Below are 121896 nucleotides of genomic sequence, written 5' to 3'. Positions count from 1 at the left end.
GTGTTAGATGGAGCCATGTCCTCTATTCCCCAAGGATCTGTTCCTTGGAAGAGGAGTAGTTGGCAGCTGAGGGGACAGTGCCAGTTCTGTGCTGCCAGTTCAGGGCAGAAGAGGGGCACTGTGTGCAGTTCCTTCCCTGGGGCTCGTGCCTGTGCCATGGAGGAGAGGCTTGCCTTCCCCTGCCTGCGCTTTTGGAATTGCTCACTGTCTGAACCCTGCCTGCAGCCTCAGCGGTGCGACCGTACGGCCAACGTCGGGCTCTAGTGTGAGCGCCGACTTCTGCCCGCTCACGCCTTCTCTTCATGCGTCAAGGTCAGTCAAGGGCAAAGGATAGAAAAAGGCGATAATGACAATTGGCAGAATATGGTGTAAAATAATCATCGCGGGAACATCAGAGCTATTACAGAGAAGGGACAAGTAACAGGGCAACTGCCTAGGGGTGTGGGGAGAAGGACAGCTGCACAGCTCTGACCCTGAGACAGCTAACGTGCTCCCGCAGCGGTGACGTACTTCCCTAAGCATTTCCTACCAATGCTGTCCTAGCGTTTAACCTGAGTGCCCTTCGCTGTGCATTTACTTGATTTCTCCAGGGCTTTCCACAGGAATTGTTGCTAAAGGAACACAGAGAACTTTCTATTATAGTAAAACTGTAACGTGTTCCTCACCATCTTTCCCGACTCCTCGTTGGTAAATGCAATCCCCGGTATTTTTCCTCGTATTCTGGGTCTTTTTGAGTGTTTGGTAATTCCTGCTATCGCAGCCTATGTGAGTATCGCGTGCCGGTGGCTGTATTTAATGTCCCGGCTAACACTTCATGGCCGTACCTGGTACGGCTGCCTTCCGTACCGCGCAGGGCCCTGCGCTCGGGGAAGGACGTTTCCCCCGGCCCCGCCCCGGGCCACCCTCAGCCCCCGCCGGCAGCGGCGCCCAGGTGCGCCGGCACGTGGCCCGGGGGCGGGGCTGGAGCGGGAGCGGCCCCGCCCTCCCGGCCGTGGTCCCGCCCCGCCGCGCAGGGGAGATCGGTGCCTTCTGCCGCCGCAGTCCCGCGCTGTCAGGCAGTCCGCGGTGTCCGCTCCGCTCCCCGGCTCCCGCCGCCATGTATCTCTGCAGGGCCGCTTCGCAGGCGCTGGCCTCTCGCCTGAGCAGGGCTCCCTCTGCTGCGAGTCGCCTCAAGCAGCGTGGTACGCGGGGGCCGCCTCGGAGCTCGACCCGGGGCCGGGTAGAGGTCAACGGGACAGCGCGGGGGGACGCGCGGGGCGGGACGGGACGGGGAGGGCGATGGTGACGGTGACGCGCCGCCGCCTCTCCGCAGCGGGGGGGGGGGGGGGGAGGACGGGCGGGACGCACGAAGGTCGCGGGCCGGGGGCTGCGGCGGGGAGGGGGGGTGGGCAGGCAGGTGCGGCGGGCGCGCGGCGCGGCCGTTGGCGCGGTCGGTTACAGCGTTCGGCTGCGGCTCCCCGCGGTGTGAGGGGGCGGCGGGAGCCGGGTACGGCTGCTGGGTCCTCCCCGCCGCCGCCGCTGAGAAACGGCTGCCTTGAAACCTCCGCCGCGGCCCGGCGGGGAGCCCCTGCCTCTGCGGGGCGGGATACCGCTCCGCCGGGCGGCTCGCCCTTAGGAGAAGCGGCGGGGCCGTCCCCGTCGTCGTCCCCCATCCTCCGTGGAAGCCGGTGGCGGGCAGGTGTAACCCGCCCCTCCCGCAGCGAGGGAGCCGCCGTTGTCTTCACCTTTCCCCCCCAACCACCGCAAAAAAGGGTGAACCCCCGCCCGAGGTGGGTAGTCGAAGCGGTGGTTTCCTCAGTGCCCTGCTAGCACCGGGAGGGAGCGTGAATCAGCCTGGTGTGTTGCAGCCATGGCTCTTGGCGCATCAGGAATTGTGTAACCGGTACAAAAAAACCTTCTGGCCGGGTTGGATGATTGCAGGCTCACAGAGTGCTCTCCTACCTATAACGTGCAGCCTTTGAGGAGAAGGTATTAATGAGAAGCTACTACAGAACGTATATATAAATACAAGAAGATCCATTAGGCCGCCTGACTATTGAAGAGGAGTCTGAAAAGTGTGTCATGAGACAGATGATGCTAAACATAATCTGGCACACGATGGCAATATTTTGAGATTGACACTATTTTTGCAGCTACTGATTGGAATGCTCAGAGCCATTTTATGTTTAATGAGCACCCTTTCAATCAGGCCTTTCTCATCTGGGATGGTCACAAAATTCAGCTGAAAGCTTTGTTGACCAACAGAATTACATGTGTGTTTTTTATGGGTCTCTCTGAGATGTACAGAAGAATCCAAGGCTATAGAAAGCATCAAAACTACAGAAATGATGAACAAAAATAAATGGCTAACGCTGCTATTATAGTGAATATGTACTTGATCAGGGATAAAATTGTGTAATCCTGCCTGTCTGCCCTGTTGGCCAATACTTGAGGTTCTGGGTTACGGGCATGTATCTAAGTGTCAGCAGTTTATTTGAGAATGAAAGAATGTGAATTCAAAGGAAAAGGCTTTTTTGTTAAAGTGCTCTGTCATTAAACTGAAGAGGATTTGTTACCTCTGCTGATCATGACTGCAGCAAGACTGAATAAGGACAGATTAACTCTTGTACTTACCTCAGACAGGAACTTTTTTGTGCTCCTTTTTTTTTTCTTTTTTTTTTTTTTTCCCTTAGGTAGTTCTTTAGTCTATATAGACAGTATCCAGTACTCAGAAGCTGATAGGCGGACAACGTAGTTCACGGAAAGTCTTATACTCTTAGGAAGAGCTCAGCTAAGTACCTCGTTCAGTTAGGCACCGTGTCCTGTGTTACTCACTAGTACTAAACATCACTAAGCTGTACATCTCCGTTTTGTTACAGCTCATTAAATCGTCTCTTCCCACACAAAGTTCAATTTCTGTCATTCTGTTTTGTGATAGCATTTTACCAGCACTTTACATCAATTTCAATAATGGTTTTTATAGCACCTCTTCGCCAGATGTCATCTGGGAGTGTTCCTGGCTCTTCTGGAGAGAACGTGATTTACTATCTCCTTGCTGGGGTTGCTGCTTTCAGTGGTTTATTTTATGTAAGTGTTTGGGAACAGAGCTGTTTGTGCTTTCCGAGGTGGCATGGTATAAGGTGTGTTCTGGGTTAAAGAATATGGTTGAGATGCCAACCATCAGTAGAATGTGGGTGTCATACCATATGATTAAATACAGTCTAACTTAAAAATCAGTTCAAGAGAACTAGTGAAACTGAATGCCTAGCACTTGCCTGTTTTCCTATTAACTTTGATATCTAGTGCTGTGGTCATTCTTGGTGGAAAACATCTAAAACTATGTGAAACAAATGTGTCCAAAGACGGAGTAAGGCACCCACCTCTAACCCCTTGCCTCTTCTTGTCAAACATTAAGAATATACCAAAGCGGGCAAGACAGATGTGAAGTAAGTTGTCTGAAGCCACAAGGGGAAGATTATGAACCTTGTTAACTGGGGCACAAAGATAAGAACATTAATTATGTAGAAAAAGCACATCAAAGTTTTGTAAACATCTACTTTTGTCAAGCTTTTTGGTAATCATTCTCTTCCCTGCATCTAAATATATCAGACTCTGTGCTTCATGTCCCTAAAGCCTCCATTTCATAGCTTCCTTCCACCTCCACCAAGATTTGAGATAGTGACTAGCACATCCCAGAGAGGTACATGTTTCCCTCTCCCACAAAATAATCCTCTTGAGTGGTAAGTAGCTTCTACTTGTTCAAAATATCAAACTTGTGTGATTGCATATCTGGAGGAATAACACATTCTCTTGTTGTTGTCACCTTTTTACTGTATTTTTTAAAAGAAATAATCTGTCTGTAATTGTCTTTTAAAATACTGTGTTCAATTCCTGAAACACTGCAGCACTTTGAAAGCTTGCATTCTAACAATGGAGAAATATGAAATGTATAAATATGTTAGTACAGCAAAATCGATTTTTTTTTTAACCTTGCTTAGCATATTTTGGTATGCTTTTTAAGATGAGCAGTAGCACTTGCTTAAAAACCCTTCTCTCCCTCTCCTCTCTTTTTGTTTGGTGACTTTGTTAGGGATGTAGCAATAAGTTTAGGTATAATTTCCTTTCAGGCCTACAGAGTAGTCAGTTCATCCCGCAGCAAGTATATTGAACATATGAATATTCTTCATGAGAGAGCTGAGGGGCGGAAAAACAAACCTTGGTCAAGCAAGGGTGAGTTGAGCTCTTCTCTCTTGTTCCCCAGGTACATGAGGATCTGGAACAGATTTCTAGATTGTCTAATGAGGCCTTAACCCTGTCCAAGTCCTCGTCTGAGCTCTGTGAGTGGGAGTAAAGACAAAGGTGGTTGTGCAGTGTTCTGTTACAAAGCTACTTCTGCACAAATTTTGGGGCTGGACTTAATGTTTAGGCAGCGAATCTGGCCTGTGATCAACCTGCAGGAGTCCCTTTGGATGGAAAGGGTTGATGTGTGAACCATTAATTATATATCGGGTATTTGCATTTGATTTACTGGAAGCTTAATGAAACTTGACTGAATGCATAATGCTGTCGAAATCAGTTTTGATCTTTTGTTTGTTGGGGGGAAGGAGATAATATCTTTTTCTCAGCCAACAGTTTGGCTCCAGGCCACGTACCTTCAGGGAACACAGTTCAATGGGAAAAAAAAATTACATTTTTTAAAAATACTGTAAGCTGGACCCATTTCTTGTCCCACAACTTTGATTTTGTCCTAATTTAGGATTAAATGAAAAGCAGACACCACCTAAATGTATGGCAAATTTGTACTTAGCTCTTCATGCTTAAATAATTAGACCATGTTAGTTCAAATACTTGTAATGGAATGTTGTCTCTGTCTACATCAATTAGTGTTATGGCAGCATTAATATAAAAGAGAGAATTTTGGCAAGCATGACCTTGCTAGGGAAAGCAATTAGGAAAAATGACTTCTTAAGGATCTCTGTATTTTTATGTAGTTATCTAAAAAAATAAATAGATGAAGCCATAGCACTTGAAGCTCTTATTTTTTCTGATGCTGACATCTAGAGAATTGATTTAATATATTTGCATGCACAGAAAAAATACATTTGAATAAAGTATGCTGAGTTTAAATTTTGTTTTCAATGTGAGAACATGCTTTGAATTGTCTGCCTCTAAAATTATTTATTTTGAAGTTGTTAATTTTGAAGTTCCACAACACATCCTCTAGTTTCAGAACTTTAAAAAGACAGATTTTAAGATTTACAATGGCAAAACACCTCAATTTCCTTTCTCTTAAGCAGCTGGAAGCAATACCATTTTTAAAGTCAATTCTTTAAATGCTGAGAATTTGCCCACAATTTTAATGCAGTCCTTCCTTGTCCCTAAAATAAAAAAATCTAGCCAGGACCAAAGTAGGTATTTTCTCCTAGTGACCTAGTCATCTGCTGTTCAGGGAAGAAATGAGGATTACGCTCATTGTGTTCTGACCAACGTAGTCAGAAGAACTTGGTAGATGTGAAAGCATTAAGCAAACCTTCCAGGGCACTCAAAATTATGTTGGTATATTCCCTCTTTTCTCTTGAGGTTCACTTCTGCAAGGTACTGAGTTTTAACCCTAGTTTATCAAAATGTTTGAGTGGGATACCTGCAGAGTCAGCAGTGCTGTTGACCCTACTGAGGGCTATACCTGTGTGGCCCGACACTGGGGTAAGAGTACTCAGGTGCTCTGTACTTAACTCTGACTTCACGTACTCTCCAGACATCCCATAATCCAATGCCTTGAACTGCTTAGTACCTTACATAAACATCACAACCAATGGCAGATGATTGCTGCCTCCCTCATTATAGGTAGTAAGAAGTCCAAAACATCTCTAAGACCATAGAGTGAGCACAGTTGAAATGTGTTTCCAATATCATTTTCAATATTGGACTTCCGAATAAATGCTCAACCCAGAGTTTTTAATTGGACTTCTGAGTAGTTAATTCCAATTCACAATACAAAACTCCTGTTGAATCAGCTGTTTTTAAAAATCCTTCTTTGTTCCCAACTGTATCCTCCCAAAAGAGGCTTCTGTTCTTACTTCCCTATGGAATCCTCTGTGTGCTTTCTCAAAAGAATTAACATCCCTCTTCCTCCCCTTTTTTCCTGTTCCTTGCGTAGTCATATTTTTGTGTGTACCTTGTCACAGAGTGTTACCATAGTATTGCTTTTCCCAGAGGTGCTACTGCAGCTTCTTTCCCCATGCCTTCTTTAGATTCAGTTAGTCCTTACACTTTTTCACAGTAAGCATTGCTGATAACAGCAATTAAAAATTCTGTTCTGAAAGTAATCTAACATTTTTTTAGGGTCACATAAAATCAAGCTAAAATAAGCTCTAAAACAGTGCTGGTAACAATATGAAGTGGTGGAATGAAAAGCAGCGTGCCAAACAGCACATTCATGGCATATTTGCTGCATGTCCTACGGTAAGAGAAGAACTTTCTAGCTGGAAGAACTTAATACTAGGGTGCAGCTGATCAGAGAAAGACTTTCCCAATCCAAATGATTTTCGTGGTTTCTCATCCTGAGGAAAATTCTCCCCTTGTGCCCAAACCCAAAATGTCTTTTATAAAGAATTGCATATAGCAAACAAGGCTGTCAAAGCAACAGAAACAATCAAATGCTGTTCTAGGCTTGTTTGTTTATTAGAGAGTTGAAATGATATTTAAGGGTATTTTAATGATATCAGACATTTTAGAAAAGATCTAATAGCAAATTTTCTGTAGCTCTTCTTAACTGAAAGCTACTCTAAAATTTAGGGAGGGATTTAAAAAAGCCCCTGGCAGAAGCCTGACTCAAAGTAGCAGTAGGAAATCTGGGACATCATTTGAACTGTAAAATGATGTTTGCCTTGCAGAACATTCTACTTGCATATTTAGCAAACACTGAGTTTTGTCTTCCATTTGCATGTGTCTCCTTTAAACTTGTTCCTGATTTCCTTCTTTTTTAGCAATGACTTTTCTTTTTAACTTGATGCAAGCTGATTCAATCTTTCTAATCTATACTCTGCTTTTACACTTTCCAGACTAAAATACAAGGGAAATCTCTTTCCAAACCCGAGGAAGTTAAATACAAACAAAGGACAGTCGTTCACCATTGCGTACCTTGCAGCCTACCTTGGGATGACTTTATACCTTCTATTGTAAAACTCCATACTTGTGAGACTTTAAAAGAACTACCTATGTTTGCAAGGCCAAACCATATTGAGATTATTACTGAATCTGCTTTGTAGAAGGCAGTTCTGAGATCGAGAAGCTGGCTGTTCTGAATGAATGCACTCTATATCTGACTGTCCAATAAAGTGTACTGAATGCTGAGCTTGGCTGTTAGTCTGTTCTTTGTGTAATCAATTTAGTTTTGTTTTTGGTTTTTTTTTTTTAAATATAGCATTCTCTTAAAGGGACATGATCAGGTTGCATAATACAAAGCTTTGATTTTTACTGAGCAATGAAGAGACTTGTGTTTAAACCTGAACACAAGAGATAGGCTTGCACTAGCATAAGAAAACTAAGAATTAAAATTGATCTGTTTAGTTTTTAAACAGATATAAAAGAATAAAAGAAATTCTGACTGTGTCTCTTTAAGCTCTCTCCTTTCCTCTCTATTCTCACTTAGTTTACACTGTATTACAACCTTTATTTCCAGTTCTATCTTTTCACATGGTGCGTTGGTTTTAGCGGTAAACTTGCAATGACACTTGGTATATAACTTTCTTCTGTTAACTTGATCTTAGTGCATGTTTGCATGGTGATTGTGCATCTCTGTTGCTTTGTGCTGTTAGTTTTTAATAACCTGTCTCAGCTGAGTTTGGAGTAATGCATGAGTGGGAAACAGTGGGGTTTCCAGGTTCTAAAGAGTCTGACCCCCAGCAGTGTAGAAAAGTCTTTAAAAGACAGCTGGGACTTGTAAAAAGAAAGTGGTCAGTCATAAGTGGTCATATCTCCAGTGGAGTGAACTCTCACAACTTAAAATTAGCAAGTTATTTTCTTACTTATATACACCTAGTTTCAGTAAGGGTCCCCTGCCTTATTCCACCTCACAGATCTTGCCTTTCATACTTGAGCGCTATGGCTCTTGCACGGCTCACAGTGCATTCAACATAGCTTTAAAGAAAGCAGGGTGAGCAGGGATAGCAGAGTACCTCTGGCAGCGTAGAGCTAAGGGATGGCACAAAACCCATCTGAAAACTAATCCCTTGTTGGGCTCAGTATAGTTATAGCTGTTGCCAGCCAAGTTAGCCACCTTGAAGTTAGCCCTGCGCAGACAGAAGGCACATCTTGGCTTGCAGTGTTTCTAAGCTGTGAGCCCGAGGGATGATAAACTCCATAAGAGCTTCTAAGTATGGTAGCAAATGTCTTATTCCCAATGTGGTAATGCCGCTGCTGGGGGCGAACTGGACAAGAATCCTGTGATGCCTGTGAGTGCGTTGTCACTGGCCCTTTCAGCAGAGGGGGTTTGAAATGACACTTGGTGTGGTCCTTTTTTATCCTTCCCCGCACTCCCACCTCTTGCAGTCACTTGCTTTAAGGCACAGTTTCTTTTCTTATTACAGTGAAGCAATTATGAAACTCAGTAATTAAGAATATGGTTTTCTCATCTTGTAAACATCTTTTTTGGTGCCACGTTAGACAATATGGGAGGGGTTAATTATCAGTTTCTTGACTTTGTAAATTCTGATCCCAGAGCTTAGTTTCCCATTTTAAATTTAAATAAGGATGATGGTAAAAAGTAGTTGGCGAATTTATGTTGCATGCATGCACTTTACTCTCTTTATTGTATTAAATAAATCCTTAAAAGGTGACGAAGAAGAGACAGCTGAAGTCACTGAAGCAGAGACAGCCACGGAAGAGGCTGATGCAGTAGCTCCTGCTGGACCTGCAGCACAGGATGAGAGTGCTGGGATATCCCCAGAAACTGGAGGGGAGAATGACTTACCGGCTCCCGATGCATCCCCTGCTGTGGAGGAAGCACAGCAGGAAGCTGCTGCTAATTCGGAAGCTGCTGCAGCGCAAGGTTAACTTATGAATGTGGGTTTTGTGTGTGTGTGGTGTGGGTTCTAAAGCTCTGCCTCTTACTACAGAGCATTAAGGACAAACATCTCTATTCCTAATGGAGTTTGTCCTGCAGTGGAAACTAATTCAGGTGTTCCTTGACATGTCGTGAGCGTGAGGTAATTAAGTTTGTTAAATCGCTGTCTCTAAAGGCATGCCTGTGGCACCAGAGTTACTGTCTAAAACTACTAGAATGAAAAGTTTAAGATATTATATTAAGGTGAGTGTGCAATATGATCAGTTAAACAGTTGTTTCAGTGACCTGGTTCTTAAGGGTTTGTTAAAGAATTTAAATGCTTTATTTCACTGGCTGTTCTCAAGATATTCACACTAAATATAGCTGTTCTGCCAATGTAACTTCAACAGAATCTTGCATAGCAACCAAAATGTTATCTTGATCTCAGTTTTAAGGATATGTTAGGCTAAAAACTTCAAAATTCAATAAAACATCAAATTGGTATTAAACATTTAAATCAATCAGTGGCTACATATTCAGTATTTTGAACTGTCAGGGTGTTTGAAATATTTTGGTTTACTGTGCTTTAAAAAAAAAATCACAATAATACAAATGCAAACCTATCCATAAGTTGCACAAAATACAGGATTATAATTTAACTTGATTTTTTTAGCACTTTTTTTTTTCTGCTAACCTGTGAGGATAGAGCAATGGCTGACCTCTTGATTTATTCAGCTACAGTTGGAAGGGATGCACATAAAGCAATTGCAGTTTCTCAGTGGATAGGAAAGCAGCAAACATTTGCATCTGGTGTCTTTAGTTAAAAAATAAGCAAACCAACACCAACGAAAACCTTGCCAGCCTATCATGAAAGAGAAACTTCACTCTAATTCTTGCTTTGGAAGGGAAGATTTCAGTGTGGCTGTAGCAAGCATGAAAACCATGGAAGTGCTTTTCAGCTTGACTTAAAGATAAAATCTTTACTGTACACCTATGTTTGACTGACTTTGAGAAAACATCTACATGAGAATGTATATCTAAAACACAGGTCAGACTGTGATTAAAGGTATTTTGACTGCTAGTCCATAGGAGGTTATCACAGTACCTTGAGAGGTATTAGCAGATTGTGGAATTGTTTTTGCCTTTTTCCTTGGTGACTCCAGGGAGGAACGGATGCATCTTAATTGCCTTTTTAACAAATGAACCTGAGGAATGGTGCAGCACTTCAAATGGCTGATTTTTGTGAAAGGTCTAGGTATGAATGGGATTTTAATTCGTGGGTGAACAGTGCCTGTGCTTGTCTGCAAAACAATCCATTACAAATAACATTTTTAAACAATGCTTTGTCCAATCTGCTAAAAGTAATACAGCTAATAAAAAATACAAGTAAGTATATTTGTAGTGACTATTACTGTTTACATATACAGAATATTTATAAGGTAGTAGTTAAAATACCTAGACCTTTAAAAATTTCAATTTCTGTGGAATTTTTAGACCATTTCATTTAGAAAGCAAGTAGTCTGATATATGTCAAAGTTAGTGAATTAGAGCTGTTAAGAGATATAAGATGTTTTAAAGCGTCTTGCAGTGTTTACCTCTGTTGCTCCACAGAGCAATTGCAAAATTTTACTTTAACGAGTGGGCACTTGCTTGTATCTAGAAGTGGTTGAATATTCCTTTCACAATGCTTATCTAGGAATATTTGTTAATTGTTGGATAGGGTAGGATCTTCCATATGGTAAATATTGCTGCCACTCTGCTGAAGAGGAAGCAGCTAGGATCTTCCCTGAGAAACATTGTGCGTAAGTGGATTAAGTCTGAGGATCTAATTATGGGCACGGTGACTTCATGTAGTTAGTAGTCACTACTTGTAAGAGGAAATATGTCCTGTAACTGTTAGTTACTGCTGGCGTTGACTGGAAGGGCATGTGCTATTTTAAAATGACTGATTTCTTACATCTATTTTCTCTGGCAACATACTTACTGAAGAAAACAGCACTAGAACAATACTTCTGTTATGTTCATATTTATAAAGGGTTCTGAGGGTCATTTCAGATGTCCTCTGTCAAATCTTGCTGCAGTGGTTATTCTTTGCTGCGTGGGAGAGCTGGCAGAAACAAACCTGTGTGATATAAAAGTGTTGAGAAACTTCTGCATGTTGTTTCAGCCATCTCCCTTCCAACCCTCTGACCAGGGCTGCTGGTTCTTGACCACATGAAGGGTTTAACAAGCAGCACGTGGTCTTGCATGCACAAGTTTCAACCAGTATCCCTTTCCTTTAAGCTATGTAAAAGCTAGTTTCCATTGGCATCGTACTGAAAATATAAGCAGATGGTATTTTGATTCAAAAATTCTCTGCTCTCCATGTACCGCTTTGTTCAGTGTTTACCTGCAGTCAACAGTTATTTGTGTTTAAAAAAAAAATAATTAAAATCTTTCTGGAAATACCTTTCATTTTTGTATTTAACCTTCTTCTTCATTTCTGTTCTCTCCATATAGACGGGGGAAAAAAAGTGTATCTACATTTTTACTGAGGTAGAGAATTATTTTTCTTTCAGAACTGCCAAGGGAAATGCAGGCTTACTTTGAAAAAGAATACTTATTTAAATAACTTGTATTAATTTTGTTGGTAGCTTGATGTTACTTCTGCAGATGAAAGTGCAAGTATTTTTATCATTACTAGAAAACCTCTGCTTTTTCAAATGCAATTGTTTCTTTTAATCTATAAGGCTTTCTGTAATGTGTTTGGAAGTGCGAGGTGCCAATGGACGTTTGTCTCCAGCTCCAGTATCCATACATATGCATCTATTCAGATAACATGAATGTTAATTATACATGGATGTGCAAAAAAAACCCAAACCAAAACAAAAAAATGCAACCCAAACCAGCTTCGGAGGTAGGTACTTAATCAGAGTAATTTTCAATTTTAGAAAGTTAATTGTACCTGGCTGGAATTTTCTCCTTGCCTCAATTTAAGCAGTTTACAACCAACTACTGGTATCTGGAATTCTGTGAAATACTGTTGCCAAAAAAAGTATTGTGCCATGTAACTCTGTTCTCAAGGTTTTTGTTTCATCTAAATTCTGCTTTTCTGTACCTTTTCATTACTTGAGCTGTTGCGCTGTCACTCTTGGTTACTGCCTGATGCTGCTAAGTTTCCTGCTATATTCTCCTCCTTGTGCACTCTGTGGCTGGGGACCATAAATTAAGATCAATTAGTCTTCAGATAGAACAAATGCTATGAAATCCACAGATTGGCAAGCTGCTATTTGGGTGAGGCAGTGTTGTTGCATCTGTGACTTTTAGTTTTTGGATTGCCTCTATAAACGTTTCTCCAACTCTAGTAGTGAGGCTTGAGGTTCTGGTGTTATCAACTGGAATAGCAAAAACAATTAGCCCAAACCCATCCTTTCTTGAACTCCTGACTTCTGTAGCATAGGTTCTCTCCTAATTTCATAAGCATCGAAGGACGCGGTCTCTTCTCTGTTTGTTATTTCAAACCCCGTTTGAGTGAGTAACTGGGTTTGGGGAGGATTAGCGTGTGAATGCGCCAGTGTTTTCTGTGTTAAGCTTCGAATGGCATGACGATGCCAGTTGTCTGCAGCCTGGAGAAACACGCATAGGCTGTGCTGGGCAGGAGTTCCTGCTTTCTGGACAGGACTTCTGCTGACCTGATCGCGCAATGATGCCAAGCAGACAAAAACACCCGACATGATCAGTGTGCATTGTTTTTGCTTGGTAAGTGATCAAACTCTGGCTGCGTATTCAAACGCTCTGACGCTGGGAGTATTTTGAAACTTGCTGAAAAGTCCTCAAAGTAATTTGCAATTGCTCATACTTACTCAGAGGCTTTCAGAATAATGCTGCTCAGTAAACAAACACATCCTTCTAGGCATTTGTTTGTGTGAGACGGAAAAGCTGTGCAACACATAAACAGCCTCGCTTGTATAGATCAGAAACATCTGATGGCCGGAAACTGATACTCTGCCATACACTGGCCACTGGGCTCTTCTCTCTTCCTCCTGTTTTTCCTTCATAAATCTGAGCTTGTAGATGAGTTGTCATGGCATAACTGGAAAATCTCTCTAGGCAGAATGTGAATAATATTTAGAAAAGGCTTCTGTAAAAGTTGTGACCATCTGAAGACACAAGCTGGTAAATAAGGAGGCTGTTTGGTTTTGATCAGCTTAGCTGAAAAGAATTTTACAGCATGCATTGGGCTGGGGAGGAATATTCCAGTAAAATGGAAAGAACCCTAGAACTTTTCAGCTAAGAGCACAAACAAATCAGTGGGGAAGAACTAAATAAAATAAGTGTCTTCCTATTTGTCTGTTGTAGAACAAGAAGACAAGCTTCTCAAAAAAAAAAAAAAAAAAAGATTAAAGCTGGTAAAAGGACGTAAAGTGAATAATGCCTAAATGATTGTCACTATTAAGGAGAAAATGGACTTACTGCTTTTTACTAATAAAATATTTGTAGCTCATTGTCAAGACTTAAAAAGAATCCTGAAATAACTTTATCTCTTTAAATTGTGAAAGCAAAACTCACTTTGGTCAACAAAAACTGTTAGCAGTTACATTACCTTAAGTAGTATTACCTGTATTGTTTGAAACTTTTCTGTAAATGCAGCATGCAGAGGAATGCTACTAGTGTCATGCTTTACAAAAAATGGCAACAGGGACTCCTTTCTGTTCTCCTGTGGTGGCAGTTCAAACCAGAATGGTAATGACGGGAATTTTTATATTAATTTTGGGGCAGTGTTTCTCATTGCAGAGAGACACATCCTTTTCAAAAATCAGCATGCTGAACTTTGGTTGCTCCTTTGAAAACAATGTAAGTGGATAAAACCTGTTGCGTTACTTCGAATGAAGAATCTTAAAGAAAATGCCTAACTTTTAATTAAAAGTTTTCTTAGAACTTCCGAAGGATTTCATACATGAAATTATTAGTGCATTTTCATATATGCTGTTTGTGTTAACTTGCACTAGTTTTCCTCGTGATCCATTCCAGTCAGCGGCTAGATGTTTAAACCAACCAGCCAATGTAAGTTGCTTCTCATTGCTACAAATCCTTGTGACAGAGTATAAAATGATACACTTGAAATGATACGCAGTATTATAAACTATTCTGGATTAATGTGGTATGCACTAGTATGCTTTTATTCTGACCATTACAGGCATCTCTGAATCTTTTTTAATCATCCGTTGTCGAATAAGCTCTCTTGAAGTGAGTCTTCAGGTCATTAATATGAGCTATTGATGCTTTTCTTAGGAACTAGTGACCTACATTAGGCACAACCAACCTGTGAAATACTTGGCTGAATGAAGTTGTTTCTTTTCTTGCTGTATGGAGTGAAGAATTTTTTTTTTCTTAAAACTGTGCTTCATAATGCCATAGTTTAGGCTCTTGGCTGGGCCTCATGGATTTTTATCTGGATTATTTATGGATGGCTTGCAAAAAGAAAAAGCTGTCATATTTTTATAGTGGCAGGGTTGTTAGAAATCCCAGCTTTTCTTTGCTCATCAGTTTCTCAAAGACCTTGGGCTGGTTCGGGTTTAACTTATGGGATAGCTGAAATGCCAAAGGGAGAAAACTCCTGAGGCCCGTGGGCTCTAGCGAGGTATTGCTGGGGAGGGAAGGCTGAGCTTGGGCCAGGGCAGCTCTGCAAACAATTTCTTGAGAGCAGTGTGGGCTTCGGCAGTTGCTGGCCACTAGTTCCTGTCGTGACCATTCAAGGAACTGAAAAACAGACTGAAAAACAATCAGTGCTTTTCTAAGTATGTGCTAGTTTTGTGATTCGGTTTAGTACGTGGAGCTGAGAGGTTTATTTTTTTTCCTGTCTGAAGCCCAAGTGCTGAATTCAGTGTCAGGGAGAGGCATTGTCTGTGGTTAACCGTTCAATAGAGCTTTTCCTTTTTAAGCCCAATGTTTAAGTGTTAAGAGATGGATAACTTCCTCTAGCTGGTTATAATCTTAAATGCTCACTGAATAAAATGCCAGTGAGCAGAGAGGAAGCATTTCAGGTAGTCCTGAGTGGTGTTCCTGGTGCTTGAGATGTTCCCAGTGGCTATCTGCAAGCTCTCCATGCTGAGCTCCCTGTGTCTTCCTGGCCCATGAAACCTGAAGCACTTGCTCACTTTATGGGGACATGCACAATTTTGCCTATTTTGCCCCAAACTGACTTGGTGGTTATTATTTCCACCTCTTCCTATTGCTGATGGTGGTTTGAGCCCCTGTAAGCAGAGGGAGGAGGTGCTGCACCCAAGTCACCTGTACCTGGGGTGGCAGGTGGCTTCTGATGAAAGGAAGGAAGGGGACCTTAACAGTCACCACCACCTCAGGATTTAGAACAAAAGCCATTATTGAATGAACTGCTTTTCCATTTTCCTTAAAGCTGATGATGGAACTAAAATGTGTTAAGTTGATCTTGAAGGGAATTGCAGTTTCTTACTGCTACTGCTGTGTTCTTCCCTGGATTAGATCTGAGGGGGCCAGGTACCCCCACTTCTTGTGCTCTGTTTTGCAGCCTCTCTCAAATACATTCTTGAATTACTTTTCAAACAAGGCAGAATTTGACTTGTTAAAAGCAAATTCTGCTTCACTGTCAGTTTTCCATTAGCGGGTCCTTAAACTATGAAAAGGGAATATTTTTGCTCAGCCTATCCCAATGCTTCAGGGGACATCCTGAGTGGACCTTACTGAGGAGAAGCTTTATGTAAACAAAAGCATCACATTCTAGTGTGGGTTGTCCTCTAAAAGACTGTAAATTAAATATTGTTTCTGTATTCACAATTAAATTTGACTTTCGCCGCCCCTTTGGAATTAGTGTGTGACATTGGTTATGTTATAGGCAGCTTGAAATATCAAAGCCTTGTTTTGTACTCCAGCTTTGGTTCGTGCGCTCCAGGCAGATTCCATTTGTATTATGCTGCCTAACTTGTATTATTTTAGCTTTATAAAGCCAAATTCTTCTGCAAAAAATATTTTTTTTAATGTAATTGAACCTGACGTTCTGCAATACATATACCATCCTTGTCTTGACTGCTTAAAAAAAAAAAATCATGATATGAAGGATACTGCTTTAAGTGAAATGCTTCACTCAGAAAAGTGGTTTTTTAAATATCTTTAAAAATTGCAGGAAACCAGTGCCTGTTCAGATTTGTTGTTGTTGTTTCTAACTGGAAATACCACTTTTAAAATGAATCAGAGGATTAGGATTAGAATCAGATTTGATAGTTTTAAATATATTAGTAGGGAAATGCAAAACTGGGGAAAAAATATAGGCTGTACTCCTGAGAAGGCTGTGGTTATCTTCTATGATCTTGTTATGAAACTGGGGGGCAAAAATCGCCACCTCTCCCTGAGCAAGGAAAAAAATTGAATACAGCTTTCATTTTAAAATCTGGAACAGCGATCTTCTCCGTATGTATTGTAGATAAGGAAAATGTACTTACAAAGCCACTTAAAAATACACAGTAAAAGCTTAAAGTCCAGTAAGATTTAAAAATATAATGTTCAAGTTAGTTTAATTATGCCTGCAGGCTATTTGTATCAGTCATCAAAAACTGGTGTCAATAGATATTAAAAATAATAAAAAAGTTTCAACACAAAAACACTCTGAACAAGGGGAGCATTTGCAGCGGTGCTGAATTTACTGGCCAAAGGTGGTAGACCTTTTGCTGTAGGAGCGAAATTCTGAATTCCAAGCGTGCCCCCACGCTTTGTTTAAAAATTGGACTTTTCCTCCTTTTAATGCAGCTCTGTGAGAGACAGCTTCCTCTGTTTTTACATGTCAAGAGAAAGATGTATTTCTTGCACAAGGTGAAGTGCTTCACCTGCATGAGGATAGAGGAAAGTTCTTACCTTTAGAATAATTTCTTTCTATATGTAAAATAAATTTTGTTTGTTTGTTTTCTTAACAATTAGTTGCTAACTGCTGCTTTAGTGGAAGTGTGAAGATCCAACCCTCACATTAACATGGTTGATTTTTTTTGATGGGCTGCTCTGAGCTTTAAAGCCATAGCTTAAATTAGCACTGAAGAAACTTCAGTGTGGTAACAAAGGGATGGTACCTTGCTCCCAGAGTAGTCTAATCTTGCTTAGACGGAGGAGCAGAACTTCTAACTCTCAACTTGTCTGCTTCCTCCTCTTGGCAATGCTGACATGGCTGTAGACATGAAGAATAAGTATAGTCAACTATTTGTTGTTTCTTCTTCTCCTTGATCTCATATATCCTATTGCTTGCTTCAGGAATTATGGTCAGTGAAAAGCTGACATGTGAAATAATACATACGTATCGGACAAGCAGTAGTTGGCTTTGTTAGCTTGCACATGTGGTATGTGGTACCAAACGCAGCTTGGAAAATCCAGCTTTGTGAACACACAGTGCTAAAGCCTGACAATATGTGCCCTGTCAAAATGCCATCAGAAACAGTATCTTCTACAAAAATTCTTGCAAGAACCGAGTTCTTCGCAGAGTTCAGATTCCATTTATGACCATCAGTGCCTACTCAATTTGCTCCATACTTCCTTTTCTCCTGCCTGCTTCAGGATCATCCTATAGCATATTGTTTCCAGGCGGTAGGACCTGACTGCCAGCGTGAGCTGGTTTAATTTTGGACTAAAGCTTTGCGTCCCAGACAAAAATCCAGGCTGATTCTGCATAAAAATTCCCCCAGGAAAGTTGGAAAGCTCATTTTAAATGCTTGAAAGCTTTGGGGGAAGAGGCTGTGCAAGCAGAAGGATCTGTGTTCTGAAAGTTGCTCTGCGTTTTGTGTTGGGTTTTTTAATTATTAGCAGGAGAAAGTCAATCTGGGGGGTGGGGGGGGTGTCAGTCACACAGGGCGTGCAAGTCCCTGCTTACCGTGCTTCTCTGTTCTGCTGGGGAACGCAGAGCTCGCTGGTATTCAGCCAATTCAGTTGAGCCGCATGAGGGTGCAGAAGTGCCCTGGATTTGGACTGGTTTCTGTTCTACTGTGAATGCACAGAAATGTAGAGTCCTGCGCTGTCAGTGCTGCAACTGTGGCACTTGCAACAGTAAAAATTGTGTCTTTAAAGACTTATACATGAAGCAGCTTTTTTTTCTTTCTTTTTTTGTTTTCACTGAAATGATAGGGATAGTTTCCTAAAAATTGTATTTCTAGATGGAAGTAGATGTTGGATATCGTGCTAATAAGCTACTGGAGCTTCCTAATGCTGCTGCCTTGTTTTAGAAGAAGTTTAAAACCAAAAACCTAATTTCCTTTTGTCTGTAAAATCAATTTCCTTTTCTGTATTTACTCAACTCAAAACAGATGAGTTTTCATAACATAAATGGTTTGGTATTGTGTTTGGTGCATATGTAATGTGCTGCTGGTGCTTGCCCAGTCATGTTCTGTTCTTGCAGGTGCAATTTGGAAGGATGTATTTCTTCTCAAAACAGTTATTTCGAAAAGCAGAGGAGCTAAAGACCACTTGAGAGTGCCTATAGCTACCCGGGGCAGAAGCAGGTGATGTTTACGTTAGGGGTCAGTGTTGCACGTAAGCAATGGATGTTTCAAAGATGTTGAGTTATGGACTGACGGCTGCGTAGTGGAAATATGTTGGGGGTCTAACTAGCCTGAGGATGTTCGTCCTCAAAATCCTTGGTATGTTAAAATCCCTTTGAATATTTTTGGGCCAGCTGCTGATGCAATATGCAAAGCCTAACCACTCGCCGACAGTTAGTGAACATGGTTAGTTTGACTTCTCCTTGGCTTGAAGTTCTCTTACATTATCTTTTGTTGAAATCACAAGAACATTAAGCTCCTAATTCAGGTCTGTAAGTGCAATAATGTATACAAATGCCCAGCAAAATTGAAGAAAACTGTAGCCACTGATACTGGGATTTAGCTACTTAGCCCAGGGGAAAACTTAAAATTGACAAATGCCTTGTGAAGAAACGTAAGAAAAATAAATATGAAGTTTTCAGAAAAAATAACTAATATACACACAGGCTGAGATTTTGCTACTCAGTATAATACCTTGTATGAAACTGTGAAGTGTATAGCTTCTGTAGAGTAATATATCCTACTAACAACGGGGGGGGGGACACGACACACCAAGCACTCAGTGAAACAGTACAATTATGAAACCATTTAACTCCAGAAGTACTGATGAATGATGTGGGGGTTTTTCCCTCCTACAGAATTAAGGAAAAAAACCAACCAACCCCACTTTTGTGACTATATGAAAAAACTAAAAAAAAAAAAAAAAAATCAAGAAAATTCCCATTTTTGTCAGATTTTAAACTGTATGGGGCAGGGTGAATCATAATTTGCCTGAGACCAATTTGACTGGAATGCTGCAAGTGGGTGTTGTGTTAAAGGCATTAAGGAGCTGAAGTAGTGTCGTGTAATATTGATAATAAAGCAGCTGGGCATTCAGTGGAAAACATAATATGAACAGCACTTAAATACCATGTGTCCTCATTGTAGAGAAGCAGTTGCACAATGCAGATTACTTTGTTCAGTTAAAGCCTGTAGAAATTGTAAGAAATCTGGCATAAATAGACAAAATGGGTCGTAGTCATCGCTGCACAAGGAAATACGGGGACTTCAGAGTTTCAAACTGATCATCATTCAGAAAACAGCACAGAACCAGTTAAGATGCTTTAACTCCTCTACAACTCTACTTTGAAAAAGTTAAGCAGCTTTTCTTTTTTTTTTTTTTTTTTTTAGTATTTGAACTAACAAAAGTTAGAAGTGATTTCAATTACATCTATTAATTGATGTAGAGTTTCATGGCTTATTAACAACTTTGCAATAATTGAACAGACAGAAAAAGTAAAATCCTTCTTCTGAGGATTATGGAAAATGAGTCGTCATTGTACCCAGGCATAGATTAAAATCTATTTTATGAAATAGGGTGTTACTGCAGGATTTTACATGGAACAACTGCCAGAGATTAAGCTGCACTGAAAAAACATGAAATACATGCAGATTTAAAAAAAAAAATAAAAGGGGGAGGAGGGGAGGAATAGCATTGGGATTAAATGTAACATCCAGGGAAACAAAAAGAAGTTCCTAAACCGTGTAATGCTTTGTGCTACCAGCTGGTCAGTAGGAGAGGAGAGAGGGACTCGGGCACTACACCTGATGTTGCCTGCAGAGAAGGGGCTGTCGTGTGGCATTTCCGATTCGGAGAGCGGCAGGAGACTCACTCTCGGCTCCCCGGGTCATCGTTCACCTGGCATTGCCCTAGGATGACAGCAGTTCCCTGGGACAGAGAAAAACGTGTTGAGCTTGTGAGTGGGATGCGTAGCATTTGTTCCAAGACCGAGCCATGTAGAAACCACCAAAAAATACACTGAGATTTGTTTCAGTATGTCAGCTTAATGCTCAAAATAGCCTTTATGGTTATAGACCAGTTCTTATTTTCATGGTGCTTGAAGCACCAAAAGACACTTGGGTAGCCTGCTGTAGTTGCAAAAGGCCAAAGAAATTATGCCGAAATGATCTTTGTGAGCCAGTCTGAATCTCTGCTGGAGATGCTGCTTTAAGGGATGCAAGCTGCTGTGTCTGGTGCTGCTATCAGCAAGTGTGCTTGGACCGCCGGCTGCTGCCAGCCTTCTCGTCCCGAGAAGAGCGCTTCAGCTGTGGCACCAGGAAGGTGGCTCCCGTGAAACTCAGGCTGCATGTGCTCAAGGAACGGATGCAAAAGCCACTTGAGTAAAAGTACCAGCTGGAGTTTTCTGCTGTAACCAAGGACAATTATACGCACGGACACAGGTTTTTTACAAATGCAATGCCTGTCGCAATGAGGCCCTTTGTATTTTAGGGAGGGACAGCTACTCTACAGAGACCTGGATGGACACAGTGGGGGGAATCCATATTTGTTGCAGTATGATTGACTTTCTGATAGCCGTAAAGAATACTTCAGACCAGAGAAAGTGGTATAAGTGTTAAAGTTTGTTTTCAAGGCAGGTATTCCTGTAGGTGACAAATAAACACAATTCCCATTCAAAGAAAATAAGGTTTTATTAAAAAGCAGGACAGTCCGTGCTGCTCTCTCTGCTTACTTACTGATCTACTCTTCTTAGGGCAAAAGAAATTAAACCACTGAAACATCACAAGAAATAAACAAAAATTAGCAAGATGAAATACCATAAGCCGGAGAGCAAGTTTTTTGGTAATAGAAACTGATTGTTTGATGTTACAAACTCAAAACCAGCAGCTTGTTACAATAGCAAATATATTGCATTATGTCAAGTGATGCCAGCTACAAAATATCTAATGTGTGGAATTTCAAATCTACTATTTTTATTGCATAGCTGTTCCCTATAAAGACAAAGGTAGAAATTCCTGATTTTTTTCCCCTGTTGCTTCTTGAAAATTTGGTCAGTATTCTGCACAATAAAGTGAAATATGCTGTATTTAAATAGCTGCAAGCTGATATTTGGAAAAAGGCACGGAATGCTAGCTCTACAAAACTTCCTATTTACTGCATTTATTGAACTTCTAATGAAGCTGTGTAGCTAGCTGTATTTAATATATACATAGCTTAGTATAGGACATGATTTGTAACAAAAAAGTCCCTGCAAGCCTTATCCTGCCGAGCAGTTAAGGTGTGGGGTGATGGAGGCCCCCAACAGGAAGGTCAGAAAGAGAGAACTTACTCAAGTAAAATTTCACGTGTAACTGCTGGGCGACGCATTCAGTCTCCCTGCAGAGTGTAGCTGTATTAGACATATTACCTATTACGGACTTTTTATACAGATAGATTGCTTTATCCTTAAGGAGTATCGAAAAATGGCACTGGGATCGCAGCCTGAACCTTCAGCCTGATGTTAGGACATTTTGACATTAAAACTACCTGTTACGTCTTGGCGAGGTTATGTGGAGTGTATGTGTAATGTCCTATGGTGTTGATCAGACTAGGATTATTTCCTTGGAAACGTTACCGTTAGTATCTTGCACATCACTAGTTGTTTGACAGAAATCAGAAAAATAAAATGAGGGTATCTGTAAGAGAATATACATTTTAGAGAATACTTGCCTTTGTCTAAAGACATGGGAATAGTTTATGTTTATATTTTTCTGCCCCAGGGTTGGGAAGAGTCAGGCTTTCCCTGGAATTCCACTTGCAAACTTTTATACACATGATAAAATTTAATCATCTGATAGATCCTGTTGTCTTCAGTTCCCTCAATCATGTACGTTAGGCAGGTACTTCATGCTTTGTGAGCCTTGACTGCTCACCCTCCTTTGTGCCGGTGAATGGAAAGACAAGACAATTATCTCTCTAATTTGATTCTTAGAAACTGTGAGCGAAGTCTTGGATGTTGCAGCTTCTTCTGCCCATGAGGAAAACTTAGAGAGTGTCAAGGAAGGAGTAGCCTCAGCAGCTCAAGAGATTTCTGACACATCCCCAAGGAGCCAGGACGTTGATGCTGAGGAGCTGGGGCAAACTTCAGAAGGTGCAAGAGTACAGCTGGATCTGAAATGTTTTGTCTCTGAAAAGCACTAATGGCTGCTTGCACTGAGCTAGCTGGCCGGAGCATGCAGAACTCAAGCGATGCAATGTGGCTGCTAGCAATGGCTGTGTTTGGTATCAATCACTGCGTTAGCAGAAAAATTAATTTTGAGATTGTATGCCGTGCGGTAGAAGTAGGTATTGCTAAGTTGCATGGCAGGGGCGTTTTGAGCTCAGTGCCCTGCTAAGCGGCTAGATGTAAAGTTCATTAAGAACAAGAAATTCTCCCTTGTGCTGCATGTGGTGTAACACACTTTTTTAACATCTGACTTAATTTGAAAGATAGAAGTTTCTTAAATTATATTGCTGTAAAGAAAAATATAGAGCATGTGATATTTATAAACCTTACAGTGTTTCAATGAAGCTATAAATGATCTTATATTGCTATTGAAATTGAACGATATAATTGAATGCAATGAAAAATGTGTGTTAAAATCATCATTGTGGAGATTTTCAAAGGAGTTTAGAAGTTTGGCCTCTAAACTCTTTTACAATTAGAATTAAAAAGCTAAAAGGGAAAAAAATGTCTGTATACCTAACACAAGTTTGTAAATTGTATCCCTTTAGTCCAAAGGATCCTCTGGACTAAAGGAAACAACTAACTTGACTGTATGTCATTGAAGAAGTTGTTTCCAATGTTTCTCATTGTTGTTTTGTCTCCATTTTCAGTTTCTGTGGAGGAGAAGACACCCGAAGAAGTTGCTAAGGAACCCTAAAGGTACACAGTACAATTGCAGTATGTGGTTTCCTGCTCTTCACCTGTTTTTTTCTCAGTTAGCGGCAGTCGCAGCCTGTGGTGAGTCTGCATGTGGTGCTCTGATGGTGAACTTGTCTTTCTGCTCCCAACAAGTACCCTGCAAAAAAGAATTTAAGTATTTCTTATTGTTTGGGAACCATCGCTGGCACCGTTTAGAGGCTAGGGAGCAAAACTTTTCTGTACCACTTGTCACGCTGGGTATTTATTTATGGCTTTATCTTAGTCCTGTGCAAACTGGTTAAAGACCCAAGAGCTGTAGCTTTCTCCTAAGCAAAAAGAGTTCTTTGGATATTGGTTTAAATTATACAGATACCGGGCTGCTGGATTACTGCCTTATATACGTGAACTCTTCTCTTGGTAATCCTCAGTGTAAACGTGGTGTAGTTGTAACCTCCTGGGTTTTTTTACAAACATTTTTCACAATTAGTCTCTCTGCACTTTTAGTTTGTGCTAATGAAAAATACTGAATGTTCTTACAATTCTGCTAGTATCTTGCTCAGTTGGCTTTATTACTTTACAGAATAAAAAGTTTTGTCCATAATATTCTTACTATTTTGCTATTCCTGTGACTCCTTTTTCCAAAATGGGCTGTAGGATGGTGACAGAAAGCTGAGGGAATAAAAAGTTTGGTTGAAACATGAACATGAATCTTGGTAGGAGAGATAGTAACTAGAATAGAAACAACTGAAAAGTAAGCAAATAAACCTCCCAGGTCAGGAATTCTCAGAATTATTTGCTGCTAGTTAACAATTCATACACTAATTCTTGGAGGAGCAGTGCAAAAAGGAGAAGGAAATGGAGCAAAGAAAGTTATTTTTCATTGTATCCTCAAAACATATGTTCTAAATACAATGCATACAACCTTATCATCATGTTCCGAGTCCTTTGCAAATGCATGTTTGCTTATTCCATCATCCACTGCAATATAAAATAAGATAATGCCTCTTATCTTCTTGTCATAAAAGGTAAATATTGTTCTTAAACCACATGGTCTTTTTTCCATGTTGTTTTAGTGCTCAAAACTAAGAAAAAAATTAAAGCAAAGCCAATCCCAAAATTATAAAATAATTTAAAAAATGCTAGTGTAAGATATGTGCCTCTACCAAATAGAATTTTTGTGGTTTACTGGGAATAACGGTGCGAAGGAGAACAGATATTTAATGAACGTGGGTGAGATATGCAGAAAAATTGCAAGAGTGTGCCTCTCAAAGCTGGTTTTTTTGCTCAAAGTGAAAGCTAAGGGCATCTGAGGATATCACATCAGAAAAATAAGTTACCGAGAAATTCTCTCCACTCTGGGACACATAAACACAATGATATAGAGAAAGCAATAGAATTAGGAATCTCTGTTTTTCCCCATAAAAAGCTTGCAACCCTAAAAATTGTTGCACTGTTATTCCAGATTTTGATTTAGACAACAAATACTAAATACATCCAATTCAATTAACGAAGGCAGAGATGGTCACTGAAAGGGATGGTAGGGGGAGGGAAGGCAAGCTGTAGGAAGCATCTTTGATGGAACAAATTGAAAATAGGTGAAAAATAGATGAATCTGCTACCAGAATATGCATCCACTGAATTCTGCTTAAACTGCTCTGACAGGTTTTTTTTGGGGGGAAAGTGGTTTTACGGATATAGCATCACAATGTTACAAAAACTGTCTCTTACTCCATTCCAATTTAATTTTGTTGGGGGAAAAAATGTTTATCATTTTACTGGAAGTAAAATGTGCTGGAAGATTGCTGCTGGATTGAAAGCCAGGCTGACTTTTTTTCCAATTTACAAGTCAAGAGCGACAGTGCATTCCCAGTTAGGAAAGAACTTATTTTTTCTTTTTTAGTGTACGTTTTCATTGTAAGCACGTTAGGGTATGGACCTTAACTTTCAGTTTGCATTAAAACAAATCATACTTTTGGGGGAATTCAAAGAAAATAAAAAGAAAAATCAAAAGAATGTTGATGTGAGAATCAAATTAGTATCTAGTTCACTTTTAAAAAAACCAAACTAATTATTCAGTGAAGGGATAGAAGTATTAGTAATGGATGAAATCCTCAGATAAAGTCTTGAATTGATGCTGAGCGCTTTCCTGAGTAAGAATATACTATTATTCCCCTTTCTTTTGAGAGCACAGCAGTTCGGTGTGTGGCTGTTGGCCCCAAATTCACACCGCTATGAAGCTACTTATATCAGTAATCTCAGCAAATACAATTGGTTTACCTCATGCTTAAAGTTAGGCAAGTAACTATTTGTAGAAGTAAGGCTTAGTGGAAGGTGTCCAGCATGCAGGGGAATTAATTCATACCTGAGCAACATGGCTAAAGGCAAGGGATTCCTTGAAATTGGGCTTTGGTGGTGGTAGCAGAACAAGTTTTCACAAGCCATCAGAGAAGTGATTGACGCAGCAGTAGTGTTTACATGCTGTAATTCACTTAACTGATAACCTGCAGTCAAATTTACAGTGTGCTTTGAATGTTTGCAAAGAAAAAGACCTGATGAATCAAGTCTGTTGCTGAACATCATGTATTGTTGCTTCCTCTAAACCAGTTTCTTTTTTCTTTTTCCCAGTAAGCAGTGCTGAAGCCTTTGAAAAGTCTTAATGGAAATATTTGTGGCAATCAACCAGCTGATTCCTGTGTGAAACCTCATTCTCTTCCTTGGAGACATAAAAGAAACCGTGCAGTTTGTCATACCACAGACTGCTCATTAGGACCAGTATTCATTGCTGCAGCAGACAACCTAATGCAATTTAAGTTGGTTAGAGAGATGCTTCTGTGATTAATATCTCTGCTTTAGAAAGTAGCATCCAGTATTAAGTGTCAAAGCACCACGCAGCATGTAATAAATACACGTGCTAAGAGAAGCAGTAGACTTAACTGAAACCATGTCAGGTGAACTCATTCTAGGTCTTTGTTGTCTCGTTACGTACATTGATTTCTTTCTTTTGGTCCAAACTGTGGTGCATAATTATTCCATTGTATCATTCCATGCTAAAATGTAAGTAAAAGGTTTTAACTAAGTTAAAATCTTATAAAAATTACCTATTAGTATTTTTAAATTGGGTCATGAGGAAAATAACCACCTTATTTGCTCCCAAGTTTGGATTTGCAATTGTAAGCACAGGACATTCGGCTGCACAAGATCTAATTTTCCTCCCACATAAATATTTTAGATGCCACCCTTCCTTGCACAATAATATCCAGGAGTAAACATTTTAGGGGTCGTGCTTTGAGAACAAAACCCATTTGCAAGTAGCAATAGGTACTTTATAGCATGAAAATCAAAATAACACTGGTTGAAGTTATTATCATTGATCAAAGTGGTGGCTCCTACCTTGGGGGTACTGGGCCCTGTTCCTACAAACCTTACTCAGCTTGCTGTAATCTTTCTGTGTTGTTCTGTCTTAGCAGTGACATAACAACATGGAGGTTTGAGAGAACACTCTTGTACAAATCATGAGCAATTTAGATTATGGTAAAGCTCCTCTCCAAGCGCCTGCAAATGGCCAGCAAAATTCCCGTGGAAGGCTATGCCTATGAACAGGTGTTCAAATGGACAAGGATTCTTAGGGATTAATAAAACCCAGAATAGCTAAATAATGTTGTCATGTTAGTATTATCTTAATGAAAAAAATCTCTAATGAATAGTGGGTTTGCATGACACTGTTCTCCCAACCCTCCATTGTGCATGTGCATGAGTGTGCATCTACTACAAAATTTTTACTGAGACCCCCACCAGCTAAAAAGCATTACAGCCATCATGGAATGGCAGTAATTCTAAACCAGGGCCACATAAGGTATATTATACACAATTTATACAGAAAGTGTGGATTATAAGGTATATCTGACTGCTTTCTCATCAAGCTGAACTTTGGGAAAATGTTGAAAGAGAAATTACAGCATTATGACATTCCTACCCACAGCAAAAAGCAACACGTCCTCCTTCCCCCATCATAAAGCAAATTATAATAGCATTCCAACAAAAATACAGCCTGTTGCCCCTGCACCTGTTTAGGAATAACTGGAATAATGCAGAGGCAAAATCAGGCTCCTGAGCTTCAAGAAGCCATAGCACAGCCTTCTGCTTAAATGATAAAGCCACCGTGATTAAAAGAAATTTTTGTAGACAAAGCTACTGTAATAAAAGTCTTAGACTGATATTTTGTTGGATGAGAGTCTATCTTTATTTATCTGGTAGATTAAATATCCTATGATGGATGCATACTCTTAAATGTTCCATTTCTTCATTTTCACTAATTCCCAGTGAAAGAAACTGTTTCTAATTTCTGCAGCTGGCAGTAGGGTTTCTGAAATTGTAGGCTTTGCTGAATGTCCCTTTCTCTCTGGAACTGCTCTGGTACGTGGAAAAACATATTGGCCCTTGGGAACAGATGGCTGAAGAATTGAGGCACAACCTATGGTGTGCTCTCCGAAGCTTTTAATCTTTCTGATTTCAAAAAATATAAGAGTCCCAGGATAGCCTGTACATATGCTTCATGCCAGAGATTCTTTTTTATTAAAAAAAAAAAAAGAAAAAGAAAAAAAAGACACTACTCTTGAAAGCCAAAAGAACTAGGAATTTATCATAAACTCTAGCTGTGATAACACGTAGCACAGCGTGGCCTGCTTCAGCACTTGATTATCCTAGATTAAAAACAGAGATCTTTGCAATTTGCAGAGTTATTAAATTCTTCAAAATAAATAGCCAATAGCTGCCTGCAGAATGCCTTGTTGCTTAATCAGAAATTTTTTGCCTTACTGGTTTAGCTAGTCCTTAGTCATCATTGATCACCTCTATCAGTCATGTTAGTCTGGAGTCCAAGTACCACAGAGATGGATATTTTATCTGTCCTTCACCTCCAGAAAAATGCATTTTTGATTGGCAACCCAAAGGCTGTGATAGTGTGGTGTCATGGTGAAAGAGTGTGGGCTCATTAAGGAGAACAAGGTTGCAGCAGAGAGCAGACATAATGCAAGACTAAAGGAGATGGGGAAAAGGTTTGTTCTTGACAATACACTTCAAAGCTCAGAGTAAAACTTGAGATTCCCAAATTTGTCCAAACTGCTCCTCTGCAGTCAGCAAGTATCTGTGAAACCAGCTGGCAAAGCATTTCACCTCCCTCTAGCGCTAGTTCACGTGAAGGATGACAGCCTGTTGCTGCCAGCAGCAGTTCACTTGGCCGAAATGCTGGAGGCAGATGAAGTCCATCTAACAGTTCCAGTTTACTCTTTGCCCATGTTGATGCCAATATAGAATTTAAATTTTATTTTCATTTGCTTCTTAAACACAGAAAACAACTACTTAAAAATATCATTCAAACTGCAATTTGGTACTCGGAATTTGGAAAATCTGAGAATGAAACACTTTAACCAAAATTTCATGTGCCTGTGTGGCAAGCTCTGATGATGTGATAAAACACTAATTTTTCATCTCTTTTTCTGAAAAAAAACACCAACCCACAAAACCCCAGCAAACCCAAACCAAGCCAAGAACTGAGGCTGTGCTTTTTTTCCCCACCTGTTGGTGTCTCTCCTTTCCTCTCCTTCAAAAATTTTGAGCTAACTAGCCAACCCCAGCTTCTGTTTTACCAGAAAGGTAGGAAGGACACAAAGTTCCTGCCAGCTGAGGACATCAGTAGCTTATTTTGTGGTGTTTGCCAGCAGATGAGCAAATACACATATATGATGGAACTCATTAGCAGTTTGGTGGCTGTAATCTGCAGATGCTGTTTCCTCTCTGCTGGTGGTTAGGAGTGAAAGGCTGAGCCAGCAGCACTGCAGGAGGAGAGCTCAGGGGGGCACAGGTAGGTTTGGAGGGGGGAGAGACATGCAGGGACAGAAGGCAATGTGAAAGGACATAGGAGTTAACGTTGCTCGCTCTGCTGCCCAGGGATTAGCTCATTTCTGCAGAGTGCTGCCCCCCCCCCCCCCCCACCTTGGCACACAGACAGTTCTACTCTCAGGAAAGGTATTTCTTGGTTGTGTGCTTTGCTCTTGCCCTGCTCGTCCACTGCAGAAGATGGAAGGTGCACACCATGATGGAAATAAAGCCTATCCCAGAGCACCAGGCATCAAATGTCATCATGGGTCACTGGATTCTCCTGCATTCTGGTCTTTACTCCTCTGTTTGGGATGCTGTGGGAAATGGTGCCTCCTCCAACTTCATTGGGATGGGAAGAAGGGCTAAAACTGGAGGGTTCTGTGCTGGAGTTGTTCCTGCCATTCACTTGAACTACAGGTAATCAGACAGGTTGTTGAAATGGTATGATTTACTTAGTGATGTGGCTATCTGCAAATGTTCCCTCCTTCATCTAGACATGTTACCAAACCCAAATGATGGCTTTAGCAGGCTCGGAAAGGCTCTTTGCAATTGTTGAACATCAAACAAATGGGAAGCTTCATGGACTAGAAGACTCTTCTTCATGTGATCTGTTAATTATTTTGTATCAGCTTCATGTGCAAGTTCAGTGTCTCCTAATTACCTAAAAATCTTGTTTGTTAGTGATAAGTAGCTTTCCTTATTTTAAACCTCCGTGACTTAATGATCTCTCAAAAGATACGTGTGTGAGCTCTGCTTGCACCCTAGGAAAAGTGTTACACATTGCTATAGTTTCTGTGCTTTGTCTCAGGATGTTCAGCTGCCTGTACTTTGTCTTCTCAGTTTGGCGTTGCCTGCAGTATGCAAACAAATTAAATTAAAAGGGAAAATATAGAGAATAAGTGGAAGAGGAGAGACAGTAATATGTATCAAGATCATATTTCTTCTTTCTCTTTCCCTCTCTGTAATTAAATTAAATTGCTGAGGTCTGTGGAGATTCATTGATCACCTTCCCATAATGTGATTTTATATTTTTTTTTGTTCCTGGCTTCTTTCTTCTGCATAAGGCTACTTCCTTAGTTGTTACTGGGAAATGCTCTTCTCCAGTGAGGGCTGCTTGAGAATAATTAACCATTGGGCAACATGCGCTCGCATTATCAAGCAGAAGAGGGCACTAAATCAAAAGCAGTATGATTACTAAAACCTAGAACAGAGAAAGAATCTCCCATCCCCAAAACCTGGAGCTGAACAATACAGGAAGAAATGAATAATGTATGCCTTTTTACTGCAGAAAATTGGCTTGATTTTTTTTTTTTTTTTGAAGTTTAATTGTGGTTTGGAGAAAATCCTAATCGTACAGATCCTTTTCATTCCACTGTTGTAGTAAATGACTAGTTACCAATGCAAAGTATTTGGTGCTGAGGCTGTTATAGTAAGAGACGAGCGAAATCTGGAACAACTGTTCAAGGCTTGACAGTTCTTGCCAATGGGAACACAATGAGGCTGGATGTGAATGTCTTTGTTTCCATTTAAGTGATTAATGAAGCTCTATAAAATCAGAATCACTGCAGTCTTGCCCCTTTTCACTTACTACAACTATCAGCAGTAGGAGCAGGTTACACAAAGTGTCCAGTCCTGCTTATAAAGAAAAAAAGGACTTTGAAGTGTTTAAAGTTGTTACTTTATGAGAAAAACCTTAATGGCTTGATTTCCACCCCCTGCCCATTTGCTTTCAGAATGTCTCTTCTCACAATCTTGTCTTCTATACCAGTTCTGAGACATCCTCACTTGGGCACCATCCACATGAAAACATTTACTAATTGCAGAGCTTGGATGTTCCTAAATGAAAAGTAGTTTCCAATGCTGAAATAATATGGTATGAAAGATAAATTTGTCTTTGAGCACAATTATTTTTTAAATTTTTATTTAAAGCAAAACCGTTGAAAACAAACTAGATAGTCTCAAAAAGAAATTTCTTCTCACAAAACACCACAGTTCCCAAAGGGTTTTCCTGTATCAGAAAGGTCTGTTTTCTGCCATGTCTAAATTAAGAAAATCAATGTCATGTACGTCCCATTTATTTTTTGAGAGAAAATGAGGTAAAGTCCTCTTTAACTCTTATTCTAACTTAGATTCTCTTTTCTCTCTTTTCTAAAATACTGCAACTGCTATATTTTTAGAATGTATCTAACATACAGGAACAAACTGCTACAGACTTTCCTCCTTTATAGCCGTGTAATTCCTTCTTTCTTTAAAGCAACTCAAGTTTATTCAAGGGTAAAATCCTGCCCCTGACAGGCTTGTTTCAGCATTGCATTGCTCCCCTGCTCTAATCGCATAACTCCCATGTAATTAGTGGCGTTACAACCCCTGCAATGCTTAGGATCAGAAGCTGCTTCTTTTGCTTACCTACTTCAGAAGCAAAGTAGCATCGCAGTTTTAAGGAAAGAAGAGTGTGTGTTTGTTTTTTGCTTTGAGGCTTTATTTTATTTTATTTTCCTCTAACTTGGATGCCATTAAGGGGAAACTATAAAGGAAATAGAATGAATTCAGAAAAGATTAAGATTAGACATGCAATTTAAAGGACTTTACTGTAAAAATATAAGCTGCTTTAGTAGCCTACAGCATGAATAAAACCAAGGGGTAGATAGGAAGTTTGAGTTAAGCTGGCACTAGCCATGTGTCTTCATAGCACAGAAACCTTGCATTCAGGGGCAACAAGAAGTCTGTTGCCTTAAAACTGTCAGATCTGGAATTCTTCACAGAGAAAACCTTTATTTATCTGATATTTATGCTTGGCAATAGAAATATGTCAATCATCAGATCTATATACCTCAAATTAGGTCCCATATCTCTGCAAAAATAGCTCCAAAAAGCTGGTGAGCTTTGCCTGTGCCAAGTTAACCCAATGCCCAGCCTGGGGTCAGGAAGGTGTTTTTCCCCCTGCCCTGCCGGCAGGAGTGGCTGCAGGAGATGGGATGCCTGTCCCTGTAAAGTGTGAATACTGATTTGCTTTCTAGGATTGACTGATAGTTTGACCAGCACCTTGCAGTGGCAGGGACTGAAAGCACTGGTGCCATCCACCACGACTTGCCTGTCATATTTGCATACTTTTCCTGCAAAGTATTATAGGGCTTGGGGAAACATTTGTTGCTTTGTCATATGTGAAATAGATATCTAGTGGCTCCTTCTGGATTCAGCACTTGTGGCGTTGCTACCTGCAGTTGCCTGGGACTGGTACTAAAGTAGAGTGTTGAAATAGCCTTCTCCATTTTGGAACTATCCAACTTGGTTCACTGCAAAAAAACCAAACCAAACAGCCAAACCCATCAGCAGGATAGATGAGGAACCATTCTCCTGACTTTTGTGCCCGCTCTGTAGTGGGGTACAGCGACTCAAGGATACGATGCTGTCCAGACTACTCCTGCTTCTCCCATTCTGAGCGATGTTTTACCACCAGCAATAGCCTTTGAGCTCTGAGCTCACAATGCCATACTTTTTTTCCTATGAGGGCTTAGTAGGATCTTAGAGGTCATCTTACGTAAAAGCAAGACTGTTCAAATGCTTCAGAGTTGTGCTAGTGAAGTGACTGCTTTTGGGACAAATATGTACAACAAAATATCCATCCCAAACAGCCCATCAGCAATTTCCTTCCTGCTGGCAGAGGCAGCTTCAGTAATGTGTAAAGCAGCAGCCAGTAACATCCCTTGTAGCAGGCTGACAATGAACATCCTAGAATCTGACTCTTAGTTTTAGCAAGCATAGGGATTGGATTTTGGGTTTTGATTTCTACAGACTCCTTATTTTGGATAATTTTATGCTTAGAGCTTCCTTGAAAATGCTGAGTTTATAGGTTTACAATGAAATAGTAACATGGTATGTATCTGGGATGAAGCAGGGCTTCCACTAGGATGCCTTTTAAGCGCTTTTAATGCATTTCTCACAGCTTTGCATTTCCCACAGCTATATATAAAGCAAGCTCTACTGTAATGCTTGGTTTACCATGGGTTTGGGTCTATATGGAAGTTCCCTGGTCATCTTTATCTCTGTAATCCCAGCTGTATCCTCTGTACTCAATGTGATCCTTTTGCTGCCCCATCAGGCCTTCCTTGTGTCTTCTAACACTGCAGTGCTACCAGTTTTCCACTACCTCTCCATATACCTCAAATGCCTTCTTTTTTAGCGAGGGAGAAAAGCAGTCAGCTAAGAAATAGCATTGCTGTAGCTGGTACACAGCTGTATGTATATCAATACATCAGCTGGCTGCTGTAGGTCAGTGTAAACAATAGCCACCTTCCGGCGGGGACACGCACTGGTGTTGGTATCATCTGCTCTGGCACTTGCGTTCTTGAACTTGTAGGAAGTTATCTTTGAGATCCCTAGCTTTTCATAAAATTGAGCTGGAATTGGCAAACAATGGCAAAGCAAAAGGATGATAGAGAGATAGATGGACTCACAGATAGCTAGGTCTCAATAAAGATTGTTTCCTTAGGCTTAAGATGTAGCTTAATTTAGTGATGTTGGAACACTGCACAGCAAAAATGGGATGCTTTTATATGACTCTATAAGCACAATATGGAGTCTATTAAAAGTTCACGTAAAAAAGAAAAAAAGAAAACAAATATTGATCCTTTTATTTTGGAAGTTATCAATACTTTTTTACCATTGCTCTCTCTCTAGAGCTTTAACAAAGTAGACTTGCAGAACATACAGACTATCCTAGGAAGGAAAAAAACCCTAATTACACCTGTAGAGTTACTGCTACTTCATTAATAATGATTTACAGAATGGACTGACTGACAGAAGGGTCGTGGGACCCTCATTCCCTGATTTCTTCTGGGTCATTTCTTGGTCATTTCTTCTGGGTCATACTTTTGGGTCTGAGTCAGTGTAACTTTCCCCTTTCATCTAAACAACCAAAGGCAGTAAGCTCAGCATATGGAATTAGATAGGCTACAGTCTTTTGAGGACCAATGTTTAAAAAGCTTCTCTGCCCCTTTAGCACAGAGAAAGCTGTGGTCCACATTGCATCTGTTGAACTGCTGACCCCACGTTATCACACAGCAGTATCCCAGCAATACAAGTTTTGAATTCACTGCAGGTCTACCTCATGAGTGGGTGAAAAGGGCTGCTATTCTTTTTTAATTTGGGTTTTTTAATAGCTGCATCACTTGTATAACTTCAAAAATCATCCAGCTGAACTGATTCAAATCCCTCAGTAGCCCTGCTTTTTTTCATTTTGAAGTTTAATATTTTTCAGGATAGCATTCCAACTAGCTCAAGGTAAACCAACAAGAGCAGTTCCTAAGAGAAATACAATTTACCACATGAAGAGAATCTAGTTTCACTAAAAAAATACAAAAACCAAAACAAACAAAAAGAAGCAGCAGCAGAGCAAGAAATGAAGATGCCGTTGTGATTACCTCAAACCAGTGCTGTTTTTCTCTGCAGAGAAGCACAGGTGTCTAGGCTCAGAGAGCACTTGCCACTGCTCCTGCCAGAGAGGTGCTGCTGAACTTCCACTGAAAATGGCTGCACAGCTCGGCTCATCAGAAGAAAAAGTGAGAAGTGGGAGTCACATAAATAAACTAGATTAAAGGATGTGGAAACATTTGTCCCATAGAATCCAAACAGAAAGTGGAGAAAAATGGAGTTAACAGAGGACTGCCAGAGGTGGCAGGAAAAGGAACATCAGCATTAGAGAAGGGGCCTCTATCTTTAGAGCACCTCTAGGTGGTGGCCGTGTCACCTCATGCCCAGTGACACCAGGAAGGAGCTACTGAGATGTACAAAGCAGCTTTGGTTTATGTGGCTTTTGTTCAGCTGGCAGTGGGCCTGTGTTTTGAAAGAAGCTGTCCCCTCTTCTCTGTGAAAAGGATCATGGCAAGAGGTTTTCTTCTTTTTCTGAATTTTAACTTGGACTCATCGGAAGAAGAAGAAGAAGAAAAGAATAATGAAAAGAGTGAGCACGTCAAGTCAGGACTAATTAAGCACTAAAGACGAAGCTGACAGCACTTAGGACTGCCAGGCTGCAAAAGAACTGGTATCGAGGGCTAAAGCTCCCATGCAGCTAGACTTATTTCCAGTCTATAACAGGGCAATTTTTGCCAGGAACCCTTTAATCTTTTCCTCCCAATATCCTCCTCTTTTTCTTGACTTGTTCTTTTCTTTCATTTATTTTAGATTGTTAACTGCTATCTCTGATCTAAGCCCAAGGCCTATAAAATGTGAACTTCCATCATCCACTGTCTACGAAATTTTAACTTTACACCTTTGTTGATACAATTTGTATGCTAGAAAATGAAAATAATTACATTTTCTAATGTGCAAACACTGAACACTATAATTTCTAGCAGCATGGATGTCAACTATATTGTTAAATGACTTTTCCCCATGTAGTTTGATACTTCCTTTTAAAGATAAACAAAAGATGTAAAAGTGATACCTCTCATTTTTTAAAGAGCAGATGATAGATAACTGAAATTTCATATTGCTTAATGTAAGCTAGTAGCAAATTCTGTAACTAATGACATCTGAGCGTATGCCTTACACGCAGCAGGCTTAGCATGTGGTAAGACCTCAGTTTTGCTATGACGTGTGCTTTATTACCAAGCGATAGCTAAGTTTAAGTTTATACCTCAGTAGCAGCCACTTACAGAAGAGGCTGCTGGTAGCACCATCTATTATTAATATCGCCTGACACGTTTTTGGAAGGAAAGAATCTCCAATGTTTCCATGCTTCAGGGCACAGCCCTGATTTTTTTTTTTTAGGGTTACTTTTATTGTCAAGGAGATGTTTGTGCCATCCCTGGGGAAAATAACCGCCCATGTTATGTGTCCTGGAAAGCTGTGATTTGTATGTAACCTACAAAAGCCAGTCAGATTCCAGAGCCTAAAGACCCCTGACAGATCTTATTTCCTCAGGAAAGGAAGCTGATGCCCCAAAGATGTAGCAGAAAGAAATATCCGGTTCAAATGTGTAAAGAACAGGAGTCCGACCAGTAGAGCAGTGGGTGGTTATATGCCTAAGGCAGAAACTGAGGACTGGAAATCAGACTTGGTGGAAGAGGTGAATAGGAGTGCCAAGAGAGCAGCAGATGTGAATGGTCAGATGGAAATAGAGATGTCGCAGAGAACTGCTTTTGCACACTAATGAAGGTGAGAAGCATGTGCGTGTGATTGTGTATTGTCCGTGTACTGCTGCTCGGTGCTCAGAGGGCTCCTGTTAAAAAGGAGCACCCCAGGATACCATTGGCCTTCTTGGCCACGAGGGCACACTGCTGGCTCACGGAGAGCTTCTTGTCCACAAGGACTCCCAGGTCCTTCTCCACAGAGCTGCTTCCCAGCAGGTCAACCCCTAACCTGTACTAGCGCATGGATTTATTCCTCCCTAGGTGCAGGACCCTACACTTGCCTTTGAACTTCATTAGGTTCCTCTTGGCCCAATGCTCTAGCCTGTCCAGGTCTTGCTGAATGGCAGTGCAGCCTTCTGGTGTATTGGCCGCTCCTCCCAGTTTTGTATCATCAGCAAATTTGCTGAGGGTACACTCTGTCCCCTTGTCCAGGTCATTGATGAAGATGTTAAACAAGAGACCTGGTACTGACTCCTGGGGCACACCACTAGATACAGGCCTCCAACTAGACCCTGTGCCACTTATCCCAACCCTCTGAGCCCTGCCTTTCAGCCAGTTCTCTACCCACCTCACTGTCCATTCATCCAACCCACTTAACGTTAAAAGTCTCCTTGGCAACGTGTATTTTTTGTCTGTATTGAAAATGTAATGCCTCCTATTCAGCTAAAGCTTTTCTGTTTATTACTGTGAAATGCAAAGAAGGGTATAATGGTTAAAGCCCAATGTTTGTAAAGGAGATGATGAATTCTGCCCTAAACCTCTCAGACCAGGCTAGATCAAGACAGTCTTAATATGTACTTGGTTTGTGAGCTGACTCTGACAACGATGTATCTCATATTGACAAGGGAATAACAAATGCTGCAAATTTGTTATTAGCTACAAATTTGGCTAATTCAAAAACTATGCAGTCTAGAAGAGACGGCTGTGATTGAAGAAAACAATTTGAGCACTGCCCCTACAAGTCACTGGCTGAAATCAGTTCTGTTACGCTTGAGGCTCCACAGCTGCTCGGACACACGGACAGCTCGCTGTCTTACGTACCAAAATCAATTGCAGAAAATAATTATCCCTCTGGGCCTGTATGCAAACGTTGGGAGGGATTTTTGAAAGCAGGCAGCTGTTCACCGCTTTCCGACGCAGGGCTGCGGCTGAGGGTCACCGAGACCCCGTCTGCCACGGGTTTTCCCCTCAGCCTCGCTCTCTGCGTCCTCTACATCGACTCCCTTCAGGCCTGATCACGGAAGACGCGAACTACCCCGGGGAAGAAGGCGGGAAGGCAGAGACCCGCCGGGAGGGCTGGCAGTCTCCCCGCCGCCCTGACACCCGTTCCCTCAGGGGAGCCTCGCGCCCGGACCAGCCAACGGCTCCGCCGGGCCCCTGCGCAGGCGCCGGTCGCCCGCGCATGCCCGCAGCGCCCCCGCGCGCCGGGCGGCGCGAGCATGTGCAGAGGCGGTGGCGCGGCGCGGGGGGGGGCCGGGGCCGGGCAGGTTGCGCCGCTGCGCCCGCCCCTCCCGCCGTGGGGCGGCCCTGGCCCTGGCCCTGGCTCTGCCCGGGCGGCGCCCACCGCCTCCTGCTCACGGTCCGGGCGGGCGTCGGACGCGGCCTCCGGGCGCACGGGCACGGTAAGGGTGCGGCGCCGGCTACTGCCGCCGCGGCGGGCAGGACGGGCGCTGACAGGCGGCCCTGTGAGGGAGGGAGGGAGGCAGGGGGCGAGCGGGCGGCTGCCTGCCCGCCCTGTGAGGGGGCCGCGGGACCAGCCCGTCCCGGGAGTGGCCGCCGAGGTGTGTGGGGCGGCCCCGGGGTGGCGGGGCTGGGGGTTGCTCCGGCGGCACCCTCCCACCCCCCTCCCCGGCTGCACTTTCGGTTTCGCGTGGGGCGCGGGGCTGGGTGCGGCGGAGCGGCCGTTGGGCCGGGGCTGCCCGTCCCCGTCCGTCCAGCCACCCCCCCCCCCCCGCCCCGCCGGCTGCCCCCTGGCTCCCCGCCGCCCGCGGGGGTCTGCGCCCGGGCTGCCGGCCCGCCGGCGGAGGGGGCGTTGAGGGGCGGCGGGCGGTTCCCGACGGCTGTCAGTGTAAACACGGCCCCGGGGCGGCCGCGGCCTGTCGGGCCGGGCCCCGCAGCCCCTCCCGGGCAGGGGCGGTGGCGGGAGTGGGGAGGCGGCCGGGGCAGCGCCGCGGGGGCAGCGCCTTGTTTACACAGGGCGTCGGGAGAACATGGCAGCCCGGGCGTGCTGGTCACTCGCTGTCATGCGTGCTCGCTCCTCCCGTGCTGGCGGTGGGATAGCCCCGCCGGGCCTGCAGCCTCCCGCCCCGGCTTCGTCTGCGCACCTTCCCCTCTTCCCTAAAATCGCTGTGCGCCCTGCTCTGGTTGCACCCTGGCTAAATAGCTGAAGTCAGCCGTATTTTTAATGATATCTTGCCGTCCCTGTAAAATGTTACATTGGGTTTGCTGTAGTGTTTGTGTTTATCTGTTGTCTTTTTGGATGTGTTCTCTCATGTCTCTTTTTCCCCACGTAAATAATTCAGTTCTGCATTCTGTGTGTTCCCTCCCTTTTGGCTAGTCGCTGTCGTGGTCCTTGTGACTTTTTTTTTAACCGTTTAACTTCTTTAGCAAAGACCGCTAGCTAAACCTTACCAACTGTCAGTTGAAAACAATCAATTTGTGAGGAGGGTTCACCATCCTCCGAGTTAATCTCTTGTCATGCTTTGAAGTTGTCTGTCTTCCGTGTGCTGACAATTATTCATCTTTGTTGCAATTTAATCTTTAATAAAGCTTTTTGGTACTTTCTGATTAGTCTATGTGTGTATCAAACTTTGAGAGCTCCCTAATTAGTAAAGACAAATAGCATGAAATGAAGTTGAGCCCAGGGATATAGGAGTGTAAGCATTAGAGAATTCTCAAGACTCATAAAAACAGCGCTTTAACAATAAAATTTAAAAGTAACTCAGATATTTCTGTGGCCTAAAAAAATGTAGAAATAGCGTATTTGCATGTTTCGTGCTATAACTTTGAAAAGAGGCAAAAATGCGAACATTGGTGATTTGGGGAAAGCTTGGAGAATGTAAGAGTATCAGTTCACTTTGTAGAAATGTCTGTTATTAGGGTATGTTGGACACCCCATGTCATTGTTTGCGAGGGGATGTCCTAAAGCTATCTATTATATTGGGTAACCCAGGAGAGATCTGGGTCAGTGACTGTTAATGCAAAACTTAACTTTATTTCAAGGATCTTAAAGAAATTAAAGTCTTTAAAACTGTATGTAACGGGTCTGAACCAAGATCCTCTTCCTCTCTCTCTGACAGTGGACAGTATCAGTTGCTTTAGGAAAGGTTCTGGGAACAGGGTGGTTATTTTGTATGGTACCTTCAGTGACATATTCTTTCCATCTCTCAGGTTTCAGTAATATCTGGTTCAGAAGGTCCCTAAACTTCAGACTGTATGTGCATCTTTGTGTTTAATAGTTGCGGAAGCCATTCAGGGGCTTTACTTCCATAAAGCTGTCTAACTGAAATCTTATAACTTAGTCTTTTGACCTCTAGAATATACTGTGAAAATGAATTACATAGTTTGTGTGCACTACTACTTTTTGTGTGTGTGTTGGGGTTTTTTGGTTTTGTTTTTTAAACCCACATCCTCCCCATTTAATTTCATTGCCTCTTTTATTATGTAAAACGATGAATAATTGCTCCCTACTCTGGCTCGTGGGAGAGTGGAAATGGATGTTAAGGACCAACAATTGACAGCTGGAACGAGAAGTGCTGGTACAAAGTAAGGGTGTGTGTATGAGACTTCTGTCAGAGGGAGGAGAAGGTTTCAGGGAATCTTTAAATAGAGAGCAATGGGAAGAGAGCCTGCTAATAGGATGTAATATGGGAAGGTCCAGAAGAAGCCTGCTGAAGCCACAAAGCTTTTTGCAGAACATTAATAGTTTTTAAGTGATTATAAGCTTATATGTTTTGGGGCTCATCAGCTTTAGCTATTGAGGTTTCAGAGCAAACTTTGGATGGCCAGATTATCGTATTAAGTATGTGTGGAAGGAGTTGCTGTAGTTTCTCATTGGATTTGGTACATCATTAACTTGATCCAATGTAATAATTTCTGTGCATTCAGCAATAAAATTATTGCCTTGTTGTATGGAAACTTCTGAAGTATGATGTGGCCAGGACTACTTGCTTTGATAATTCCTTATTTTGATTTCCCTTTCCATAATTTGTAGTGATTGGCGTAATTTATAAGGGACTATAAATTGCAGGGAATGTTTTGTTCCTCTGACTTTGTGGATACAAAGATTTACTTTGTATAATCTTGTTGAGTAGACTCTTGATTCTTTAGCTATTTACAAGTTTAATTTTTTTCACTCCGTCAGCTTTTTTCAGTTTTTAGACTTGTTCTGAGTTTCAAAAAAAAAAAAGTTAATTCACCATTTCTCCTGCACATGCCAGCGTGAATCAGTTAGAGCTGTAAAAATGATCTGGGAAAATGTCTTAAAAAAGACCTTTCAGTCGACAAAAATTTTTTACAGAGCGTGCTGTGGTTTATATGTATCAGAGTGATAGTGACATTTACTGGTACGTTTGAGGTGCCGCCTATGAAAGACCACCTTTGTACCCTTGGAAGCCTTGTTACAGTTAATGGGATTCTGCAGTGATCTTGGCTGGTGTATTTCTGTACGTATAACTAATTTCATTTTCAAGCTGATTTCCTTAGCACTTTTTTTTTTTTTTTTTTAAATTAAACCAAAGGAAGGCCTTTTTTCAAAAAGTTGTGTGTGATGCTACTGCTGGCTGCAGTCCTGCTCTTGCGGTTGCATCTGTGTAGGTATCCGCATAAATCTCTCCTCGGGATTTGGGATGCCAGCTGAATAAAAGGGGGACATTGTTCTAAGTGGTCTTATGTTTCTTCTGAGTGCTGCGGGAGCAGCTGCCTCTGGTCACTGCTGCCCAGTCTTCTGCATGTTTGTCTTGTTTTCATGTGTGGGTATGAGTGTGTGCATCTTTTTTTTCAAGCATTGATCATTTTATTTTGTTTGTTTTCTGATTTAAATAAAAGTGTATTAGAACTATTTGCAGATTTATATTTAGAGGGTTATTTTGAAGCCAGTCCTAAATAACTGTACTTTGAGCCTGGCCTCTGTCAGAGGTGATGGTCTGTCATCCTTTCCACACTGTTTTTTTCAATTATTATTTTTAATTCTGTTGAGCTGCGTGTTTGTTTCTCTCTTAATTTGATAGGTGGTTATGCACAGGGGAATTGACTTAAGGTTCTGGGTTTTGTGGGACTACTATGCGTTCATCACAGTTGTGATTTGCAGTGTTTTTCTGCTTCTCTGGTAGCTACTGAAAGCATAAGAGGACTGTTTGGATTTCGTGTAGGCAGACACTGGGATATGTAATGTAGGCCATATAAATGTACTATTAAATACGTGAATAAACTGTTTGGTATTTTGCAGCCTTTATGACTAGTGCCCTGTAGCCTCTGAAGACATACATGCTGTAATTGATCTTCCTGACCAGTGAAAACTATCGAAAACTTGAATCTTTGTTGTGCCTTTTGTAGCAGCAAACAGAAACTTCTTGCTGTTGGGGCAAAGAATGTGGCTTCAAGATTCAGATTTTTTTTTTTTTTTGAGGTTGGGAGCACCTAGACTTATTTTTGTTTTCCCATGAGATACGTATCAAAATAATGGATGATGCAGTAGAGCTCTTTTCCCTGTTGCGAGGGATATTCCAGATGTTTCAGAACTAGTTTCTCTGCATTTTACATGACCAGGAAGAACAGGAGTGGATGTCAGATCTGTAACAAAAATATTTGGTCATCTCTTTTGGAAATGTTAGATTTATTTTTTTTTCCTCTAGATGTCATTCCACGTTTTACTTTGTTGTAAGCACCTGTCCAGAGAGGAATTAAAATTGTAGTGTGTGGTGGTTTTGTTTTGTTTGTTTGTTTAATTTTTCAGCATGTTGTTACTGAACCACCTTCTGTGCTGGCTAATTGTATCACTGGGGATAACCTGGTTTCTTACAAACCTGAATCATCTCTTCCTTTAAGAATCTGAGTCTAATTGTCTTTTGGCCGTTTTGTCTCAGTTAGCTTTGGGAAATGTGAATTTTGGAACTGATTTCTGAAAGTGGCTAGGCAGTGTTTTCCAAAAGTCAAATTGGTTGTGACTTGCTAGGGAGAGAATGGGAAACACATTCAGTATTTTACTGAAATTTGAGGGAGAAGTGAAAAGGCTTCCACAAGGACATACTGCTTAGGGAAAGGGAAGAGGACAAATGCATAGCTGGTTCATTCAAAAAGGAGAGCGTCTGCAGGAATCTAATGAACACTTAGGTGCGTGTGCATTTGTTTTAACTTAGAACTTCTAAACCAGACTGAACTGAAATTCGTTTAACTTCCCACTTGTTGGCCAGTGGGCTTGCCTTTTCCCCCCCCCCACTCTGTCAGGTTTTTGAAAAGGTTGCTGAATAGCAAGACTCTTAGTGTGAAGTTCAAATCCTGTTATATAAAGACTCCGGGTCTTTCCTTTATTCTTTACCTGGACTGCTCTGTGCATTCTGTGCAGTCTAAAGATACCGCCCTTTTAATGAATGCTAAGATTTAGCATCTCACTCATTCTGTATATTTTCCCCTGTAAGGTTCTTAGTATGAATTTCTGCTGGATCTGGAAAATGAGGATTATCGTTTAAGTTTCTGCATTGCCCTGTGTTCACTTCTATAGGTAATGGGTAATTCATGTAGAGATAAATCAGTGCAAAAGTAATCTAAACTTGTTGTAACCTAGGAGATGGAGAAATAGCGGTTTTCTGATATAATCTGATCTAGTACACAGTATTAAGTGTTTTCAGTTGCTATGATTTGGCAGCTGTTTGGCCACCTGTGTAGGATTATAGTACGTAAAATATGAATATACAGTACACGTGGTCTAGTATATGATTATTTGCATTAATATACTGCATGAGAACCAAATTAGCTTTGTGACATGTTTGAGCTATGCAAAGGTACTGCATGAAGCGCTATGTGTTCTTACATAGATAGAAGTCTAAGTTGCGGGAATAATGCTGATGCTGGAAATTGGTTGGAGGCTGTGCTTCCAAATTAAAATAGAATTTCCATTCTTTGGACTTCTCCTTTGGGTTATGATTGCTTGGCAGTATTTCTAGTGTGGATGTAGATGGAAAATTGTAGAAGAGGAAGAAGTCTTTTTACGGTAAAAGTGATTTTTAATTTTTTCCTCCTGATTGATTATGTTAGTGTATTTATAAACAGCTGTTTTTCTACTTTACGTATTTCTAAATTTAAAGACTTTTGAAATAATGTGGTAATTGATAGGCAGGTAATAATCAAAAAGCGGTACTAGCTTTACAAATGAAACAATGGAAAATAAAGTACTACTGTGTTGGTTTTTTGTGCTATTACAAATGAAATATTTTTAGGTATGAATCATGCTTTCTCATGTCAAGTTGACTGCCTATATAAGCAAAAAATGTCTTAATTTTTTTTCTAAATTGCATATATTTTTTTCATTTCCTTTGGAATATATTTTATGCTTATCCTGCTGCTACTGTGACAGTGATTTAAGATGATCTCCTGTTCTTCAGTTTTATTTCATGAAGATTAATTGCCTAGAAAGCTGCTGTAAGAATTTATTCTCCTTTTTGTATGTAAGAGTGAAAAATATGAATATCTCATTCTGTTGTGTCAGGGGTGGTTTTGTTTGATGTGATTTGTTTTTTGTTTTCATTTTGTTTGGTGTGTTTTCGTAGTAACCTGCCATCCGCTGTGTGGCTACTGACTTTTTGTGCTAAGATGGTATGGCAACATAAATGATGCCTTTCTGAGTGTATTTTTCTGGCATGCTGAAGGATCCATAATATCTTGATAAATTAAAGTTTTAAAACAGTTTTTGCATAGTATTTTTTGTTGTTGTTGACTTTCTTGCTCAGTTGGCATCCAGTTGGGGAGATCAGTAATTGTAATTTTTACTAGTATACCTAAGCTATTGTGCCCGTAAACATTTCCATGCCCATAGGAAGCCCAGTTACTCTGCATGAATCTGAGCTAGCTTTTCCCTGTATGTGCAAGATTAATTTAGTTTAAGCTGGCTGCCTGCTATTGAAAAGCAGGCTTATTGAGTTTACCCATTGGAGTATTAATTATAAATTTTATTTTTCTTCAGTATGTGTTGGAAGATCCTGTTTTCTCGCAGACCTTGGTGATTGTGCTAGCTTTCTAAATGGATGGATTTTATTAAAAATGCTGGGCTAAATTCTGGCTTCTGTTATAAAGCATTGATCTCAGTGGAGTTACTCACAAGGGTAATTGATATCAGATTGGGTTCTTATGTCTCACGTGGAATATGTGCTTTCTGTTGTACAACTAAGAAGCCAAACTTCTTAGTTTGCATCTTGAAGTAGTAAACTGCTCCTCACAGCCCAAGGTTTATGAAGACAGATTATTTGTCTCTTCCAAAGACAGGATATGAGTAATAATATTTGTTCAGAATAAATAAATAGCAGTTGTTTAGAAACAAAGCACTGCTGTTATTCTAGTTTTAAAGAAATTCATGAAGATGGAGGTTATATATCTTTGTAAGTTCAATGAGTCCATGGTATACCCAAATTAAAGCATTATGATATGGAACTACATTTTTTTTTTTACTCATAAGAATTTCTTCTATAGGAAAAAAAGAGGAATTGCTACAATACTTTTTATTTTAAAGAAAACTGTTGATTAGAAATGAGGTATATATTTGAGAGATGTGTATTATATATGCATTGCTTTGAAAAGTATGTTTGAAAGCTTTATGAAACTAGTTAAGAAACTTTTTGAACCTAGCTTTATGAAATTACTATGAAACTAGTAGAACAAAGAAGAAAATGTAATTAAAAAAAAAATCTCCTAATTTAACAGGAAAAAAAGTAACTTTAGAAAAGCTGCACTAATTCAAATGTATGTATGTCTCAGAAAAATAGTAGATATTTGACCTCAGTGAGAAATTCATTGTTTTGGCCAATGGAAGATGTCTGAGGATATTATTTGGTTTTTAGAATTGTGTGAAATTTAACAAATTGCAAAGAACCAAACAGAAATTGTATTACCTTAATACTAAAAGTTAGTGTGAAACTTGTGTTGTATGGCAGCATCCAGTGTTAACTTTACCAAGGTCAGCACATTCTGTCATATCCGTTGTGTTCGCTGATGCGCTCTTTTGATGTGGAGATGTAGCATGCAATAGCTTTCATAAATGTTGGAAGACTTTTGAATATAAACTATGCAAATAACTTAAAATTATTTTGTATTTCAGCAACCTCTGCCAAGCTGTTTAACAGAAGTGGATTATGAACTTAAGCCTTTGATAACCTCAGGCTATCAGCATTACTGTCTTCAGGATAGATAACAGCTCTCGGAGTGTCTTCAGGGGATGCACCATGACATCAGCAGTGATTAACACTGGAGGCCCTGGCCTGGAGTTCGACAGCAATGGAATAAAAAATCAAAAGGTTAGAAAAATAAATAGCATTTATTTACTAACAAACTTTATACCTTTCATCTTAATTTGAAAGAAAAATTCACTGTAAACTTGCTGTGAAAGCGAGATGGATTAGCGTTTGTTGTGTGAGGAGGAAGAGGGCAGCCCATTTTTCAAATATCTTTTATTAGAAAATTTTATTATCACAGAGAAGTGGAAGCAGTAAGTTTTGAAGTCTGCAGTACAACTGTAGGCCAGGTTTACAAAATTATATTCTAAGCATCTCTTTAAAGATCTCAGATGTGTTGAGGTGTAGAACGAGATGAGGAGAACAATACAAGGACCTTTTTCAAAGTTAGCCAATGCAATGTATTTGCTTGTATTTTTGCATTCTTATCAACAAAACCCAAATATATTCTACTATCCTGTAGCTTGTAATAAATCGAATCTGGCAGGGTTCCACTTCTGCAACACTTTAACAGATTAAATATGTTGTTACAGACATTTTGATCCTTAAATAAGTAGAGATAGGCATATGGGCTTTGAAGTAGGCAGTTCTTTTGTGATAGCTGACATACTTAATCCAAAACATGAGTCTTCATGAGATACAGGTCAGATGTAGGTATGTTGCAGGACGCATGCAAAGCCTTGATTACATTTTTGTGGAGCAGAGGGAAAAGAAACACTTCCCACAGCCTGAATATCTTATTTAGAAAGCTTGCTCTTTTCTAACATCTTAAAGCTGTCTGATGCTTTAAATTTTAAGTGCTTAAAGCCAGGAAAATATCTTTGAGATTCAGGAAGGTCCCTTTGGTGGATGATAATCTATCTTTTTTTTTTTTTTTAAAAATCTCTTGCTTTGGAAGAAAATTTCCTTTAAAAATCTTTAAAATTGTTACCGTTATTCCATAAAATATGTAAGAGCATAAGAGGAAAATACTGATGTAGAGTTCAACAGTGCAGTATTTAGAGCATGGTTGTATTTTGGTTTGGGGTTTTTTTTGTTTTGTTTTTGTTTTTTTTTTTCCTATAGGAAAATGAGCCAGTCTCTGAATTCCCAGCAGTGATTGTGGAGCCAGTTCCTAGTGCCAGACTAGAACAGGGTTACGCTGCTCAGGTCCTGGTTTATGATGACGAGACTTACCTGATGCAAGATGTAGCAGAGGAACAAGAAATTGAGACTGAAACTGTGGAAACAGGTAGACTTATTTTAATACTTTTTTTTCCATGAGATTTTTGTACTTTTAGAAGTCCATGAGGAATGTGACTTTGTGTTTACCCACAGGATGGAGATCCTGACTTGGGTTCACATCTCTTCCCTCTAAACTTAGTTTTACTTAACTTTAGCAGTGACAGGATTGGGGGTTTGGCAGTTAAAAATGTCACATTAGGTTGAGGCACTACATTGTAACACCGTGTACCCTCTCGAGCAGGCAGATCTTCATTTATGTCTTTGTTACCTATTTACGTAGGGAGTTAAGTAGACAACTAAACTTGGAGTTTTAAAAAAATCAGCTGAGCCAGGAAGCTGGTTAGAATTTAGTTTTACAATGTGTCTGAGCCAAATAACCACAGGGCAGTAGTTTTACAATGTGTCTGAGCCAAATAACTGCAGGGCAGCTGTCAATACGGACTGTGTGGCTCTAGGTACCTTATCTTCTGATTCTTCCCCCTTCCTGTGAGCTCTATCCTCTGTCCCTTGCTATCCTGCCTTTTTGGTCCAAGAGCAGTTTTATTGCTGGTTTAGTGGCAGGAGTGTGTGGCTGGGTGAATGGAGTCGGACTGTCCTTTTATGGGCAAAAATTCAATCTATTTAATTGAAATTAACTCAGCTATATGGTAGAATAGCAAGTTACGAATGAAGAAAGGAGTAGAGCTTTGGCATTAAAGCAGCTGACCTGTTGAGTGATAAGCATATGTCTTCCAGTACACCTTTCTCCAAAGAACACTGTCAGGAGCTTTGAACTTTCTGAGGGGGACCGAAGTCTATTTAAACTGTCTGAAGAAACACAAGTTGTGCTCCTATGGGAGTCTATAGACTATAGAGTGTCAGGCTGCTGCTGTGCAGCAGTTCCTGTTGTCCCTCCCGCTTGCTTTCTTGTGCTACTTCTCATACTTGTTGAACCTTTTTTAGCCATTTCAGTATGCTAATTATGCAAGAAAAAATAGCAAGGAAACCCTCAACTGTCCTGTATTTTTGCTGGATTAACTTTTTGCTGGCTCAGCCAAGGGCCCGATGAGTGCTGGGGTAGGGACTACACAGAACTGAAACCAAAGGGAGGACAGATCCTCCTGGGCACTCCGTGCTGAACTGGTGAGGCCACTTGACTAAAACGTGGGTAGCATACGTTCCTGTCTTTGGGCTGCCTAATTTAGAGTTGGAGTTCATGATGTCAAGCAAGCAAAACAAAGCAGAGAGACTCTTCTTTTCTCTCAGCTGCATAACTTTGCAGCCCGGTAAATATATGTGCATTCCCTTCAGATTGGACAGGTTTTGTTCAAATTTCTCCCTAAACAGTGAGTGCAATTGCTCATACATCTTTCTGAATCTGGGTATTAATGTCTTGTAGCACTGCATCAAAAAATCACATGCATCAGCTTCAGAAGATGTGCATGAACTAATGGTTCAGGTTTTGGGAAAATACGTGTAACTCCAGTGTACTCAAATGTGTTTTGAATTAAATATGCTAATTACAGGTTTCACAAATTCATGTCAAGAAAGGATATGAAATACGGGTTTGGTGATGTTTTTTTTTAAATTTATTTTTGACTATGGTAAGAAAACTTGTAAGGTTAAGGTAAGTGAGAGGTGAGGATGTTCTTCCCAAGAAGCTGAGTTTTAGAAATTAAACTTCTGTTTGAAAATCTTCAAGAACTTAAACTTCGGAGGCTTTTGCATTCAGAAGTGTTGTTTTTTTAAACATTAAATATGCTGTTTCTTGTAAGATTTGGTAGATCAGTGGCTATCAGAACAGTTGTTTTAGGATAAAGAACTACTGCAAATGAACTCTGTATGTTTTTAAGTATCATTTTATGGCCACAAGAAATTGGTGGAAATGACAATTAAATATTGTAGCTCATCTGTAGGAGTCTTTTTTTTTAAAATAACTGCTGTTCAAAAAAAGAGACAGGTGGCTGCTTCCAATTCTTGATGTTTGAAAGTACAGTATGAAAATTTGTGGGGCAGTTGATATGATAATTTGGTGAGTTTGTGGCTGGAGGTGTTAATGGATGTGTCTTGCCTGCAGATAGTTTGGTGGTGGTTCTTTGTTGTTTCTTTTTAATTCCACAATAACTTTGGCACTAATACATCTTTAAAAATTTAGAATAATAACAATAAAATTAAAATAAGTTCAAATATTTAAAACTTTGTTTTAATAGTTTTTTTATCTAAAAATTAAAGATATGTCTACTAAAAAGCCAATTTACAGTAGTGTAGAGGAGAAATTAAATTCTAATGACGATTAAAAAAACTATTAGTGAATATTATCATTTGTGATTCCAAAAGGTCTTTCAGGAGAGAGGTAATATCCCCTTGCACACCATTCCCCATACTCCAACTTTTCATTATTATTTGCATAGTATATCCACCATCAGTGCAGTGCAGTTCGCATGGTGTAATTATGCATGACAGCAAGTAAAGTTTCTTGCGTGGAACTCGTGTCTAGTGTTGATGAAAGGTGCTTGGTTTAGACTGTTCTGAGGGAGGCTGTCTTGTGGGGCATGTGTTTTGACCAACACTTTTTTCTACAGCCAAGAGTCTTTCTGAATTCATTGCTCATACAGAGTGGTAAAATGACTGGAGACAAAGTATAAAGGCCCTGAGAAACATTCGTTTTAGTAGTGTGCCATTATTAGCAATGAGTTGCAGGAGAGTGAATCTGAGTGTGTTTTTTAATTTTTATTTTTTTAGGGGAAGGGAAGAGGTACTGGGCTGTGGGTAGGAAGCAGTTTGATGCTGGAGAGGTGGTAAAAGGTGCCATGGTAAATGTTAATTAGAAAGCAGGCTAAGGCAGAAACAAGTAAATAAGGTGTAATAATGTTTATTTAAAGAGCATTTTAAGATGCTAATTTTCTGAAGTACGTAGCTTTATTATGCTAATGATCCTAATTTAGATAGGTGCAACAGTTCGATTTCTGGGCATCTTGGAAGTAAAATCCATTGTTGCTAAATTAGTCTCAATTGATTCTACTTCATAAATGTCAGAATTAATTGCTACAAAAAAATCACATTATTTGATAAATGTATAGTTGTTGCACCAAGAATGAGTAGACTTAATACCTTTTGTGGTTCTAGACTCTACAGACAGCATGGTAAATACTAAAAGAAGTCTTGGCAGTACTTGAAATGATATGTATCCACATAACATAGTATGCACCCAGTTGTCAGTATCTCTACTGTTGGCCATGGACCTGGTTTTTGGTGTGGTGGATTTTTTTAATTTTTTTTTTTCCTTCTTGTGACAGTCCATTGGCAATTCCAATGACTACTGATTTACATGCTTTACAATGTTACAATATACATATTCCAAGAGCCTGGAGCTACTTTGCAGTTAATCTAAAGCTGCATAATTTAGTAAAATATAGCATTGTTGTAGCCTTCAGACACAGGGATCAATAAAATGTAGTGGGGTAGCTGATGTGGCAAAATTTACATAGGACACTTTTAAAGAGATGATTTGTGCTGTGCCTTGAAGGTTCTATTTGTGGTTTGCTATGCTGTGACTAGATTTGAGACTGTGTGGACTGTAAGGACTGTCAGTGCTGATCCAAGGGTAGAATCAGGACCCGTAATCTTGTTTTGTATTGAAAAACTTCTTGCATTTATGAAACCACAATTCAAATAAAATATGCTATATAATCATTATAAATAGCCATATCTATAAATACTGCTGAATTTTTAGTTAATTCTAATGGAATATGGGGTTTTTTGCCTGTCAGACTCCTTCCAGCCTGTTTCCCACTACTCTATCTTGATTCATTAATCAAGGATCATTAATTATAATTAATCCTTTAACTGTAAAATTAATCCATTAACTATAGAAATAAAACTAAGGAGTCTTTTAGCAAACAAGAAAGGTGTAATGGTTCAAGATAGGGGGTTTTTTTTGTCCTATTCCAGAAAAAACTGCCTGTCTGCTTGGAATAGAAAAAAATCTTGACAAGGATTTTTCTAGGAAAAACAAAATGTAGGAATTTTGATCTTTTCAGGTGACCTTATGACATTCTCAGTGGAAGTAGTGAGTGCCTTTTGTAATGTTTGAAAGGGAAAGTACAAGCTTTAGATTGGCATCGTGTTTAAATTTCTTTTCCTGTGTGTATGATATCATTCTTAGGAGTGGTGCCTTTAGACTATGGGGACTGAGTTAGTCTTAAAATTTTGTTTACTGCAACAGTGAAAGAGTTCATATCATAAACAATATATCCTTCTTAACAATTTTATCATAATATCCAAATTTTGTTGGCTTCCATTTCCTGAGTCATTTTCTGTCCCTAAAGTAATCAGGCCTTCAATTTTAGGATTTATTCAGTAAAACCTTTGTCATTTACCTAACAGCAAAAGCTGCTGTCTTTAAAGAAGCGGTCAATCTGAAATCAACAGTTGCTGTAGTTCTGTGTGTCTGTCATGAGACGGAACCCATAATGTGGATGTGTAGGTGTGTTAATGGGGTAATCTTATCTTTGGATTTACCATATGTGTGGTGCTGAAGGTACCAGAGTCATGATCTGCAGATCTTATACATTGATGATGCCTAGTCTTTTAGTCAAATAAGACATTAGATGAGTATATAAGTAGGATAACTTGGTATTTTTAAAACAGCATTATCTGGAACATCATCATTAAATTGGTTAGTACTTTCTGAACTCCTGTTGTTCATGATCTCATGAGATCTCCTGATCATGAGATCTCCTGATCTCATGCCTGCATCTGTACTACTTTTCTTCTGTGTTACCTCACTTACGATGAATTTGCAAAACTAGTGGTGTTTGTTGTTTACAAATCTTGTTGAACAGTAGGTGGCTATTAAGCAAATGTTGCTGTTAGTACAGTAAAGCTTGATCCCTATGAGACAAATACCAAAATCATATTGCCAGTATAGACCCTCATTTAATTGATTCAGTGAATCTAATTTCTCGTATCAATAGTATTTTTCCCCTTAATTTTTTATTAATAATTAAAGTAGCAAGTACAGATTTGGGGTTTTTTTCCTCACAACTTTGATGTAGAGAGGAAAGAAATCTACTGCTTTCAAGAAGTTGAGATATCATTTGACTTGTGAACTGTCACCACATATTTTAATTCGATATTCCATCAGAAATCCTCCCTGTGGTGCAAGTTGAAAGTCTGTTTTAATTCTAAAAATGTTATTGCCACAGGGAGGTAGAAGATCTGCATGAAAAAATGGGGATCTGAAAATGAACCCCTCCAGGATTGCGGTCTGATGGAAAAATATTGAGCTACAAAGACAACAATGATGGTATGTTTGTCTCAATCTTTTTTTCCACCAGGAAGTTTGATTGAAACTATCATGTAAATTAATAGCCATCCTTAAGGAGGGAGGAGGATGAATAAAGTGAGTTAGGCTTAACTCCTCCCCTAATTTAAACAAATGCATGAATAAAAATATATACTTTAAGGCAAATCTTCTTTTACAGAGGAAATTTCAGGTTACTACTTACACTGTTACCAGCCATGGGAACCAGCTTTGTATATCTTTGTAAAGTCTTTAGTTATTACCTGTTCTTCTTTCTGCTTCTCTCTGTCTTCTCTCATTATGATTAAAACTGTTTTCTTCTGACTTCTTTTATGTGAATTTAAGCCTGTGGACTCTTTTGTTTATCTCAGATAAGTTTTCATAAGTTATTAAATATCATATACTAAGAACTCAGTATTAGATATGGTTAGAATCTTACCTTTGATTAAGGGATAAACAAAACAATGTTACCATTCATTCTGTCCAGACTTTATTTGATTAAAGTGCCTCTTACAAAAATTGAGTTAACACGAACATCTGGCGTATGTTTTGGTAGCGCTGACACATCCTATTGATTGAACTTCATTTCCTTACACTGACAGCTTGATGAGAATTTTAAGTGTGGAGGGCAGTTTGCTTTAGAAGACTGTGCTGACTACAAACAAGAGTTTGGACATTCTAACAACTTGATTAAACTCCCAGCTTAAGTTGGTACTGCCTTCATCAAAGTGCTAAGATGTAGCCCATTAGCTTGATAAAAGCAAGATAAAACTTTGCATGCAGTACTTGCTGTACTGCAAGAATTAGATGTCTCCGGCACATTCAGGGGTTAAGAATTTATCCTTTGAATGTTAGCTAATTTTATTTTTGACACCATGCTGCTGCTACATCAGCGTGAGTTCTCACTCTGCCAAGAAATCCATTACATTTTTGCTAGTTAAATATTGATGACAGTGACACGAAATGATCCCCGCCTCCCATTGCACATGCTATTGTATAGTACTTGGAGCAGTTACGCCAACGGTATATACATCTTTCTCAGTAACATTCTTAATCCAGAAACAAAATTCATCTGCGGCTTAAATTTTGTCATCTTTGCTGGTGTTTCCTTTTCTGAGAAATGAATGAAAAGGGCTGTGCAGCAGCTCTATGGATGATAATATTTTTATGTAACAGTAACAGCCTGGTTGTGGCGTCCAGTTATTTCTAAATTTCATGTTTCTGCCTTGCTGCATTCAGTGCTCCATTCATACTGAAAGCACACTGCAAGACTGCAAGTATTTTGTACTAAAGCCTAATTTAACTACACATTTTTGGCGTAATTTTTATTTTCTGAGGCTGGTGTAAGGCTAGTTGGCTTGCTAGTGTTGGGCATTATGGATTGGGCTTCAGATGTACAGATGCACTGTCCTCTAAACTCTAAACTCCAGTTGCAGCTGGGAGTCAGAAATTGTATGATGTTACTATGAAGACTCAGCCACAGCATTTTACTAATGTAGGCTGAAAAGTTTTGTGGTTTGTATATTGAAATTAGACTGCGATGTGGCATGTGAAAACCATCATGGTCTGAGTGCACAGGAGTTAGTGGCCTTTATTGATCAAAAACACAGCAACAAATTTGAATAATTTTTAAAGGTGATCTGCATGTTAAAAGGGAGATTGTAGTTGACAACAGATTCTAGGATCACAGTAAAGCCATATGTGTTTGACCAGGACATTCAGTCCTTGTAAAGATTCAGTGGACTTATAGAATAGACATTTGTTGTTACCAGAGAAGTCTTAAGGAATTGTAAATGCTAGGTCTTGAACAGAGAAATTGCTTGATGGTGGCATAGTTAATATGCCAGCCTGTTACTAATCTCAAATACTGAAAATTTTGTAAAATCAACCAATGTGCAATGCAAATGCCTGATTTATAATCATCTGCTAGAGTGCCCTGAAATTAAAGAATTTCATTATAAGGCGGGGAAGTACATATATCAATTTTTCTTTTGAGACAGCCAAGTTTTTCTTATTCTGCATTCACAAGTAATAATGCTGAAATGTAGACACTTGCTATTTTGAGTAACGCCTTTTCTATTTGTCAAAGGTAGCATCAAATCTTGAGAATACATTTCCTTTTCTGTGTGGAATCACTGATTGCCATATGAATAGTGACATCGGGATCCTGAGTCCGCTTAAAGGTGCAGATTGTGACAGACTTGTGGCTTTGGTATTATTAAACTTCATATGGTGTAGTCAAGAAGATGAGCTTGGCGTGGTCACTGACCCCTTTCTTCAGTATTTCCCTGGTTCCTCCAGGGACACTTCATGGTTATTTTGCTATTACTTTTGCAATTTTCTACTGTGGAATCCACAGTGGATGATGTGCCGATAAAGGACACTGTTGCATCTTCTTGCATGTTTCTGGAATCTAACTTAAAAATGTTTCTTTGTATCATAACCCTTGCAATGCAGTAATAATTATCAACAGTTTGGTAGTGTGTTGTTGACAGCAACTACTTCTGTAACTATTAGATGTGAATTTCTTCAGGATCCTGGGCAAGACTGTCCTTTCTGTAACTATTTAAAATCTGTAGGCGGTTTTGGCACTTGGGACAGGACCTGCCTGGGCTTCTGAAGTTACTTGAAGCTTTTGAGCTTGGTTGGCATTTTAGTATTGTTCCTCTGTTACCATTTGCAATTTCTCATGTAGACTGCAAATACCTACCCTTACACAGATTGCCATCTACCCTTGACTACTTACTTAAATGAAGTCAAACAAATCACCTCTGTAAGAATAAGTAACTGCTTTATTGTAATTTTCTTTTCCCAGGGTAGCTTTGTCATACTAGAATACAACTGGAATCCTCTGTGGCTAAAAGTAATTAAATACGCGGGTTTTTTTTCTTTCTGGTTCGTTGTTTGCTGTCAGTGAAGGAAAAAAAGTGCTATTGGAAGGTTGTACCTTTAGCATTTCAATTTACAAAGCTTGCAAAATAGTTTTCCAAGAGAAACTACAGTCTGTTACCTGAGAATGTTTTCAATGTATTTGTCAGAATTTTGGGAAAGCCAACTTTGTGTAGGAGACTATGGGAGAGGAGACTGACAATTCCTCTATAGCCATTGAATGCTGTATTGGTTTGAGGACATGCTTGAGATAATTGATGATCCCACTCCCATCCACTTCTGCAAATCTGCTGAAACCTTCCAGTTTTTCATATTTTGAATTTCTACATCCGCTGTCTTGCATGCAATTAATCACATCCAGCTTCTTCTCTTGAATTGTCTTTCACTTTTTCAAAATAATCAGGATGAAGTTTAACTGGTGTATATTGCAAAGTAGTAGTGAAGCTTATTTCCTTTAATGTGAACAAAGCTGTCCATATCCTTTAACAAGAAAGCATGAGTTGATCCATGCTTTACTCCTGTGTTTATGCAAGTAGGGGGATACAATTCACTTGGGTGTTCCTGTGGTCCAAGTTCTTTATGTACCAAAGACTCTGAAGTACACAGGGACAGAGATGCTGTCAGCTAAATATGCAATTACTTGTTATTGTCTCGAAATTACTGAAGACTTACATGTACTACGTTCCTGTGTGTCATGAGCATAGTTTTGAATGGTAGCTTTACTGCATATTAGAACATGTTGACTTTGTTTTTCCCGGCAGTTGGTAGATGTAGCATGTGATGAGCACGTAGGTCTACCTGTCTGTCTCGACAGCTGAGCTTGTGGTAAAAAAAATTACAATAAAACTTAGTCTCTGTACACTCTAACAGTAAAAAAAAACCAACCAACCAAACAAAAAAAAAACCCACAAAAAAAACAGAAAAAAAAAAAGAAAAAACTAGTAGGCTAATATGTATATTTCTGTCTGACAAAGAATGATGCTGTTCGGGGATCTGTTTCTATATATTTTTTCTACTTTTTTCATGCCGGAGAAACATAAGTTAACATGCAATTTCATGTGGTCCTGTTACAGTAAATATTTCTTGCCTCATTGGGCCACCCACCACTCTTTGAGTAGATTTTGTATCCCTCTTTGTTAGCCTTCTGCCTAGAAAGGAGGCTTTAGAAGAGGTTAAAAAGTTAAGAGCATGTTTACTTTTTTCCCTATTCGACAGTCTCTTTTTCCTGAAATAGTAATATTTTATTAGCATGACAAATCAATTAGTGTTCAGCATAAAAACCTGGAAATCATAGTTTAAACAGAACTGCAGAACTTTTGGGGAAAAACGCATTCCTCCTTAAAGGCAGCGTTATGCTTTAACACTATACTTGTATAAATAAGTTGGGCACAGGTCAAAATGATCACTTCATAGATTTATTGTAGTAGCTTACATTATAATCTTGAAAGTGCATAGGCTCGGCCTTTCTTCAACAGACTGGAATCCCTTGGGTATCCAGTGATACTCTATGTACGATCAGAGAGAGCGAAGAATCAGAGTAATGTGTGCAGCTGTTCAAATCCATTTCATGTGAACTGGCAAACACTGTGCTACGTCTCTGCTTGCAGTAGTAAATAAATACCGCTTAGAAAACTGGTATTAAACCAAGAGCTTGACGCTTTACACTTCTTTTATTATTCATTTTGGACATGTAGTGTTTGTCAAAAGTTACACACACAAATTACTTGAATGCAGTTATTCAAGGAGTCCACACATATTAGGCAAAACTTCATTCTACCAATAGGGTGTAGAGAGAACAACTTGGATATGAGTCAAACACTTCAGTTTGCAACTGGAAGTTGCAATCAGTAAACAATCCTCACTGAATTACACAGCAAACACTAAGGCAACAAACTATGAATGCATCTTTTCCAAAGTGTGAACTCCTATTGACACAGGTCTGGGTCTTCAAAGGTATTTAGTGTCTTGGTGCGCCTTTTGATCTGGATCTAAACTGAAGAACTATTTTTAACTGTATTTCTTTGCTGCGGGCCTAACTGCTCCAAGAGAAGTGTGGGTAAATTACGATTTTTAACAACAGTAGGCACAAAGTGATGTGAGTACAGAGTTACTTCAGTACTCTGTTTGGAAGCTGAATCTACGGTGTTGCTAAACTACACTGCATGAGGCTTCCACTTCAATTTGAGGACGGTTTAATGAACGGCTATGAAGTTTTATTGCACATTTAAGTGTGTGCCTACTTAAAGTGCCTTTACTTGTCCTTGGGCTTGTCTCCGCTAGAAAAATTTCTGCTGGAGAATACAGCAGAGTCCCCTAGTGGAAATATGCTGACAGAAGGAATTCTTGTTAACACTGCTATTCCACCTCTCTGAATAACATAAGCTGACAGGAGCACTCTGCTGTTGGCAAAGCTCTATCTGCATGAGAGGTTTTTGCCGTCACAGCTGGCTAGAGAGTGCCTTTTTTGTCCATGCTTCTGGCTGGAAAGGGCCCGGCTGGCAAAACTTTAGCACAGACCTACCCTTAGATACCATGGCTTGAATGTGAGTGAACGGTCTCGCTTGCAGGTCTTGTTTGTTATCTGATGAGCTGATTGAACAAATTTAATTCCTTACAGCCAGGAAGAGATGAGTGAAGTCTACAGAATGCCGGAATTTTTATTTGCGTATATAAACATGGTCATTATATCCTATTCCTAAAAAGCTTTGACAGTTGTAATAGGAGTATAATTTGTCAATAGTTTGAGGTACTGAAGTTACCAGTTGGAGGTGATTTATGCTGGATACTGTTTTGTGATTTCTGTACCGGGGAAAAATGCTTCTAAATTCTTGCTTGTGATCTAGATCCTGGCACTACTAAAACTTGAGAGGGGGAGAGAGATTCTTCATTGTCAGATTGATGCAGCTGGCACCCTACTCCTTTTTTTTAATGGAAGCTGTTGTGCACCGGGAAGTCTCTGCCCAATAAGTGGCTGCTCGACCCTTTTAATAACGGCTTAACAGTATAGGCCTGGTCAGGTGTGCGTGGCGTAAAGGAAGGAGTTTCTAGGCCTGATCTCAATGCGTAGCTCTGTGGGGGGACATGCTTCGCTTTTCTTGGCATAGCTGCTCTTTGCACGCAGCTCTGAAGTTTTACCCTGCGAATGAGCAGCGCGGGGACTCGACCGGGAAGCTTGGAGAACACATTGTTGGGACGCTTGCTTCTGCCCGGCTGCAGCGTGCCAGGGGCCTGGCAGGGAAGGCTGTGGTCTTACGGGGACAGGTTGCTCTTCAGAGGGGAGAGGATGCAACCTCTGCATGGTGGTGGTATATATATATATTTTTTTAATTAAGAAAGCTATGCAACTCCCCCCCCTCCCCTCAATCTGCTCAGAGGCTAGATTTGATGAAGGGTGAGGCCTGTGGCTATCTGGAAAAGGCATCTAAAGTTCCCTTGGAGTCAGCCCTGCGCCTGTCGCAGAGAGGAGGTGGATTGCATTCAAGAAGGACTAAAGGTTTCTGGCAAAATACTACTTAGAGTAGGCAGCGCAGGAGTTTGCCGAGGAGAAGACTTGTGGATGTGTTAACGGTTGCCTCGGTGAGGGCCATCAAGCTTATCCCGAGAGAAACGGGCTCTGTTGGTACGCGGGGTGCCCGGCTGCAGCGGTCAGGGAGCGTCACCGGGGCACGTAGGTGCAAGTGGCCGGGGGCAGCGGGGAGAGGGGGGAAGGCGGCGGCGGCGGCGGCGGGGGGGGGGGGGGGGCGGTCCCTGCTCGGGGCCGTGCCGGGGCGACCGGCTGCGGGACGGACGGGGACGGGCACGGGCTGCGCTCGGATCTGCGCGCGTCCGTGCCTAGGCGGCCGCCTCCGGCTCCGGTCGCCTCTCGGGCCGTGCGAGCAGACGGGGCCGGCGGCTGCCCGCGCCCTGCCGCGCCCCCATCTACCTGCGCCCCGGGGCGCGGGCGGCCGGCGGGGCCCCGGCGGCTTCTCCCCGCCCGCGGGCGGCCCCGCGCTGCGGCGGCGGCGAGTGCCGGCGCGGCACTTCCTGTCTGAGGCCGGCGGCGGAAGGATCGCGTGCGCCGCGCCGCGCCGCCCCGCAGGAAGCGCTCCCGCCGCCGCGCCGTGGCGGTGCCCGCGCCGCCCGCCCTGCCCGGCCGCCCCGCGGGAGCGCGCCCCGCCGCCCTCGCCGCCGGCCCCCCGCGCGTGCCCGGCGCGCGCCCGCCCGCCGGTCAATGCGAAGCGGCTCCGGCAGCCGTAAACATGGCGACGTCCCTGCATGAGGGGCCCACGAACCAGCTCGACCTCCTCATCCGGGCCGGTAAGCTGCACCGCGCCGGCGGGGGCGCCGTGCCGGCGGGAACGCCGGAGCGGGGAGAGGCGAGGCGGGGGGAAGCGGCGGCGCACGCCGCGCTCCGGCGGCAGGCAGGGAAGCAATGGAGGGCAATCAGGAAGTGATCACCTTGGTAGCGGCCGGCCCGGCGTGCGGCCGGCGGGGGCGGCGGCCCGCGGCACCTGCCCCCGGTGCGGGCGGCTCCGCTACCGTCGCTACCGCGGCGGAAGTTGTGGCGGGGCGGGCGGAGGAGTTTTGCGGGGTTTGCGCGGCTGGGGCGAGAACCAGGAAGTGTGCGAGATTGTTGTCCTCCCGCCTCCCCCGGCCCGGCCCTCCCCTCCTCCCGCCGCCGCCGCCACGCTGTCTGAGCGGGCAGGCCGAGCGCCGCCGCGGCCCGGCCTCCCGGGCGCTGCGCACCCGCGCGTATCCCCCCGCCCGCCCCGCTGCCTGCCCCCCGCTTCTCCCCCCGTGCCCTTTTAAACTCGGCGGCGGCGGGGCGGGAGGAGGCGCCCGCGGGCGGCGGCCGCGGCCCACGTGTGCGGCGGCGGCGGCGGCGGGGGGGGCAACAAACGGGGGGGGGCGGTGCCCCCTCCCCCACGCGCGCTGGGTAGCGGAAGCAGAGCGTTCCCCCGGGGCCCCCCGAGCGCGAGGGGAGTGGCGCCCGCCGCGCGCCAATGGTGGCCGCCGCCGTTGGCGGCCGGAGGGCGGCGGGGCGGGGCGGGGCGCGGCGGCCGCCAATGGGCGCGCGGCGGTCGGCGGAGTGGCGGCTCCCCGCGGCGCTGACGGGTCGCGCACGGAATTGGAGGGAAGCGGAGTGTAAACACGGAAGTGGGGGCGCCGCCGCCGCCGGGCCGCACGTGGCCGCCCCTCCCTGCGGGGGGGTCAGGGGCGGCGGGAGCGCCATCCCGCCCCGACCCCGGGATGGAGGGGCAGGAGGCGGGAAAGGTGCGGCGGGGCGGTGGGAGAAGGTGCGAGGCCCCGGGAGTGCCGCTTCACCGCCGCTACCCCGCGCAGCTGCCGCGCACGGTCGGATCTTGAAGCCCCTGGCCGCTGCCGGGCCAAAGGCCGTTTTCCTGGGCTTTGGCACCTGTTCGGGGACGTGTTCGGAACCGGGCGCGGTTTGGCCACGTTTGCTTTCGTTAAGCCTGCCGCTTCTGACAATAGAATGCTCCGGTGATCCCGGGATTTGTGTTTTACGCACGGTACAGCCCTGGAGAAACCACGAGCGAGGTTGCTCAGAAACTCAAGTACGATGTCATACCTTCAGTTCTCCATGGAGGTTGTACCAGCTGCGATTTATTTTTGTCTTCATGAGGCGGAGCTCAACTTTGTAAAGTAGTCCTTGGAAATCATACACCGCAGTACGGTGTGTAGCGTTATAGGTAATGAATTGCGCGGTTAGTGCCGGGACGCGAGCTGATTGAGAGTATAATTGATACTGGTTGTGCCTTGGCACGGCAGTGAGTTTGTAGGAGCATGGACGTGTGCTAAAGGTAAATGCTCGGTCGTTTACCAATGTATTAAGATACCCTATTAAAAAAGGGGCGCAAGTCGCCTAATCTTCATAATGGTTTATTTTATTTAATGTGGAAAAACACCCAGGGGTTTTTTGGAGGAGGGGGACAAACCCCAGTGTTGTGGTTTAGCCTGTGGGGCAGGCAGCTGAAACAGCCACACAGCTGTTGGCTCACTCTGTGTCCTCCAGTGGGATGGGGGAGAAAATCGGGGGGAAGAAACATAAAACTCACAAGTTGAGATAAAGACAGTTTAATAGGACAGAGGAGGAAGAGAAGAATAATAAAAGAATATACAGAACAAGTTATGCACAGCACAGCTGCTCACCACCTGCAGACGACTGACGTGCAGCTAGTTCCCGAGCCGCAGTCTAAACCCTCAGCCAGCCTCCCCCCAGTTATATACTGAGCATGACATCATATGGTATGGAATATCACTCTGGCCAGTTGAGGTCAGCTGTCCTGGCCGTGTCCCCTCCCAGCTTCTTGTGCACCCCCAGCCTCCTCACTGGTGGGGCAGTATGAGAAGCTGAAAAGTCCTTGACCAGGTGTAAGCATTGCCCAGCAACAACCAAAATATCAGTGTGTTATCAACATTATTCTCACACTAAATCCAAAACCTGCTACTAGGAAAAAAATTAACTCTATCCCAGCCCAAACCAGGACGCCCAGACGCACACAAAAACCCCTGCAACAAAGCAGTAAAGAACTGTTCTGCTGCAGAAAAAGTGGAGCATGTCATAAGCATTTAGAGACTCTTGTGTATGCTGGAGAAGATTGCTTCGCTTTGCTAGTAGAACACACCTCCGATTTCTGCAGGGCTCCCTACTGCAGGAGATTCAGTCAGTTGGTTTTTACTTTTGATTGTCGATGGTAGTTGATTATTGCGTCAACAGCTTCTTAGGTCACTGTAACTAGATTGCTTGTGAGCCAACCCTTAGATAAATAACAAATGACTTTTCTGATGTCCTTAGCCTAGTCAACTTAATTTTTTTAAATATATTTGCATTGCAGTGAGGGATAGAGATACCTACGCACGTCTAGTATTCACATCATCATACTATCAGGATACTGTATCTGCTTACTTATTTATGTATGTAGATAGTATCACATGGATTTAAGAGAGGAATCCTTTATCCTAAGGGATTATATTAATTATACCTTGCCTTTTCCTGTGGCTGCTGGCCTCAGTGTTGACAAAACTTTAGAGTGTTTGATAACTGTGGGAAGAGAGCTGGACCCAAATTGTTACTGCTTAAGGTTATCTTAATTGCTGGTTGTAAGAGCAACTCCTAAATGCCTTTACAAAGATATGTTTTGGCTTTGTAGCTAGTATTTCTCTCAATATCGGGCAGATAACATATGGCTTACAGGGAAACAAGTGTTTTGAGATGATGGCTCTTGTCTTCATTATTGATTGTGGGTACGCAGTGGGTTATGTATCATCCTTAAATTGTTATGCAGCTGAAAGTTTTGAACTAACAAACCAGGCTTAGGGAAATACTCAAAAACCCCAAGGAATTGCTCTTCAGTTTCTAAACAAATGTCTGCCATAAAACAAGCAGTAAACTGAAAATGCTCTCTTTTCCAGTCAAGTGTTGCATACAGAAAGATTTCTGGGTATTACCTGTACGGGTAATTCAACTGTTTTTAATTACAATCTGGCTTAAGCACTGTTACTACCTTCCACTGCTATTTACTGTGCACTTTTCAGTGCTGAGATAAAACAAGCATGTGAACGCCAATAAACTTTAATGAGGTCTGTTAGCGTATTTGTAGTCACTCTTGACTGAGTTCCATGCTTGGAATTGTGAATTCTTCATTAAAGTATTGCTCTGGTTGCCTGATAGTATTAAAGGATAAGCTATTGTAAATCAGGTGCTAGAGTTAAGTGGTGACCTTGTAAATGCAGACATTGATAGCTCTTCAGATAAAGAGGGGGGGAACTGTATTGCAGTTTCAGAAAGTACCATTTTGAAAATTTCAGTCCATTTCTTTCCTCTCATTGCTTGCTTTAATTCATTTTGTTACTCGTTTTATGTTAAAACTGGGGGCATTGTTACAAAACGGATATGTTGCCAGTATTCTCTTCTGTAAAGCTAAAGTACAGCCCTGTCAAACTTAATTACCAAGTTTGGTATTTTGTAACAGCTGTTGGGAGCCTTGAATAATCTACTGTACATGCTGTTTGTTTAGAAAGTGGAGCTAGAAGACAACAGTGAAAATAGGCATCAACTAGCCTAGTTAACTGTTTACATTTTAAAAATTGAAGTTACTTTCTTTTCTAAGAAGATTTTTTTTTTCTGAAAACAGACCAGAAACTTTTTTAACAAACTGTTTAAAAATAAAGTGCCCAGGAATCAGATTTCTTCATAAAAGCAGTAAGATGAGATTTGGTTGGTTGGAAAGAATGAAAGATAAATGGTGGTGTTAGCTCTGATGTGTTCTAGATCGGTAAACAGCAGTTCTCTTGTTACTCAGTTACCAAAGTCTGGAAAATTTACTTCCATCCATGTAAACAACTTTGCTTCATTTGGACAAGCGATATTGTTCCTGAAACGAGTACATAAGGTAACAGAGCTACATCTTCAGTTGTGTACTCAAGCAGTACAGTCTATTTTACCTTTGGGAGTCCTGTGTATGTGCACAGTGGTATCATAGTTGATAGTCTAAATACAATAGAAAATTTGTGTATCGGGCATTTTTAAAGAATTGGGTCAGACACATCATTCTTTGGTTAGAAATTTTTCTGCCTGCTGTGATACAGTGCTTGTGCATCACAACCTTGGAGGTACTGAGAGAAGGCTGCTGTGATGATGTATGTTTGTATGGCACAAGCTATATGAGCTGAAAGGTGACTGCCCGTGGTTTTCTGTGGCGATGACTTTTGACTGAATTTGGCTTTTTTTAAAATTTCGGAATCCTACTCCTTTGGTTTGCTTCCCCCCCCTCCCCCATCTTTATTATGAGAAGTGCTACCAAGTGTTGTGGTACAAGCGTAGTTCAGTTGGTGACACTTGATCTAGTCATCCGCAAGAACAGCCGCCTGGTTTTTCCTTGTCCCATCTCCTCTCTAAGAGAACCTGTTCCCCCGCTTCATCTTTTGGGGTATATTTTCTAGCAGTATTTTTCATCAGTATCATGTCTCCTGATTAAGCACTCTGACTTGCTGTCTTCTATTTGACATTTTTTTAGCGTGGCAAAAAGACATCTTACGTAAAATTTGTGCTGACATGAGATACAAGTTTGCACTTTTCTCTTCCAAATGTGTTGGCGCAGTAACGTTGCCTGAGCACAACTGAAAAATCCTAATGCTCACTGGGTAGACAAACGCTTCTGAGGCTAAAACCATGGACTGGCTAAAGAAGGTAGCTAGCTGAGAAGACTTGGAAATTGGTAATAGCACTCATTTTAGTAAGTACTTTAAAAGATTTTCTTTTTTTTTTTTTTTTTTTTGGCAGTGTTAGGTTAGTTTTTTAACTGTCATGATAGACAGCCAACATGTGTGTTGTTCCAGCCAAAGCCAGAAGTGTTACTATTTTTTGCTTGATGTTTTTTAGGTGGCAATTTCAGTGGAGTCCTGAGTAACTCGTGTTGCAAAAACATTTGTGAGGTGTGTATGTTCAAATGTCAGAGGCTTTTGAGGAGTAGATAGTGCTATTTTTATTAGAAATGGAAGGGTTACTTAGGGCAAAGGTTGGGTGGCTCCTTTGCTCCTTGGCTCTGTTGTTTGAGTATTGCAGCCTTAGTCCCTAAGACTGGGGGGGGGGGGTGTTTGCAGCTCCTTTCCCGCCACTCTAGCCCCTCAGCAGGATGCCATAGTACTGGGAAAGCACAAAGATGACTTTCAGCTATCTTTTTTTAACCTTGTTCCTGCTCTCTGCTAAGTACCTCTTACTTGTAGTGTAGAATCTGAGCAGTTTCCTATAGGAAATACTTTGGATACAAAAGTAGGAAAATTTTGTATGCTTTTAAGCATTCAGGAGTAGATTATTTCAAGAAGCTAGTTCAGTACTCTCTTACAATTGAAATTTGAGTTTCTTTATATAAGTCCTTTATGTACTGAACGTGATATCTGCACAGAAGCAAGCTAACTAGTTGTCCCAAAAATGGTAACCAGCAGAAACAGAAATGAAAATTTTAGAGCTCTTTGCTGTGGGGGAGGCAGAGGGGTTGGTGGAAAAGCTTTGTTGACCTACTTTAAACCTTTTTTCATACTTCAGAGTAATAACATGGTAAATGCCGATTCAGACTTTCTGATTTCAGTATTGGTGTAGAATTTATACGTTTGTAATGACTAGCAGAATATTGTTCCTGGAAAGTTTTATCCAGTAGATGAGGGGAAACTTAGTCATCAATTTCTGTGCAACTGAAACTTCTCTAGAGAAATAAAAAGGTTTAGGTAGAGGGTTTTCCGCAGGACCACTCAGGTTCAGTGCTGGTGTTCAGCCTCGGACTCGGGACACCCCCAAACTGCTGCTTGGGAAAGAAATGGCAGCTGCCCGGGTGTGGGGAGCACCCAGGACCTGGGAAGGGGCTTGTGCTGCAAAATTCCTGCTGATTGCTGCTGATTGTCCAAGGGACAGAGCTGCAATAGAGACCCTTTCCTTTAGCGCCTTTTTCTTGTGCTCTTAGGTAGGCTTTTGTTGTTCCCAGCCTGGGGTGAAGCGGTGGTGGAATGTCAGCTTTATCAGGCATCTACTGTTCCAAAAGATAAAACCCCCTAAATAGCATCCCAGGAGAGGGCTGTAGTGGGAATCCCAGCAGCCAGCCAGTGGCCAGGCAGCCGGGCCGGTTCAGTGGGACGTTTCAGTCACCCTGAACTTTGCATTGGTGCATCTTCCAGATTTTGTACTGAACAGATGGCAGTTCTTATATTAAATGTAAGATTAGTTTGAAAAGCAGATATATCCAGTATGTTTAGTCTGTTGGCTAGTAGATTTTTCAAGTTTTTCATCCTTGCATTTAAATAAGCTGCAATATGCTGGAAGGTTTTTTCCCCATGTGTGCCCGCACAAATCTGTTTGTATCTTGTGTTTTCTTAAGTCAGAAGCAACGCTAGCAGTGTTTTCCCTGCTTTTCGGTAAATGAACCTCGAGTTGTATCTTAGATGTTTTCAGTGACAGAATAGGTGCCTTCAAGTTCTCGCAGAGAATTATTACTGAATCCTCTTTAGTTCTCTGACGCTGGAGGTAGGTGACCCTGCTTACGCTAAAGATAGATTTCCTGGGCTGCCGGCTGCCTCGCTGGAGCGGTTCAGCTTTGAGCAGATGGCCATAAATGGAAAGAGCAACTGGAGAGAGCCCAGTACCTTCGGGAGCGCGTGGATGATGTGCAACAGGTGTTTCTGCAGTCCCCGCTTTTAAAAACCTTTGCAAGGGTGAGGAATATAGAGTGGGCCGTGAATACGATTGTAGTTTTAACTGGGAAGTTGGGGTTTTTTTTAGTGCTGCTGCTGTGTTCAAGTTGCTGGGATCTGTGCTGTATCAAACTTAAATGTGCTCTCTTGAAGTTATTTTAAATTATTTTTAATTAATTGCTTAAGTTTTTGTAAACTTTCAGAACTTGAAGAAAGAGGTATTTTTACCTTCTTCCCTTAGTTATTTCTTAAAAAAACACCCTTGCATACTGTTTGTTATGCTTTGTGTTTTGTTTTTTAACAACCAAGCCGGCTAAACCCAACTCAGATATTTTTAATGTCAGAAAATGAAACTGGATATATCTGCTTTTCAAACTAATCTTATATATATATATATATTTATCCAAATAGACTGAAAATCTGAAGAGAGGTGACCTTTAGATTTTAATGGTATAATAGCTGGAGGTGGTACTACTTCCCTGCTGTGCTGTGTTAGTTTGTAACCATCCTCATTACAATCTGGTTTGTTCTGGTTAACTTGAAGACAGAAGACAAATCCCAGAAGCCTGCTTCTGTAAGCTCTTGAACACCTCATGGAAGTGAGGAGCTTGGTTGTGAACCAGAAATTTAATCTAAGAAGTGACAGTGTTGGTTCTGCTTGTCTCTGTCTTCCCTAAACATTTCTGTTGACAGGGAGGTATAAAAGGTCTGAAGACACCTGATGGTTTGGGGATTTTCCTGTTTAAGATTGAGTAGTGCAGTTGTACAGCAATATCTGTGGACTTTTATAAGTAATCTGTTCTCATTAATATTATTTTTTTCTATCCTTCTACAGTGGAAGCATCGGTTCATGGAAGTAATGTGCACTGCACGGATAAGACAATTGAAGCTGCAGAGGCCTTGCTTCATATGGAGTCTCCTACCTGCCTGAGAGATGACAGGAGTCCTGGTATGTCAGCCACGGTTTCTGCTCTGTGGGTCGTTTCTCCTTCCACTAATTAGTAAAAGAAGCAAATTGGGGAACCTGCCTCTGTGGAGAACTGTATGCTGTTTAAAACATTTGTTTGCTTATTTCAAAACTACTGATTTATTTGAGTTTTTACGTGATACATCCACCTTGTAACAAGCATACTTACAGATTAAATCGTTTGTCTGAGAGAGGTTGTTAGATAGAGATCCTTGAGTAGCTACACATTTAAAATGAACTTCTTGTCTGAACAGCAGGAAACACTTGTTCACTGTGGGGGTGACCAAGCCCTGTCACAGGTTGCCCAGAGAGGCCATGGAGTCTCCATCCCTGGAGATATTTAAACGCCATCTGGACACGGTCCTGGGCAGCTGTTTCTAGGTGGCCCTGCTTGAGCAGAGAGTTGGACCAGATGCCCCCCAGAGGTCACTTCTAACCTCAGCTGTTCTGTGAATTTGACATTTTAAATTGCTAAAATAAAGAGTTATTCTAGGGGAAAAGTATTTTTATCTGTTTTTCTATTTTAGAAAGAATATCTGAATACACTGTGCTGCAAAGTGTTTTCAGTTTGAAAACCCCAAAACTTAATATTGATCGTGACTTTAACTTGACGTTTCTTCTGAAGTTACTTAATAGATGTTGGATGAAATAATGGTCAAACTGAAACCCAAAAGCTACAGAATAGGAAATGGAGATTGGAATAAGGATCAAAGATTAAGCTCTAATTTGTGTCATTTAAGGTTGAGTTTGGTTCTAAAGAATATTGGTGTGATAGCCTTGTCTTAAGCATAACAGTACTGACAAGTGTGCATATTTTGGGTGATTGGACTGATTTTCTAGATCACGGGTTGTTGGAACAGAATCTTGCTATACAATTACATGTAATTTATTTAAAATAATTTCGTGTAAGATACATTAAAATAATCAGGTAGCAACTTAATCAGATACTCTTCCCCCCCCCCCCCCCACTTCCTTCATAGTGGAAGTTTTTGTCCCTCCTTGTGTGTCAACCCCAGAATTTATCCATGCGGCCATGAGACCTGATGTGATCACAGAAACTGTGGTGGAGGTATCAACGGAGGAATCTGAACCAATGGATGCATCTCCTGTTCCAACTTCCCCTGATATCCATGAACCAATGAAAAAGAAAAAAGGTATGTATGGCTCTTCATAGCAGCAATCTCAAAATTGATTTCTGATGAGCACTGCCACAGATGGTGCAGTTGATACCGGTGGAGATAGGTTAGATGATCTGATTTCTCTGCTCGTATAATCAAACTGATTGGAGCCTGAAATGTGAGTTTTTAGAAAACGAGGCTGCAATGAGGAAAAAAAAAAAAAAGTAGCAAGAGAATGAGCTTTGCCAAGCCATAAAGGGAAATGATGTCTTTGATGTGTTTTTTAAGCCCTGTTTACAAAGTGGAGGAAGGGTAGAGAAGGATTCAAAGGGGACTTGTGTGGGTAACTATTGGTGTCTGAAACATGGGTGTATTTGGAGAGTGGGTAGACTCGGGGATCTTCCAATGAAATGGCAGTGTAAATACTAACTTACAAGACCATAAATCAATTTACAAAATCAGTACAAGACCTTCCTTGTGAGAGAAGTATCTTCTTCATCTGATTGGCATGTCTTGGAGGAGAAACTATTCAGAACAGTGTTTGAGTTCTAAGCATTCAGCTACCAAATGAGAGGTTGGCACCTGGTGAGGTTTTTCTCTGGTCTAGCGGTTTTCTTACAGGCGCCAAGACAATGCATGTAACCATAGGAATATTGTTTTATTAGAGCTTCCAGACATGATAAGATGGAATATTTATTTGTAATGTAGAGGGGAAAAAATTGCAATGTATAAGATTCAGATTTAATAAAAGCACACACATATAACATAACTGTAAGTCTACTATAAATTACATAAGCAAGAAAATTATTATTAAAGTTTTCCCATAGCTGTAGTCTTATGTGGGATTTAAGCTATTTCTTTATATTCCACTGTTTATTTGAATGGTCATTACTGGGCAGATTGCATTACAGGGCTGTGCTCAGGAAGTTCTGAAATTTTATAAAGGGTATTTTGTAAATATTTTTTTCCTATTACAGACTCCAGATCCCTGCTCTTAAGTGTGTAAGGTCCTTCAGCCATAGTTACAGAGCCGTAACTTTGGTCTTCATAATTAATGCCTTTTGAAATTCAGTGGTTAACAAAGAACATTGTTCATCAGCAAAAATTAATGCTCTTGTGCCTGAGATAGGAGAGTTAACCATTGCTGCTTGCCTTTAACCAAAGGCAGAAGCATGTACTGGTGACAGCCTGCTGCCATAGGGTATGATCCTCTTCCCTGCTTGGGTCTGTTTACCTTGAGTAAAAAGGTCACTGGAGTGTGAAGGGATGAAGAAACTGTAGGCCTTGCTGCGAGAGGATTTCCCTGGCAGAGGAAGGTAGGCAGCTCTAAGCCTGCTGCCCGCTGAGGAGTCCCCTCCTAAGCCTCCTCGCAGGGGCAGGCGGAGGGTAGGAGGAGGCGTGTGGGACCCTGCCAGCCGGGGCAGGAGGCAGCTGGGGGGTGCGGCGCAGGTGGGCTTCCAGCACCGCCCAGAGCTGTCCTGCATCTCTGAGGGCTGCGGGTGCTGTTTGTAGCCCTCTTAATGCTCTGCCATATGTGAATCCCGTGCGGCACCGCTTGCTTTTATCTATAGCTTTTAACGGACAGGTGCAAGGTGGAAATGAAGGGTTACGATTTCAGTAGTAAAATTTCTTAGGAAAACTGATGTTTTGATCAACACCCATACTGGAATACCAGAAACAAAGTAGAAGAAGAAATAATGCATTTCAGAGGAAAACAGACACTGGACTAAAAGAATGCAAATAGATTGAAGTTTTACATTATGCTTTGGTGCTTACCTCATCTGCCATTGACTTGTCTGAAATTGAGTTAAATCTGCTTATGAAATAAGCAACCAAATGATGAATTAAACTGGATGTGCCATAGTAGTAATCTAAGAATTTAAGTTTATCCATACTGTAGCAAGGAAATGGCAAGGGAAGAAAATGTGTGAACTGCTTCTTTCAGCAGAGACAAACTATAAAATACTTTTATTCTGCATATGATTAATACTTCCCCCCCCCCCCCCGTATTTTATGTGCAGCTGGCCGTAAACCGAAGACCCAGCAATCAGCTGTATCTGATGGGTCTCCCGATCTAGGTATAAAGAAGAAACCTAGAGAAGGCAAAGGTATGTTTTTCCATTTATCAAGTCTTTAAAATTATGCAGTGTATATGTATTGTATCTGTCACAGGAAATACACAGATCTTTAAAGTTTGATGGACAAGTTTGTACTGACTTCATTAGAGTTATAATTTTATTTGATGTCTTCAAATTTGTTTGTACAAGATCTAGCACAAGGATGTGTGGAACTGCTCTAGAAGTGCCCTGTAATACACCCTGCAGTTAATAGGCTTTCTGATTTTCCATTTGCTTTGCTTTGTGTTTATTGACTCGTGCTGTCTTTTGTGGTTTGTGTTAACTTACTGCTAGAGACATAATTTGTTAAGCTACTGCTGAAGGGCTTGTTCTCAAGTAGAAGCAGCTTTATGGGTGTTTATAATGGTGATGGTTGAAAATACGTTTTCTTAGTTGATTCACAAACTTCAGTGGAAATATATTCCTTGACTAATAGATTCAGCTTGGCTTAAGGGGAGAAACAAGTGATGATATGTTTCTTTACTGGTTGAGTGAGGGATTTTGTGCAGGAGAGTCATGCTTTCCTGATGTTTCTCTTGATAGATAGCGGGTCCTTTCTTGGACTCCAAGGCCCTGCTATTAACCCAGCAGTGAGACAGACTAGGGCATTTGCTCACAGGTTACCTTTGAGGTGGTGTACAGTGCAACAGCTCTTCCCCTGCTTATAGGCGAAGAATGTGGATCTCTTCCCCACTTAGGGCACTGAAAGTTGTTTGGAGATGTTGCTGTGGCTAGGAGAAACAAAGTTCAGTGACTTTCAGTGGCAACATACTGGCTGAAAGAGCGTGCAGTGGTTGGCTCTGCTGTTATTTTGGGATTTGTTTGGAAGCAAGATCTCCGCTGTTTACATAATTCCTTATGTGGGTACAGCTCCTGAGTCATCACATTTGTCAGCAGGGCAAGGAAGAGATGTTAGCTCTTGAAAACCAGCACAAACGGTAATTAAACTTCCCTGCAGTGACCACTGTTGCTGTCTTCGGATTTGGGCATAGCGATGGACCGCAATGAAGATCACAGATTTTGCATCTGCTGTACTTAAAATTGCATCTTGTTTAATTTCCTTTTTTTTTGAGTATTCTTAAAGCCTCCTTAGCTTTCTTTCAAATTCTGATTTCACTATTACAGCTTTCCATTGTCTGAATAGTACTTGTAAAGTGTCCCAGTTACTAGTTTGATGCACATATAACTTTGAGAAAGGAGGCCTGTATTTCCATCTCTTCTAGTTTTTGTATGTACTGGTGATTTTACTCTATAGTTGTTTGTTTTATGAAATGGGAGATAGTACTGCTTTGGGGTTTTTTTTGGGGGTGGTTTTATTTTTATTTTTTTTAATTTTATTTATGTGGACCCTCATAATGATCTATTTATGTCTCTTGTTCTCACAAGGTATCTCATTCTGTATTTTATGCTACAACTGGCATAAAATATTTTTTTTTCTTAACGTAGGCTAACAATGTCCTGCAAACTATTTTTTTACCGGATTTATTTTTTGCTACCTATTTTTAAAAATCACTTGCAAATACAGGCTATTTTACATGCAACATTTCTGGAAAACCAGGAATTATTCCTAGAGTTCAGTACTGTCAGCAGAATTAAGTCATGGAGGAGGAAGACAGCTGGTCATGCACATTTGGAAAGGGGATCGCTTGTTGTCCATGTAGGTACTCCTTCCTTTGCCCATTCCTGATACTTTCTGGTGCAAAGTGAAGCAGTTGTAAATCTGATTTAATTGTGTCCTTCAGTTTATTATACAGGAGGAATTGGAGACTACAGTGAGATAGTAGTATTTTTTGTCTTCACATAGGGGGTTGGCAGTTCAGGCATGGTTTCTCTTTCCAGAATTTCTTTTTTACTTGCATAAATACTCTTTTTAAAGCGTAGGCAGTTGGAGGGAGCAAAACAGGCTTTGAGCCTCTCCACATAGATGCTGGTACCAATGTGGCAGTTCATTGATGCACACAATCCCTTGTATCAGTCACATACTTTCTGGCCATTAATCCTTCTGTTTTGAGATGACAGCTAACATTCCTAAGTGGCTGGCAGCTGTAATAATCAGCTAGCCACAAAAATTTCTTTCATTATGCAAAATCTACTCTGTATTGAAGTCAAGATAGGTGGTAGTAATAATAACAATAACAATAATAATAAGCTTAGTGGTGGCTTACAGTACTGGTTAGTGTGAGACCTTTCAGGAGTGAAGATGAGAGCTGTACGCTATTAAATAAAGCTTCTGTCTTCCTAGCAAGGTGCAATACATGTTTGTCTACCAGGCTGGACTTACAGAGATTTAAGAGTGGTACAAATGTAAACCTGTTCAGGTCTTACAGGTTTTACAGCCATGTCTTTCTCTGCCTCGGGAACCTATAAGTTTGGATTCACAGTATTAGGAAAGTCTGGTACTAAGGAGAAATGGTTTAAAAATGGTTCAAAATTGTATTAAACATTCTTAAAATAAGCCTTTTTGGCTGCTGATGCAGCAGCCTACCTGAAGTATCACTGGATCTTACTGGCAATAGTAGATGGCTTCTGAGTAGTATGGGTATTGCATAGTCCTCCTGTGGAGAAAAGTTGTTATTTAGGTCAATGTAGAGTATGGGGGGAAATAAAACAATGTTGAATCAACAGCACTGTTCCTGCAGAAAAATTAGGCACTTTAAGGAATGATTTCTCTTGAAGTTTCTGTTTACTCTTAATACTGAAGCCCACTTCTGTTTTTGCAAAGAATCTATTGCAGACCTACAGCATTTTGCGGTGGACTCAGAGATTCTATTTCTGAGGAGCTAAGTAAAAAAAAAAGGGATTAATTCCCTAAAATCTGGGATGATTTCAGGATTCCTGAGTTCTCTTGTTGACTCTTTTACTCATATAGGTCCTATTCAAATGCCTCTGAAGTGGAGTGGAAGCTGGATTTTGGTAGCTTTTGAATCAGTAGTTGCTGTTTGTTGGAGTATGTGGTAAAATACAGTTACTCTCTGTTTATGAGGTGATCTTCCAGAAGATGGAAACTATAATTTTTTTTTTATTTTTTTTTTACCCTGTGAGTTTTTTCAAAGGTAGCTCATGTCTTTGAGACCGCAACAGTGGCCTTTAACCTGCCTCAATGTATTTTAATTGTCTTCAGCATGACATAACAAGAGCTATGCTGGGCTACTTAATCTCAGGAATTAATGATCCTTTTTAACAAAAAAACCCCATTTAATATATTTTTATTTGGCCCATGTCACCTGCTGGAAGTGTGATCAAGTGAAGAATTTGGATTAACATTCTGAGGTTATTATTCTTGTAGCTCTTAGTTCTCCCTTCTCAGATAACTTGAGGAGTCTTCTCTAGCTGTACAAATCGGAATGTGATCTGGTTTTTTCTTCTGCTTCTCTTCCCCTTTTCCTGCAGACCACCCCGATGTTATGTTTTATGCCATCCTGATAGTCACCGTCATAAACCCCGTCTTGGGGCTCCTCTGGTGGAAACTTCTTGAATACCTGAGAAGTACATTAATTTTTTTCTTCTGTAGGCTGACTTCATTCTATATCCCCCTAATTACAGAACGGTACATGGGATTTCTGCCAAGTGAATACTTGTAGCAAGAAGTTAGTATGGCTTTGAGCCTAGAATGACGTTGGTCACTATGCAACATATATTTGGGAAGGGTCAGAACACGGAGCTGTCACCAGTCAGTGTGAGAGGCCCACATCCTGGACAGGAGGTTATGTTACAATCTTACCACAGTTGAGATGATTTGTTATTGAAGATTGTATGCCTTTTAAAAATGACTTATTTATATCTTCCTGTCCTTCAGCGTCATAAAATGTACTGGCATTTCCATTCCCTGTTTAAGCAAATATGAGGAGAAAATTCCGAGCTGTCATCCTGGTCTCTGGTGAACAGATGTAGGTTGTAGTGACTTGGAACGCCCTCCCACGCTTCTTTTCAGGAACTGAGAATGGGTGCTGGATTGAAGAGGCTCCTGTGCTACATAGCAGATCACTTGGATTAGCTCCTTTCAGAATGTAAATATTTATGGAAGCTTTACTAAACTTAACAGAATGAATGGATACGTGCAGGTTACATTACATACCGTCCTCTGTGTAACATTTGCTTGTCATGCAGGTCATTCAGAGTTACCTATCTACAGGAGAACTTCCTGTTATCTTTAAAAGTGGGTCTCTAATATTTAAATGCTTTCTGATTATAGGAAATACAACGTACTTATGGGAGTTTCTTCTGGACCTTCTCCAGGACAAAAATACTTGTCCTCGATATATTAAATGGACTCAGCGAGAGAAGGGAATCTTTAAACTTGTGGACTCGAAAGCTGTCTCCAAACTATGGGGAAAACACAAAAACAAACCTGACATGAACTATGAGACTATGGGAAGAGCTCTTAGGTAAAAACTTTTAGATCCTTAAGTTATCTACTATAATTTTGAATCTGATTCTTAATTTTGCATGTAGAAATGAAACAGTTCTGAAATTTTAAAAGCTTTCCCCTCTTGTTGACTTAGCTGTTTAAAAAGCATCATAGTCTTGCAGTTCCTATTGCTTTTTATGTTACCAGTTAATTTGCAATTTAATTCCTGAAGTATGTATTTAAAAGGTCAGTGGTTTTGCCAGCTAGATCCTTCAGATACTTTGCCAGTATGGTCTGCCAGGTTCTTTCCGTAACTTCTCACATTGTAAGTTTTACTGTGGTTACTTCAGATTTTCTTGTTAGCATGGAATAAGGTTTTCTTTAAAATCTGTCACTGTGTTGGTTACTACTTAATTGTACTTTTCTTGCAGATATTACTATCAAAGAGGAATCCTTGCAAAAGTTGAGGGACAGAGGCTTGTATATCAGTTTAAGGAGATGCCAAAAAATATAGTTGTCATAGATGATGACAAAAGCGAGACCTGCAATGAAGATTTGTCAATGCCTACAGATGAAAAATCATTGGAAAGAGTGTCTTTATCTGCAGAAAACCTTTTAAAAGCAGCAACGTCTGCACGTGGAGGAAAAAATTCTTCTCAGTTAAGCTGTACCAGAACAGAAAAAGCCGTCACCAGAGTTGTGAATATTGCCTCACCAGCGCATGATACATCGTCATCTCGTCCCTCGAGTACCACTACTACTGTCCCAGCAACGACGGCTCCCAGGTTTGTATTAATGTGGCCTGTGCTTGTCATTTTCTAATGACAAGCAATTTTTTGGTTAGGAAGCTGTCTTTTTTAGTTTTTTCGTTTATGTTTTAAATGTTGGAAATCATTACACTGCAGCTTGCAAATCAGAAACATGTTAGAATACTATGAAAGTCTAGGTTATGAGATCAGAGCCAACTGTCAGTATTCTTGCGTGTATTTTAAAATTATGTAGAGAGAGGGAGGGTAAAAAAGAGATGTGAGTGCTGCTAAATTTCCTAAGTCTTATTGCTAGATGTGCAAAAGTTTTGGATTTTGGTTGGTTGGTTGGTTGGTTTGGTTTTTCTAAGAGCCAATTAAAAGTCTCTAAATCCTAGATCTGTCTATCCCTGTTGTCATCTCCAATGGTACCCTGCGTTTTGGCTTAAACACACACATCTATCTTTATTTTGCAGGACTGTACGTGTGGCAATGCAAGTGCCTGTTGTAATGACCTCTCTGGGACAGAAAATCTCAACTGTGGCAGTGCAGTCGGTAAACGCAGGGTCACCGTTAATAACCAACACGAGTCCAACAACAGCAACAACTCCAAAGGTAGTAATCCAGACAATCCCTACTGTGATGCCAACCTCTGCTGAAAATGGAGAGAAAATCACGATGCAGCCTGCCAAAATCATTACCATCCCTGCCACGCAACTTACGCAGTGTCAGTTACAAACAAAAACGGGCCTGTCTGGGTCAGGAAGTATTAACATCGTGGGAACCCCATTGGCTGTTAGAGCACTAACCCCGGTGTCTATAGCTCATGGCACACCAGTAATGAGACTATCGGTGCCTGCTCAGCAGGCGTCTGGCCAGACTCCTCCCAGGGTGATTAGTGCAGTTATAAAAAGTCCAGAAGTTAAATCAGACACGGCGGCTTTAAAACAGGAACGTGAAGTGAAAACATTGCAGCTGGTAAAAGAAGAGAAACCGGCAGATGGAAGCAAGACTGTGACCCACGTAGTAGTAGTTAGCACGCCCTCAGCTATTGCCCTTCCTGTAACAATGAAAACAGAAGGAATCATAACGTGCGAGAAATGAAGAATAGCTTGCTTCTGGCAGACTTTTAGACTGTTACGGTTTTGAATATACTGACATAATTGGGGGAGGGAAGTGGATGCGATCACCAAGTCGAAAAGGAGAGTTTTGAAATGTTAATAAACGTGCACATGTTGAAGACTTACTGGAAAAAAAAAATTGTTTTCCCGTGTTTCAGTGGGAATTGAACCACATGTGATATGCTGACAAAAACTGCCTCTTCCAGTTGGGAAACAGCTGAACCTATGGAGAAGGAAAGATAGAGGGACTGAAAAGGGACCAAACAGTTCACTACGTTACCCATTACCAAGTTACACTAAGACCTGGAACACTAAAAGAGGGTTGTGTGAGAGGTTTGCCTTGGTTTTTAGTTTTCAGAGGGAGAGGAAAGTCTTGTTACAAATGGCAAATTTGATGCATGTTATTTGCATACCAGCAATTACTACTGTGTGCCCACAGTACTCAACTGGTGCTATGTGAAAAACTCTGCTACAAGGTATTGTAGAATGTGAAATAAAGGAGAAGATTAAAGAGCTTCTAAAAGAAGACAGAGACCTAGAGGGATTTTTGTATCATACAGCTTAAGCAAATTCAAAATGAAAGCCTTAGACTGATTTTCAGTTATCTTTCTTGAAATAAGCTAATGGCTTGTTTGTGTAAAGCTTTTTTATTAAAACAAATTTTTTAAAAATCTTGTACCTAGCACAGTATTGTTATAGAATTACATGTAACATATTTTGTATGGTAGTTAAAAGTCTGTCTAAATTTCTTAATTGTGGACAAAATAGCAGCAGGCTTTCTGCCTTCTGCTGTAACATGCCTGTGTCTCTCACTTAGCCTTGACATCCGTGCATACATTTCAGTTTCAGCTCTACCCTGTCACTTGAAAGGTCACGCCCAGCATGAGCTTTTGTCAGGTAGTTCTAAACCTGTAAATTTTTTTTAGTTGAAGTTAAGAGGGAAGTACCAGTGTTCAGAATGAACTATAATAGTTTGTATATTCAACATTTGAAGTATATTCTATTTTGTTGTACTCTTGTTTCAAAGTGTATTCAAGTAGGTTTTACTGAAATATAGAAACGAAATTTAACGGTGTTTGGTCTGCTTTTTATTTTTCACTTTTTCCTTTCAACCTATTAACCTTCTTTTCTGCTTATTTGAAATCTTCCAGGCATTCAGCCTAAGACAGCCGATACAGTGTGGAAGTTTGGAACTCCTCACTACTCAGGTACTCCGAACGGCTGACCAACTCCCTCACACAGTACACTGAAATAGTTTTCATTGAAATATCTGTGAAGCTTGCGGTAGTTGGTGAGGTAACTTCTGACAGGGGTCTAGTTCTCTTGTGCTTTTTCAGGACGGTGAGCATAGGCGGTGTTCTTGCATCATGGCTAATCACGAGTGCTTGTGAAGTAAGTTCAGTAGCTCAAGAAGTTACTGCCCTCCAGCTGCCAGGTGGTAACTTTGTGTGTGCTGCCACTTATTTTAGTGCAAAGAAGACAAGGTTTGCTTAAATGATTCTGAGAGTCCATAGCTTCTAGAGCTCTGTGAACTACCTAACCACTACCTAATTGTTTCTCCAGCCACACCTTAATTTCCTAAGGCTGCACTGCAAAGGAAAGGTAGCAATGAGTAGAGTTGGCTGCGCCAGTGTGCTAATCTCTCTGATGACCTCATAGAGACAAGCTGAAAGTACCGGTAGGTGGAAACTGTGAAAAAAGAGAAATACTAAGTTACACTGGTGGTCCTGTTGATGTTGCCATTGGCATTGTTAAAGAAAAATTCTACCAGGCGTGAGTTACCCTAGGTTTGCTTTATTACAGCGCTGGATGCACGGGGGAAATAGCTCCACCAAACGTGCATGCCAGGTGATCACCAACATACAGGTTATATAGAATCAAAATATACATATTCATTATTTTTCCGAGAAAAGGCAGTCCTATGATAATCATTTCTTGGAATCTATTTCCATATTCTCCTCCCCATCACGCATGCTCAGTGATTGGAGTCGGTGGTCCTCAGGGGTCTCTGGTGGTCGTCAGTGGTCTCGCACCCGTGTTCGTTGGGTGACCCTCTTCTTGCAGGCATGCGCAGTATCCTCGCTGTGGATATGCTTGTCCATTACAACTTACTTCATAAGATTAATATTCCCGGGCCTATTGTCCAGTTGGGTAGGGACTGTACAAGGAACGTAGCAGCATTGTACATTGCCATGGTCAGTTAGCTATTACCTTGATTACAAACCCCTTTCCCACGATTATAGGCTTTAAAACAGTTCTAGGCCTTAAGCAGCTTTCTAGTGAATATAAGTTTTCTTATAGCTAAGCTTCTATATTTTTACAGGCATTTCCAACTGTTACTATTTTGGCTTCAGCACAAAGACCTACCCTTAGGTAGATTTTTTTTTTTTTCCTGAATGAAGTAAGTATCTAAATAGGTTTTCCATTTATAATTGCACTGAAGTTATGGGTATCGTGATACATTACTACAGGGTAAAGCTCGGGTGAGGGCACACAGTATACAAACTACTCCATAGTTGCAGTCCATGTGCAAGAGTTTGGCTAAAAATAGATGCAGGGTAGCTTGGTTACCCTGTTTTCCTGGGAACCACAGTGGCACTACGAGTTACTGGAGAAGCAGCACATCGGCTTGTGGGTAGCCAGGTGCCAGCGGCACCCCCAGTTCCTGGTGAGATGCCCTAGAAAGTTCTTCAGAGCAGGAACTCGGGTGATCTTGAAATAATTTAAGTCTAAATGACCGTCTGAGTGCTTCATGCCTGGAGGAGCAATTTTGGGAGAAATCTGTAACTGAGGTCTTCACTAACGATAAAGGAGATCAGAATTAAATACTTATACTGCAGTTTATTTTTTTCCTTTAACTTTTAATACTGAAAAACTAGTTACCTCTGGAGTCCTAGCAGTAAGCTCCACTCGTCCCTTTGACTGGTAAGAAATGTGGGAATAGCTCCATACAGCCAGGCCAGCACATGGGAAACCCTTCTGAAAAAAAGGGATTTCTCATACTCTAAGCAGGGAAGCAGAGTTTAAGAACAAATGAATGAACAAACTGAAGCAGGTAAAGTGTGGTGCGGCAGTCCTTTCCACTAGCAGTTAAACCAAAGAAACAAAGGTTCTTTTTTTACAGATGAGCTGTGTTTCTGGCATGGGGTAGAGGACAAAGACTCCTTCACAGGAGGAGATGTAGGAGAAGGAGGAGGATTGATGTTGCCAAGAAAGAGGTAGGACAGAAAGGGAAGTAGGGGGAAGCTGGGCACTGGGTTGACCGATTTGGTAGTCTGAGAGGCACTAATGTTCTGGGTAAAGGGAAATGGAGCAGTGTGAAGAGAGGCAGGTAGAACAAATTGGAGCTAGAAGACATGAAGAAAGAAAAGTAATAGCATTTTTAAACCCACATTTGTAAGTCTGTTCTGTAAGAAATCCTTTTCTAAATAGCTGTTATTTGATCGTATATGAAAGAGATGCTGTACCTCAGGGCTTGAAATGTCTGTCTCTGGAGTATTTGTAGTTAAGACCTTTCTGACACCTAATTTAGATACACTGGAAGTCAAATGGGGACAAGCTGTCTTCGTGGAAACAGATAAGGATCTCCAGCTGATGACCTCCTTATCTTAAGTTAGAGCCAAGACTTTACCTCGTAATGGCAAAAATGAAAGGAATGAAGGCGCGCATGTCTGCTGTTGGTGAGACGGGCAGCTCGCAGCCGTGCTCTGGGACGCTGCCGTTACTGTTGGTGCTGCATCTTGCCACAGACCTCGCGATGGTTCTTTGGCTCTCTCCCCTGGCCACCCGGTGCGCGGCACAGACACTACCGGTTGCCAGAGGACATTGATCAGAAGTTTGTTAAGTGCTGTACGAGGATGCGCTGTAACTGAAATGGAAAGGGTACTTAACCTGGCTTCAGACAGTGAAGACCCTTTTTGTTAACCTTTCTGTGTATGCCTTCGTACTCCTCACTTTTTTTTTTTTTTTTTCAATTTAGCTGCTAGCTAGAAGTACAGACAGGCGTTTTGTCACAGCCAGGTAGTGATTTCAGCTCTTCAGCATTGCTCTGTGTGTGCGTGGTTCCTCTGAGTTCTGAGATCCAGTTGTTCTTCAGAGGTGATGTGCAATTGTACCAGAGGCATACTCTCCCTGGGGAATTCTACAGCTGAATGTCAGAGGGGCGAGATTCCCATCTGTAACCGAGTCTGAGATCATTCTCTCTGTTTGTGCAAGCTTGTTCTTCAACACGCTGCTTTGTGCCGACATAATTAATTACTATGTGGGCAAGAAATGTTTTTACTGGTGGCGGTGGAGGACATGACCTCAGGATGAGGGAGCTTTGGTCAGGTTTGTAACATCTGAACTGGACAAAGGGACAGTAAAACATTGAAGAAGTTGGCATCTAGCTGTACTCCTAGACTTTTGCAGTCCTGGTGAAAACAGCTGTTGTTTTGTCCATGTGTGAAAGTGGGACTAGCTTTTACATCTGAAGCTGGTGGCTCTTAAGAAGGCTCTGGGATTAACTCATCCTTGGCAAGTAGTAACTTCTCTAGATGTGTGAGTGGAATGAAACTAGTTTGAAGCAAGCACGCTTTATACAGAAGGTGTTGAGACATACACAGCCATGGTATCACTGATTTTACAGATAAAAATACAAACGTTTATTTTTCAAGTAACTACTACTGTAAGTTGTAGGACAGACAGAGTAATGCTGTGTAATCTGCAGGAAAACATCCAACTGTGAGTTGCAACTCAGAATGAAGATCTGAATATCAAAATTTCTGGATTGTGGCGGGAAGAGTTGAAAGGAACACCGTCCCGGAGACCACTGTTTTTGTTACTCTCTTGGACAAAGCCCATCTTGCTCAGGAAAGGGTTCTGTGCCTTGAGACATCTCAAGTGATACGGTAAAGCATGCTGCAGGGAAGACTGAGCTCTTGGGATCCTCTGCTAATTGATTTAATCAACTGGAGGAGTTTGGAGAATTACATCTGAGCTGATCAAGGATCAGCGAGCCAGGGGCAGTCAGAGTTGATGAGAAAGTGGAGAGGTGCCTGAAGCCTCAGCTCTTGCTCACCGTGACACGTGCAGCGGGGATCTCAGTTATGTGTGAAGATTGTCGCAGCCAGAACAAGCTAAATTCAATTTCTGCCTCGTAGAGACAGTTCAAATATCAGGTATTAAGCTTATTAAGTGAAGAAAATCCAAGTGACACTATCTACTTCTGATCTAATTGTTCTCCAAGAGAGATAGTGTTTTAATAAGCTTGCAACAGCTTCTGCCTTTCAGCAAATTAAATAAGTGGGTCATTTCTTCCTTCAGCTAGCTTGAGGGTGAGGGAAAACTGTCACTGCTAAAGCTAATGCAGCTTTTATTCAAGATTAGAGCAAGGGATCTGTTGAGACTTTTTTTAGCCTTGGTGTGCTTATAAGGCAGCCAGCCACAAGAAGAGCTTTGAAGACATTTTTACTGTAAGACTCATACTGCTACATAGGAAAAAAAAAATCAAAAACCTTCCTGCTTCTTCCCATGAAAAAATATTTAGTGTACTGATATATATAGCAGGCAAAAGCATTTCAGTCCTGCAGGCCTGCCTCTTGCTGAATAAAACAAAGCAAGAGCAGTATTTCATTTAAGTTTTCTAAAAGTGTCTGCAAAATACATTTTATAGTAAGTACTGGAATAAAAGGGTGAAGCTGACTGGGAAGTTACCAGTTAATTTCTGCATCTTGTCTACCTTTTATTAAAATATAGCAGGAAGGGTTCACTGTTGTGCTGTAGCAGGGAATGTGTGATTTTTCTGAGTATGACAATATTAAGAATCGTGTTGTGATGGGGAGAGTCCCCAGCCTTTTCTCAGTCATTCCACCCTCCTCTCGCCTTCAAAATTACCCTTTAAGGACATGAAGCAGTGAACGTCTACTGTCACGTGTCCAGGGTGAAATAAGAATCCCAGCCCTTTCCACTTCAGCAGAGCTCTGCAGTGATGGCAATGTCATACAAATCATGCTGTTTCTCCACAGTTTGAGTTCTTCTGTAGAAGAGTTAGTGTTGAAAGCAAGGGTCTGAGTAAAATGGTGTAAGAATGGTCCAGATAGATAGCAAATATCATCACCCTGGGAGAGCGATGGTAGGAGTTTTGTAACTCCTGCTGATACACAAAGCCTACCATAATCGGTGCTATGGCTCTGTGCCCTGACAGTGAAACGGTACCACGTTGATGGACACCCTCTGCTTCCTTAGGAAAACAGAGCTGCTTATGCAAAAGTAAAATGGAAATTAAGGGCTTTTTTGGTGGTGGTGGGGTTTTCTTGGTGGGTTTTTTGTTTGGTTTGGTGGTGGTTTGTTTGTTTGTTTTTTGAAATACAGCTCTGAGTACAGTATTATCTTTGCTGTCAAGTCACGGCCTTCTACCAAAAGTGTAGTTTCTTCTGGAAACTGCCAAAATGGTCTGAATGGAAACTCCAGCTCCTGGCATGACTTTTTGTGGTAGATAAGCAAGGATTTGACCTACTAAAGGTACCCTCTTACAGGTCTACATTGTGGCATTGCTTTTAGAAGTGTTTAGCTACAGATGTCTAGATACCTCCATTAATAGGCAATTGTATTCTTTCTCCTCCTTGCAAAGAGCATTTGAGGGAAGATCCTATGAGAAGACAACCCTAAAGGGAAAGCACTGCATCTCGCCTCTTCAGAGAGCAACTGAGGGCAGCTAGCAGCATGAAAAGGGAGGTGTCTCAGCCTAGCCAGTATGGAATGCTTATGGCAGGGATGCTCAAAGCTCTGCCTTTCTCTAGGGCATTAGGAGCGTCTCCTCTCTGGCCCAGAATCTCCCCAAAGGAGCCACCCCTTCTGGCTTCCAGGGACACAAGGAAGATTTATTCTTGAAATTTCAGCTGAAGGAAGCCCTGGCTGGTAGTAGTTGACACACATCTGCCTGGTAAAGGGTATTCACCAAGGAAGTCAGGCTCCTTGGTTGTGAAGTCCTTTCTGTCTGGGGAATTTCAAATCCACACTTGCTAGGGGAGTCCAGCGTCCCAGGCTGGTTAGAGGGGCCTCAGCCCCTCTGCTGGGAAGCAGATCACGACCCTCATCCCACAAGAATTAGGAACGCCTGCAGAGCGTGTTATGGCTGTGGAGCACAACGCTTCATTCGTCTGCCTGAAAGGGAGTTTTTGTGTGGGAATATGGGACTTCCATTTGCCAGACACTGTATTTCACTTACCAGCAACACAAGTACAATAATTTATGGGCTGTGTAAAGCACATACCTGTGGTGTATCTTGCTCTTCAAATGATGGTTTAAAAGGAAGTGACAAATACAGCTGCCTGTTGTGAGGAGCCAGCTCTGCTAGGCATGCTTAGCACCCCTCAGGGAGGAATATTTGCACCTGCTTTGCAGTACTGGCCAGGTTTGTAGCTCCACACAACTCTTGGAAAGAGTAATATTTACAGTAATACAGAGCCTGGGCTTCATCTTTAGCTAGGGGAGAGAGCAGCTTAGCATCGCTAAAGGTAACTCCCTTCCCTACAGGTTTGCTGTGGAATTTGGGCATTTCAAGTTTGAGAAAGAGCCTTCTCCATGAAAGCAAAGCAGCCGTGCCAACTTGTCAGAGTAGGACTGCAGAGTCGGGGGAAAGAGGTCTGGGATGGGGAGCATCACCACTGACTCGAAGCTTGACCAGTCACTAGTTGAGCCGGTTTGCCTGCCTATCACAGGGAAATGAAAAAGATGGCAGCAGAGACATTCCTTTTTTTTTTTTTTTCCCCAAAGATTTTTATTAATAAACACCTGGAACATTTAAGAGTTACTATGGGCCTTACTTAGAAATACTGCTTTATTTGCTCTGCCTCATCTTTCCCAACTATCTAAAAGTCAGCCCAACTCCAACTGTTGTCTCGTCTCTCTTCCCTCCTCTCTCCCTACCTCATTTTCCAGCGTAGTGGCGCATTTGCGATCCATATATGCAATACCTATGTCATACCAATAAGCACCACTCCATGCACAAGAGTCACTATACTAACACAGCTCTGTTGTAGCCTAGGTGCTTAGCCAGAGTTCCCCCGGGCCATGGAAAGAGGCTCCTGAACACTGTTTCTGTATTATTTCAAGTCAGATGCAGGATCACCAACTTCTCTCAATAAATAAATTTTATTTTCTAACAGGTTCCAGTGTAGCTTTAGATTCTGAAGATAAATAAAAGTATTTCAACATGAAGACTGGCCCTTACTGAAACAGGAAGATTGACAAGACTATAAATTTAAACCATTTAGAAAAGTAATAACTGAAGAGGAGAAGGAAATACTCCCTGGTTAGGTGTGTCCTCTGGAGGGAAGCACAGAAGAGACAAAGGTAACACTCACTGTGTATACATACCTACAGGCCGTACGCCTGTAAGGGACACATGCACGTTCATCTAGAAAAGTGAGGATATTACTCTATGATGTAGAGCAGTTACCCTCTAGATCCTCACCTGCTCTTACTGGGCATGGTGGGGCTTCCTCACACTGCACTATTATCCATTCACTTTTAATGAAATCGTCATCTCAAGTCATGTAAAAATGAGAAGACAACACTAGTATGAGTTTAGATTTGTTCATATCTAAACTGCATTAAACTTTGATCGTATTGCAACAGAAAAAGATTTAAGAATCTCACTGAGTGGTTGAGTCTCATTCCCTTTGGTACTTGCACAAGCTTAACATGAAATAAATAAAATTAGCATGCTGTCAGGGCAAATTGTTTTACAAACACAAGTGTTTTGATTTAAATACTAAGGCTTCCACATTCATTAGAGGATTAAATCCTTAAACACGGGGGTTAGTGAAAGGATAAAGCTCATTTGCCTTCCAGTTTTCAAAGCCCGACATGGCAAGACCACCACGACGAGAACACTGACTCCTTTCTTCCTCCCTTGGAGGTTCCAGATTAACAAGAGCTGAACGGCAAGTGTAACTCCAAACAAGTGCCTGAAATAATGTTTAGTCAACAGTGTTTCTTCATCCTTCAACAGCTTCCAGAGTTTTCTCTAAAATAAAACAGTGGTGAGTTAAGACACTGCAATACCAGGTGGCATTCCAACGCATTACAGCAGTCTGTCGGGGTCTTGATTAAAACTAAAGTCACACACCAGCGACAGGTGATCGGAAGGGTAATTGAATGATGGCAGCCTGTTGGGCCCAATTTGCTCTTCAGTCAGCAAGCCCAGGGCTGAGTTCACATTCAAGGCGTGCTGGGAATACCAGATATAATCCAGCGTGTGCCGGCACTCTCCTGAGGGCCGGATCTTCCAGGTGGTGTACGGGGGCTCCGACTGCCCGTCAGGGCTCAGCAGCTTGTACGCACTGTTTAAGTTGAGGCTGGAGTTGGAAAACTCTCTGTAGACCTCCTCAGTTGGCTCCGCGTTGAAGTCTCCGCAGATGATCAGAGGGATCTTTGCACCTTGGGTAATGCTCTTCAGGTTCTGAAGAAGATCGCAGCCTTGTGCGGACCGAAACCTCTCCCAGCCAGTACGGGCTTTCAGGTGAGTGACAGCAATGCAGAACAGTCTTCCAGTTTCATTGCACTTCAGCGTCTGAGCTATGGCCACTTGGTTGGTCTTCAGCTTCATGGCGGTTAGCCGGATGTTAGCGCTGTTGATGAGCTCAAAACGGTCTTTGAGGAAAAACAAGGCGCAGCCATCCGGCCCGTTGTTCTGCTCCACGTCTAGGCACGGGGACCACGGCTTCGGGAAGAAAGTACACTGGTAGCCGAGTCGGCTGAGGAGTGGCTCAAAGGTGTCAAAGTAGTGGTCGACTTCTTGCAGGCACAAGATGTCAGGCTTGTACGCAAGGATTTCCTCCAGGATGAGGCACTTCCTCTCTTCCCACTTCAGAGCTTCCATGGGGCACTGAACAAAGTTGTCTTTGCCTTCTCCGAGAGCTGAAATTAGCAGAGAGGGGGAGAAAAAAAAAAGTTACCGATGGCTAAAGCAGGTTATCCAGGTTTTGCAGAGGCCAGAGGCAAGGCTCTGCTCTTGGGAGCCAGCTGCCACCTTGCAGCACCCAGTGGCTGCTTGCAGCCCCGCGCAAGAGCGGGCATCTGTCATGCAAGAGATTGTAACGGGAAGTGGCATGAGGCTTTCACAATGCTTTGCTTTCTCTGCAAAACGCATGTACATCAGTTTACACGCACGTGATGGGATTTTCAGGAGTAGCTGCTGACTTTCAGGGTGCCAGGCTTGCCAATGGGTGAGATATGGGCATTCAGAGCTACCTTTGGCATCACAGTTTGCAAAGAGAGACCTTTTTTCCTTTCCTATAGAACGGAAGGCAAGCCGCTACTTCAAGTGCTGAACATCTTCCCTGGCCCTCAGTCGGTTGTGCCTCATGTAATTCACCTCTCTCTCTTTGCTCTGCCTGTCCCAGGCGTGCCTAACTACGTAGATACACCTGCATTTAAAGGTTTTCATTGCTGCATTTGATGTCAAGGTCACACCTTGAGCTTAGTGGCAGCTCCTACCTTGGGCAAGGATGTTCCACTGCATGACCCGAATCGGACGGTGGTTACTGGTGGCGTTTTTCTTGAGGTCCACAAAGTCCCTCTGAAACCGGGGTGGCCGTTTCTGCAGAACAATCTGACATTCCTCCAGCAAATCCTTGGGGTCTATAGGATCCAGCTGTGCCAAGTCTGGCTGCTCCAGGCAGTTCTGGTGCTGGGACACGGCACTGCTGCTCAGCGTCTTGGCGAGTGCGCTGTAGAGCCGACTGGTGCTGTTTCCCATGGAACACACTGGAAAGGAAAAAATGGTGTTAGAGGTGTCCGCCGTGACTCTCCTCACCATGCGGGTGCCTTACAGATAACCGTTACACTGCAATTTATGGTTTGTGCAGGACCCTGTGTCTGAATCTGAGATAAAATAAGGACACAGAGACAGGGTTAGCTCTGTCCACAGCCTCACTGTGTTTTGCTTATTATCAGGGACTGCCAACCTCCGCAGCGTGCAAACACTCTGGTTTAAGACGTGGTGCAGGTGTCTTCTGAAGGAAGAAAGGAGTCTTTCATCCAGAATAGCAGGGCTAAGAACAACTTATGCGCGTGTTGTAGGAAAAAGAATAGTGTGTACTTTTTCCCTTCTCACAGAGGAGGGTGCCCAGCAGGTAGACAAATACTACCTGCTCCTTATTTCATGTGCAGCGTTTGTCTCTGATGGAGATGGCACTGCATGGCCCCGTACCCTGTGCCTGTTTGGGATGCTGCTGGGCTGTGGGCCTCCTGCCTGCAGAGCAGCGAGCGGGGTGACTCATTCCCTCAGGTTAATATTTAATAGGAATCTCTGATCAGTGCTTCGCTTGCCCCAAAAGCAACAATGAACGCAGAGCAGCCAGATGCTTCTGCTGGCTTAGACCTCGGGATGGAGAAGGTCCCCTTCATACTCCTATGCTCACCCCCCTCACCCCCTTCGGCTCCTCGCTCCTTCGTGCTGTGCCCCAGCTCGGCAGCTTCCAGCGCACCCTGCGGCCCTCCCCAGGCCCCAGTGACCTCCTGCTCCTTTGGCCATCTTAAGCACGCGTCCTGCAAACACGCAGCTGTCCCCCCGCTCTCCCCGTCAATGCCTGCTAGCAGTTACACCCCCCACGCTCCGTGTCTCCTACAGGGAGGTCCCCACATCGGGTCACAGCTGCCACAGGGGTGGGGGTGTGTGTGTCCCACTCTGTTCGGCCCTTTGGCTTATGCGCAGGAGGTGGCTGCAGCCCTCTTCCCCTCACAGGGGTCCAGCAGCCCTCATGACTACTGTGCTATAAAATATCTCCTCCTCCCGCTTCACAAGAGCACAACCAGTAGCAGGGTGCAGCTGTAAACACCCCAAGGCTTGCTTACTGCAAACAGGAGGCTGTTGGTGTTAAGGGCCTGGATTCAGGGTTGCTGTGGAGGACTTTGCACAGAGTTCATAAAATTCCTACACCTCTCCACAGCAAGTCCTTGGCACGGCTGCACATGCCCCAAGATCTCTTCCAACACTTCTTCAGGGGGAGGGTTTTGCTCTGAGGTGCCACAATGTGTGAGGAGCACTTGAAAGGAGGCTGTGTTTGCACTTTTCCATGCTCAGTGCTCTGCCTGAGTAGTGTGCCTGGACACTTGGTTTCCCCTCAGACATGGGCACGAAGAGCAGCGCTTGCACCACAGCAACTTGCACAAGAGGCAACACTGACAGTTTCATTGTTGTCTCAACTTATCTACTCTGAATGCATTTTGCAAAGGTAATCTTGAGCAAAAGAACTTCAGTGTTGCATTGCTGTTGGCCCACAGCAGTTTTTAAGTAAGTTTATTTGTACCTTTGAGTTACATAAAAACGGAAGGGACTCATTACCTTGCCCTCACATCTCATGGCAGATTTGGGGTGCACACACTTGCACATTCAGCCTTTGCTAGCCTGAACTACAGCCTTACCAAGTGTAAGACCTGGTGACAGACCTGGTTAGAGGGGAAGGCAGGAAGATGGAAGCCCTAACAGTTCAATAAACATACTTAGAAGGAGAAAAAGAAACAGCCTACAGCAGGAGCCTCGTGCCCTTGTCTTTAGGAAAATGGGTACTTTTAAAGACACTAAAAAAATACTTGCTTTAACATATGTTTTGTATGTGTAAGCCAGTGGAACAGTGTCTCTGGACAGTTCTAAAAGTTGGAAATTGGACATTTAAATTGGATGTAGGATGTCTCTCCCCACCTCCACCCCTGTCTCCATCCTTTTAGTTAAAGTACCATGAGCTCCCCAAACTGAGACATGAGCTTGGGCTCACAAGCACAAATGCCTGTCTAGGGGAACTGTGTTTAAAGTGTTTCCATTTCTGCAGTCTTTTTCAGTTTACAATTCTTGTCAAGAAGCCAAACACAGCTGAAATAGAAGAAATGCCATTTCATAGTGAGGGAGGTGGGCCCAAACATGAAATCCCTAAGCAGGACCCTGACACAGCTGCAAGGGGACAGGGAACAGCACACTCTGTACTGGCTACAGGAGGGTAGGTGTACTGCCTACACGCTGCCGGGCAGCCATGCAGAAACCCAAAGAAATCAATAGAGCTTTTAATGAAAGCTCCACAGGGAGCTCCTCGCCTGGTTTTGGGGTAGGTACAACCCACAGTTAAGCGCTGCAACTGGAGAGAAGTACACAGTGCCTTCTGCTACCTCAGGGATGCTGTCAGCAGCCAAGTTCAGCCATGAGCCCTACGCCCCGCACCCCCCCACCCTGCCCCAAAATGCGCCCCCCTGCGCTGCCCTCCTGGCACAGCACTAGCCAGGCAGTGCCCCTGCCATGCCACAGATGAACATGGCTCATGCAGGGCTCTCTAAAGGAATAACAGGGAATTATCCTGCTCCTATTAGGAAGAGCCTAGGCTGCTCATTGCTTGACCTGAGTCAGAGGGAGAGCATTTGAGAGGGACAAGCTAGCACTGGGGAGAAGCTAGGTGCAGTGCACCTGGAGCCAAAAGTCTACCCTAAAGCTCCGAGCAGCTTACACCAGTTACAGCAGGGTGAAGTCTGAGCTCAGTCATGCACCTGCCAAGCTGCGAACAAAGCCAGAGCATTGTCGAAATCTCATCCCTGGGGTCATGGGGTACCCAGCTCTTTACAGGGAACCTGCACAGGATGTGCTACGGCTCAGCTGCAGCACAGATCTGACAGCTTTTCAAGTCAGGAATGTCTCAGGAAGGAAAAAGAGCTTCTGTTCTCTTTTGAGAGCCCAGGGAAGGTTGACTGAAAGAGGGCCTGGGCTATAAATCAAACGCTTTCAGGCCTGTTGCAGGCAGCTTGAGAGTCCTTGGCTGAAGGGGGACTCCTGCAGGAAGACTCCCGCTTAAGATGACTGATGAACTGCGCAAGTTCTTTGTCCCCAAAGAGCTGAAACCATCACAGCACGGACTGAATTGTTCTGCACAACAGGAGCCAGACCAGGAACCTGAACACTGAAACGCCAAACAAAATCCACTTGTTATTTTTGCAAGCTTAACATATCTGTGGCAGTGAGGCAAGTACAAGGTCACTGTTTGAAGATCCTTACAGTCCAAGTTAAATGACCAGTAACTTGCTAGGATAACATCTGCTGCCAGCGCTGTGACACCGTGGTGCTGGCGTACACAGAGGAACAAGCGGACTCCTGAGCTTGCACTTTAGCAGTGGGTGGTGAACATGGACATGATTCTCTTGGTGCGATGTTGCAATAGGGAACACCAGCTCAGCAATTACCATTCAAGGTGCTTAAAATAAAAAAATCTTCCTCTCAGCAAGGGTGGTGCCTCAGCACAGTCAGGGCAGGGGAAGAATTTAAACTGTTCATTAATCTTCAGAAGAAGAGGTTGGAAAGTTCAAGGTTTCTTGTGTCATCCAGCAATAGCACAGAAGAGATGAACTTCTAGGATCTCGGGCAACAAGCAGTCACAGGCTTTATTCTAAGGACTTGGCTTCAAAAGACAAGGGCTGCAATGTGCAGAGGGGTACTGGAGCCAGGGCCCCTACCTTTTGGGTAAGGTGAACAGCATTCTGGTTTCCTTTCATCTCTGGCCTCCCAGCACTGCTTTTGGCTGACAGGTTCCCCCCCTCGTTCACTGCAGGGATCTGGCTGCCAGGTGAACGGCTCTACCACACCTGCAGCCTGGCCTGCAGTTGCATCAGCCCCCACAGCCAGCAGCAGCCAGAGATGCCCTCCCTGCAAATCCAGCTCCAGGAGAAACTTGGTAGACACCCCCACCCCCCCATGTGCCAAATCCTGTGCTACAGGGTGTCATACTACACGTACAGCCTTGTCTGGGCCAGCAGGATCGCAGCCCCAGGCCACCTGCACTCAGTGGTGGCTGCTGCTGCTCGGAGTTCAATTTTGGCACTTAGGCCAGTCAGGACCCTCACACGGGGAGTCAGAGAGCTCGTCGCAGCAAAGGGAGGTGCTGCCAGGCCAACAGGCAACACCAGGAAGGAGGGAGCCTCAAATCCTGCCCTGAGTAATACACAGCATCAGTACTTGGCACAAGCTCTGGAAACCCTTTTTCTCATGAGTGCTCCGATCATGAGCTTGACTCCGCCAACTCGCAGGCACGTACGCTCTCCTCTCCCCTGCAGCTCCGTGAAGCTTCAGTCCTGCTGTTCGGCATCTTGGCCTGGCTTCAGCAGGAGGAGTGGAAGCACCCTGCCCCAGCCTGGCTTGTGGGCCCCTCCTGTAACAGCACCAACAGGGAATGAACACACTTCACCCCAACCCTGGCCGAGGACAGTAGGGAAAAGCAGATCTCCCGCATGCCAGGTAAGTAATACAGCCTCAGATATTGCATCAAGGCTGTCGGACATGTCCCTCTCCCACCAACAGCAGCTTGGAGCAAAGGCGGCCGCTGCCCCAGCTGTCACCGGGAGCCTCTCCTCCAGGCATGCATTTATAGCCAGGGTCAGAGGCAAGCGGCTTGTCAACAGACGCAGCTTAAGGCCGAATCGCAGAGGCCTGGCAGGTGCGTCACCGCTCCGCTCTGAGCCTCGCCGCAGGTCAGCGGGCAGAGGGGAGGGAGCGCGGTGCCTGCCAAGGCGTCGTCCTCACATGGACCCCAGGCAGAGCGTGCACCCAAGGACACGCGGGACCTCAAACGCTTTCCAAGTCTCATTTTGGGAATGAGGAACGGGGTGTAATCATTGATACCTAACAGCGCAGGCATGTAGGAACCTGATGGCTCGGCATCCCCGCCTTTGCCTGCCGGAGGGTAAGCTGGGCTTTTCCCACACGCTGTCTCTAGTAGACAAAAACCCCACTGTGAGCCGAGTACATCCTACACAAAGCGCGACGCTGGAAGGGGAGAGAACGGTTCAGCGAGCGACGGCACGCCTCTGACAGCACGATAAAGGCACCGACCCATTTGGACAGTCACCCCACGAGTACCTGGGTTTAGGCGGAGCAGCCAGCCTGCCTTTGGGCGCAGGGTGAGCCCCGTCACCCAGCCCTGGCTGACTCCCCCCAGCAGCACGGGCGGGTTGTCCGGCAGCACCCGTCGTTTCGTGGCTGGGCGTCACTCGCTCGCACTTGCTGAGCAAAAGCCACGGCTGCTGCCTCAAAATTAAAGGGTCTGTTTAATTTTTGGGGTACGGCACAGCAGGTGGAAGGCTGTTTGCGAAGGAACAGGTACCCGCGCTGCTACGGGGCGGCCTGGGGACGGGAGCCAGATGTTCCCGTTCCGGCCCCCTGCTTAACCGGAGCGAACGCTCCCGGCGCCTCCCGGCTCTAACCCCGCCCGGCGGTTCCTGCGGCCGCTTCCCCGGCACCCCCCTCCTCCCGGTACCCACCTGTGCGGGGCGGCGGCCCCGGGGCGGGGGGCCCGCCCGCCGCTGCTGCTGTTGCTGCCCGCGGGGCGGCGGGGCCGAGGGGCGGCGGGGGGGCGCGGGGCCGCGGCAGGAGGAGGGAGGCCGAGGCGGGGGCGCAGCAGAGGGCGGGCAGCGCCGAGCAGAGGCAGCGCACGGGGCTCTGGTACATGCTCCCGGCGGGGCGGGGCGGGGCGGGACGGGACCGGAGGAGCCGAGCAGCAGCTCCCGCACCCGCCCCGCGGCGGCGCTTATAGAGGCGGCGGCGGCGCCCCGCGCGGCCGGTACATCCGGCACCTACCAACCACCCGCACCCGGGGGGGAGGGGGCACACGGACACACGCCACGGGCGCCGCCGCCCACGCAGGGCCCGTCCGTGGGGACCGACGGGACGGTGTCTCCTGCGCCACTCCGCGCTCTCGCTGCCGCGGGTGGTGGGCGCTGCGCCCCGCAGCCGCGCATCCCTCCCTCACGCCAACCCCCCCGCCGCCGTGGAGTGGTCTCGCCCGGCGGAGTTTTTCCGCTGGTGACGTCGGAGAGGAGAGCATTCTGTTCCCACGGACGTCATAGCGTGGGGGTCAATGGCCTCGTGATCTCCTTCTCTTCCCTCGCCGGGGTCTCTCGGGCCGTTCCAGCCGTGGCTGTCAGCCGCGGGGCCGGGGAGCGGGTTTCCCCCACGCGCGGGGTTCCCGCACGACGCCATAGAAGGCGAGAGCGTGGACGCGCGGTATTACATCACACGCCCTCAGCACGAAGCCCCACGCACCCCTCTCCCCACGCCAGCGAACGTGGCCGTGTCCCCAGAGCCGAGGGCAGGACGCTGCCCCCGCATCCCCGGGCTGATGGTGGCGTGAGCCCTGTCGTGGGGGTCCCGGGATCCCCTAGCTGGGTGCCCGCTCCTGCGCCGGCCGAGGGGCCACGGGCGAGAGGGGCAGAGGGGAGCCGGGGTTCTTCGGCCTGAGTTCAGGCCCATGGCCGGTCAGAACCGGCTGGGCGCGCGCTCTCCTCCTGAAAACGTGACTTTTCCTGAAATGTTGTGTATTTTATGTGTTTGACAAAAGAGCGAGGTCACTCACGGGAGGCAGGTGCGCAGCAGAGATGCCGCTACGGGAGCGAGGCCGTTCGGCAGCGCTCGCGTTAGACCCGCGTCTGCTCAGAAACTCACGTGCTCGGCCCTGTTTTCCTCAGATCTTCGCGAGAGGACCAGGAGCAGGGCGCAGCAGCCGCGCCCTGTGTTTTGGTGCTTCGCTCCCACAGTCGGGGGGTTGTTCCCCAGCTCACTGCCTGCCCGGCTCAGGGCGCTTACGGCCTCCGGAGGCGAGAGGCAAGGGAGAGGAGACATCTCTGCTCAGGAGAGGCACGGGCCGGGCTTCACTGCCTAGCAGAAGTCAAGTTTTGGAGAGGATCTTAACTTTCCTCTTTTTCTTTGCGCTGTCAGGATGAATTACTCGCAGGCTGCCTTTATGGGTGATGCGCAACCTCGCTGTCAGCCGCCAGCAGAGGAGGTTTCACAACCCCGCGGAGCTCCCAGAAAGCTGCGGCTGCTCGTGCTGTCGGGCAGGCGTGCAGGCACGCCTCGGGGTACACGGGAAAGGGAGTTTTCACATCTCTGGGGACTCAACTGACATTCCGGTGCTGGAAGCGAGTGCCAGGAGTCATCAGAAAGGTGAACCCCTTTTCCAGTGGGTTGGTGCTCTGATGCAAGGAGAGCTCTGACTTTCTGGGACGACGCATGCGCTTATCTTTCCTAAGCGTAACAGCCAGCCCTGCTTTCCCCAGCGCTGGAAGGGGATTGCATTGTGCCTTGGCTCTGGGAGACGTGAAGAGCGGTCGATTGCTGCCCTTGTTCTAGCAGCGTTTTAATCTACTTGACGACTGCCATGGGCCTCTTGGCCATTCTTTTTCTTCCCCTAGAAAAAAGAAACTTACTTCTTCAGATCGTACCTTCTAAATCTCTTTTTCTTACTGCTTTCTCCTCCAACCTCTCCTTGCCTGCCCCAGCCCAGAAGCGAGGTGCCACGCTTCCCCGCTGCGTCCCGCACAGCCCTCCCGGCGCTCAGCCCACCACGAATTTGCCCTTGTCTCTTGTGTGGCCATGCCGCGTTACTCGCCGTTCCAGCCACAGGAGGGTATTTGCCAGGTCCTTCCCTATGGCATCGCTGCCGGGGGGCAGCTTGGATTCTGCTGGCACTCTTTCCTCCTTGTTTGAAGGCAGGTGCATTGTTTGTCTTTCTCCCATTGCGTGGGACCACCCTTCTCGCCTGGCTTTTGGAAGGTACTTGCTGGGGGTTCAGAGACGGGATGATGGAGGTATCCGTTAGCTTGCTTTCTGCCCATCCTCAACTTGCTTTGCTTCCCTGCCTCAGACTTTTCTATGTCTCCCTCTAATTACTGGAGCTGTTTTTGATGCCCTGTACCATTTATGATGCTTTGAACCCTCTTGGCTCCGACTGATTTCAGTTAGGAGCCACCCTGATTTCACCCCTGAAGACTTGTTCTAGTCTGTTATTCCCACCTGTAATTTTATCTGTCTGTCTGTGTTCCTCATTTCCTTCTCGATTATCAAAGCATAATAGATGGTGGTAGTCTCACAAGCCCTCTACTGACAGTGTTCTTCTCTCTACACTGCTTTTCTATTAAAAAAGAGAGTAAGTTGGAGCACGTACGGAGCCACTGCAGTTTCAAAGGTGGATCCTAGAGCTAGATGCTTAAACTTAGACCTGGCCGTGGCTAGGCTCATCTACCCTTCCCTAAGCAAAATGTTTGATACTCCAATGATTCAGTGTTTTTAAAATGGAGTTAACTAAAGAACGAGAAAGATAATTAAGCAATGTTTTAAGAAGCAGCTGTGCTGCCTGCCCTCGACAGAGATCCGCCAGAGGATGGCGGCCAGGGAGGGCAGGGCTGGAGCTCGGCTTTCTCTGCTTTCCGACACGCTGACCGCTCCTTGCAGATCTCTCGGCTCTGATTTGCATCCTCTCCGCTTTAAATCTGCGTGGTAGAGGCAGAGGCTTGATTGCCGTGCCAGACTGTGAGCCCTGGTTCCTTGCTAACCAGACTTGGCGCCTGACTGGGCTTGTCTGGACACCCTTATCAGAAGGGCAAACTCCTGGCTAAGAGTTTCTTTCCATGCCTGTTGTGTGTGATGAGCTGTAACTGGCTTTCTTTTTTTTTTTCCCCCCCCTTTCTAGAAGACCGGACACTTCTGGAAGGAAAGAATGGTTGGTGATCCAGGTAATCCATGAGCTAGCCTAATGGCCCTACCGTTTCTGGTGGGATTTGGCAAAGAAAATATGTAACAGCCGTAGGGACGGATAACCCAGGTTTTGCTGCATTATCTGCCACAACACCACTGACGGATTACAGGCTTGGTGACAGGGAAGCTGCTGCCTGACTTTGTGGTCCTGCTCAGGAGAGGAGGCAGCTCTGTGTCCTCAGCTCCTGTCGCTGACGTTCAGGTCCATCTTAGCCTGATGGCTCTTCGTTCCGCTTCTCCTGCCCCACGGGAAAACCCTTTGCCCCCAGAGCTGGGCGCTCGTCCTCCCTGCTGCTGCTCCCGCGGGTTCCTGCTCACTGCCCGGAGAGCTCAGCGGTCGTGAAGTAACTAATGACTGGGAGGTATGATGTGTTTATCATTCAGTTTATTACTCTGATGACTCAAGTAGCTGGGTTGAGGCCAAACCGCCTCTTCATGTGATCTGCGAGGAGGAGGAAGGAGAGAAGATTTCCTGCTCCCCGCTGTACTGAATGTGCTTTTCTGTGCTGTTTTGGGTGTTGGCTTTCCTAAGCCATGTGTGACCAAGCCAGTGTGACAATAACAAAAGTGTTTTTGAAAGAATCAAAAGTTACTGATGATGCACGAAGCTGTTTTCCACACTTACCGCTTTGTCCCCGGGATGTGGGAAGAATGGTGATTTAGCTCCAAAATATGAGTCAGTGTTGGCTTGGCATCTCTCGGGGTGATTCAAAAGTCCTAATAGCCTGCCACGGAAAATAAAACACTTCTGAAAATACACAAAAGGTGCAATTAATTTTAGGTACATGTGACTTAGAGAATAGAGAGAAGTTTCTTCGGACAGCGATCTCAGCTATCCCACGCACACCTGACTGATGTTTCCACTAGCCGGGAACAGTGAGCAAGGGGAGAGAAAGGGTCCAGGCCAGAGTCTGCATAGACTGTCAGAAATGCTTTTTTTTAAACTTTTTAACCTGTTTTGCCCTGGAGATGCTGATGTTTCAAACATCCCGGTTAGTGGACAGACTGTTAATCCTTTCCCACTGCTGTGGCAATCCCAGGCCCAGCGGAACTACATTACTTATTAAAAAATAGGCCTATGACTAACATTTTTCCAGCCTGTAGTAAAGCCATTGATTTCCACAAACTCCACTTCCTTGGGGTTAATAATGAGCTGAGGATAACGATCCTTCCACCTCCTCGGTCAGGCAGCTCCTCCCAGCTGGTCACCCCTATGGCAGGAAGGCGCTTGTGCTGCGTTTGGTACTGCTGCCCTAACACGGCCAGCACTTCCAGCTCGGAACAGGGTGATCTGAAAGGAAGCTGTGATCCTGGGGGAAGTAACCATTAAATAGCACAGTTGGGTAACAGGCAAAAAAAACGGTGGCAGTTTGCCTCTGCGCAGCACGGGTGGCCGCGAGCGCGGTGATTTCTAACTTCATGGTGCACACGCGTCCCAGCACCTTCTTATTTCTGCCGCGAGCGAAGCCATGGCCTGGGGTGGTGGCTGCTGGCCGTGTTCCCCGGGATGCCTCGCGCCCCTGGGGTGCCGCGTTGCCCTGCCACATCCCCAGGAGCCCTTCACCTCCCCCGCATCGCCCTGCTGCGGGGCGTCCTCCCTCCCCGAGCAGCCGGGCTGGAAGTGCTCGCCTGCTTTCCCCTCCGTGCCTCACCTCGGTTTTGGGCACCTGGGAAGAAGCTGGGAGCCAGGACTTGGTGGCAGACGTGGAGGATCTCAGTAGGTTTGAGGGAGGCTGCCCCAAAACCTGAGGTTCACCTGAGGTGGCAGCAGGGCAGAGGATGGATGTTTAAAACAGGCAACATTGCCATAGATAGCTGAGATAGCTTTCCAAAGCTATTTCTGATTTCTCGAGCGTTTCGGTGACTAAAGTGTCTCAGAAAGTGGAGCTTTGCCACTTTAACCCAGTATCTGTCTCACAGAGAAATGAGTAGCAATAAGTCTGGGCAGCAGATGGTAGAGTCTTCCACGCAGCTAAGGAGGAGACTGGGAACGATCGTGACGCTTCTGACATCTCGTTAAACAAACACGCATGTCACCTCATCTCAGATACGAATATACACTGCACTGTGGATGATTAAATAAAGTACTTCATATTTAGGAGTAGACGTCTGCCTGTTGAATCAAAATTTCCAAGACTTCTACGCGTGGCAGCCAGCCTTTGGCTTGACTTGCTCAGTAACTCTCTGAATCTACTTTCTGATACTTGATAATTTTGGGAAGGATTATTTATGCTCTGAAGACCTGTTATCTAGCTGCTGGGGCAAAGCCATTTTAATTTCCTTTGATAATGCTAGCGACGTTGAAGGGAATTGGTGCGTGACTAGCTCTCCTTAGAGCCGCTGCAGCCACTTGCGCTGCTGTGCTCGCCTGCCTGAGGAACGGGAGGTAGCACACGAGGGAAAATATTTCCGCTCAACCCTTAATCTGTCTTCTGAGGGACAGAAATGGGCACATTGTCCATTTAGGATGTCAACGTGACCCATCAGCGTTTTGGTGGTAGCTTCTGAACAGCTATCAGATGGTGATGTGATTTTCGGAGGACTCCGGAAAGGCCAGGGGCTGGCGGGGCTGCCATGTCCCCCTGACCCGCTGGCAGGAACTGGAGCCCCTGGTGACGCAGGAGTGGTTCACCTGCCTCTGCCGAGAGCACGAGGCAAACGGGAGGCAGGTGGGGCGAGCACCGTGAAAAGCCGGGGATTCGCACAGCATCGATCGGTGCTCTTCCAGAGCCCAGACCAGCGGAGGTGCCGACCCTGCGGAGCTCAGGGAGGGGATGCGCTCCGCGGCACCCAGGCATTCAGAGGCAGGGGCGGTGGGGCTGGGGCTGCCCGGCAGCGCCGTCCCCCGCAGCTGGTGCCGGGGCCCTCCCTGCTGCCCATGCTCTGCAAACGCTGCTCTTGGCCACCTGCTCCCAGGGGCAGAACCTTCAGCCTCCTGCCCACTGACTGCTTCCGCGTGAGGGTATCTTAGGCCAGGATAAGGAGAGTCTTCTTGGCGTGAGCATCATTTCTGCTTCTTTCTTGCCTTTCCCTTCAAGGTGCAAATAGATCTCTCATGGGAGGAGTGTGACCTCAGGTTGGTTTAGTGTCTTCCATTCGCAGTTTTTGGGGACAGGCTGTGTGGAGGACCTCTCCCCTCCCCTCCCCTCCCCTCCTCTCCTCTCCAGGTTCCACTCTTCCTTCCCCTTTCAGCAGATTGCAAAATGATGTATTTGATTCCTGCACCAGGAAAACAACCTCTAAGTAGGGGCTGAAATTCCAGCTTGGGACGATGAGCCTGAGCTGGGAGGAGAGGGGAAGAGCGAGAAGGGCCATGCCAGAGAGCTTTAACTCTGGTTTTGTACAGTTTTGGATTATTTTTGTTATAAAACCTCATCCTGGCATTGCTACAGGGTGGTGAAGGAACTTCCCATGCTCCTGCCCTTATGCACTGAGCAGCTGTGGTCTGGGGTGGAGAACATCTGCCTGGCTTTACAGGTGAGCACCTCTGCCTGCTGAGCGTGGTGTGGCCTGCAACAAACCCAGGCACCGGGTATCTCGGCGTGTGTGCTGCTTGTACAGGTGGTGTTGCTGCTTAGCAGGCTTGAGACTGAGAGGTGAAGTGTAATAGGGACCACCTGGGGACCCGACCATCTCACCCCCTGACTGGTGAAGCCCTTCAGATCCCCCACTGTCCCTTTTCCAGTCCCATTTGAGCAGGCTCAGCTGTTTTTTCCAGGCAGGGATGCCTGATCTAAACAGTTATAAATCAGAGTCCCAGAGTTTTCCTTTCCGAGTAACCGTATTTTAGAAGCTGCTCTGCAAATCGCACACGGGATGTTTACGTACTAAGCTACGTTGCTGTTGCCTGGGCTCCTCCTGAAAACCATCGCGATGGGAACTGATGGAGAACTGTTGTCTTTGATGTGGAGATGCCAAGGATCCTTGGCTGGACACCGCGCTCCTCAGGAAAAATGATGTTAATGTTCATCTTAGGAAATACATGCAACTTCTGTTTTTCACGTTTTATTACCCTGGTTTCACGGTACCTTGGAATCTTGGCAAATAAACTTGCCAGTCATCAGTTTCCAGCTAGTAAATTTGTAATTGAAGTGGGGCTGGAGCGGTGGAGCTGGCAGCCAGCCCCAGGGCTGGACTTTCCCCCCTCTCCCCCCCGGGGGTGTGCTCGGCCGCGGCGTGGTGGTTGGGCTGCCCCAGAGGCAGGGCTGCCGGCAGCTCCCACCGCCCGGCCGGCATCCAGCCCTGGCTGGCACCCAGCCCTGCCCCACGTCACCGGCCCCGCTGCTTGTGCAAGCACCCCCGTACCGGTGTTCGCCCCCCCCGATGGCTTTCGTAACCGGTCCGGCGGGGCTCTGGGGGTGCTTTGCCCTCTGCCCCGCCAGGCGCCCTGGGTCTCCCCAGCACGGAGGCTTTGCTCAGCTCTGACCAGCCTTGGCAGGAGTGGGGGAGCCCGAAATTCGGGCTTGGAAGCTCTTGGCACCGCTGGACACGCCAAATCGGAGGCTCCGTTTTGGACATCTGATGGGGGTTTGGGCTTCGTGCTCTTTCTGCAGCCGCCCTGGGCAGTGTGTTGCAGGGAGCCGAGCAGCCCCTGGCCGCGCTGCCCTGGGCCGGGCGGGTGAGCTGGCAAAGCCCGAGGTTTTGCTAATCCCCAGCCATGAAGGCAAGGCTTGGTAGCTGGCAGGTTCCCGAGCGACCGGCTGGGCCGTCTCCTCTCACCAGCTGCGTGCCGGAGGGGTTGCTCTGCCGACGTGATGCAAACAAGTCATGGCAAATGCCACCTGGGCCGTGCCTAGAATCAGTTTTGCACCCTGCAAAAATAGTCTACGTATTCGACAGCAAATTCCTCTGTGAATTGCCTACTTGCAATGCATCAAACATAGATTTAATTATGAATAGATTTTGTTCTTCCAGGGCAGCTTTATGAGATGTAGAGAGGTAGTCTTCCCTCTGCGGTTACACCTTGGAGTTTGGGTGAAACCGCTGTTGTTTTTCTCAGAGACCAGCTGGGCTTTCTGAATACGTTATATTCTAGTTTCTGTCTTTGAAAGGAATTTTAATTTTACCTCTGTATCCCAGGGATATTAGGGGATTGATGCGGGCTCTCAGTAATAGACTTTCAGTAGCTCTAAGTCCAGGAGACAATTTACAGTGAAAGGCACGGTCAGACGCTGATCCCTGCAGCGTGAAAGCATCGCTCTGCCTGGCACGGCTGGCTTCAGGAGAAGTACTGAATCCCTCCATTGCCATACATCAATCTCCTCCGACTTCTTTTCATCCTGCTTCTTTGGTGCTTTACCACCCTGGGGTTTGGCGTGTCACCGCAGCTCAGACCTGGCTTTCAGAGCTGGTGCCACCTCCACCTCCTGCTCCTGGCACGGAGCGGGCACCCTGTGCCTTACGGAGCTGGCTGAAGCCAGGGAGGTGCTCCGAGGCGGCAAATAGTAAAACCACCAGTATTGTTTCAGACTATGGCTTCACTACTAGGTGGAAGTGTTGGTGAGTTGGCGAGGACCCTCCTGAGCTCCTGCTGAAGGTGTTCACATGACGTTTCAGCCTCGGCTTCTCGATATGATGTGCTCGGTGGCTCACAGGGCGAGGGCAGGGAAAGAGCCATGCATTAGATCCAAGAATGTGGTATTTGAAAACCAAACAAAACCAAACAAAAAAATCCCAAAAATCAGATGACAATTTTGGGGTGATTTCAGGATTTCTGTACGTGTGACAGCCAAGGGGCGGTTCTGAACAGCTTGTCCTTTGCATGGGAGCAGACACTGCCCTGTGAAAACCCCTTCACCTCAAGAAAATAGGACCTTGTTTGAGGCTAAATCCATTTCCCCTCCACTGAGCTGGGTCCAGGACAGCAGAAAATTCCCCCGGAGATGGTCAACAAGCCCCAGGCACTGAAGCTCGTGGTGGGGAGGGCAACCGGAGGGTGACTCGGTGGCAGCTCGGTGACCTGGTCCTGCAGCGGGACGGCACAGAGCAAACCTGCGGACTGAAAAACGCGCTCGCGAGTGCAGCGAAGCCAGGGTGGTTGATCATTAGTGACTCCAGCGAGGCTTGAACGCGTATCCTGGAGGGGAAAGGCCGGCTGTTTCGCCATCCGTGATCAAACTGAGCATCCCTCCTGCGGTGCCATTCGAGATCCAAAGTCCAGTGAAGTAAAGGTTGAATTTCATTCCAGCTTGGGGGTTTTGGGGCACTGTCAAAGGGCAGCATCTTGGCCTGAGGTCAGGATTTAGCACTCCTGGCAGCACTTATTCTTTGTGCAGTACAGAGCAGACATGCAGGAAGAGAACCCCATACACCCTCATCACCAGAAACCCCGTCTGGCTGGTGGTGGTAGGCACAGCTGACTTCTTTATGTCGTCCCCAAACTTTCTGCAATTGCAATACTGACTTTTCTGGTAAAGGTAGGAAATTATGGTTTGATTGTGCTCATGAAAGAGCACGGTTGTACCACTCTAAGTTGCAACGGCCTCTCTCCTCTTGAAGGATGCCTTACCACCTATCCTATCATCTTAATTTAAATGGCTGAGAGCAAACATGAAGGCTAGCTCCGTTTCTAGTTTCTGAGACAAGCAAGATAAATGAAAAGCTGCTGCACCTCTGGGTGAGGTGTTAGGGGAAGGGCAGAGCTCGTCCCATTTGTGAAAACTCGGGCAGGCTCTGCATATATTTCCTTGCTCGGAAAACAGCGGGGTTTGACTGAAAAATAAACACAACCTGAGGCTGTTTTGAAGAGAAAACCCACAAGCTCGTGTGTCTGATGGCTTCGGGTCACGGGATGTTTTGTATGTGGTTTTTGTAGGTTTCAGCATATGAGTGTGAGCCCTGTGTTGCTTTAATTGCGTGGTGTCGGGGCCCAGGCTGGCTTGGGGAGCTCAGCACAGCTGGGCTGATTCCACAGCTGCACGTGTAGACGTACGGCAGAGCAGGGGCTTTTCCAAAACACCTTGGTTAATAAGCACTGTGCCCTTTCCAGCAAATTGTGTCCAAGTCCTTCAGCACCTTCCACTGAGATAGACGGTGAACTCCACAGCAGCTTATTTTTAATTAAAAAAAAAATTCTATACATTTATAATAATCAAATATGAGATGATGATTTTGGGTGATGGCACTTTTTATTTGCAATATCACTTATTCAGTGTGTGCAGCATCGGTGCCGTGCACCACGTGTCTTTGCTCTGACGATGTGGCAGTGCCCTGCTGAGGCTGCTTGCAGGGAGAGGTGACATTGCCTTAGCTGTGGGTGGGGGTGCTGGGACCCCCGGGGGTTTGGGTGATGGGCCGGGGGGGTGCTGGGACCCCTGGGCTGTTTGTTTTTTCAAACAGCGTTTGCTGCAGTTTCTATTTTATGTATTTTTCCAACTACTGTCCGGCTGTCAGGTCGCTTTGGGAGAAGCGCGGTGCTGCCCACGGCTCAGCTCCTGGGGCTGCCTTCCTCTGGCGCAGGGATCCTGGGCTGGCCCTGGAAAGTGGACGGGCTTCTCCTTGAATCGGAGAGAGATGTGCCAGCAGCACCTCCCAGCACAGATGTCAGAGATAGCGAGGTACATTTTATCGATTCCCCTCGTGATTGCTGTAGTATCTTCCGCTTTACTTTGCGGTGCCGTAAGAGCAGCCATGCCGGTGCTCAGAAGCGCTGCCGTTCCTCTCCCTTAGCTTGTTCCTTTATCTTTTGACTTGTCTCCCTCTTCTTTTTAGAGTTTCTCTGCTTGCAGTATCCCTGGTGTCTTCTTCCATGGCTGCAAACTTATCCCCCTTCATTCCCCCAGTGCTCAGAGGCTATAGGGTGTGTAAGAGCACCTCCTCGTGTTGGTGACAAACCGAGCATCTGCTGCAGGTCAATTTGCCAACTGATTTGGCCGTGGTTTGAAGGCAGAGAGCTCCCAAGCGGGAAGTCGGCACGCCAGTCGTACCCCAGCCCTCCCTCGGGCTTTAGGAGCCTGCTCTCTCCTCTCCTGGACCTTTACCGCTGCATGAGGGGGACCTACGGCGGAGCTGGGATCTGTTTCTTGTTTCCATCACTAACTCATCAGGCTGAGGGGGGAGATCCTCGCGGACAAGGTAGGGCAGAGCCGTTCTCATCGCTTATTGCGATGCTGAGCGCTTGAACTGCGAGTCCCTCCGAGCACCGTTGCCTGTTACCCGGCTCACAGTTGAACCGCTCTGCTTAGTCCCAAATGTATATGACGCCTCTGCTGTCGGAGACAAACCTCTTCCAACACAAGAAAAGACGTGGGGCTCGTTCAGAGCTGTTTGCACGCCAGGGTTCAAGGTGAGTGCTCGGGAAGACTCGCGTGGCTGCGGGGCAGAGAGAGACGGGGCTTTTTAATAGCAGCAATGGGAAACATTCAGGTTCTTGTCACTCCACAACAGGCAATCAAGTTACCCCAGGCTTCTTCCCCCACAAAATTAGCTCAAATAATTGCAATCCCGAGGACAGAGGTTATATTACGTTGTCCGAGGTGCGAAGGGCAGGGTTGCCTCCGAGCGTTTTGGCAGCACAGCAGCTGCAGATGTACCTGCCGTGGGTATAATGATAAAGACCGGATCTACCACTGCCTCCTTCCACGCGTTGGTGAGCTTCAGCCGGCGCTTGGCAGTCCCTCCGGCAATCAGAAATGTTCTGTGAACTCAGCCTTGCTTTCAACTGTATTTTTTATTTTTTTTTCCCAGGCAAGTGAAATGCAGTGCCTTGCAAGCACTCGATTTTTGTTGCTAGGTGAATAAACGAGTTTCTGCTGGGTTGTAATTCAACCTTGTTTGCAAGTGACCCTTGGCGATCTCCGTTTCAGCATTTCCAAATCCCCATCTTGGTTCTCGCAGGTGCAGCCCGGTGTCTGCACAAGTTCGGTTTTCCTTCACTAGATGTCACTGTCTATACAGAGAATTTCAGAAGCTGGCGGAACGGATGATTAAAATAGGGAAGGAAAAAAAAAAAAAGGCAAGCTATCTGGAGAGGGTGTGTGACTGAAAAACATATTTTCAATTACGTCCAAAATAAGAAGGTTTCCCTCTTCTTTATCCCCCTATGGTTTGCAAGAGACATTCAGTGCTGCTTGGGAAAATGAAGTCCCCGAGAGCCAGTTCCAAGCAAGGCACGGGAGCCTGGTGCCCGTCTCGCCTTCGTCTGTCCTCACCTTTGCAAAGTGCAGGCGGTAGGACTGAGCGTGCTTTCAGCTCCTTTCTCTCAGGGTGCAGACCGAAAATAATAGCAAATGAGAAAAAGCCCACTGACTGCAACGAAGGAACAATTTTCATCTAGTATCTGGAGCTTCTTTTAAAAAAATCTTTCTTTCTGGGTTGTGGAGAGTTTTAATTAACTCTTTAATTAAGCTGATGGAATGAAGAGACTACAAAGAAATAGTGCGTGCGAAGGGCAGTTTTTGCTGGCTACGTTAACCTCTGTGTTTGTGTTCTCTTAACTGGAAAGAATAAACATTTCTTGCATAGCGTAATGCCATTCCTCTTCCTCCTTTCCCTCCAGGTTTTTAGTCAATTCTAGGGATGCTTCAGCCAGCTAGTTCTGGCGCTAATAAATAGCGCTTTAGGCAGAGTTGATAACAAGGCAAATCTGGCTTTTGCTACTTTTTATTTACATTCTGGTGTGGGTTTAGCATAGCAGATGTCCTGGAAATTACAGAATTTGCTTCCTTAAAGATTTTAACTTGGAAAAAAGCATTGAGAGCTGGGCTTTGCTACACTGAGAATATTGCTTTTTTTCTGCTTGGCAGGCGATGGAGCACACAAACACACCGCCTTGCCAGATCTACCTTTATTTTACCATGTGGCCTTTTATTTCCCCCCCCCCAAGGGATGGCAGGCACGCACCCTTGTGCGTTACACTAATATCACTCCGTGGAGGCAACTCAGGTTGCCCGGCGGGTGAGGGTGCCGCAGCGGTGACCCGCTGGGATGCAGGGCGACCTGCAACGGGGAGAGATGCTCGCACGAGAGAGAGAGAGGCGAGTGGGCTCACCGAATCCTCTTCTCGGGTCTCACCTGGGCGTTGCACCTCTCCTCGCCTGGTCGTGGGCTGTTCCTGCCACGCTCCTGCTGTGCCGTGCACCAGCCCCGGGGCAGAGCAGAGAGCATCCACGGTGTGCGGCTCGCTGTTTTCTTGTGACTTGGCTAATACGCGTAGGAAGGGGGTGAGCTGGTCTCATGGAGCTCTCTTTGGTCTCCCGGCACTTGAATACCATGAAATTTGGAAATAGTCAGCACTGCCACCCAGATGCAAATCTCCCAAGTGGTCCTACCCATTCAGTAAGGCCTTGGGTGGGACTTGTGTGCTTGAGTCACATCCCCTTGCACGTCTGATGTAATTGATTGCTTCAGCAGCTCCGCTCCTGCCTTGGTGGAGCGGAGGACAGGTGCTGACTGCCTCAGTGTGACACTTGCAGATCTAGCGAGGAAGGACGGTGGCGCTCTCATATTTTTTTTTTTGTTTACTGGGACGCAAGCAAAATCTTGGATCTAATGCAAACTTTGTGGCTTTTTCTGAGGTGTACGTAGGGACACGGAGTGCTCGTGTTTTGCTACAATTTGTCTCTGTTCTCATATTAGCTACTTGGCAAAATGTTCCTATTCCGCTTTCATTAGCGTAAAAGAGCTGCAGGGGGACTTTCCGCAGTAGTGCAATGAGCCGTGCAACCTCTGAACTCACCTCCTCTTTCCTCTTTAATCTTGAGAAGGGTGCGGTGGAGCCCCCGGCACCAGCCGAGCTCTGGAAGGACGTGCCCCGCGTGAAGGGGGAGCTGGAGGGCGCCTGCCAGCGCTGGGTTTTACGCCTCGTCTTTCCGTAACGGGGTTCTCTCGCACAGAAAAGAGACTGAGGGGATCCGAAATAGCGCGATGGTTCGAAATCGTCCTCGCCGTGGTCTGCAGGGTTCTGTTAAACCAAAAGAGAAATTGAAAGAGCAGCTCCGTGTCAGATGAGTATCAGTTAATGCTTTTACGAAACGTGCCTGGAAAGGCCTGGAGTGAAAATGATGTGTAGGGAGGAAGGCAGCAGGCACAACTGAAAAATGGCAATTGCTTTTTTGTAAAACATTCAAAGGAAATGGAACAATATTCATTTTATTTGGAATTTATAATCAAAGGGAAAGTTGTCATTTTGACTGGAGATGGAAAATTGCCTGATTATCTTCACTTTTTCTGTGCCCGCATAGGGAAGTGTTTCTCTGCTGGTGAAGCGAAGGAAAATATAAAAAGGAGAGGATGGAGAGGGGAGGAAAAATACTGCTTTTGTTTCCTCCTTATATTCTGCTACCAACATTAACAAACAATACTGTTGCTTTTCAAAGCTGTTCTCCCGCATGTCTGAGGCCTGTCTGGGGAACAACAGCAAGGCACAGGCTTCGGCACCTGCAAATCTGGATGATTCCCTTGCTTTTCCACAAGTTCTTCAGTTCTACCGGGCTCCAATCTGTCGGCTGGTTTTTTTTCAGCCTCCTTATCTGTGAAATGGGACAATTCTTATTTGTTTTGTAGAGGGTGTGGGAAGGTTGAGGATTTTTCTTTTTTTGACATATCCAAAATCGAAAGCATCTCTAAGGTTTTCACTTGTTCAGTTTGGAGAAGGAAGCATGAAAGGCACAAGCATCGGGGGTAGTGCAAAATGCTAGATTTGGGTGAGGATCTTCTCCGAGCTGGCTTCTGTCTGGCAATCCAGTCAATGAATAGAAAAATGAGGGGAAAAACCCCATCACCACAACTTGACCATTTGTGGCAGATATATTTTATTTAATTCTTGCAGCTTTATAATGGCACTATTCCCCCACCTCTGGTGCCAGCATCTTGTGGCCTTTCGGAAGGAGCTGGCAGATGCCGCGCGACCGGCTGCGAACAAGAGGAGAGCGGTGAGATGCAGCAGGACAAGCGGGGTCGGTCGGTGAGCACCGGCGTGCCCTTGCCGCGCGCCCGTGCCGGGCTGCCCACTGCTCTCTCTGCCGAGCAGGGGTCAGAGACCCCCCCCAGCACCGTGCTCCTGCTCCAACACTCCTGTCGTGGCTTTTCACCCATTCCTTTGTACTCTTAAAGCCCACCCACAGGTTCAGCTGGGCTTTGGTAGCCAAAATGTGAAGAATTTTTTCAGAGGAGTCTCCCCGCTTGCCCACCAAACTCCCCGGGGCACCGGGTTGCCTGGAAGGTGAAGGGGTGCGATCACCATACTCGCATGCAACACTTGCCGATCACCTTGCGAATTGTGGAGGTGACGTTTCCCCCCAGCCGACCAGGATGGCCCAGCATGGGTGTCACCCCTTCCCTAATGTGTGGAAGGTTGATAAAAGCCATTATTATTATTTTTTTCCCCTCATCACTGGACTTTCAGGAGCTGTCACCATCCGTGTGAGGCTGGCAGAGCACTGCACAAATAACCCTCAGTCCTCGCAAACCACCGGTGGCCGACCGAGTAGCATGGAGGGGCAAAGAAGGTATTTCTTTTTGCAGCCGAAGTACGTGAGCAGAGAACTGCTGAAGCTGCGGGGCTGCAGGAGTAGCCTTGCTCTGACCCAAGCGCAAGCACTGAGAGCGGAGCTGATGGCGATGCGTTTGCTGTTGGCTTAAAATACTGTTCCCTGGGTGCAGAGTGCTTAAACCCCCTAGGGTAAATAAGAGAAATGGCCAATAAATAACACGTATTTGGCACAGCCTTCCTTTAAGCAGCTCTTCTCATGCTTGCCAAGCTGTGGGCCGCTATTTGAGCATCCGCGTCTTGCCTGGGCGCTGTCTGGGGGAGCAGGAGGTGCCTGGGCTGTGCTGGGCAGGGAGTGCTCCGGCAGCACCCGGAGACGACGGCTCAGCAGGCTGAGCGGGGAAGGAGATAAAGACAAGCCAGATTTCTTCCAGGCTGTTCACTTTTCAGTACGCAGCCTTTTAAACTGCCCTTATTTTATTTTTTTTGAATGCTGCAGCATGCTTGATTAGAGCCGGTTAGCACGAACTGCTAGATGTGTGAAACCAGAAGGGTTTGCTTTTGTCTCAGTGACGTCTGGAGGACTCGGGAAGCTTTTTAGGGCTTGCTCCCTTTCAGGAGCAAGGATGAGCCTTCTGCAGCTGCCTCCCCCTCTTGGCTCCCCTTTAGCAGTGAGTCACTGAATTTTTGGCATGTCCTTCATGGAAATAGCTCCTTAATATCAGTTGAGCTTTTTGCAGATCTCTCCGTCTCTTGGTGTTTCTCTGTTCCCTTATCTTGTTTACGAAACTGTATTATGTGACACAAAACTCATTTGTTGGCGAGGAAGGGACATTGTACTCAATGGGATATTTACTGTGTACCTGAGGTATAATCTATCCTCTGCAGTAATACAGACTCCAAAATGAATGGGTATTTATTTATAATAATATAGCAGACAGTCCATAGGGAGGTGTCATCTTGTTCGTAATCAATCCCGGTGCGATGCTCTGGTTGCAGCACAATAACGCTTTGCATTAAGTGATGAATTGGTTTAGTCTTCTTATTCTGACTGTCATTTTTCTTCACCGAAGATGCATTGCCTCCATTATGCGACCCTTGTAGCTGAGCATCAAATATCCACGGGTGCTTAAAAGGGAGCGGGTGAGATCATGCGTATTCCCATGTAGAGAGGGAAGAGAGCAGCCCCCCTAACAGCCACGCTGTTGATTATGGGGAGTAATGGGCTCCAAATAGGTGACTGGGTGCAGCGTGAGCTGCGCTTGCAGTGAGGTAAGCAATGATTTATTCCGCTGAAGTGGGTCATTATTGAACTAACATTGTATTTCTGGATTGATTTCAACTCAGAACCTGATGACAGAGTGGATATTTTACTGCTGGAGAAATAGACTATCTATGATACACAAGCTAGATATATTTTAAAAGAGACATTCTTGGTATGCTGGGGAAAACAACAACAACAAAACCTCTATTAAAAGAACTGAATTTGGGTGCTACGGAGATGCAATCGATATGCCTGTGTCGTAAATGTATGGCTGTTACCATCAAAGAGGAAAACCTGCCCGTTGCTCAGTAGCTCGTGAGTGAGTTGCCAGAAAAATAATAACCTGCTTTATGAAAGATACTGTAGAAAATGTAGTCCTATAGCCACAGTTGGAGGCTGTCTTGTCTGCGGTCTGGATGTTTTGCAAGGTGATGCTGCCTGGAGAGGGAGGGCTGGGCTCTATATGCCAGCAGGGCTGTGGGATGAGGAGAGAAAGCAGGACCGGCATGTTTTTTTGGTCCTGTGCCCTTCCCTCCCACGCTTGTCCAAAGCCCAGGACACCCCCTGTGCTGTCACTGTCAGGTCATTTGCCCGGATCGCTCATCCTACGGGCCCATACCTCCGAGACATCCTTAATACATGGCAGGTTGGGCTGCCCCTGCGTGCCTTGCCTTGCCCTGTACAGAAATAGGTTCCAGGGCTGAGACACTCTCAAAAGTAACAGGAGAAGAAAACAGGTCCATGTTTTTAATCCTTTCTGCTCCTTTGTGATACATGAGAAAAGCTTGCAAATGTCCTTCTGTCTTTGTTAAATCAGAAATACCCCAGGTATGAAGTCTGCTCCTCACTGTTTTTCCCTGGAGGCAACGGAAATGTCTTGGATCTCAAAGGAGGAGCCGGGGTGTGCAGAGACAGCTCTTCTCCTTGTCTCTGGGAATTAGGGAAGAGGTGAGAAAAATACACAGAACACCTCATATATGCAATGTGTTCTTAGTAACAACCACTTGTTCTTCAGTAGGAGTAGCTAAACCAATAATCCTTCCCCTCTGCCACTTTTCCATAAAGCCTTCTAAGAAAAATGGGGTAGGTAAAAACATGTTGAAACAGTGGGGAAAAATGGGCAGGTTTGAAGGAGGCTCGAGAACATCCTTGGCACCCTTTTACGCAGCATGAATACACACAACCGGAAAATTGTTTTACCTTCCTAGGTTGCCTTTGCCGAGCGTTAAAGTTGGATGAGCCACTTAACTCTCACAGGCTGCGCTGTTTTACTGCTGCCCTCCCTCCTGCCACCGCTTGCGTGATGCCTGGTGCTCGCCACGGGCACCCCGACCCACCGTGGTGGCACCCCTGTACCGGTGGAGGAGGCAGGCACCAGGGCAGCCCGCTTTTCCCGCTGTCCCCTCCCCGGCTGTGGAAATCGGTCGCTGAGCTAACATGAGAAAAGACCTCCATGTCAGTTATTCTTCTGAAGTGGGAGCTCCCACGGGGACCTGAGCTTGCAGCCAGCAGGGACAGGGATCAGTGCGCTGCCAGTGGAACTGCCTGGCAGACCTCGGGCTCGGTTGCCGCTTCCCTGGGTTCGGGATGAAATACAGGCAGGTGGGTACCTGGTGTGCGCGGGTAGAGTGCCTGCTGCAGGCTTCCTCTTGGTCCTCGGGTTGCTCCTAGACGTAAACGCCCGTCACTTCAGTCTGGGAGGAGGCTTTTGCGGCCACTCCAAGCTCAGCAGCTCGGGCACTGGGCAGTGCAGATGCGGTGGCGCTGAGCTTGGGGAGGACTTGACCCCCTGAGGGATTGCCTGCTCCTTGGGCACGCATGCCGCAGCGACGTGCTCAGCCTGCTTGTTGCCTGACGCCTTTGCCTGTGGCTGGCTTAACTGATGGCTTCCTGAGGGCAAAGAGGGACGGCGACGGCTGGGGTGGCAGACACCCAGGCAGAGGTCTCTGCTGGCAGCACCACCCTGCAGTCTTGACAAAGGTACGTTTTCCTCCTGCTCTCGATGAGTCCTGGAGAGAAGACGGAGTCCTTCGCAAAGCACTCGGGCTTTAGACAAGTGGAAAAACACCATAAAATCAATATGTAGGGAAATTGCAGATGCTCTGGGGCCAAGTGCTCGATATAACATCAAACTGCCTGTTGTGTGTGTCACCCTCCACTTCTACTCAACACCATTAAAGTCACTTTCCAAACTGTCAGTTTGGAGCATCCTCTAGGTAGGGATTGTAACTCATTTGATCGTTTCCAGAGCGCATTCAGCTTTCACTGTAATGCCCTATACAGCCACCTCAGATACACAGGCTGTTAAATCTTTGCTCCCAACCACAGTATGGTAGGCTCCATTACCTGCAGCTTTGACGTAAAGATCTTGCTATGGCATGCTGAGTTCTTCTCTCTCAAATTCAGTCATTTCAAGAGAGGGAGCTTTCAACTGGATGGCCATCTTGAGCCTTCCCTCCCCTTTTTGGGAAGGGAAAACTAAATTTCAGCGTGGATTTGCGATGTTAATTATCTACTGCGGAGCACCTCCCTCAGTGCCCGGGAGGCGGCGTGGCTCCGAGCTGATGTGCAGCTGACTGAGGTGGCTTGGGTCCGATTTCAGCTTGGTCACTGACCTGGGAAGCGGCGCAGGACAAATCACCCTGTGCCTCAAATTTCCCATTTATAAATTGGAATAAATACTGTTGCTTCTGTTGTCTGGTACTGTGATAGTGCTGTCATGAGAAAGACTGTATGAGACAATTATTATTTATTAATTTTCATTATAAATCCATTTGGTTTTGAACTGAACTGTTGCCTTTATAATGGGTTTTAATTTCGATCTGTGGTCGGGTGTGAGCTTTTCTCTACAACTGTCTTTACTGAGGTAGATGTCTGATGTAAGCTGGGCTTCCGTTACAGTCAGTGTAGGAAGCATCCCCTCCAAAGACAGGTGATAAATTCCAAATCTGCTGCCGTGGATCCTGCCTTAACCTTCCTATGTGTAATAAAAGATCCAAGTTGTCTTGCATAGCTCTGTTCTCTTACGAATCCTGTGCGCTTGCACGTGATGATGGCATTTCCAAATGTGTAGCCATGATGCTTTGAAGGTGTCTACTGTATTTTATTTGGAAATGCTTTTTTTTTTGATAAGCGTTTGCAAGACGTGTGGAGTTACCATTGCCAGCAGTTTACAAAATCACCTTTCTTTAAGGGAAAACCCTCTGCTGTAAGGTGAGGTAATAACATGGAGGACTTGAAAATTATTCCTGTCTCTTGCTCACCGATCGGTGTAGCGGTTCTGCTTTTCCCAAGATGAACTTTGCTTTAACGAGTCTTGATGCTGCCATACTGCATACATACCGTGTGCTCAGCCTTACAACGCCTTGTATTTTGGTCTGTAAGCCGCCTTTCTCCACACTGTTGGCATTTTGCTTCGCCCTCTGAGCCCTGCCTGAGTCCCAGCTGCGTGGCTGGACGGCTTCTCGCCTAGGTGAGATAACTGGAATCCCTCAGCTCCCTCTGTCTCTTTGCTCCCTTTTGATCTTGAAGCAGGTTTTAGTTCTAATGCCTGATTTTCCTTTGTGTCTAGCTCTCTCAGTCTATTAAAACTTCTTAATGTGATTACAATCTTGTTTCTTTTCTTTACTGGCCTCTTTCCTCAATACAGCTGCTTGCAAGCTTAACTTCACTCTAACGTGTTTTCCAGCTCTGTCACTGAGCTGCCCTGCCTCCTCTACTAGCAATTTCATGGAGTCAGCAAAATCATCCTAATTCACAACTTTTAATCAGTCATTCCTGTCGAAATCCAATCTGTGGCTACAGAAACAGCAGGGAGTCGCTATTCTTGCTGCTTCTATTTTGAAAAAGGAAAAAGATGTGGAAGAGAAGGAGAGAGGAGACGCCGCCTGCGTGCAGAACTAGAAGCTAAGGTCCTGTCTTTTTCCTGCATGACATAAATTCCTATTAAAGTAAATGGGATTTATATCCTGCAGTGAAGAAAAAGACCTCAGGAGCTTTTGCTTGTCCTTCTGATTACTGTAGCACTAAGGAGGTCATTAAGGCTCCGTTTCACTTCTAACTGAGAACCTTTGACTTTCAGAGGTGCTGAGGACTTCTACCACCTGCTGACCTTACTAGGAACTAGAAGTACCCGGCAGGTCCTGATGCGCAGGTGTGAATATCTGAGTGTTTGTGTCTGCGTTTGCTCTCTTTCTCCCCAGACTCACTCTCTATTAGCTCATTCGTCTACAAAATTGAGATAGTAGTAATTGCCTGCTGGCCAGGGGTGTTGTGAGGGTTAATGGCCATGCTAAGAACTGCTTTGATGATCATGAGCAGTGTAAGACTTACCTACTTGGTAGGTCTTCAAATGAGACTGAACTCATGACCCTCTTTAGAGCCTCCTTGCCTTGGGCTGAGCTCCGGCTGTGCCTCTGTGCGGGGCTGGGAGAGCCCGGTGTAGGTGCAAGGAGAGGGGTTGCATGTGGCTTCTTTGTGGGACCTTCAGCGTGTGTTGAGTTCATAGTGGAGGGACACAACCCTGTGGACACAGCGATACTCTCTGCCTCCTTCTCAGGAAAAGTGCTGTTGTGCCAGTATGTCCATAAAGATGTATACACGAGGCATTTTTTTTTTTTCTGGCATAACTCTTGCCCTGCGTGGGTTAACGTGGGGAGCAGATGAGGTCTTCTTCTCTTCCCAGGCACCCCCAAATGGGCACTGTGCATATGCAATTTGACTGTGTAACATATACGTTGTGTTAGATGTGTTTTCCTTGCAGCAGGGTTGCATAGCACAAAACAATGCGTGTCGTATTTTTGTTTAGGAAACCCGAAACAGAGACACGAGCATCCTTGCACAGGCTGTGTCTGCATTCACCATGGATCAAACCCCTCCACCCTTACTAAATCACTGTCCCGTCAGAAGTTTGTGGTGTGGGTACAGTCATCTCTTTTGTCCCTCTGTGGTTGGACTGTGAGTTCAGGGTCAAGAAATGTGTGCTTAGCCGTGGCAAAATAGCTCCCTTCCACATGGCGTAGCGGCGCAGGACAGCCAGTAGGCATCTTTTGATGGCTGAGGGGTAAGATGTTTGTGAGATCTCTCTAAGACCAAAAGTTTGGGCTAATGCAAAGTGATCAAGGGCAGGTTTTAAAAAGGAATTAGGCACCTGAAAGCCATTGCAATTCAATACCATGAGTGCAGCGACCTTGCAGAGTTTTATTTGCAAACATCAGATCTCCAGAACAGCCGAATATCAGCCAGATTGAAAGTAACCTGACCTAAAAGTGTACAAGCAGAATATGTGAGAGACAAGCATGTACATAATGGAGGCCAGCACCAGAGAAGCAAGGATGTGATTACGTTTAAAGTGGAAGCTAAACACCCAGTATTAGAGCCAAATGTAAGAGCAGGGGAAGGCAAGCGAGAGACGGAATAAACAATCTTTAAGGATGCTGTGGACAGTGTGTACACGGATATGCTGGTCGCAGGAGTTGCTGGTTCTTATTCATAGCTATTAGCGCTGGAGAAGATGCCTACTCGCAGGACTGGCTTTTGCTACTGGGATTTTCCCTTCGGAATGTTTGTCTTGTGGTGTAGAGGCAGCCTTACGTGCAGAATAGGCAAGTCCTTCTCTGCGACACTTTGTTGGGTTGTTCTGGGAATTGCTAATGGCCAAGCTGTATTTTGAACAGAGATTTATGATCACCTTCCCAGTCAATTAAAATTCTAGATATTGCTAAGGCAGAATTCAATTAAGGTTAATTGGAGCTTCTGAAAACTGCTTTTCCAAAGGGAAACAATGGTGGGATTGCAGATCCTAGAGGGTTTCTATCACTTTTAAATAACTTTCACTTCTGTTCTTGCCTGACGCTGCTCTAATCTTCCCTCAAGCCCCATGCTTTTGCTATTATCAAGCAATTCAAATGTTGATTTTTTTTTCTGTCATAATTTATCATTTTGACTTATTTGTTCTTTTTACGTCTTCTTCTAAAGGCGAGGAAAAAAAAAACCCAAACCCTGCAGAAGCCTGGAAATGTTTTTGTATCGGTCCCAGTGGCCTGACATGAAAGATATATAGCCACTTCTAAGAATTTGACAACACTTCAGTAACAATTATCCAAACAGGTACAATAACAACTCCCTTTTCTTTTGCTGTTGAGAGGGATGATAAGGCTTTAATGAATTGTCAATAAAGATTAAAAAAGAATAAAATAAACAAAGAATACAGAAAACAGGTGCAAATGAAACACCATTAAAATGCAACTCAGGTTTCCCATTCTACCCTAAATTTTATTTTCTTGGCATCAAGGACTATTGTGACAGTTCTTTGCACACTTGATTGAACTGGGAAAACACATGGGACTGTATCTTAGTCACAGAATGCAGAACATGTAGCTCTCAGCTCACAGAGCAATCTCGCGGAGGGATGAATAATCCTTTCAGCAGTTCATTTTGTCAGAATTTGCAACCCGTTGTTTACTGTGTGGGGACTAATAACAAAATGCCGACGAGGAATTAAAAAAGCGAGAGAACGAGCGATATAGAGAGACAGAACAGCAGTGGCTTGAGGGTCCCACTCCTTCCCGCCCCCGTAGTGCGTGGTTGTCACTTGCTGACTGGAAGATTATTTTGTGGAGTTTTGCTTTCCATGGTTTCGGAAGTAGATTAACATTTCTCTCTGCACATGCCCTGTGTTTTGCTGTTTAAAGGAAACCAGAGCAACCCTCGACACAAGTGGGTTTTTTTTAGTGTTTCCCTCTCTTCATGGGAGATAAAGGGATGCAAAGCCATGGGCAATTACTGTGTAGAAGTTAAAGGGAAAAGTTTCTTTGGTAAGAGATGTTTGTGTAATTACACAATCGCCAAAGGAAAGGAACATGTAGGTGGATGCACTCTCTGATGTCTGATTACTAATGAATTCTCTGTATTCCTTGTGGAAAAAAGCCACAACTGTAAAATTAAATAGTCAATGCTCTTTGATAAAAGGGTTTGCAGCCACTGATGTCCCTTATCAAAATGCAGTGAGCTTTGAAGGAACAGCAAGAATAGCAAGCCTCAGCTTCAGGTAAAGGAATCAGAGTGGAGAAGCTCTACGGATGTCTTTTTCTCTAGGAAATTTGTTTATAGTGTTTTCTAGTAACAAAATCCTCCTGCATGGGAAAATGATGGGTAGGCTATTACCAGGAGGCATGCAGCTGCTGAAGTTACGGCCAGTACCATGCAGCAGATGGGCAGAAGATACTAGATTCAGTGTCACATTTGGGTGCGTGAGTTAGCAAGGACTGACAGATATAGAGGCTTTAAAAGCATCCTTGCTTAGAAAGGTGAAAAATGCCATATGAGTACTTAGTGAAGCATGCATCCTACTTGACAGTCCAGGGAGCGCTACTGTGCATCCCTCGTTCCCTTCCCTTCCCTTCCCTTCCCTTCCCTTCCCTTCCCTTCCCTTCCCTTCCCTTCCCTTCCCTTCCCTTCCCTTCCCTTCCCTTCCCTTCCCTTCCCTTCCCTTCCCTTCCCTTCCCTTCCCTTCCCTTCCCTTCCCTTCCCTTCCCTTCCCTTCCCTTCCCTTCCCTTCCCTTCCCTTCCCTTCCCTTCCTTCAGCTCTCCATGTAAACTCACACATTAACTTTTGAAAGAAAGCTTCTTTCCATGAAGTTTCCTTTTTTTTGGTCTTGCAAGTCACACTGTACTCGTAGGATAAGAATGTACTTTTTAGAAGCGTAGCACTCGCCAGGAAAAGAAACATTTGTCTTTCTTTGCGATAAAATATAACAAAATCAGCTTTGACCTGGGTTGTTAGATGTGGAGCCAGGTGGGATGATGACATGTGGCAATTAGGTGCTGTCTGCTGCAACTAAGGGGCCCGGATACTGTGAGCACCGAGTTATTCCCTGGAAAACAGAAAGAGGAAAGTGGCATTAAGGCAGTGAGTACCAATCCCTGGGCTGCCCAGTGGCAGAGGATGTTTTGAGTCGTAGCCAGAGTGAGGGTGGACAGGAATCAGTGTGTGGTCCTCCTGCCCTGGTGCAGTCAGCTGGACTTTCTCAGCCAGCATCGCTGATGATATTAGCGTCGGCAGAGGTATGTAAATGGTTGGTTGTAACATCCCTCACACGTTCCTCGGCTGGAACCAATGCGGAGGACTCTGAGATTCCCTGGGGGAGAAAAGTAGTGAGTAGCTGAATATTTTTATTTGCTAAAAAATAGCTCAGAAGACCTCTTAATACGGTGCTGCAGCCATAAAATCAGAAATTATTCTCCCCGCTTTTATCTTCTCAAGAAACAAATTCCGCTGCAAAGCTTTTCCTAGGCCATTTTAAAGCAGTATTGTTAAATACATTAAAGGCCACTTATTTTGAATTCAGATACAGCCAACAGACATGTTATGACTCTATAACTAAATGAAAGACCTAGTAAAAAGAAAAATAATGCATTTTTGCTCAGACTGTATACAGCTATTGCTGCCTAGGTAGATTATTCTAAAGAAAGGATCCATGAGCTGAAAATACTCCATTGCTGTCCATTGGGACATTGCAAAGAAGATGTAAGAGGATCTATGTGATCCCAGCATCTCTGGAAAAATAATGACAGCAAGGTTATCTGGCTCAAGGCTATCTATAGCAATCGCTACACATATTAAAAAAAGTACAAAAGGCTATACAACCACTCTTATAGCTGACATTGTGAACGAGAGGGAAAGGAATGTTGAAATAATACTTGAATAAACAAGTGGAATAGATGTATGACTAAGTGGACATATTTTGCTATAGATACAGTACAGGGAACACGCAGAGCTGAAGGAAGATAGTATACTGCAGTCTTTGAAGAGGGAAGAGCACAGGCTGGAGCCCGAGATTAGCTACAGCAAGAACTGGGATCAGGAATCTTAAACTCTTCCTCTTTCTCTGCCTTTTGTTTTTCAGACTGGAAATGCTTTTTAAGGGGGCTTGTGCTAGAGAGGCTCAGCAACGCTTCTGTCATTACAGCACATTTGGATCACTCAGGATGTATTCGTGTGTAGCTCAAATTCCTGCTAGGTACTGAAAATGCAGAGAGATTATTTTATTATCCCTTTACTGCATGGTATATTAAAGGTTTCAAGAAAATCCAGCCAATTGATCACAGAGCATGCTGTCCTTGAAAGGTACGCTAGTCTTTCCAGTACATTTATCAAGGAGGCAACTCAAGGCAATTCCACGTTGGCATCAGATTTCACATCCGCAGGTTCATAACCAGTGTTTATATCCACACTTATTTACGTTCACCGCAGCTCCTGTGCTGAGAATTCAGGAGATGTGTGTGTGCGTGCATACATGTCTCTGTGTGTGTGTTTACATCCAGAAACAACCGAATCATTATAGGTGGTTGAAGTAATGCACTTTGTGTTCGTTAGGCTGACCTGCTCCCTCCAAAAAATAGGGCAACTCTTCCTTGAAAACTGAGCAAGTAATATCAGCATTAACAACGCGGTTCAGTTTTTGATATACTATATTCCATATTCTTCCTCATCCTAAGTCTTTATTTTTGTTTCCTTGCTCTGATTTTGTTTCTTTAAAGAGGATGTAATATATTTTTTCTGTATGGTCTATAGCCATCAGTAAGGGAAGCACCCAGAAGAACCTGGGCAAACATGCATGTGTAAATTTGAAATTTAAACAAATTAACTTTTATTTGTGCAACTTAACTGTAGGCTTATTTTTCTAATAACTTGGCCTGAAAAATATGTGTATCTGGGGCTTTATTGGTAGTTATCACTGTAATACAAGAGATCCTAACAAGAGCTGCTGCACCTTTCAACTGGTAGGCCTTAAGAATTCATCCGGTTATTGAACACAAATTGCGCTGAAAGTATTTTAATTGGGAGACAAAACATATTCCACTGATAAGTACAAAGTGAAAATTCCATGAAAATTTGTTCAAACACAGCTTCTCTTGCAGAACTCTTTGCGAGGGCTGAATTGTCAGAGAGGTGTAAATATGTTAAAGAGAAATTCTCTTAATTCACCAGCACATTCAGTGATAATATAGGTCACTGATAACTTCTGGGCTGAGAAAACGATCATAAAAAGTTGCAATGCGAATGGCAATTTGGGTTCTCTGCTGTGCTAGGTTAAGGTGCCTGCTGTCTAAAAAATGCTTTGAGATGCTTAGGAGATGCCATGGATGTGCACCTTACAGAACCATCTTAATTACATACCAACGACTGCCAGAGTAGCAGACAGACAATGGAAGGACAAAGCATTGTACTTGTGTCTATCCTAGAAACAGCCACTAGCTGGGAGCTGATTTTCAAACCTTCCTTCCATTAGTGATTTTTAATTTTAAAGTGAAATAGTTTAAACTGATCTCTTTCTTTCTTATTTATGTTGATATATTTATATGATTATATTATTCTAGGCTAAATCCTGTCCTCCTTTGTATCTGTGAATCTCCAAACTGATGGGATTTACCTAAGAAAAGAATTTAACGCTACCTGGACATTTCAAGATGATACTAATGAGGCAGTGAAGGCATTTTTTTCCGAGTTTAGTTAGGTTATTCATTTCAGATTTTGAAAATGGAAAGAAAACAGTTGTGAGTGCAACATAGTTTCATATTCTATACACTTTCTTTTTCTTTTTTTGAGCATTTGCTTGCTCATTCAGGGCCCTTGGGTTCAGCTGTGCTCCCCACAATCTTGCGAGCATCACGGATCTTTCCCAGCTAAAACTGATGATTTTTGGTAAACACTCTTCTCTATAGCTCTTTGCATTTTTAACTTTTATGCAACTTACTGGAGAAACCTCTTATTACTGGGTGTTTTGTTGTTTGTTTTTTTTTTTTTTCCCTTGGAAAAATGTATTTAGAAGATAGTTGCTTCAAGACTGTCTGTTACACTAATTTTTCAGTATATCCATCCTGAATTACTCTTAATCTAGGCAAGGTTAAGCGCGGAGAAGAGCGATTATCCAGAAGAATCCAAACCAGAAGGCTGTTGCAGAGTTGTGGGGACAGCCAAGCAGGTCCCTCGCTTCTTGTCACTGTAGGGGTGGGCGCCCCATCCCACTTAGGGGGTGCTGCTCTGTGCCAGCCTGGCCCAACGCTGCCCGGTGCTCAGGTGGGCAGTCGGTGCCTCCTGTGAGTTTAGGGAGAGGCACAGCTATCTGCTGCTCCTGCGGGTTTGTTCTCAGGACAAAGCCCTTTCGGGTATAAATCTCTGGTTTGTGCATTTTTATTTTTTTTTTTTGCACTGTTGCAAAGCCGGGATTAATGCATAGAGTGTATTAAAGAGCAAGTGTGAAGGTAGTTAATCACCTTGCAGCAGCTGTGGTTTGAGTGGTGTCCCCGGCTCTGCTTCTGAAGGACACTGGGGCAGTGTGTTAGAAAGGTGCTGTGAATGCCTGATGAGGCTTGTGGCACTTCCCAAAGCCTTGCTCAAGACCAGAGCTGTGCTGGCTTTCTCCAAAAGTGCCATTAGATGGCAGTAAAGGCTTTTGCAAAGGCCATCGCGAAAGGATTTCTGCAACTCAAATTGTTTGTCGCTTAGGGATCCTTGTAGGAGACCTTGATCATAAATCCCGCATGCAATAAGGGGTTCATAATGCATCCTACAGAGTACATGTATTGCTCCCCGAGATAGAAAGTTTCATTTTCAATGCAGAAGGCTCTTTTCTTTCCCCTTTTCTATTTATTTTTCTTTTCACATCTAGCATATTCCCGCTGTTTAATTTTCTTTGAAAGAAATGGGCAAGCTAAACCTTTAATGTGCACTGACCAAGTCATCTACGTGACGGTTGCAGGGAAGTGCAGGGTTGCTTGTACGAGGGAGTGAAAATGCATAAGCCAGTTTTGGCAAACTGGATATAGAGGCTTATTCCTCGCCTAAAAATGAGCATTACCCTTGTCCAAAATGTATTCACACTGAGACAGAGTGGCGAGATGCAAAAAAGTATTTTGCAGATATCTGCTTTGTTATGGGAAAATAGTTAAGGAGGAAATTGAAACTTGATTTTGCCTTGTTTTGTCATCATCAGTACCCATCAGGTAG

At 44.1% G+C, this 121896-nt stretch overlaps 3 protein-coding genes across 10 annotated transcripts; 2 read left to right on the top strand and 1 right to left on the bottom strand.

Moving 5' to 3' along the window:
• Positions 1–1013: 1013 nt before the first annotated feature.
• MGARP (mitochondria localized glutamic acid rich protein) lies at positions 1014–27426 on the top strand. The gene is made up of 7 exons (XM_075751176.1): positions 1014–1181; positions 2963–3066; positions 4107–4209; positions 8813–9028; positions 22299–22457; positions 23183–23231; positions 25836–27426. The coding sequence occupies exons 1-6, from the start codon at positions 1097–1099 to the stop codon at positions 23227–23229; spliced, it is 714 nt and encodes a 237-aa protein (XP_075607291.1). The 5' UTR covers positions 1014–1096; the 3' UTR covers positions 23230–23231; positions 25836–27426.
• A 10237-nt stretch (positions 27427–37663) lies between these two features.
• ELF2 (E74 like ETS transcription factor 2) lies at positions 37664–77719 on the top strand. 8 transcript variants are annotated; one of them, XM_075751167.1, is made up of 9 exons: positions 37664–37839; positions 45522–45717; positions 46720–46885; positions 67068–67181; positions 68216–68353; positions 70339–70425; positions 74627–74819; positions 75214–75567; positions 76005–77719. In XM_075751167.1, the coding sequence occupies exons 2-9, from the start codon at positions 45646–45648 to the stop codon at positions 76630–76632; spliced, it is 1752 nt and encodes a 583-aa protein (XP_075607282.1). In that variant the 5' UTR covers positions 37664–37839; positions 45522–45645; the 3' UTR covers positions 76633–77719. The 8 variants fall into 8 exon arrangements, with proteins under 8 accessions (XP_075607282.1, XP_075607281.1, XP_075607289.1 ...); XM_075751166.1 differs by having other exon boundaries at positions 37665–37839; positions 68180–68353; XM_075751174.1 differs by lacking the exon at positions 46720–46885 and having other exon boundaries at positions 37665–37839.
• Positions 77720–84763: 7044 nt separating this feature from the next.
• On the bottom strand, positions 84764–93226 carry NOCT (nocturnin). Its single transcript, XM_075751165.1, has 3 exons — positions 92925–93226; positions 87132–87401; positions 84764–86552 (listed from the first exon to the last, which is right to left on the bottom strand). The coding sequence occupies exons 1-3, from the start codon at positions 93109–93111 to the stop codon at positions 85717–85719; spliced, it is 1293 nt and encodes a 430-aa protein (XP_075607280.1). The 5' UTR covers positions 93112–93226; the 3' UTR covers positions 84764–85716.
• Between the last annotated feature and the right edge of the window lie 28670 nt (positions 93227–121896).

The sequence above is a fragment of the Balearica regulorum genome, chromosome 4 (genome assembly GCF_011004875.1).
Source record: "Balearica regulorum gibbericeps isolate bBalReg1 chromosome 4, bBalReg1.pri, whole genome shotgun sequence".
NCBI classification, from domain to species: Eukaryota; Metazoa; Chordata; class Aves; order Gruiformes; family Gruidae; genus Balearica; species Balearica regulorum.
The sequence above is the reverse complement of the archived record's forward strand: the minus strand, read 5'-3'. Positions and strand labels throughout refer to the sequence as shown.

Coding starts and splice junctions, on each gene's coding strand:
- MGARP (XM_075751176.1), top strand. CDS start 1,097: ATGTATCTCTGCAGGGCCGCTTCGCAGGCGCTGGCCTCTCGCCTGAGC. Junction 1,182..2,962: donor GAGTCGCCTCAAGCAGCGTG/GTACGCGGGGGC, acceptor TGGTTTTTATAG/CACCTCTTCGCCAGATGTCA. Junction 3,067..4,106: donor CTTTCAGTGGTTTATTTTAT/GTAAGTGTTTGG, acceptor ATTTCCTTTCAG/GCCTACAGAGTAGTCAGTTC.
- ELF2 (XM_075751166.1), top strand. CDS start 45,646: ATGACATCAGCAGTGATTAACACTGGAGGCCCTGGCCTGGAGTTCGAC. Junction 70,426..74,626: donor GAAACCTAGAGAAGGCAAAG/GTATGTTTTTCC, acceptor TTCTGATTATAG/GAAATACAACGTACTTATGG. Junction 75,568..76,004: donor CCAGCAACGACGGCTCCCAG/GTTTGTATTAAT, acceptor TTTATTTTGCAG/GACTGTACGTGTGGCAATGC.
- NOCT (XM_075751165.1), bottom strand. CDS start 93,111: ATGTACCAGAGCCCCGTGCGCTGCCTCTGCTCGGCGCTGCCCGCCCTC. Junction 87,402..92,924: donor GGGGCCGCCGCCCCGCACAG/GTGGGTACCGGG, acceptor TTTCCTTTCCAG/TGTGTTCCATGGGAAACAGC. Junction 86,553..87,131: donor GTGGAACATCCTTGCCCAAG/GTAGGAGCTGCC, acceptor TGCTAATTTCAG/CTCTCGGAGAAGGCAAAGAC.